Genomic DNA, 138,488 nt, shown 5'->3' with positions numbered 1-138,488 from the left:
ATCTTTTCTTTACGATTTATTTCTTTGCTATCAGTTAGACACGTGCGAATGCATATGCTTACATACAATGCTTACATTTCATACATAAGTGTGAAAACCTTTTGAGAACTCCCAGAATGCTTTGCATGAGGCTGTTATTTTATAGTTTTATTCTGTAAAGATGTTGGGGCGGTTTCCCAGACAGTGATTAGATTAGACTAGTCCTAGACTAAAATAAATGTAAGAGCTGTCCAAACTGAAAACAACTTGCACTGATATATCTTTAAATACATCCGTGTGCTTTGTTTTGCCTTAAAAATGCACACAAGCAATGCTTTTAGTAGCTAAGGCATGTTTGTTAAAACTAGTTATATTGCATAATTAAACTAAGGCCTAGTCCTGGCTTAAGCTAATCCTTGTCCGGGAAACCACCCCAAAGTCTTGTTAATGTTTTATATTCATTTAACGTTGAACAAACTGTTGCCAGTAGATAACATAAATAAAAATCTACAGTAAGTTACTGGCAAACAGCTGCATAACTACGGCAAAAATTACAGTGCGGATATTTACCCAAAATTGTGACAGCCAGCCCCAGCTTTTGCATTTTCAAAATAATGAAGAGAAAGTCCCACTAAAACATTCTCAACAAACAAACATTTCTCTTTCGAACATTTGTGATTATTTTATTCAGGCTTCAAAATAAACAGCTATATATCTGCGCAAGTTAATGAGGGAATGATTAGGCAACAGATATGGAAATGGTTCAAGTGCTCTCCAAAGTCTTTATACCAGAGATAAAAATCACAAAATTACACTGAAAAATCAGAAGCGTGAAAGCGATTGCATTTGTTTACTGTTGAAGGAGGGGTCCATAAATTATATAAGAGAGAGACCAGAGCCTGTCAAGCATGCCAAGATCAATGACTGATGACTGATTTGTTAAGCATTAACCCAACACATACCCCTAAGAGGAAATATAAATATACAAATTATTTCACCAAGGGCCACCGTCTGACGGCAAGAGCAAAGTGTTGTGAAAGGAAACTGTGATATTCATATTGATGTGGCAGAACCAAGATAACTTGTGCATTTAACAAACAAGATAGCATCATGAAACGTTACACTTCAGAGCACACACTTGATAAAGACATTAAAGGGGACATTTCACAATACTTTTTTAAGATGTCAAATAAATCTTTGGTGTCCCCAGAGTACATATGTGAAGTTTTAGCTCAAAATAACCACATAAATAATTTAGATGTGAGCAAAAATTAGCTGTTTTGGGTGTGTCCTTTAACATGCAAATGAGCTGATCTCTGCATTAAATTGCAGTGGTGTGGTTGGATAGTGCAGATTAAGGGTGGTAATATCCCCTTCTGACATCACAAGGGAAGCCAAATTTCAATTAACTATTTTTCACATGCTTGCAGAGCAGGGCCGGAGTTGGACTCATTTTCTGTCCTGGAGTTTTATGCCTTAGACCGGCCCAATTTAGTTCATGACTGACTATAAATAATATCATTTTCAGTAGTGTATAATTATGCAATGGTGTGCTGTTCTCTGCAGCGTTGCAATTCATTGTATTTTTCAAATATATAACTTCCAATGCGATGCAAATACAGTAGCCTAAACAATTATAATTTTTGCCATAGTCGTGCAGCCCTACCATAAGACATTTTAATGTTATTCAAAAACTACTGATAGAGAACAAATGTGTTTGTCTTTTCCCCTATATTTCTATTTTTTTTTTAACAGGAGGTCTTGAGATTACCTGTTGGGTTAAAAAAGTTTGGAAACCCCTGATATGCAATACACAAGCAAGATTGATTAAGTAGGCTATGCAGGGCAAACAGATCTTACTTTTTTAGGATACTTAGATCATGTATATTGATAAATAATGTAAAGTAGGCATACTTTGTGTCAAAAAAACTTTCAAAGTTTTGTTTTACTTAAGAAAACTATTATTCATCTGAGACTTACTTTTTCCATTAATACTGGTGAGTTTTGCATCAAATAGACAATAATGTTATGTTATAGATATAATGTCTATGACTTAGATTTAAAAATACAATTTGTAAATTATTTTCCTTTTAAAGGCCATTTGTACACTGAAAAAAAATGATTCATTCAATTTACTAAATTTTTTTAAGGTAAGTGGTTGCAATCAATTTATTTAAGCTACATTTAAACAAAAAAGATTAGTAAAGTAAAATGAAATAAAAAACTTTTGTTTAAATGTAGCATAAATTAATTAATTGCAACCACTTACCTTAAAAAAATTTAGTAAATTGAATTAATCATTTTTTTCAGTGTATCAAGTTTATTTTAATTCTAGACGCACTGCAAGCGCACTCACAACCCGCGTCTGAAACAAAACTCGTGTTCATACTTCACAGGCGATCGCTAAGAACGTGGCGTGTCCTGCGTTTTAGATGTTTATGAAGCCAAATGCAAGAATTATTCAAATAAGTGGTTGGGACTCGGGACACAATCATCTTGGGCATAAAGCGGACGGGGACATCTCTCACCCCAAATTACGCGAGTGGGGCTGGCAGCCTCCTTAAACCCGGTGGCATGACAACACCGGCCATTGTGGCAAAAAAAAACAGACCTGACCACCGGGAATTCTGCCGGTCCTCCCTGCAGAGAATGGTTTACTAAAACTAAGTTACTGGGTTGATGGGTTTTTCACATTTTTTAGGTTTATAAAAGCACTGGTGACCCAATTATTGCATTTAAACATGGAGAAAGTCAGATGTTCATGATACGTCCCCTTTAAACTTAAGATGTGTAGGTGTATTGAGATTTGTTTTTGACAATAAAATGTTGGTTTCAAATTCTACAGTCTGCTTTCGCTTTATTTTATTCAGTCATATCCTTCAGATACAATGGCAAAACAGGTGAAGCAGACAAGAAACCAATCTTGAGAAACTAAAAGATCTATGAGAAAAATATCAAGAAGAGTTAATGTGCATGTTATGAGTTATTATTAACCGTATCAGTCTTTATTTATGATTATGAATTATGTTAATTAGTGGCATAACATTCTATAAATAGCAGATAAGTGGGCGTTACCTCTGTTCTGTATGATTGGCTGTTTCGTATGATTGACTGCTGATGCAAATGTTGGCCTTTTACTGTACTGATGGACACAAATATCTCTTCTCGCTCTATCCAAGCAATCCGAAGCTCTAAATATATCATAAATATTGTCTAAAAGTAGATGAACATGTTCAGGGTGGTGACCTGTCCTGTTATAAGAGGATTGTGTGAGACCACACATGACAAACATCTATTGACTGTAATGTTGTGGTTTGTTATGTTGCAACATCCATTATCAGTCCATGTGTTCAAGACTTGTGTTTGTGTATTAGTGTGTTAGTTTCAGCCTCGTAATCTTACATTTATTTTCATCACCTCAGCAACTATCTGCACATTGAGACCCCTACGTGACCCTCAAATCAAAACAGCCCCTAATTGACCTTCCCTGTCCTCCAGATGCCTTCTTCATTACATTAACCCTATGTATCAGTAAAATCCTACAAGTAACAAATCACGGTTCACAGCTGTGATGTAAACTAATCCCTATTGGCTATTTTTAAAGAAAGGACAAACCTTTTGATATATGCTTTCTCATCTTCTTGTTTCAACAGGAAGTAGGTGATCATAATAAAGATTTGATGAAAAAAGAGCTTGAGGTCTTTAAAAACTTGCTTTTACCTTTTATGCATCTTTCAATTTGAGGTATTGTTTCTGTCCATAGCACAAATGATGCAGGACAAGTTAAATGTCCTAATTTTAATAGTTTAATACTTAGAGATACAGTTTTTTTTAAATCCTCACCCATAAGTATGAACAATAACAGTACTAATGCTTGCCATAGCAAAACCACTTTCAAGCAGAAGGAATAAGACTCAAGGACTTATGGGACTTAAGGGACTTAAAGGGGTGAAGAGAAATAAGGAAAGACAAACGGCAAGCTAAGAAAGATCATAAAACATTGCAGGAAAAAAAGGAAAGGAATGAAAGACTGGGACTGGATTGCTTGAGGTCAGATGGAGTCAATATTTGCCTCATTCCAGTGATATTACAGCCGTTTAGATCAAAGAGGACACTGTGTACTCGTGGGTCTGTGTTAAAAGATTGAGACCGAAGTACGGAAACTGCCCGTCTACCAGTTTACATCTATGCGGCAAGCGGCACACGGGGCCCAGTGAGGGGACACCCGCGGGTTTCAGGGGTCACTGGGGACAGGAGGAAAGGGCAACTTAGAATAGATGCTAATTGGCTCACAAAGCCATCCGATGATGTTATTCCAATTATGTACACAAAGAGAGGTTCGACCTCTGCTATTCGACTTCACGTGGATACATAACAAACAGACCGGATTGACACAATCTGACCACATACACTGCAAAAAAATATTTTCAGGAACAAAATTCTTAGTATTTTGTCTTGTTTTCAGTAAAAATATCTACAAATTCTTAAATTAAGATGCTTTTTCTTGATGAGCAGTCGACCCAATTTGTGAATTTAGTATTTAAGAAAAATGTTCAATATTTTTTGCTTACCCCATTGGCAGATTTTTTTGCTTGTTTAATGCTTAATAAATTTGATATTTTTGGTCTAAAGACTAGACTTATTTCGTGGGTCGTTTTGCTTATCAAGAAAAAGCATCTTAATTTAAGAATTTGTAGATATTTTTACTGAAAACAAGACAAAAATACTAAATCTTTTTTCTTGAAAATAATTTTTTGCAGTGTAGTAGATATGCAAGTCAAAGCAGTGGATACTTGATGCTGACTTACACTGTAAAAAATGATTCATTCAATTTACTCAAATTTTTAAGGTAAGTGGTTGCAATTAGTTTATTTAAGCTAGATTTAAAATTTTGAAAAACAAAACAAAACAAAAAACTTTAGTAAATTGAAGGAGTCATTTTTTTCAGTGTAGGTGTTTTCAATTGAAGTAATTTTTTGAAAGTTCATGTTTTTCAATGTAATGTATAGACAGTTTCATCGGACGCACGTGCGCTGACGCGATACACATCTGGATCCGAACTTTACTTCCGGTTTCATTTTTTTAATGGTCTGGCTAGTTGCTAAACTGATCTCTTGAACAAATGCCTCGTTGAAAATAACACATGTTTTGGTTTCCTAGGTAATCTATGTGTTGTTGTTTTGTTCTTTATATAAATAAACGAAGAACTTTGTTTTTATTTATTCTTAGCGGAGTTTACCGGAAGTTACGTGATAACCACGAAAGCCGCTTGTTTATGTTGTTACTGCTGAAACTGTCTATATTCATTTAAAAAATGCTGGGTTGTTTCAACACATGGTTGGGTCCAAAATGGACAAACCCAGTTGTTGGGTCATAATTTAACTCATGTTTTTAAACTATATTTTTGAGATTAGTTTGTCAACCCATTCTCATGAAATGCGTATAAATAGCACGCAATGTGAAAAGTTGTGCAATAAATACACCAAATTCCAATTTTGCATGCATGTGATACGTCACTCGTTCCCATTCACTTAACACGTTGCATCTTTTTGTGTCAATTTATGTATTGTTGTCTACATTTTCTCATTTTTTTCACTTGGGTTTGGAGTTAGATGTGGGATTTGCTTTAGGTTGCCATTTAATATGTAGGTTTCGCCATGTTTTTGTCTATTTTAAAACCATGCTTGCTTGGAGTTGGGGTTAGAATTGGGGTTTGGGTTAGGATGTAATTTTATGTAAAAAAAAATTGTTCTAACCCCAAACCCATCAACAATGGTGCAGTATTAAGTGAATTTGAAGGATTGGCGTATCATATGCAAGTAAAATTTTAATTTGCCGTACAGTATGTATTGCTCAACTTTTCACACTGCATGCTATTTTTATGCAAATCATGAGAATGCTGAGTTTGCAGTTGATGCAATCGCAATCCTGTCTGAGACAAATAACAAGTCTTATCCAGATGTCAATCAATCTTAAACTCACTTATATCAGCAGGACCAGCAGTTAAGTGTGACAGCACTCAACAGTGTTGAACTGAAGCCCAAACGCGACATTCGTCACGGTGGTTCACGTTAGCTAATAACAGATGGCTTTGCACTTTCAGGTCAAATGCCTCATGCCAATGTAAACAGTTTAACAGGATGCTCAAGATCCTCAATCTTCTTAATGTGTGTGTGCGTGTTTGCAACAGGAAATGTTTAACAAACATCCATACACCAAAATAATGCTGGGATAGTGATAAAACAGAAGCTGACAGTAATTGAAATAGCAATAAAAACTTTATAGTGAATTTTTGTTTATGCTTATAACTCAGCTAGAGAGCACTCTGTCATTGATGAAAGTTTAATGAGATTTAGTTGTTTGTCTTTAAGCATTTATTTTTTAATGGGAAGCAGTTTACATTTCTCACGCAGAGACAGTCACTTTGGAAGTGGGGTTATGTTTTGTGTTGTGGTCTGGTCGCTGGCGGGTAAAACACAAGCAACCACAATTGAACTATGATGCTCAAAAGTTTAAATTGTGAATTCCTGTTTCACCACTGCATCTCTCCTTTATAGTTCAAATTAAAGGGCCCAAAAAATTACGAACACTCAGGATTTGTTTACTTCAGACTATCAGTGCGCGCACCAACACAATCTCATGGCAATTCGTACATATTTTAAGAGGTGGCTAATTTGTATGAATTCGTATGACCAATTTTGTACGTTTCTGTACAATTTGCTTTCATTGTTGTGATGTTGAGTTTAATCATACATTTTAAAACGATTAAAAAAAGTCAATTTTAAAAAGTTATTAAAATAGCACACAGAATGCAATAATAAACATTTAAAATGGATGCATGCACTGCTTGAAACGCACAATGGTCTTAGAAAATAAGTCTATTTTTAGACAAAAAATATCAAATAAAGTGTTTAAGAAAAATGTTCAAGATTTTTGCTTACCCAATTGGCAGATTTTCTTTCTTGTTTTAAGCACAAATTTGATATTTTTCTCAAAAAACAAGACTTATTTCCTTGGGTAATTTTGCCCATCAAGAAAATACATTTTGATTTAACAATTTTTAGATATGTGTACTTAAAACATTACAAAAATACTAAGTAAGAAAGTCATTTTTTGCAGTGTGCTACAGTAGGCCTAATACAACCTCATTGCAATGCATGCTTAATCCAGAAAGAGACATCTACAGTAGTTATCACATCTAAAATTATTACAGTTTATACCACGGGGCTGTTGAATGCTAAATTCGTATTGGTTGAGAAATGTTCCACAGATATACAGTGAGTAAATCATGGAGGGGTCTGAAATTGTCATCGTAGGTGCATGTCCACTGTCAGAGACATAATCTAAAAAAAAAATCCAGAAATCACAATATATGATTTTTTAACTATTTATTTGTATGATACAGCTGCATATAAGTATTTGAACACCTGTCTATCAGGTAGAATTCTGACCCTCAATGACCTGTTAGTCTGCCTTTAAAATGTCCACCTCCACTCAATTTATTATCCTAAATTAGAACACCTGTTAGTTTAATAAAGACACCTGTCCACCCCATACAATCAGTAAGAATCCAACTACTAACATGGCCAAGACCAAAGAGCTGTCCAAAGACACTAGAGACAAAATTGTACACCTCCACAAGGCTGGAAAGGGCTACGGGGAAAATTGCCAAGCAGCTTGGTGATAAAAGGTCCACGCAATCATTAGAAAATGGAAGAAGCTAAATATGATTGTCAATCTCCCTCAGACTGGGGCTCAATGCAAGATCTCACCTCGTGATCCTAAGAAAGGTAAGAAATCAGCCCAGAACTACACGGGAGAAGCTGGTCAATGAACTGAAAAGAGCTGGGACCACCGTTTCCAAGGTTACTGTTGGTAATACACTAAGACGTCATGGTTTGAAATCATTCATGGCACGGAAGGTTCCCCTGCTTAAACCAGCACATGTCCAGGCCCGTCTTAAGTTTGTCAATGACCATTTGGATGATCCAGAGGAGTCATGGGAGAAAGTCATGTGGTCAGATGAGACCAAAACAAAACTTTTTGGTCATAATTCCACTAAACATGTTTGGAGGAAGAAGAATGATGAGTACTATCCCAAGAACACCATCCCTACTGTGACGGATGGGGGTGGTAGCATCATGCTTTGGGGGTGTTTTTCTGCACATGGGACCGGGCGACTACACTGTATAAAGGAGAGGATGACCGGAGCCATGTATTGCGAGATTTTGGGGAACAACCTCCTTCCCTCAGTTAGAGAATTGAAGATGGGTCGAGGCCAACATGACAATGACCCGAAGCACACAGCCAGGATAACCAAGGAGTAGCTCTGTAAGAAGCATATCAAGGTTCTGACGTTGCCTAGCCAGTCTCCAGACCTAAACCCAATAGAGAATCTTTGGAGGGAGCTCAAACTTCTAGAACCTGACTGATCTAGAGAAGATCTGTGTGGAGGAGTGGGCCAAAATCCCTCCTGCATGTGTGCAAACCTGGTGAAAAACTACAGGAAACGTTTGAGCTCTGTAATTTCAAACAAAGGCTACTGTACCAAATATTAACATTGATTTTCTCAGGTGTTCAAATACTTATTTGCAGCTGTGTCTTACAAATAAATAGTTGAAAAATCATACATTGTGATTTCTGGATTTTTTTAGATTATGTCTCTCACAGTGTACATGCACCTACGATGACACTTTCAGACCCCTCCATGATTTCTAAGTGGGAGAACTTGCAAAATAGCAGGGTGTTCAAATACTTATTTTTCTCACTGTACATTATTTTTAGCATTACCACCTTGGGTGTGCATTATTTTCGAATAATTACACGTCAATTATTCCCATCGTCAATTATTCCTTACATATTGCATTTTTAAACAAATTACTAATGCTTAAGCATTTGAACAAATAACAATCAAGGAAAGTAACAGTGAATTACACTGCATTGTGGGAAACATTTGATGTAGTAGGTCATCCAGGTATTCCATACAAACAAGAAATGTGCTATTTGGCATACTGTAAAAAATGAAATAAAGGATAAGGTATTATAACATTTTGAACACGTGTCACTTCTTTGAGAAATGTACAGGATAGTAAATATGTCTACATCTGTTAAATGATGAATATTTCTGTAATTTTACAGACTCAGACAGCATCGCGTATCAAATATTTCTGGGCCTCAAAATGAGCCAACAGTTAATCCAAGTCCCATAATCCTCCAGCTGCTCCACATCACCTCACAATGCTCTCTGGTGAATTTTATATACAGTCTAAACCTCTGCACATATGAGGGGAAGAGTTGCGTCTGATCTGAGTCTTTGCAACAGTCTGTATGACAATATCAGAAAATGTAGTCGCAATCAATGTGATAGCTGTAGCATCACGCTTTTTACTGAAGCTTTTAGCGTAACTGCATCGAATCGTGATCTTAAAGTTTATAATACAACTGATTCAAGTTTTGCTTGCATGAAAAACTTTCTCACGGGGTAAGAATACATAAATGCTACACTTGAAAAGGATAAAAGAAATTGCCAAAGCAAGAGGGATTTATTTTAACAAAGGTTTCTTTTTTTAATACCATACAAAAATGAGTTTTAGGTTGGGTATAGACAACGGTTTTGGACACTGTCTGGTTATCAGATCTATGTTGTCCATTTAAAGGGATAGTTCACTCAAAAATATCTCAAAAATAAAAATTCTGTCATCATTTACTCACTCTCATGTTGTTACAAACCTGTATGAATTTTTTTGTTCTGGTGAACACAAGAGAAGATATTTTGAGGAATGTTTGTACACAAACCGATCATGAGCCTTATTCACTTCTATAGTATTTTTTATCTTGTGGAAGTCAATGATCGGTTTGGTTACAAACATTCTTCAAAATATATTCCTTCATGTTAATCAGAACAACGAAATGTGACTTTCTTACTTAGACAAAAATACAAAAAAAAACTCTTAAATCAAGATGCATTTTCCTGATGAGCAAAATAACCTAAGAAAATAAGTCTAGTTGTTAGACAAAAAAATGTAAAATGTAAGTGAATTTACAGGCAAAAAAATCTGCCAATGAGGTAAGACATTTTTTGCTGAATTTTTCTTAAAGGAACACGCCCACATTTTGGGAATTTAGCTTATTCACCATATCCCCTAGACTTAGATAATTCCATACATACCTTTCTCATCTCCGTGCGTGCTGTAACTCTGTCTGACGCAGCCCCCGCTAGCTTAGCTTAGCACAAAGACTGGAAGTGAATGGCTCCAGCTAGCAAACTGCTCCCAATAAGTGACAAAATAATGCAAACATTTTCCTATTTATGTGTTGTGATTTGTATAGTCACAGTGTATACAAATAACAAGGTCATATGAGACACAGCCAACAGTAGACAAACTGGGAACTATATTCTCAGAAGACGTAGCACTGCTACTTGGACGGAGTGATATGCACAACTCTGACCGAACTCTCTGCTCCTCACCAGGGGGCTTCTCGGTTGCTGCGAGCAAATCACTCCGCCCAAGAAGCAGTGCTTTGCCTTCTGAGAATATAGTTCCCAGTATGTATACTGTTAAAAGATAGCTGTGTCTCATATCACCTTGTTATTTGTACACGGTGTGACTATACAAATCACAATATATAAATAGGAAAATTTTGCGTTATTTTGTCACTTATTGGGAGCAGTATGCTAGTTAGAGCCATTCACTTCCAGTCTTTGTGCTAAGCTAAGCTAGTGGGGGCTGCGCCAGACAGAGTTACAGCACGCACGGAGATGAGAAAGGTATGTATGGACTTATCTAAGGCTAAGTTCACACTGCAGGGCTTAATGCTCAATTCATATTTTTTGAAAAAATGTGATCTTCCAATTTCCAATTAAATGCGACCTTTTGTGATCTCCTGAAATGACCCAGAAGTGACCCGCATGCGCAGAAGAGTCCTCAACGGTCAACAACGTCACTCGTTGTTTGCGAAAACGCCCGGTTCCAATAAGAGCCCTCGAGTTTGGCCTGAATAGAGCTGTCACCCCAAATATTAATTAAATCTGTGACCTCGCTTCCCTTCCCCCATGGTTGTTGTTCCCGCCTACTTCAACACAGAATTTTGTAGCGTATCAATGATGTACGGTTCGCAAACATGTGGCCTGGCCGTTCAGACGGAGGTTGCATTTCAAAAGATCAGATACGTATCAGATTCAGGACCACATACCCAAGTGGCCTGAGTCACATTTGAAAAGATCGGATCTGTGTCGTTCAGACTGTCATGAAAAGATCAGATACAGGTTGCATAGGGCAAAAAAAATCGGAATTGGGTCGTTTCAGCCTGCAATGTGAACGTAGCCTTACTCTGGGGGATACGGTGAATAAGCTAAATTCCCAAAATGTGGGCATGTTCCTTTAAGTCAATTCAAGAAAAAAATTCTTATTCCATTGGCAGATTTTTTTGCCTTGTTTTAAGCACAAATTCACTGAAATGTGATATGTTTTGTCTAAAAACTAGACTTATTTTTTAAGGTAATTTGCTCATCAAGAAAATACATCTTGATTTAAGAATTTTTTGATATTTCTACTGAAAACAAGACAAAAATACTAAGTTAGAAAGTCATTTTTTGCAGTGCTGAAGTAACAATCTGAATAAAATTCTCCCACATGTCAACATCCATGTGATTTTCATTTACTTTAGTTAACATTTTTTCCATACGATACATTCTCTATCATAGATTAAATCCACATTTTAAGTAAAGGACATTGAGTATCCTTCCAAAATCTATGTATCAGTCGTAATGCCGTGATTACACATACAGTAACAAGGGAAAACTCATTATTTTTAATCTGAGAAATCTCACATTTATCCCCTAAAAGACAAATCCTTGATGAAAGTGAAAAGTCAAATCCTAAACATCTACCAAAATATTTCAACACAATTTCCCAAAAAGGTTGAATCTTTGAACATTGCCAGATAGCATGAATGTATGTGCCAGTTTCTTGTTTACATTTCCAGCATTTATTATCAATTAGACAACCCATTCTAAAAAGTCGCACTGGTGTATAATAATACCTATGTAATATCTTATACTGGATAAATTTGCCTCTTGCTTTCTTTATAGGCTATACCTTTCACAATTCCAATAAATTCGAAGTAACTTAATTTTCCTGATTGTTCTGTAATTGGAAGATGATACCATGATGACTATTCTTCAAACACACTAAGATAAAGTAGCTAATCCAGGTCTCTGCATAGTCAGTGATGCAGAATAGAAGTGTGTTATATTGTGTGTTTATAAACATGGACCACAAAGAAAGGTTACTTCTCAGACCAACTGGCAGAGGTTTGTGAAAATATTTAAACAGTGAGTAGTCACTTCTGAGATGATCGTACATATCAAACCACATGAGTGCAGTTTCTGAGCAGCTAAACCCAGTTTAGACACTTCCAGATTTTTGGGCGTAGAAATGTGAAGGTTTCTGTCTTGATTTATTCACTTACACAAACACAATCAGTCATTTCTTCCACTGTCATATACACAAACACATTTAAACTCAGGTCTCGTTGAAATATTTGTCTCTGCTTTAATGAGGAACATGCTGGCAGCTTTTGCATCCATGCCAATACCTAACAGAAATGAAACACAGAATAAACATTTCTGAGCTTCACAACCTCAAGACTGTTGTGGTGACACAATAAATCTCTGTTTGGCGTTCAAGGCATTTATACATACTGTGGATAAACTCACATCAACAATGTTTATGAGCACATTACAGCAAAATTTTTCAAAACCTCTACTGAACGTCAGTACACAACTTGTCCTGTACTGGACACAAATGTTTCGCCAAAACATGCTGGCTGTTGAGGAGAGTGTGTGCTATTATATTTAGATTTACACATTTGCCTTTTGAATGATATCATTCGTTAAAAACATTCACCTAAACGTCATAAAATGTTGGTCTATTTTCCAAGTAGCAAACTCCCTGAAAACCCTATCAACCACAAATCAATGAGAGTTTACCACAGACAAGCACCTCTTACATTATCTTCATAAAATGTAAACAAAATCTTGTTCAGTATAACCAACTACACATTTTTCAAAGTTATGCTCTGCATCGGAGTTCACGCTGGATTAACCAAGCATTTGTGACCAGCATATTCATAAGGGAGCTACAGGGCAATGGCATTGCTAATTCCCTTGTTGTTCCTATGGCTCATTGGGTAAAGCACTGGGTCAGTACAGTAACAGTCATGAGTTTGATCCCAGAAATGAAATGTACAGATTGAATGCACTGTAAGCTGCTTTAGATAAAAGCACCTAAAAATGCATAAATGTGAAAAAATACTCACTAGGTCATTGGACAAGTATACAAAATTTTTGACACTTGAAAAATGTGTACTATATTCTTTTATGGCCTATACAGTCGGTCACATAGGATTTGTTCTTACCGTATATTTAAACCCTTCATATATTTTAATGTATATTTAAAACAGCAGCGGGCTTAAAGAGAACGTGGGGGTCTCCAAACACATTTTTAGAAGTTGAACTATTTAAACTTCTGGAAAAACGAAGCGCTTGAGTGTCTTTTGATTGACAAGATATAAAAGCTGTTTTCAGAGAGTCTAGCCGTCTGTGTTTGTACCCGTTCATGCAGAGTTAATATTTGTCTAGAAGTCTCTCTGTGACGAAACACAAGTGCACCGGTGCCAGCATCTACTGCGTATAAATGAAAAGGGTTTGAATTGAGGTCACCGGATGGGAGCAGAACCCAGTGAATGGTTTACAGTGGACAGTCGCCAGGACCTGAACTGAGTCGCACTGTTAGGGGCTGTGGTAGAGCATCACCATTGAGACAAAGCTGAACTCCATAATCTAACAAACATGGCTATGGTCAGTTCTGAGTGAAAGTAAGAAGGGGGATTCAGATGAATCGTTGGAAAGCTCTAGGTAAGCAAGATGTTGAGTTAACTGGCATCACAGCCCAAGCAATTAAGTTGTTTCCTGCATGGTCTCCTCATTGCTTGATCAACATGAATGTATTTTATAAAGCCCAAGGCTAAGAAAACAGTCTGAGTGGCTAAGCTGAGGAATGGTTTCCAAACATGTGTCAAATTATATCCCAAAATATGTACCATTTGGCAATCTTTACCATGTTCAATAAAAGTAAGTATAAAATTGTGCCTTAAAATAGTGAAGCCAACTTTTGACTGCTGTCAACTTCTCAGCCTGTTCCAGCAAAGTGCCACTCACCTAGACAGGATAGGAAGTGTCTGTCTGAGTAACAGATAAAATGACCAAATTTATTTTGTATGAGATATTCATAGATTGGAGACTCTTCCTCAGATAAGGTACCCATGGTCCAGCCACTGAATGTCTAATGTATTTTGCGCACAAAACGCCAGACACCAACAAAAAGGGGAGTTTTCATTCTGATCGGCTTTATACAACTTAACCCCTACAGACCTGATTTTTCAGGTTTTTAATCAGTGTTCCTTATTTCGATTGGTTGATCTGATTTTTTATTGGTTTGAACCACAAAACATGATGTCCATTTCAGTGGACGCTGGGTCTGAAGGGGTTAAAAGTATTAGTTCTGTTAGTTTTCTCAAGGTATTATAATTTCAGATAAACCTAAAAGCTGCACTGTAAAAAGTTGGTTCAACTTCATCTGGTTCTGAGTTAATTCAACTTAAAAATATTACTTAATTTGTTGAAGCCGATAGTGTAGTGGGCAGTGCTCTGACATGTGATGCTTTTGCACTTTCGGCGACCCGAGTTCGAGTACCGGCTCGTGGTCATTTGCCGACCCCATACCTCTCTCCCTCCTCCCTGTACTTTCCTGTCCTCTCCTCAACACACTGTTAATTAAAGGCAAAATGGCCAAAAAATATATAACTTAAAAAAATATTACTTTTAATATTACTCAAAATTGTTTAAAAATTAAATAATATTTTTAAGTTGAATTAACTTAAAATTTGAAGGCAACCAGGTAACTTGCTTTTTTAAGTTGAACCAAGAAATCTTTTTTTAGGGCTGTCCAAAGATTAATCACGATTAATCGCATACAAAATGTGTGTGCACTGTGTGTAATTATTTTGCAATTCAAACACATGCATATGTACTTAAGAAACATTTACAATATACATATTTTTATATATTTTATATTATATAAAAATTAAAAAAGTATACATAAAACAACATTTTCCTACAACATGTATGTGTGTATTTACATATACATAATAATTACACACATTAAACACAGAAATATATTATGCAAATACAAACTTTTATTTTGTGTGCGATTAATCACGATTAATTGCGATTAATCTTTGGACAGCCCTACTTTTTTACAGTGTATGGTTGGTTGCTTGGTCTACGTGTTCCTCACATGTTTTCTTACTACATAAGCAGAGGCGGACACTAAGTATTTTTAGTTTTTACATAAAAGTACATTTTCAAGTATTCATATTTTATCAGTGTTTTTCTTTGGAAAGCATATTCCAAAGCATATTATCATAATTTCCACTATATTTCATAATTTCAAGTTTTGGATCTATATTTAAGTACATTAAACATCTAGTATTTTTTTTTTTACTTTTATTTAAGTAAAAAGTACTTTTACTCAAGAAAGTAAAAGTACACAACTTTTATGTAATCAGGTATAAAATCAATTTTGATATGCAATATAAAAGGAATACACAGTATGATTATATGCTTTAGAATGTAGTGAACATCTATTTTGGCAAAAAGTCATGTAACCAAATTCAAGTTTATTTGTCTAGAAGTGGGTTATAGGACTATAATCAGATCAAAAGTTAACCTTAATAGTGAAATTACATCTACTGCTTGCTGGGTCTTGAATAGCGCTCACCAGACTTGGTGCACGTCAATGTTCACAATAAACAAATATCTCATTTAATTGCCAATGCTGCATTTGAAACAATTCTAAATTTGGATTTTTCCCTCTTTTAACTCAGAAAAACATGTGGAACGGCTCTCAGATTTGGACATTTGACCTCTAAACTCATGGTAGATTGATCAACCACGACCTCAGGAAGACGAATCATTTGACGTCACGCCCAGGATACATCCAGTGAGATTAGTGTGGATCTAGTTTATGTGCGCTCTAAAAATGGCTGGGGGGGGTTTAACCCATACTGGGTAAATATTGGACAGAACCCATGCTGGGTTAAAAACAGTGGCTGACTGAGACAATAAATCAGGCCGGAAATTTGATCCGTTCCAGGCCACCTTCGCTGTTACCACCACCCTGTTCACGTAATCCACCCTGTTGCTAATCTTGTAGGCTTATATTATTAATTGATATAACAGGTAGACTACAAGACAAATTATTAATTCAAAAACAGTGTTCATCTAGGAGTAATTTTTTGCATATTATAAAATTATTACTTTCTAAATTTAAAAAGACACTTTTTTAAGTTGTATTACTTAATTCAAATAAAAAAATGAAGTGTGCTCTTTAAATGTAAATCTTTTGACAGAAATGCAATATAATATACATAACTATATTATCAGTGGTGTATTAAGACCTTACACAACGAACTGTATTGTTTTTATTACCTTACAATGAGCCGTTTTTATCTACATATAATAAGGGGTTGTGCACACCAAAACTTTTAAAACGCGGCTAAAAACACCTGGACAACGCCGAATGCCAGCTGTTTTTTAGCTGAGTGCCAGCTTTCTTCAGCTGAGCGCTTTGGTAGCTGTGATACTTGATACTTGAATCTCTTTCAACTCTCAACGCTCAGCGCCGAGCGCGGAAAAAAAACGCTAGCATATTTGAAACGCCGAGCTTCCATTGGAAACAATTGAAAAGATGCGCCGGCCACAGGCGTAAAAGCTTTGGTATGCACGCCCCCTGAGGGTCCCCTCATATGAAAGCCACCATTTTGCAACGTCATGTTTCTATGGTAGCCCTAAATGGACAAACTACACTTTGTCACTACGTTGTCTTAGACAATGACATGTTTGACCTGTGGCGGCTACCATAGCTTCACTACGTGTTTCGAAAGGGAGGGGTGAGCAGTGGACTGAGCAATTGGTTGCAATTCACAATCTCACCACTAGATTCCGCCTAAAATTTACACACTGGTCCTTTAACGTACCGCGATATGTGATTGGCTGGAAGGCATTGAGGACAGAGGTAGGACATTTAAACTGGGATATTGCGACATCCGTAGTGCGAAGTGATAAGAATGTTGTTCTGGTAACTAATGATGTTAATCCCAGAATATCACTTACATTGCAGGTTAAGGTTAAACACAGTCACATTTTGAACCTTCATAGTTTCCCTGGGCTGATAAATGAAAGGATGCTGGTTCAAGGTGCGATCTAGGAACTTCTGTAACACCATATATCCTTAAACAAAACACTTATCATCCGGATACTCAAAGACGAAAACTGCTGTGTACTGCGAGTCGAATCGTCAAAGACAAATTAGGGAAATACTCTCCTGTTTTTGTTTTGGTGGTTTCGGTCAGTGGCCATGAACTGTTCAGATTTATTTTTATCAGAGGGAGGGAGATCAGGAGGAGGTTATGGTCAGTTATTTTCGTCTCTTTGTCCCGTAATCATTCCTGTTAGACGTTTTCTCACTGATAGCTGAAGCACTGAGCCTTCCTTGATCTATAAATGCAGACCTCCTATGGCACTCCGGTCATCGTGACTTTAAGGGAGTGTTTTATGAAACTATATGCCTTTCTGGCACGCTTACATTTTATAAAAAGCTGTGTGTACTACCATGCTTTGCCTCACTGCGTGTTTACATCATGCATACTGAGCTATAAACAGTGTGTGCAGTGCATATCTGTCCTATCTTTTTACTCTGTGTGCTGCAGGCTTAAAATAATTTCTTGATGAACTCCATGCGACTAAAGAAGCTGTGGAATGAAGAAGCACTTTGTTTGAGACAGTAATCATGTAAGTCGAAAGCTGGAGGAAAGGAAGAATCCGAGGGAGATAAGAGGCATCTCTCCAGCAATGACGCTGGTTACTTGATGACTCAGTCGTTGCTCTTACACGCATAAATGCTTAGAAACTGAGGCTACGTTCACATGACATTTAAAAAAATTAGAAACTTTGTATGCATGCTGTCAAAGTACAAGTCTTTGAAAACATGCAAACTACAATAATGCTAAACTGTGAAAACAGTAATGTCATGCACATGCGTATTACATGTTCAGTCTACAGGCATGCGCTAGTACTTGACAACAGTAACAACAGTGGCAGCCGACAGGACTGTGTTTGTATGCTGCTCAAGATATTGAGTTTATTAACAATTCAAATTTTTTACATTTTGCTGCTTTATACTCCTGTGGGTCATAAATAAACCCACATCATTGTTCGTCCAATCAAAACAGCTTGATACTTGAACCATCATGATTGTTTGTATTTATTGATCTTGACTGGTTAATTGTTAACCGAAAGTAAGAATTTATGACCGATTAATATATAAAACATATTTGTTAATGCTTGGTGCGTGTCGACATGAGCCTACAGACATTTCCCCACTTTTCTGTCCTTGAAGAACACCTATTGTCCGATTCACGTTTTTAAAATTTCCTTTGGTGTGTAAGTGTGTATTTGTACATGTTAACGATATGCAGAAGGTACAAACCCCAAAGTAAACGATGACGCAAGTTATCGTCTCCAACGTAAATCTCTTTTCTTGGACTACAGCAAACACATGGATTGTAGGCAACAGTTTACTTCCTAGGATTGGTGATGTAGACAAGATCAACATTATCATAATTCATCCCGCTTCGGACTCACAGCCTGTAAGTTAACTCCTGTTAGCATTGCATTGCGAATCTTTCAAACATGGTAAGGAGCGTCACATTTCCGGATTAGCTGGCCAATCAGGGACAAATAGTTTTTCAAATCCGTTCGTTTCAGGAAGAGAGGGAAATCTGGAGCTACAAAAATGTATGGTGGTTTTAGCAATAAAATAGGTGTTCTTTAATTTGTGAATAGCCTGTAAAAGACTAGAATTATTGCTACCTTGACGGTCTGGTAAAGAAATCATTTATATGAAAAATCATTTGTATTGCTTGTGTCCATACTTGAGTATGGAAGCTGCACGGAGACGTGTGTATATGCGCAAGATGACGCGGTCCATATCCATCTCGTGCGGGTCCGGACAGACCTTCGCTGATCGTCTCTGTCGTAGACCCTGACCATAAACATCTCAACATTCCTAGATGCGAAAGCAAAAATTTTGAAATGTTTCTTGCTTTAAAAATGGCCACTGTGGTAGATGAAAAAGAGACAGAATCTGCCCTCATTATATTAATCCTCTGGACCGCGTGGTCTCTAATAATTTTATGTGAAAGTTTGATAATGTATGAATCCTGGTTCAGTTGTTGATCTGTTGCTGCTGTTTGCATGTTCAAATTAAATAAAATGTATTGTATTGTTTTTACCGGGTCACAAACAACCCTCAACTGTATTTTTACTCAATGACAATTTAAAGGGACACTCCACTTTTTTGAAAATATACTCATTTTCCAGGTCCCCTAGAGTTAAACATTTGATTTTTACCTTTTTGGAATCCGTTCAGCTGATCTCCGGGTCTGGCGCTACCACTTTTAGCATAGTTTAGCACAATCCATTTAATCTGATTAGACCATTAGCATCGAGCTAAAAAATAATCAAAGAGGACTTTGCTGCCGTAACATGGCTGCAGGAGGCGCAATGTTATTACGCAGTGCCTGAAAATAGTCCTTTGCTATTGAAAGTTACTAAGGGACTATTTTCAGGCACTGCGTAATATCATTGCGCCTCCTACAGCCATGTTACGGCAGCAAAGTCCTTGATTATTACGCCAGAATGAGAGTATAGTTCCTAACATATCGGCCTAGAAAATCACAACTTTTAATTTTCCGTCCGTCTTAGTACACGATGTAACTACACAACTTTCAAAATTTTTCCTATGTAAAAATAAGGAACTCTTTGGTTATTTTTGAGCACTCTAGGGAAAATCAGTATATTTTCAAATTTGAATGTTCGGTTAACAAGCTGCAATTGTCGGCCCGGAAAATAAACTATGGTAAATATCCCTACTCTGAAGAATGCGTATGTGTGCAGGTGCACAAAATACCAACTGGTCTAGCATGCATAATACAGCGTTAAGTTGTTTTTGCAGATTTGTGTAAATGGGGGACTTTTTGAAAGCATTGTTTTTAAAATTTTTCAAAAATGCAAAAGATTTTTTTTCAGTTTTTTTACAAAACAATTGTGTAAGAAGTTTTCAGACTAGTGGATGACAATATTTAAGAAAAAAGGCATAGACTAATGGCGCATTCATCTCAAGAACTTTAACAAAACTATAACTAGAGTACAAACAAATAAACAATAGTTTTATGTTTATTCTAAGCTCATGAACTATATTCAGTTTTAATGCCTTATGGATTAACCGGAAGTCATTAATTTAATAGTTCATAAATTAATTTATTATTAATAATTTCAGAATACATTTTTTTGTTTTTATAATATTATGTGGTTGTACTGTGTATATTATTATGTATATTTAAATACACACCTGTATAATTTTAAGAAAAAATATATTTATATAATAATAAATGTTTTGCGTGTGTTACAATATTAAAATAACGTATAAATATAAAATTAATAATGTATTACTTATCATTATTACACGGCTCTCTGGAATGCTTGATTCTGATTGGTCAGTTGAGACATTTGCAGGTTCGTTCTTTTCAAATAATAACCGCTCCAAAGTAATAACGCATAGCCGGTACTACTTGTATGTTTTAAATCCCTGCGCGCCAACAAAGATTACTGTTTGGCGCCATCTTGTGACAAACACTGGACAACCACAATTAAGAATGGAACATTTTGACATTCATTTTAACATGTACGGAAAAAACAAAACATTTAAACAGTGGATAGAAGAACGAACACAACAAGACACAGAGAGCTTACTGAGACTGAACTTGACAAAATAGAGCATGACAGCTACGAAGCCAACACTCAAAAAAATACAGAATGGGCATTAAAACTTCTCAAAGACTGGCTAAAACAGAAAAAAATGGAGACAGACAAGTATGAAGCAGAGGATCTTAATAAGGTATTACGATCATTTTAAGCATCTGTGCAAAGTTTCGCGGAAGGATAAAAATGTAAATTTAAAACAAATATGCCAATAAAATGTTTCAAATTCATATTCATGTCCAGTTTTTTTTCTTATGTCGGGTCCTGATCACACTGTCGGGGCTTATTTCCCGATAACTACCGGCTGCCTCTACATTATCCCTTACTTATACCACAGGTCTGTTGAATGCTGTATTCTGATTGGTTGAGAATTGTTCCATGGGTATGCATTATTTTTCAATAACCGCACACATAACTTTTCAAATGTCTTAAAAATTGGCAAAATAGGTTTGTGGTAACCGTGGTATAAGCAGAATAATTGACTCTGGTCCTTTGATTTATTTGAAATAATGGTTGTGCATTATTTTCTTATAATTCAATGGCCCGTCGTCAATTATTCCTTACATATATTATGCAAACAAAAATTTTATTCCGAAAACGATTATTCGTGACTAATCCCTGTTATAAACCCAATGTACATCAATATCATGTGGCTTTCAGTCAGCATGCCACACCTTAGCAACTATATGGCTGGACCACCTTAACAACCACACAGAAAGGTTGCACACAACACTTTAGCAATATGGACCTTTGCACAGGAAGCCAGCAATCACATTTTCTAAAAATAAATAAATTCTATTTTAAAAGATGTTTCTAGAGAGGTTTAGATGTTGAACCAGGAATATATATATATATATACTGTATGAGCACCACCTGTCTCACTGAATTCTTCTTTTGTGTCCTGTTCCTCAAGCAGAACCTTAAACCTGTCTAACCCTCCTACTGTACCTCTCCCATCTCAATTTGTCTTTCTTTCTCTGCTCTGGTTTCAGACTGTTGGGAGTCAGACTCCCATAACCCCTCTGCACACATACCATCCTACCCATTTTTATAAAGTACATCAGATAAATCTTCTGGAAAGGTCTGCCCTATTTTGATCTGGTGTATTCTTTTGGGGTGTGTGTGTGTGCGCTAGCCGTGACCTCCACCCAACTAGTGACTCACGTCCTTTCCATTCTGATGTCTTTCTTCTAATAAGGCAAAAATATAAATGGTTCACTGACCTGTGCTGCTTTATCTTGTTTCATCAACAATTCAGCCTTTCCCTCTTGTTTCTTGGAATGACTCACTCCTATTTTAGGCAAACACTTCTACTGTGAGCCTCTATATTCAAGCGCATGAGACATTTTCATGTGTAATGCAACGATGCACATTATGTAATTAATGAAAAGTTTATAAAATAATGCAAGGTGTAATGCACAAGGTGTTAGTAATAATTTCTAATAACATTAACAAACATTATTAAGCCAGCATTATTATTATTAGAGCTTATGAGATCAGAGGTTTTAAACTTCAGCATGCAACTTAATGCAGGAGTGTTTGTGTTATAGAGATGAATGATAGCTTACTAGCCAGCACTCCCTAACACATGAACTCTACTCACGGTTCTGGTCACGGAGAAAACATAAAAATCGGAATACACTTAATAAAGGTTAGATTTACCATAAACAGAAGTACAGCCCATTATAAAATTTTCATCAAATACTCATATACACAACAGCAAGAGACCACACTAAAATTCTGGATTCAACATTTCATTTAAAGGTGCCAAAGAATGCATTGAAATAATAATTGTTCTCTGATATCTATAAAGAAGTGTGTGGCTTTATTAACTCCATTTATTAACAATCCATTGAATCTGATTAGACCATTAGCATCACGCTCAAATATCACCAAAGAATTCTATATTTTTCCTATTTAAAACTTGACTCTTCTGTAGTTACATTGTGTAATAAGACCGACAGAAAATTTTAAGTTGTGATTTTCTAGGCAGATATGGCTAGGAACTATACTCTTATTCTGGTGTAATAATCTAGGACTTTGCTGCCGTAACATGGCTGCAGGAAGCGTAGTGATATTACGCAGTGCCCGAAAATAGTTAAAAGTAACCAAGGGGACTTTTTTCGGGCAGTCAAGTTTTAAACAGGAAAAATATTGAAACTCTTTGGTTATTTTTTAGCGCAATGCTAATGGTCTAATTAGATTCAATGGATTATGCTAAGCTATGCTAAAAGTGGTACAGACATGAAGATCAGCTGAATGGATTCCAAAACTGTAAATATCAAATGTTTGAGGACTCTAGAGGAGCTGGAAAATCAGCATATTTTCAAAAAAGTGGAGTGTCCCTTTAACTAGCATATAATATATTCACTTTATATTCATCATTGATCTGTTTCATATGTTTGTTGCTTTTACTATAAAGTGACACCAGAAAATTAAAAGTGTATGTGATCTTAACCTCCAAAAATTATGACAGAGAAGCAGAAAGATTCATAAAGAAATTTTATTATAAATAAAAAAATGCAACTAAAAAGAACCTGCAGCACTTCAGGTACAGTTTGAGTCCACAGCTTTTCCGATATGCAAGCATTTGCTTTGTAAGAAAAAAGTGTAACCAGGAATCTTGTTTACTTGCGGTACGTCACATCCACGAGATGCGTCTCAAGTGTCTAAAACTCTTCTTGATTGGTGCGTGTATCTCTAAGTTCAGTAAGTGACCTCATCACATCCTCCAGCGGTTTCTGTCCGAGCTGTTTTCCTCCTCGCGTCCTCACGCTCACGGTCCCGTTGTCTTGCTCTTTCTCTCCCACCACTGTGTGAAATAAACAGGGAGTGTTTCATTTATCTAACCTTGACCTTAACAAGTCACAGAACAATTATCATGTAGTGCATCATCTGGATGTGATAAGGCAACAAATAAACTATCAAAACATTTAAAGGTGTAGAAACTGTGGGATGGAAAAGTATTCAACACTCAAGAAAGTAAAAAAGTATTTTTAGAAATTAAGAGAGCGAATCCTCACCGAAAATAAAATTGTACTGGGCGAGCTGTGCAGAGCGAATCTTCTTATTTAAGGTGGCACCGCGATCGTCATCAATATCAGCCATGAAGCCGGCTTCCCTCAGCCTCTGAACCACCTTAAACCGATAGCAAAATACATGATACTCATGAACTTTCACATAAAGGTTTATAAATATATAAATATAAAGTGTTGGAATTCCTCTGAACCACCTCTTGCCCATATGTCTCACAACTGCCCCCTACAGGCAGAACCATCACCTGTGCTGGGGACAACCAGAACGGCCTAAAAAGATCAAGAAAATGAGTGCTGCACCAATTCCAGAAACACTGAATTTGCAAACATACAAAAAACCACGCACCATTTCCCAGCAAAGTTTTCAGCCAAGATAGCGATCATCCTCTCCAAAGACCCCAGCACCGCCCGGTGTATCATGATGGGTCTGTACATCTCTCCATCAGTTCTGAGAGAGAGAGACAAACAAAAGTGGCATTTATGAAACCTGAGAAAAACACATGTGATACAATTTATTGTGAAGTGTTTTATTGTGGACGCAATCATGCGTAACATTCAACTATTAAACCTTTTTTTTCTACTAAGGAAGGACTGCAAGTAAATAACTGGAATTGGGCATCTGAATAAAAAAATAAACTGTAATACTTATATTACATACTAAAGTGAAATAGGACAGGTTGTACTTGTATGCATTCATTTTGCATTTGATTTTGAGGTCCTCGCCAGCGCAATACCTGTATTTTACACACTAGTCTTACCCGACATACTGCAGGTTAAATCTGATGGGCAGCTGGAAGTCCAGTTGGATCGTGGCACACTGGTGCTGTCGGCCAAGAGCATCACGGATCTGGATGTCAATCTAAACAGAAAAACCAAAATGAAAGGTCATGCATTCATCATTACAGTAAACATGTTCAGAGCCAACTGTAACAGAGACTTGTGATCTGTACCTCCTGACAAACTCCACGGCAAATAAACATAACCGCTGTGAACTAAAGCAGTGTGTAAGCCTTACTGTAAGCCATTGTGCGTCTGGATGATTTCAAACAGACAGTCTGTTCTTCAGTGATGCTGTTGCTAACCGATGCCTCTAAAGGAAAGAGTGATGGCGGAGAGCCACATCAAATCGAAACACGGGGGCCAAACGCAAACCTTCACATCTCGCTGAAAGTCTGTTTTGGCTCTTGTCTATATGAGGGAGTAAAATGGAGATTTTTGGGTGGAACACTTTTCTCTCTCACCTTGGGTCCATAAAACGCCCCGTCTCCGGCGTTCAACTCCCAATGCTCGGCAAACTGCTTCAGGCTTCTCTCCAACTGCTGCTCCGAGAAGAAATAAATAAAAAAGATTTCAGAATTGACTGTAATGTTGAGTGTTTGGCCTTTGCACTGCTATTAAAACCGCTGTGAACTTCTAATGCAACAATCCCACATTTTAATGTAAACAGATGTAATTTATGTGAGAGACTCAACTTTCCCTTTTAACCATGGCCTGTGGTAAATAAAAAAGATAACTCTATCCGGAAATGTTCTTTATGTTATGGTGCACCCTACACTAATTGTGTATGTTATGACCAGTCACTATATACTGCAGTATTATATAGATACACGCACACACAAGTTCTTTCTGGTTCTGGAATATAATTGGCTAAGAGCTCTTCCCAGCTATGCAATATTCTACTGATAACATAACAGTAACCGCTTTAACTTTTGTATCATTACGCCACCTCCTGGTCTAGGGATGAACCAATACCGATACTGGTATCGGGTATCGGCCTCGATACCACATTTTCTAAAGTACTCGTTAAAAGTCCCCCGATACCGGGGATAGATACCACGGTCTGAGAAATGTCTTATGTTTGAGCGGCGTGTAAGGGGTTAATGCCTCGTGTTGTCCAAAGAGGCAGAGTTTACAACAAACTGAAAAAAAATACTTGTTGCACTGTCACTGTTTACATTTTTTTTAGAATTATTTATTCTGTAATATGTTGCATACAACATGCTTTTCATTTTAAATATATGTTCTTAATTCCAAACTTGTCCCTTGTTTTTTTCTTAAATGATATGACTAAAGCTGTTACCTGTAAATTTAAATCATGTTTTTTTATTAAGTACTCTGTATCGGCAAGTACTGAAATGCAAATACTCGTACTACAAAAAAGTGGTATCAGTGCATCCCTATCCTGGTCATTTTACAACCAGTGAAGGAGGCTTCTTTCTTGAGCCATACGCTCACATATCTGTGACTGGAAAGAGCTGCCACCAGAGCGGATGGTCACACACATCCACGGGCACACACGCTGTTTTTAAAGTGCCGGTCAGGTCCATATTCTAAGCTTCCAAATATTGTTAAGGGTCCCCAACAACAGGTTTAAATGCATGCAGGTCGAAAAACCGTGTCATTTTCTCAAAATATAAATTTAATATTACCCCATTTCTCAGAGATCCCCAAACAATTCGTGTGAAGCCGTTCAAAGATTCAGTCTGTAGCCTACTCTGCTCTGATTGGTCAACTGACACAGTCTCCACCACACAGTCCAACAATATTGCAACATGCATTGACCTAGTGCTAACACGAATTACTGAGAAGATATAGGGGCGGTTTCCCGGACAGGGATTAGACTAGTCCTAGACTAAAATAAATATAAAAGCTGTCCAAACCGAAAACAACTTGCACTGACATATCTTAAAATACATCAGTGCCCTTTGTTTTGCCTAAAGCATGCCAGTTATGTTTTTATTAAGGCATGTTTGTTAAAACTAGTTATATTTCCTAATTAAACTGAGGCCTAGTCCTGGCTTAATCTAATCCTTGTCGGGAAACCGCCCCATTAAGAGTTTAAAAGCCAACATCACTACACATTCATCATTATTCCAACTTATAAAAATGACAGACACTAATGCTGCGTTCAGACCTACCGCGATAGAGCGCAGGTGATTTCAATGTTAAGTCAATGTAAAGATGTGTTGACGCGTGTCTGGAGGTCGCAAATGAGGCGGAATCGTGTCTACCGTGCCACCTCATTCGCACGTCTAGAAATGCGCTGTGTTAACCAATCAGAAGCCTGCTCTAGTAGTAACATGATTACAGGAAGCAAGCGGAGTCGCAGAAGCCTATGGAAGGCCCTCCCATGAAGCGAATCTGCGTGAATGTCTAGATGACTAGAATTTCACGCGCGAATGAAGCAAGTAAACTCAAAATGTTCAAGCGGAAAACTAGACACGGTACACACGAATTTGATGGCACAGCAAACAGTAGTTTAACTGCAACCGGCATTGCTATTGCGACTTACTGATAAGACATTACAGTAAAACTTGACATTCAGAAAACTCTGGGGGAAATAAACAAAGTAATAATAATTCTAGGTTGTGGTAAGTAGATGCATATTGTTCCAAATCATAGATATGTACATTAGATGTCGCCTTGGGGTTCCAAGCATGCGTCAAAACCGCCGCCATCTTGGAACAGGGGTCTTGTCATAGGAAGTATCTAGGTAAAACTGCTATCTCCCCCCGTACTTCGAATTCATGGACAATGCCGGACTTTTGTGCTGCGTATGGATGTTAGGCCTACTAGCACTATGCATTATAGTTAGAAAAAGTAGATTTTGGTAATATCAAAACTTTATTTTTTTTCTGGACTCAATTCTAAATACATGTCTGACTGTTGGAACGAACAAAAAAAACCCTAGAAAATCGCATTCATGACAATTTATGGTGATTTTATTTCTGATACACCATTGCCTACACCATTGATACACCATTGCCTACAATGACGCTGATGCGGGTCTGCCCTGTTTCAAGATGGCGGCTCTATTTGACGCATTCAGTTCAATGAACTGCCGTAGCCAAGGCGACATCTAATGTACATATCTATGGTTCCAAATAAAGTGGGTACTGAACCATCTTTCATGGCCATACATTTAGCAAATCCCACCATGAAAAAGTAGTTTAACCACTGATTTTTCACATTTTTATCCTTTGGTAGTGAAAGGCAGTACAAACTTGCCTTTACGGCTGAAAACACAGTGTCTTCTTGATATGATGTTTACAAACCAACTAGCAAAAGTCTCTGTGGGCAGGTCAGGGTTTTCTACTTTGCACATTGTTTACATTGATGGACAGCTACATGACACACTGCAATACATGTAATTTTCGATATTGGATCTGTCTGGCACTTTAAACACTTTCTGTGTGTCTAAATAAGCACCCTAGCTCGTAAATCAGTCTGTGAACCCCCATCACTGAATCCCGCTAAGTGGCGTGACTTTCCTAAATGGACTTTGCTCGACGATGTAAAAATCTAAATAAGTTTAAGCATTTGCAAATTATCTTTTTTTATTTGCCCTTATAATTTTTAGTAAATATATTACTTTTAGAGAGATAGGAACAAGACTCAGAAAAGAATTTGGGTCACCTTAACATGCTAACATGTCGATGCACAGGCCACTTGGCTACTGGCGCCTACTGTGTATCACCTTAAATTCAATGACTAGATGAATTATGAAATCGACAGTTTCCGAAAATTACGTTCCCACGCAAACCCCCATATAGCAATTCAACAGATGACTCTTGACACAATCTAGTTCAAGATCTTGAAAAGTTGTCTGGTCCCGTGCACATTTTACACAAAACATCCTGTCTGTACTTTACCACAGCCGTTGACTCACAGCCATTCACATTTCAAACTGCGCTGCTGATTGGATAATTGATCTCTTCACACTATTGACTCAAATGTCATCTCGTCTGTAACTCAATCCACTCAACACATACCACACTCTGACCTACACTAAATTAAACCTTGACACGAAATCTCTCTGTTTAGACATGCCTTACATTTACACCACTCATTTCCTGTAGTGTCTCACCACATGTGTATGTACGTGTATAGACAGGATTTTATAATCCCGACCCTCATCAGGCCACACAAATAACCTCCTCCATCACAGTGGGGCGTGGCTTTGTGTGATTGACAGGAGTGTGGTAATGATGTATATTTACCTGCTCGGCACAATCCCATAGGGCGGGCTCTCCCAGAAAGGGTGTCGGTCTCGTAGAAAGCAGACAGTGAAAGGAGAAACCGAAGACACGATACACGCTCCTCACGAAGTCCAAACATGCCGTGATTTCTCCCTCCAACTGAAGTGGAGAAAAGAAGAAACTAAGTAAACATGTGATGGGTGTGTAAGAAAAGAGAATAAACACTGATGTTATAGAGATGAATCAGACGTGAGAGCCAGCAGAACGACCCGCACAAATGATCCAGACTCATTCCTTTACAAGGAAGGTGAAAGCAAGACATCAATTCAAGAGCCTTACAAAAGAAAATAGCCACAAAAACACTGCATGTGAGGATGGATGGATATGAAAGAGCTTTTGTGAGACTGTTGAGAATAAACATGTTTTCTTTAAAAAAAGGACAGATAAGGAGATGAAGGTAAAGAAAAGAACCCTATACATTGGGTACAAAATTATCCTTTTGCCTCTCCCATCAGGCGAATGGAGTGTTATATACAGTATGTGACCCTGTCTGTAAAATCTAGGTTCAAGTATCATAATCCGATGAGATTAAAAGTATCAAAGTTTGTAAATATATATATAATATGTATAAATATAATGTAAAGAACATTCAGTTTCAAAATAACTTGATATTACTGAGTAAGGTCAATAGCCTCTTTCACACAGTAATTCTGGTAAATTCATGGTAATGGTAATACAAGTACCAGTAAATACAAAAATGTGCTGTTCATACATGCAGTGACGTTCCGTCTTTTTACCAGTAAGACATCATTCACACATCAGTATCAAAATACCGGTAAACTCGGAGAGAAAGCGGAAGTTACCTGTGGCGCGCGGCCGGCGAGCTCCGTCCGTGTCGTATTTGTAAACGGCGGGTTATGACTTAATATCCACGGTCCGTATTTTTTTGTTTTCACATCTGTGGCAAACGGTCGCGAAGTTGCTCGTGACCAAACAACATTGCGTTAGGCGGCGTCAAACGGAACCTGCGCGTTTGCATATTAGGCTACACAGATGGTGTGCTAAGGATGTCGGCGATTTGGCAATTAGATGGTAAGCTGTTTTAAACAACTTTGGTGAAGAAATGTGGATGTTAACTTCAGGTGTGCTCGACTTTTAAGCAACATCTGTGTGGAAACGTCCGTAAACAGTCTATAATGCTATATTTTTCATTCACACACAGCGCTTACCGGCAAATTACCGTTAATCTTACAACCTGTCTTACTGGTAAATTGGGAGCACTGATTTACCGGAAAGGTTCTGTTCACACATGACATGTTAACTGCAATTTACCAGTAAATTACCAGTAAAGACTGTATGTGTGAAAGGGACTAATGTCAAAGATTGAAATCAATGTAATATCAAACTTTGATACTTCTAATCTCATTAAATTATGAGACTTGAACCTAGATTTCACAGACAGGGTCACATATATAACACTCCATTCGCCTGATGGGCGAAATAAACAAAAAAATAAACAAACATTTGAACTTGACAGGCGGACATTTGCTGGGATATAGAAAGGACGTTTTTTTGTAAAGTCAGCAGATATGCTTATAGTTATTTGTCACAATGAGACGCTCACAAATATCAAAAGGCTAAACATTACTACGCCAGACAGTTTATGATGGGAAATGAAAATGATCTAGTAGCATTAGTTTTAAAAACATTTGTCACATTTTTATCAAAAGAGAAAAGACTGATGAATCAGTAAAGTCAAGATATTTAATTAACAATAGGGGTGTAACGATTAACCGTGCAAATGCGCATTTTCTCAATGAATGAATTTGAATGAATTACGGTGAAATCCAGGCACATCCGAACGCCAGGGGGCGCTCCCGTGCAGAAACTCACTACTTCTTCTGTGGCACAAAGGATTACGAATGCTATTCCAGGAAATGTCTACAGGAACTGTTCTTTAAATTGTTTCAGGTATTTTCATGATAATAAAGAATATTTTAAATGATTTTGTTTAACGAGTGTTGCTTTTTTAAATGCACGTTATAAACGACTCCGACTCGTTAAGATTTTAGATTGATAAGGACTTCCTACTGACCAAATTCCGTAGTACACGCACAAGCTGAGCATGAAATAAAGAATCGCAGCCTTGCGATTCAGAATCGATTTCAGACAGGCATTTTTAATGGGACACTCGGTTGAATCGTTACATCCCTAATTAACAATGAAATCATTTCGGCATAAAAGCCGTTTTGGATAGAAAATTATAATTATTAGGTAATACACAACAAACCCAGTCTGTAGCATTTTCTTTCCTTAGCTTATTGACTGTACTTATTAGTGTTTAAAATGTTTATTTGCAAAGAAAAGTTAATGCTTTTATTTATTACTGTGTTCATGTTCATTTTAAGAGGACTTATGCTACGTACACACCAAACGCGGGCATCACGTTATTCGCTCTAGATTAGTCGCGGGATTTAACTTCTTGTCATGTGAATTTTTAGCTCGAGTTGAATATTTTCGACTTTGGCGAAGAATCGTTTGAGGAAAATAGCGCGTTTTCGCGGCAAACGTGCCGCTCATATCGCGTCATTTGTATCGCCCCACACGAGTATGCGTCTGATTGCGTCTTTGCATTGACTTTGTATATAATCTACTCGCGCAAATCGTTGAACTCACGTCTGGTGTGAACCCACAGTTATTTAAGTAAGTAAATTCAGTTCTTTACTCATGAGCAGTTTGTGGCCTAGTTGTATTTTATAGGGATGCTCCGATCGATCGGCCGATAATGCTTGCTATGCTTCTCAATGAATTGCGGCGAAATGCCGCTACATCCAAAAGCCAGGGGGCGCTCTCGTGCAGAAACTCAAAATGCGCTGTAGACGAAGAACAATACACACGCAGCTATGATGACATGCAGCTCCAGGAAATGTCTTAAGGATATATTTATATTGCTGTTCTTCAAACCTTTTCAGGTATTTTCATGATAATAAAGAATATGTTTAATAATTATGTTTGAAGAGTGTTGCTTTTTCAAATGCATGTTATAAACGACTCAAACTAACAGTGATTTTAGATCGATAAGGACTTACTGATCAAAAGCCGTAGTACATGAAATAGCTGTGAATAAGATCGGCTGTCCGATTCAGAATAGTGATTGACCACATATTTTTTTGTGGAGATCGGCATTGATCGGAGCATTTTTTTCCAATCCAGCCCTCAGCCTAAATGGTTTTGACACCTCTGCCCTATGGGATTTGAGATTGGTTGGTCCCGGAAGTGATGCATAGATCAGACTTAACAAGCCCATAACGCAATACTCTACCAACTTATAGGAACATTAATAGACACCTACAGTTTTTATTTTAGTTTGTTTCTAGCTTCAGAAGGAGGCAGAAATAGACATTTCTAGAAGTAGGACAAACACTTTTTCTCACAATTAATAATAACACAGTTTTATATTTGAGAGAGAGAGAGAGAGAAAACATAAGACACAAAAGCACGTATTACCTGTTCAGGTGTGCAGAAGATGTGTGCATCGTCTTGACAGAAGCGTCGGACTCTGGTTAAACCCCCCAGTGCCCCCGAGTGCTCATTACGGTGCAATGCTCCAAAATCTGCCCAGCGAATCGGCAGCTCGCGCCAAGAGCGAGCCCTCTGTTCATACATCACACTGCACAACAGACAGACACACTTCACAAAAACATTTCAAATAACTAACAAACTCTATCAATCTGCCTAAATAATTTAGGAAATGACTAAACATTTATTTAAGTAATTACTACATTTTTATGAGCTCTGACAACCTTGAACTTTCAATAAAAGCACGGTTACACATAATTTACACTTAAACTTTTTAGAGATGGCGATTTCTGGCGACAAGAGCAACAGTGACCGTTGGATGGGGGATGTCAGATCAGGTCAGGTCGGGTCAGCTCACCTCACTTTGGCGTGGTTAGCTTTTCCATCGAGTTTAGTAACACTTCGCAGTGGGAAGGATTATAGGCGTGTCGTTATATTTGCGCTGCCTACTGCTGTGACATCATACAAGTGCAAGCGTCGTTGTACATTCCCATACATTTATTTATTTCTCAGCCACAAAATTGAAATTGACCACCTCAATTAGATGTTTACACATCGTGTTTATCACTACCTCTGTCTCACATGACAGTTTCTGTACAAACACCCGTGGCATCAGTTAACGCGCTCTGCTCAGCTTCATTTAAGTTGCATTTAAGCATATATGCGGACATGCGCATCGCGAATGTGCCGCCACAAACTGCAAGTCTGGGAAAAAACTGTTATGTGTTCCTGATTCTTAACCTGTGGATGTTTTTCATCCCTAAAAGGAAGTTTGGAAGCTTACAGCAAAGCACAGATGACAACAAACTCAAGACAGCACAAGCTAGCATGAAGGTAAAGCTAATCTTTTACATTAGCCACCTGTTTCCTGACGTAAATGTGGGCACCGCCATCTTTGAGCTTTATGGTTTATGACTTCCGGTGAGCCACTAAAGCTAATGGTAGTCTACTGCGAAGGACACAAATGTGCCGTTTTGACTGGCTGTTTAATGTTTATTATGAAATCCAGGAAGACCGACATAATTTGTGCAGTTAGGGGTTGCCATAATAGCTAATACAAACCATAATCCATGCACAAGAACTTTGCCGGAAGTCTCGGACGCCATAAGTCAGTGATGGAGTACTCGAGTCCTGGACTCGGACTCGAGTCCGACTCGAGTCACTATTCTTTGGACTCGAGTCCGACTCGAGAATCCATTCTCTGGACTTGTGACTCGACTTGGACTCGCGGATTGATGACTCGTACTTGGACTCGGACTCGAGGATATATACAATCGGACTTGAGCATTCATCACTTTGTTTTTGACTAAATATGTTATAAAAAATTATATAAGGTGTTACACTTTTCCTGTTTCGTGCCCAAGACCGGTCGCGATCTCCCTTCACAGACACTGCTACCTCTCGCTCTCTTTGCTTGACAACACACTCACTGACGTCACTCACTTTTACGCTCGTGCAGTGCATGATGCATGATTCGCGGGTTAAATGTTCACATTTGTAAAATGCAGAAAGACGTGCCCCGGATCGTGAAGTTCGCCTACGCGAATTTTGCTTCTAATGCTGGAAAGAGCAGCGCTAAATGTTGTGTGTGTAGGTAAAAGACTGGGACAACCTCAAACTTTAACAGACACCGGTCACGGATGCACCCAGAAAAGTAAGTAAAATGCTTTCCATTGCCTAACGTTAGCTTTTTTTTTTTAAATATTACTGACTAATGCATATATAACAAACAGAAGAAGCTAGGGTTAATGTATGTCTGGTTCAGATTACAGCATTTTTTGTCTGTTGATAACTTAAAAAGAGTAACTAAACCCTAATCCAAGTTTATTTAGTTACTGATCTGTAAGAATGATGGTTTATTAGTGCTGTTCATTGATTTTGATGTACGTTTGGATATAAAGTGTTTCAGTACTACAATATATGGTGTAAAAACGTCTGAGTGCTGCCCTCTTCAGGTTGAACGGTGGCTACTGCAGTTGAATTTTCCTATTTGATGTTGGGTCCAAAAAATGACTCCTACTATGGAAAATAAATTGTTTTTTTAAGAAAATCATTTCAGGATGTTTTCTTAATAGACTTCAATGCCAACTAAGTTGTTTGTTCTTATTTCCTCAAAAAACAAAATGCAGCATGATTACAACTTAAATTTGTAAATTTTCTACGCTAGTTCTCAATCACAAGTTTACAACAATGGAAGTACACACATGCTTTTGATGGCTTCGTAAAGTTACAAAGTGTGTTCCAAAGTGTATGTCAAATCAGTAAATAAACTCCCTTTGGAATCGTGACAGTGGTGTCATTTTTGTTTAATGTAGAACCTTTTTAATACATTTTATCAGTTTTTTGAAGGTCCCAAAGTGGAGACATGTAGGCACTCTCAGACTCGAATACAGGACTTGAGGTTCGACTCGGACTCGAACACTGGGGACTTGAGACTCGACTCGGACTCGAACTCTGGTAATGGTGACTCGACTTGGACTCGACTCGGACTCTTCTTTGGTGACTCGGACTTGGACTCGGACTCGAACACTGGGACTCGAGACTCGACTCGGACTCGACAGTTGGTGACTCGACTACAACACTGCCATAAGTATACTAGGACAACATCGTCATCAATTACCTCCTAACACCCTTATTAAAAGAGATGGGCGACACGTAGTGTGCATTACAGTTCACAGGTCATAACAGTTAACTCACCAGTGTGCGGGACAGTTCATGGGTTTGAGAGCGAAGGTATGCGGCTCACAGGTTACTGTGAACATATTCTCACTGTAATGTTCCCAATGACCGGACCGCTCCCATAGTGAGGTACTGTATAGAGTCGGGGTCACCACCTCACTGAAGCCCCGCCTCCTGTATTCACTCTGACAGAAAGACAAACTGATTATCATCATCATTAATGAAACGCTATTATAGGTCCACCACTACTTAAATGGCACTGTGTGTGCCAAACAAACAGATTTAACAGTTAATGATCCACAGCCTTTATAATACTTAATACCCAGCCCTACAAATGAAATTCATCCTATTTACGGAGTTATTTTATTAGCAAAGCAGTAGTATGTTGACAAAAAAAAACTTAAGTGAGAATCTAGCTGACGTAGAATGAGGTTTGTACCTTTATGAAGTCAGTGAGCGTGTTGTATATGTGAGCTCCTTTAGGCATAAAGAAACAGCTGCCGGGACTGACGTCATGAAAGAAGAACAACTCCTGCGTCTGTGAAACATCAAACATAAGTAAAACAACAGCTTCATATGCCACTTCTACAGTCAGGTGATGCATAATAATGCATTGTGCTATTGAATGTACATCTTTCTGTGATGCATATCCCTGTATAAAAACAGCCACCTAACTAGTGATGTGTGCGTTGTCTCGTTACCCGCAGGTAAGAAAAAAAAGTCACTTTTTTGCAGGGCGGGTCATTAAAAAAATGTAAGTTGCGTGCAATTCCCTATAGCTTATATTTAATATTTTGAAATATATATATTTTCATATTTTATTAGGTTCTTTGATAAGGTTAAAATACGTAGACCTACGTAGCAACGTAACTTGCGTGATGTACTTAAACCTTTGGCCTCATGTCACAAAAGCGCCAAGCAGCTCCCGCCGCCAACAAATGGAAAAATAAAAGTGAAGATTGAAGACGAGGTGCGGAGAAATTAGGGTCTTTTACATCATTAAAAATAAAAAGAATGTCAAGCTTCTATACAGATGAATACAAACGCTGCTTTGTAAATGTTAAAAATGTTCATCATTATCCTATCTTGTTATGAATATGAGCATGCTGGTTTCTATGGTTGATAAGCGTATTGTTGCCAGTGCGATGTAATTTAATGGCTGTTTCCAAGCACTTTTAGGCTGAAATAAAGCCTGTTTTCACTTACATTACAATGCTTAGTATGTCTATTTAATGGTCTTGGTGCGGGGTGGGTTGTAAAAATAGATACAGTAGGGCAGGGAGGGCCAAATAATTTTTTTAAAGGGAGCATCACTACATGGTACCACCACAATACAGTTTTGCACATATATCAATAATTGAAACTACACTGTGGTATTGATGTGGTTTTAAAATAGTAAAGCACGATTATGACAAAAAAAGATTATTCACCTTGGTAACTGCAATTATTACTACAGATTTTACATTGAAGTTTTTTACTTTCTGTGAAGCAGCTGCTTAGTAAATTCTAAACATCCAAAACTAAATAATATAATGTAAATAACAAATAGTTATGTTGTTAGTAAAAAAACAAAAATGAATGGCTAAAGGACACATCAACTTGATCAATTTTAAAATGATTTACCACTGTAATTAGTGTCCAAACATACTGCCACAAATGGACAGCTGTAACTGAGGCTATTGGCAATTATGGAATTGTTTCATTCGTAATTGTAATCCTGATTACTTGTGCAGCCCTACTTTGAAAGTCAGTATGTGTGCAGGTATCAGCTCTGAATCTACACAAATAAATCAGAAAGTGAAGTGAAAGATAGCAGACGTGTATTGGATCAGTCTTCCACTTCCTCTGAACTAAATCTGACCTTGCCGATTCGTCTGTGGTCTCTCTTTTTGGCCTCCTCTTGCTCTCTCTCCCACTCGTCTCGTTCTCGCTCTCCTGGAAATGCCACGCCAATCATCCTCATGATGCCCGATGCCTCTGTCGAACCAGACAGGGTTACAGGAGACATCTGCAGAGAGCAGAAATAAAGGCTTTGAGACAGGTTTGTACGATCTGAGTTTCCTAAAAAACAACCTATGTATTTGTGTGTTATCTTAAAGGGGCAGTGAATAAAAAAAATAATTTTAACTGGATATTCTGTTATATAAGAGGTCATCATACTTAAATGAACATCCTGCAAGCTTGAGAACTAAAAACATCCTCTTTACTGATATATAACCGTTTTTGGCACCAAGCCATTAAAACTAGGGATGCTCCGATCAATGCCGATCTCCACTAATAATACGTTGCAGATCACTATTCTGAATCGGACAGCCGATCTTATTACAGCAATTTCATGTACTACGGCTTTTGATCAGTAAGTCCTTATCGATCTAAAATCACTGTTAGTTTGAGTCTTTTATAACATGCATTTGAAAAAGCAACACTCGTCAAACATAATTATTAAACATATTCTTTATTCTTTATTATCATGAAATAATTCTTTATTATCATGAAAATACCTGAAGAACAGAAATATAAATATATGCTTCAGCCATTTCATGGAGCTGCGTGTCATCACAGCTGCGTGTGTATTGTTCTTCGTCTACAGCGCATTTTGAGTTTCTGCACGAGAGCGCCCCCTGGCTTTTGGATGTAGCGGCATTTCACCGTAATTCATTGAGAAACATAGCAAGCATTATCGGCCGATCGATCGGAGCATCCCTAATTAAAACAGTCGATTCAGGAATGTGCTGAAATATGATTAGAATTTAAACACCTCCTCAAACCCAAAATATAACAACTACTGTTGTAGCCCTGCCCACAGCTTTGCACGACACACATGTGGGCCAGGGGCAAAGCAAACCATGCAGTGTCTCAACAATCAGTAAACATGTCTTTAAAGATTGCCAAATGTAACCAAAATGACTGTTAAATAAATTTTTCCTGAAAGACTTTTGTTTTGACGCGGTGATCTGTTACGAGTACCCATTGAAACAGAGTGTTCGGTTGTGGAAGAACTGTCTGGGATGAACACAGACGCTGTATAACCTTAACTCTGAGTCTCAGAACATAACATTAGAAATGCGTGGTTAAAGTTTGTTTTTAAAGAAGTTCCAGCTTGCGTGGGGAGTGTTTGTTTACTCGCGGATTCATTTGTAAAGAAGACAAAAGTCGATGCTGGATTTGCAGAGAAACTGTGATTAAAAGCACCACTAATATTGGATCTGACAAAGATGACACAGCAGTATACACAGTAAGTAAAACATTTAACTTTATTTAGGTTTAATGTTACTGCGTTTCACTATTGCTTAAGAGATCGCTTAATATGTCTTGTTGTATCATCAGTGTCTAAACACGTGTTTGATTGTTTTAATTTACTAAAAAACATTAAACGATTAATAAGGGTGCAACACTTAACAATACGACTGTAATTTAACGATAAAAATATACAAAGTTATTGATAAGGACTTATCAGCTGCGGTTTAGATTATGATGCGCGCTTACTGTGTTGTATACGGTAATTTAGTCACGTTAAGCTGAAAGTTTTGTTTCTACTTTACGTATTGTTATTTATGTGTATCATCTTTAGCACCCAGAATCTTTTGTGGCTCAAACATATATGTGTTCGGCTGCTATTTTTACACATTAATGTTTTTAAAACATTTCCTAACATGTAATGATTTGGAATGAAGCTGTCCAATCATAGCAGTGGGCGTTTACGTCCAGGTCTTCAATGCGGCCCGCCCCTTCAAACGAACCATTTCTCCAGATCCAAAAACAGCATTAAGGCGACACTTGATTGGTACCAAAGTGGTTCAGCAATCAGTGCAAACAGATTTCAACCAATCAGTGAGTCATTCATTTCTAACCCTCTTCTGGTCTCGAACAGTGACAGACCCCTGCCCTGACAGGGGAGTGTAATATTTTAGGCATTTAGTGGGTTTTGAATTTTTTTTTTGCTGCAGTGGATGTCAACTTAAGGTTAAATATAAACAAATATGATAAATTAAAGCATTAATGTCCAAACTGGACTGAAATCATGTAACAAGACCACCCAGTGTTAAATAAAGTCTAATAAAGTCTTAGTGGAACCAAAAACATGATATATAAATAAAACTATGAAATCAAAAACCCAGCAAATCAGTGTCCTGACTCATAACCATAAAGAGAGAACGACAGCCTGTGAAAAGGGAACAGGGCGTGTTAAAGAGGAAGAGATGGATAGACATTTAACGCTGTGTGTGGGAAACTGTGGTAGAATCCAGAGGAAATCATGCAACAAGAATATAACACTGCTTCCATGATGAAACGGATCAGCAGGATGCGACTGTTCTCTTGTCACGCTATCCAAACCACAACAACAAACACCAGACTAAACATGATGACCTTCAAAGACCAGGGATGGGATTAAAACCCACCAAACACTGAGTGTTACCTGCAGCATCTTAAAGGCCTTCAGGAAACCTGTGTGTGGAAGAAGAACACCTGAACACACACCGATACTCTCCCCACATCTGAGAGAAAAAGAGAGAAATAGAGATTAATCAGTAGGGCCAATCAAAATGTAATAATCACTGTTCTATAGAAGTAAGCTCGTGTGGGTTTGGAACGACAAAAGGGCGAATAATCATCTTTGAACTACTTTAGAGGAATTGTGGAGCAAAGGCATTTACTATGGGTGGAGTTTCCCAATGAGATAAATAAAATCCAGGCAGCAAGTTAAAACATTTATGTTCCAATTTATTTCATACATTTGGTAGACTGATCCACCCAAAGCGGCTTACAATAAAACTGGGTTTACTTTATCCAGCCCATATGTTGCCTGGGAATTGAACCGTGACCTTGGATTTGTTAGCGCTATGCTGTAACAGCAAACAAACAGACCTGTAGACAGTGACTGTGTTTCCCATCATCTGTTCTTCAGCCAGCTGCAGTCTGACAGCACTGTCCTACAACACATACAAAAGAGACACTTTACTGCATCAGGTCAATTCAAATTTATTTATACAAAGCTGTTTTACAATGTTCCATAAGACAAAGAAAAGAACACAGAAAACAGGACAATTGTTAAATACAGTATGAAGAATAGATAGTAATATTGCAAATTTTATAATCTAATAAAATGGTATATATGCATTATAAAACTATCTGACATAGTGTGAAGTAATAAAGTAAATAAAGGGTGCCATATAGATATACTTTTCCAACTTACATAAAGACATTTTTCATGAAGAACATATGAAGACTTTGGCTATGATCCATTTGGACTAATTTGGGTAAAAATGTGTTTTCTTTACCAAAAAAGTGACAAGTTGAAAACCACTATTTTTTGTTACAAACTTTCACATAGCATCTCTAGGTTATAATAACTTTGAAAATCAAAATATGGATTTGAATTTTTTAAGATTTATTGTAAAAACTGATTTTTTTTTTGAAGTTTTTTTTCTTCAAAATGCTATAAATCTATTTAATCAATATATAAATGTGCATTCATCTTTGTCATGTTATATTCATTTAGTTGACTAGTGCAGTGATTTCCAACCGGGGGTACGTGAAGAGTTTCCAGGGGGTACGCGAAAAGATTTCGATTTTGCTTTGATCTCAATTACTTTTAATAAAAATGTCTTTCGTTTGTCCAATTGATTTTTGTGAGGAAAGCATTGTAAAAAGTAAGGACTACTTTGTAATTTTAATCTTATCATTAAATTATTAGCCGTTGTGAGTAAATGCGCTGCATGCTCCAAAACGCAATAGCGATGTCATATTAAGAACACTGTCATTGCTGCTGTTATACTTGGGACGTCGTCGCTGAACTTGTTTGACAGCGATCAGCTGTAAAATGTTTTGGTCCTGCTCGATTTTCATTGGCTTTGAGTAAAATAATGGAATGTTTTTCATAAGTTCACCTGGAGTAAATGTGTTAGCATGACAGAAGCTTGATGCCGTCGGGTGAGAACAAACAACAGCCGGCATTTTTAAGATTTTGATGGCTTACGTTTCTTCCCCGCCACAGAAAACCACCACAGGTTTAGCAATGCCATCAAGGTATTATTTTGTTTTGTTTGTTTGTTGATCACGAAGTACAAAGTAGATGAGGAAAACTGTGTGTATTCAAAGCACCGCCATTATTGTTTACAATGTGTGGAATGGTGCGCTGTGATTGGTTAAGCGGATTTATTGGATTTTGCAGAGAAGATGGACTTTCTTTTTGCAGAGAAGAAGGTCGTTTGTTGCGGTTTGGAAAAATAGGGAGAAAAAAATGACAGAATAACACGCCGGATATCAGATTTAGTGTAAAATAAAAAATTGACTTTTTAATACTGACCTGATAAAATACTGATTTTGGCAGTAACAAATTTTTTTAAATGGCGTTTATCGCATTTTGGAACCAAACTGTTTGTTTTTTTACATCAGATAAGGAATTTGCAATAATACCATAAACAGCAGGGTTAAACGCATAGAGCATTTTACACACATCATTACTATAATTTTAGTAACAAACAGCTTTAATAGTTTATAGCAAGCTGACCTGGAAGATCTCCCTCAATTCCTCTACAGTGACCTCAAGCTTTGTTATGGGCATCTTCACTGCTGCCATCTCCTTACACTTCTGCTCGACCTCCATCAGAGAAAGAGAACTAACAGAGACAGTCTGGCCTTAGTTATATTTCACTACTAACCCTATTAAAACATACAGTGAAGACTAAACAACATAATAGTCTTGGTTAGACGATGAGAGGCGGTGCTTACTTGTTCTGGAGCAGGTAATCACAATAAAGTCCAGTATCTGATGCTCCCTCTCGACACACTTCAGCATTCAAGCCATTCTCCAGTACGCTGGCTAAAACACAAGCTCCTGTCCGCCACACCGCCTACAGAAGAGCACACAAACACTAGAACAGTAAACTTATGTTTTATTGTACACTGAATTCTTCCTTTAAATTTAATTCCTCACAATACAAACAAAATGGACAAGCTCATACCTGTCTGCCTTCTACCGAGTCAAAACCCAGCAATTGCAGTTCACAGTCTGCCACAAGAGGGCGACCCAGCTCCCACAACTCTCCATTCACTCGACCCACAACTGCACCTTTAACGCTGTAAACAGTAAACTGTCACTGATTATGGAGCTTTGGTATAATGAACAATTGTGAAAAGCACTATATAAATAAATAGACTGACTGATTATCTGCATCATGCAGCTTGAGCCTAACCGTTCATTCTTGGCGACCTGTAATGGTGTTGTCACCCCTGCAGACCCTTTAACTGTTTTTCCGTCAGCCAATCGGATCATCAGATCTTGTCCGGGTGTGGTGGGATCTTTGGCAGCAGATACCTCCACATGTCGCTGATGTAAAGTCTTGAAAAGCCGTAACCGTTCTGCAAGGCTGGAAGACGGCTGCAGCTGGAACACAGCGATTATTTATGAGAAACTACTAATAATTCAGTTTTTTTTTTAATTATAACAAATAAAATGTCAATGTATAACATTATAAGGCAGGATGGAATATCAGCTTTTGTCTTTTATTTGAGGGAGAAATTTTAAGATAAAGTGGATAATAGAGTGTCACTTGAATATTTTAGGCTTAAGAACTTGACAAATTAAAATAAAATACACATTATTAATATTATATCACATAATATTCATAATAAATGCATAATAAAAAATAAAATTACTTTGTTTTACTGATATTACTTAATGTATATGACTCAATACTTTACTTATAGCAAACTTAATGTATAGAGCAATTTACATATACACAAACAGTCAAAGGTCTGTAAAACATAGTAATTGAAATGATGAAAAAGCACATAAAAATATGTATTAAGCACACCCAGTGGTTCTCAAACTTTTTGGTGTGCCCCTTGCATTCCTTCACGCCCCCTAAAGAAAATTCATAAAATAAAACAATCTCAAACTTAAAATTTGAATTAGAGATGCACAGATATTAAATTTTTCCACCAGTAGCCAATTCTTTTGACTGATATCTACTGATACTTTGGTTGTTATATTAACTTGCATTAAATAAATTCTGAAGATGTTATTCATTTAAATGATGACGATTAATATTGAACATTAAACTTAGAGATGTTTTTTTTTTTACATTTTTTATACAAAGAGATCAAATGCATTGCATTTTCCTGTCTTTTTTGATTGACAGGATATATCGGCCATGACTATCGGCTGTTTTATAACGGTGCATCTTTAGTTTGAATTAAATGAAACATGTTAAATTATAAAATGTAGTGCTGTTGGTTAGTAGTCTTGTTTTTCTGAGGTTTACCTACACAGAATTTTTGATAATAAATGTATTTTATAAAATCCATCTCGTGCCCCCCAGTTTGGGAACCACTGCATGAGGTGCATCTTGGGATGTTTTATAAATAGTATAGAATTGAATAAGGAATTAATGAATACATATGTAAAGCACATTTTATCCGTCAACAAAAATACAATGCTTTGTATTATTTTAAGATAATGTGTGCTAATGTTTGACTAGAAGTGTTATTAGTAGCTCCTAGTGCATTACAAAGAAACACATTACAGTAACAGTTACCAGGAAATAAAAACGAAAACAGCACATAAAAATTATTCATAGAAAAGTTACAAATCAGGAATATGTATCTATTCAAAGCTTTTATGGCCTCTCTCTCTATATGCGGTTATAATAAAATCCAGTGCTATATAATAAAACGTTCTTATAATAATACCCAGTGACATATAAAGTCAAGCTGATGCCAAAAATGTCTTCTGTGATGAACATCATGACACGTGACATATCTGTGCTGTCAGTGTCACAGCAGTGTGTCAGTTCTTACATCATCTGACATTCACATTACACTGACTCCTGCATGTAAGTTACTGTATGTACTCTGTGCTGTATGTGTATAATAAGCGCAGCTGACTGCTGTACCGTCTGCTGCTCCACACCGCTGCTCTCACTGTCGCCTGACACACGGGCCATCTCAACAACACAGACGCCACCATTTTACGGTCAATATCAAAGTATTCGGCCCATAATTTCTCCTCAAAACATCCAATGTTACCCTCGCTCACAGCGCAGCCATTTTACCGGAACTATTACATCACCAAACAACGAGCTACAGGATTCGCTGAGAGACACATGACGAGGACGGACTCTGTGTGAGAAACAGCCAATGACAGACGACGCCCGTGGCGCGTCAAATACGTAAGTAAATACAGTAGCTGACACACAAAAGCACAGGGGTTCTCCGCATCCACCACGGTACATTTTTAACACGCGACTTTTACAGAGAATTGAGTGGACAACAGTGACGGTTTGTGAGCGATGCGCTAACGTTACATTTACCTTCAAAGCGTGTGAATGAATGCATTTAGAAAAACAAGTCCATTGCTAATCATCTAATTTACACACACCAACCTGTATTAGCCTGCTGCGTATTTCTTATATATTCTGCGTATATATACATACATATACCATACACACGTGTATGTGATCTAAAGCACCTTAAAAGTTAAGTCTGTAAAGCAACTCCTCACGAGCAAAAATACGACAAAGTTCGTTTTCAGTCAAGGAAATATGAGCAAATATGTACACTTAATAACAAACTTAACTAGGTGGAGATATAATCGAAAATTTCTTCAAGGGATAACAACTGATTGTTGACCATTTTAACATGCCCAAGTAAACTGAATTAGCCATATCAGTTTTCTTTTTAAATAACATCATGGTGACAAGATCTAACTTTGATGCATTTAGGAAATCCACAGTTTTAAGGTAAGTGTTAATGAATTGAATGTAAAAGTTAACGACTTAAAGGGATAGTTCATCCAAAAATGAAAATTTTGTCATAATTTTCTCACTTTCATGTTGTTAGAAACGTAAACATTTCTTTGTTTTGATGAACACAAAAGAAGATATTTTGAGGAATGTTTGTAACCAAACCAATCATGAGCCCCAAGTACTTCCAGAGTAGGAATAACAGAACAATATGGAAGTGAATGGGGCTCATGAATGGTTTGTTTACAAACATTCCTCAAAACACAGGTTTGCAAGTATTTTCATTTTCTGGTGAACTATCCCTTTAAGTGTAAGATGAGGGAATATATATTCAGTCTTGACTAGATCTAAAAAAAACACAAAATTTTTCACACACATTCAGTATCAAAGCAATCCATTTGTCCTTGACTACAAATCAAACACACAATGCACCTAGTTGCAAATTAAATTAGTTTGACCTTGACAGTAACACTTGACCTTAGTGTTATCACATAATGTGAGAGTGTATCTTCTGATAGGTTGATTAAGATACATGCAAGCTTTGTGAAGTACAGCTGGACACATATGTGCAGATTAATTATTCAGGAATAAGAATCCACTAAAACAACTGAAAATGTATCTCAAGTAATGGTGGAGACTGTTGTTTTCCATTATGTTTTATATCTGGAGGGTAGTAAGTGGCAATTATATAAATGCAAAGAAAAGTAGCATGTGCAGTTGTTAAAAATATAATATTACGTACTGTAGTTACCTTCAAAAACACTACTGTAGGATACACTATAGAGATATAAAGTGTGCAAGAACCTTTTTCATTTTGTAATTAAAGTAAAAATCATGAGTCGTTACAATTTCTTGAAAACCAGCCATGATGGCGTCTCAGGTGTGAGAAACATTTAAAGGTTGTTGCAGAACCAGGAATGATGGGTTATTAGAGTGTTGCTATTGTTTTCTAATACTAGTTTAACAAGTACACCCATACAATCATCTGTTCATTTAGTATGACAGAATTAATCCATATTTGTTTAATGGACTGAACCTTAATGTGTAGTGAGATTGTAGTGGGTACTATGTTTTCACACTTCAAGATACACCATTACAGTATATTGTCCAGATTCTTGCTGATTGTTTGTACATAACATGCAGCAAAACTGCATTTACAATAAGTGTGTAAGTCACCTAAATGTTTCCTGTAAAGAAACAATGTAAATGTTGTACAAAAGACGACACCATACCACGCTCCTCAAACAGTTCAGGATTTTAGGCAAAGAACTATTTTTTACACAATGCATAAGTACTACAACATTGTACAGATGATATTCTCATTTTGACTGGGACAATTCACTCTTGGCTTGAAAGTAGTGTATCTACATTGCAGGATGTGCTATATGCTTTAGCTTTACAAACATTGCAAAAGTGACATCACAATATAAAGATGCAATGCATGGCTAGAATACTCAAAGACACAAACTTCAATTTCACTCATTTGTACAAGATAACATTTTAGCTGTCTTGCCAATTCAATTGAAGAGAGTGGAGTGACTCCATTAAAGATGAACAAAGTAGAAACAGGGGAGAAAATGAAATAAATAAAACCAAATTGAAATTTTCTGTCGCTTGCTAGGTCTGCAAGATTATGGAACACATCTCTACAACTCAAGACTTAACAGGAAAACAAAAAAGATACATCTGATATTGAATAAAGTATGACACCTCCTGGTAAGACAGGGTAAGTCTTCTTCCTTTTTTATGCTTCTCATCACAATGAATGCTTTTATTAGTAAGGATACATGTAGGAACTCTACTGAAACTCAGAAAATTGGAAGAGAACTCTTGAAAAGCACACTGAAAAAAACTGAGTAGCTATACCATTCATTTGTAGCTTTAACGGTACGAAAACTGTGTCAAAATCTTGGTGAAGACTGACAAAGTGGCTGCATGTTTGCTTTATGAAGGATAAAGATCACTACAAGCCATCATGGTTGCCCTACATTTAGTCTAAGACAATAATTTAATCACTCAGGAAAAAGAAGAATGGGAATTCACTGGCTCTTGCTCACAGTGAGAGATTAACAGAGGTCAAACAGAAGAAAAAACGTTTTCTGTGTTTTACATTGGAAACAACAGAAAGGCAAGTGTTATAGGGTCATAAAGAGAAGGAAACACAGTTAATAGAAAGAAAGAATAGTTAACATTATTTACTTGTTGTCAGAGAAAGGTTTTCTGACCATACACACCCATAAACACCACAATCATTCTCTGAAATTACACCACGTGGAATTGAATAAGATAACCACCTTTTGATTTCCTTCATATTCCACAGATGTTTCTGGATCTTCATATTCTCCTCCTCCTAGTTCTCTCTAGGCTATTAGGAAACCTTTCTTCCACTACACAAGGGAAATGCTGTAACATGTGGATGCTCTTGGGTGGGGTGTGTTGGTGCATGTTTATTTACATGCAGTTTAAGTCTCACACTGCAATCCGCAGGAGATGCTAGCTTTTACTACACTACCTATGTAAGGTTGTGTAGATTGTGTTTAGCACTCATTCTAAGCCACTAATAACGATGGGGCAAGTACGGTCTTTTAGATGGGTTAAAAGGGCCACTATTGAAATTGGCTGCAGGACGCTTTCCCCCTGGCAGGAGGGAATCACGGTTAAGAGAGGACTGTGGAAGGGGCAACGACCCTCGGGGAAAGTGAGGGGAACGGAATGTGCGATGCTGGTTTGGTAAGTGGAGGAGGGACTGAGGAGAGGGTGGGCGGCGGGGTCTCTGATTTGGGGTGTTGGTGGGTAAGCGGTTGGGGATAGACAGGAGAGGACGAGGTTCTCCAACTGGAGAGGGAGGACTTGGTGTGGTTGGGGTAGAGGGTGATGGTGGGGTGGGGCTCTCTCGAACTCTGCCTAGGAGTGGTGGGGGAACTCCCAGGGTTCCAGGGCGATGAAGAGGTGGGGCGTGGCGCAGGGTAAACTGCTCTTTTACTGTACCTGGGCGAGGTGGTTCTCCTAACAAGGAAGGGAGTTGGGGTTTGTTACCCCTTGGAGGGACACTACCACTGCTGGCAACCCCCTGGCCAACTCCATCTGGACGGAGGTTGGCAGGAGGAAAGGGTAGGACACGATCTATGGGTACAAGGATGCCACCGACCATGACGGTGGAGGTTGGGGAGAGGGGGAAGTCTCTGGGAGGGGGTGGGACTTGTGGGATTGGTGGAAGTGGTGGCGGTGGAATAGGAGGAATGGAAGGAGAGGAAAAGAATGGAGAGGGAGGATGGTGCTGAGGAATGGCATGAGTATGAGAAGGACGGATGGGGTCCTTATTAGCATAAGGTGGAGGTGGGTACTGCAATGAGGGTGGAAGATGAGATGGAGGAGGAGGAGGATGAGAAGGAAGAGGAGGGGCCAATCCTAACTCATCAGAACTCTCAGAGCCATGGGTGTCAGAGTGATGTGGAGGTGTTGCTTCCAAAAACTCCTCCTCTTCATACCAGGTTCCACCCACTCTAGCACCAGAACTGCTCCCTCTCCTCAAGCCTCTTCCAATCACGCGGATGCTTTCCACCGTCTGGATGCGGTTGCCATAATCAAGGGTCTCGACTGGTGCCCCCTCACTGGAGGCTGGAGAAACAAGAGTCTCAATGCGATGGTAGTGCTCTTTTTTATCATCGCAGCCTTTCTTCTCCATCTCATCCTCACCATTACTTGGTTTGCGGGAAGCTGTTCCATCCATCTTTTCCTTTATTTTCTGATCTTGCAACATAGAAGCTGATGGAAGGTTTAGTCCCACTACATTTCTCTTCAGCCCTTCGTTCTCTTTGGTTTTGTTTGTGGACTTTACTTGATTAGCAGCATTTGGGCTGAAGACAGCAAGTCTGGAGGATGGTGGTGTGCGGTAATCCCTGTCTTTCCGCTCATTTTCTCGTGGAGTGATAACAGCATCCCAGGGATCGCTGTGATAGGCTGTAGGTGAAAGATCATGACCTCCAGGTAAACTTGCGCTCTGAGGATCACTGAGGACATGGGGCGTGTCCATCATTTCATCTTGGGTGGGGGTGCTACCGCTTTCATCTCGGACAGGGGTGCCGTCCAGGTTATCCCCACCGACGAGAAGTGGGCTATTGCTGCCCACATCATCCAAGCCAAGTCCAAGAGCGCTAAAACCAGGATTTCCTTGAAGAAAACTGTTGATCTTAGACTCCAAGCTGGGCACTGCTGGAGCAGAGACTGCTGTCTCTCTTGCACTTGGTTTCTCTTTTTCTTTTCTTTCTTGTTCTCTCTCTTTTTCTCTTTTCTTTTCTTTCACCTTTTCCCACTCTTTTCCTTTCTCTGGCTCAGATTCAAGCTTGAAGTTGTTGCCTGTGGGCTTCAGGGTCTTCGGTGTTGTTGGGGTAGTTGTGGTGGAGGTCACTGTCGCAGCAGCAGATGAAGAGGGTGATGAGGTGGATGAAGAGGGGAGAGGGTCTAGGGTGTTTAGAGAGACTGAACGAGCCGAGGAAAAGAGGGAAGATAAACCTGCAAGTAAGATAAAAAAAAATCAAAATGTCAGTTAAAAAGAACAAAAGCAAAAATTAATACACTTCACATACAAATAGGGTTTAAATCGATGTACCATTAGTCCAATATTTGCCACCTCTAGCAATTAATTCAGATATGTCTTGTAGGTAAAATTTCACTTGATTTAAATACAAGACAGCAATATCTGTAAGGGTTTTTAACTGTACGTTTACACCGCTGCCGACTTGAGCTTCCAAAGTTACCGGAAGTCATTCATTTACAATGGAAGCTGGCTTCTCTCAGCTGCAAGGAGCTTCAAATCCATCGGCGTCACATTTTGAGCGACCATAGCATCAATCAGAAAGTTGAAAGAAGCTTAATTTATGGTAATGAGCTATGATGCGGTTCAGCGGCAAGCAGCGGCAAAACGCCAACAACCAATCGGAATATAGCCTAGACGTTCTTCGCTGGCTGATTCCAGAGAAACATACGATGTAAACTTTCGTTCCTACCAAAACATAAGTTCAGAGAGAACAGACTTCAGAGCGGCCAAAGCGTCAACAAGCTTCCCTGTACTTTTTGACAAGCGTCCTTGACCGGGCAGCCTGAGCTTCTTTGGAAGCTCAAGTTGGCGGCTGTGTGAACGTACAATAATACAATTGTTGATGCATATAGATTGTGTAATGAAATCATAAACGCCACAATCATGAACACATTAAGTTAATAATTATTATTTGGTAAAGCTGAAGTGACTGCATTAACTACACGTAGCATATTATTTATAGGCCAAGCTCTCACTGCAATATAATTTGTTAATATGTCAGCTGACTACTGCCAAAGTTCATTAAAGTCAATCAGTTAGTTTACTCTCCTACATTCTTGGTAATGGTTCTGACAGGTTAGCCTAACAAGTACGGGTCTTCTCTCCTTGTGACCCAAATTTGAATGCGGTATGTGTGAATTAAAATCAAATGTGAACAAGTGAAGTGTCCTACCCTGCCGGTTGGAGCTGTGAGTCTGTGTTTTAGTGAGAGCATTCAAGATGCTCCCTGGAGAAATATCCACTTTAGAGAGGATGCTTGCTAGAGGATTGGATGAGGGAATGCCACCTGGGGTTGAAGGAAGGGCTTTTGAAGAGGACGCATGGCCGGATGGTGTGGTGGGTGTGCCAGGGGAGGGACGAGACACTGGACTGACACCTGAGTCAGAGAAAGATTAAGAAAAACGCAAGACAGAGGTCATAATAAGAAAAATAGACAGCAACAGTGACCTCCCTTTTTGTTTAAATCTCTTTGTTACCAAAGTATTGTTTTTTCTCATACATTTTCTACATGGGGTTTGCCAAGCCTTGAACCAAGCATGTCAGCCACAAGATTTCTAATTGACTGGAAATATTCATTAATATACAAACAAACTAGGGATGCACCGATATGAAAATTTTGGCCAATACCGAAACTCTTTATATTTGGGGGCCGATAACCGATATATATAGGCCGATAAATATTCATATTAATTTCACAATGAAAAACTCCCAGACCACGGACATCTTGTCTTTGCGCTAGACTAGCATACTCTTCTTAAGCCCGCAACATGTGTCATCTTCGTGCTATGTCACAGAAAGCACCAATCAAAACTCCACATGGCCAGCACTGAGCAAGTGAAGTGGTTCAACAAACCAAAATAATCCATAATTTATCGGCTTTCATTTATCGGCCTAATTTTGCTATCAGACCGATAACCGATAATATTACAAATAAGCAGTTATCGGCTGATAACGATATGTCGGCCGATATATCGTGCATCCCTAAAACAAACATACACCCATATACCCGAATATACAAGTAATTTATAAAGAGACTGATTTTATTGTCATTTGCAAGGCTTCAAGTGCTTTTTTGTTATGTCAAGGAAAACTCACCAGTTGTTTTCATTGCATTGGAGAGTGAGCTCAGAATGGAGCTGATCTTGCCCAGATCCACATTGGCCAGGTTTACCTGCAGAGGGGAGGGGCTAACCACTGGGGCAGGCCCAGGTGTGCTGGGTGTGGAATTTGCAGGTGGTGTCTGATTGGTTACCGACCCAGATACTGTCTTTGTGGGAGTTGCTAAAGTCTGAGGTTGTTTGGAAGGGGTAGTCGGAAGACTTTTTGTGGCTTCAGCATTTGTTGTCTTTGAAGTAGATATTTTCACAGATAGTTTCTCCTTCTTCTCATCAACTAGACAACAAAAAACAACAAATGTAATCGTTACATTTCAGTTTAAAATGTAAAAAATCTGGGTGGACAAGGCTAAAATAGATAAATTATGGCAAATAAAACCCTGAAGAAAAATGAACGAGGTCATGACACGAGGAAGGAATTTTTGACATATGAGATATTACTGTACTACAAAAAGAGAATTTGCTAAATTGCCTTTACCTAGGAGACAGAAAGTGAAAAAATACACATAAAACAAACAAATAACTTTCAGATTTTTTTTACAAATTTATTTTGTGCTGTCTCTCACCAATGATTCCAGTGTTTGCTGTAGTTTCCTCTTCCTCAGACATGTCCATGTCCTCAATGTCTATGTTGTCCTTCTGCTGCTCCAACCCTCTTACTCTGCTGTCTCCAACTACCGTACCAGGGCCGCTCCTGGAGCTCATGCCGTGGAAAGGCGACTCTGAGCCGGTGGGAGACGGGGCGTCCTCAGAGGGGGACGGCATGGGAGAGTCATCCAGACTGGGCAGTGTGGTTTTTAAAGCATCCAATTTACGCTTCAGACTAGAGACACGATTGGCGAAAGCCTTATAAGCCTATAAGAAGCAGAGAGGTGTTACCAAGGATATGAATGTATTATTTTTAATACATTCTTCATGCCATATCAGCGACAGAGCTATAATCAAAGATGTAATGAAGAATCATACAAGACATTTATGTTCCATACACAATTTAGTAAAAATCTAGTAATTGTTGTGGAATTTAAAGATTCATAATGTCAAGAGCTGACTCACGTTGGCCACAATTTTGACTTCTTTATATTGCATTTCATAAAAGATGTCTGCGTTCCCCAGCGCATCCAGCAGCGGTGGCCCCGCCTTCATCTGGCCCTCAAGAAACGTCACAAATTCCTGCAGTTTTGTGCTGCCTTCCTCAAAGTCTTTTGAGAATTTATTCCCTCCTGCTTTATCTGTGATAATAACAGTTTGAGAGACATAACTTGTTTTTCTACTCTGCGGACAGCTGGAAAATGTTGTTGAAACAAATGGTTACCTTTCAGTCTCTTGAGGGCCTCAGTGCTGCAGACGTCCACTCTTAGAGAAGCCAACTGCTTCTCTCTCAAATCACTCTCCTCCAGGGAACGCTTGTGTGATGCCAACCTCTCTATAAAATCAGGCGGCTGATAGACAGGAAAAATCAAAGATAAGTTTTATTAGATTAATGAACAAATAAAAAATATAGAGGTTTCACAAGTACAACAATACAAAAGGTAATGACTTACAACAAACTCTGCAACGATTTTTGACTTCAAGGCAGTTTTGGGGTTAACTGGGGCTGCAAAAAGAAGTATCAGAATTAAAATTCATAGTTCGGCCATCCTTTACACATCCTCATATTCAAATATAGGCATATTTCTTTAAAGTCATATTCAAGGTCTGTGCTATAAAATAATGTGTGTATGTTACACATTATTTCATAGCACAGAGCTTGCATATGACTTTAGGTTTGAAAAATTATGATTAAGTGATAACAGAATTTATATTTCAAGCTGTACTATTCATTTAAACTATTCAAATGAAATCTAAAGGAATAATATTTTAAAGGATAACAAAAAGCCCTATACAAGCTCAGCTAAAAATAAAATAAGAAGGGATGCATGCAGGTCAGGAACAGACCAGGAGCAGGTGCAGGTTGCTCTTTCTCTTTTTCCTTCTTCTGCAGGTTGGCCTTCAGCTCAGAGATCAACTCCTCAGGATAAACGTTCCTCTCCTGCCAAATACTGAAGATCCTGTCCACTGACTTAGACACTTTAGCATCCCTAAAAAACAAATACAAACGTAAGCAAAAATTCAACATTATTCACACTTATAGACAGTTGTAATTCACTCACTTGACCAGCAGGGCGGCATCAGGCAGAACGTCAGCAAAGGTGGTTCGGTAAACAACAGCATTTTTTCTCTTGCAGTTCTGAATGACATCATTTGCGAGGTAGAAGAGATTCAGTCTGTGATTGACATCCGCTGCACAGAGAAAAGTGAATGAGTTGTGATAACACATTTGTTTATTCATTGAATGGCAGACAAATTTCTCCTCACTGTCCCAAAGAGAAAACAAATCTGCAATGGGACACCATTTTTAAAGGGTGTTTATTTTAATTTTTTTAATTGATCAGTACGACCCAAGTCTTTTTACAGTATGAGTATTGTTGACTCAGTTTAGTATTCAAATGCCAATTAGCCAATTATATAGTTTCGATTCAATGCAATAATTTAAGTTGTGCAGACATGGAAATTATTTGGCACTATTTTATTTGTTCAATATACTATTACACATGCGCCATCAGCTGCTTCCAGATGGAGCGGCATTTATTACACCGAGCCGTAGTTCACGTACAAGCGGGGAAATATCGCATTCATAATCGCTGATGAATTGCCTGCGATTATGAATGCAAGATTGCCTAGCTTTTCAGTGAACTACGGCTATGTGTAATGAATGCTGCTCCATCTGGAAGCAGCTGATGGCGATTTATTACTAATCAAGGAACTGGCTTTAGTGATGACTGACGAGATGTGCATGACAATCGCATGCAATTTATCGTGCAGCCCTAATCCAAAATGTATTTGAAATTAAAGGAACCCTCCACTTTTTTTGAAAATGGGGGAGCTGGAAAATGAGCCTAGAGTTAGATATTGATTTTTACCATTTTGGAATCCGTTTATCCAGGTCTGGCGGTACCACGTTTAGCATAGCTTAGCATAATACATTGAAGCTGATTAAACCATTAGCATCGCGCTAAAAAATAACCAAAGAGTTTGGATATTGTTCCTATTTAAAATGTGACTCTTCTGAAATTACATGTACTAAGACCGACAGAAAATTAAAAGTTGCGATTTTCAAGGCCGATATGGCTAGGAACTATACTCTCATTCTGGCTAAATATTGAAGGACTTTGCAGCTGTAACATGGCTGCAGCAGGCATAGTGATATTACGCAGCATCCGAAAATAGTCCCCTTGGTAACTTTCAATAGCAGGGAACTATTTTCGGGCACTGCCAGAAGAACCAATGCTTATCTTTCTTACCGAAAATAAGCCGTCCTCTCTTGTTTATGTACTATGTTGTTGCCTATTTAGGACACACTGCATTAAGTGTAAAGTCATGCTTGCAATCCCACAACGAATTTCAGAGCTTAAGTTCATGGTTCTAAATACGTTCTGTGTGTGTTTACGTGAGAGTACTTGTACAATCAGACTTTTTCACTTTTAAAAATCCTGTCAATTATCCATCATTTCATGTTTTAATGATAATAATTGTTTTCGTTCACCTGTTCATTTCTAATCATGAACTTACAAGACGAGCATACAAGCAAATATGTTTGTTTGTCTGTGTACCTGTTCCCTTTACAAATTAATAGAGGCCATGCATCATTTTACATGTTTAACATCACATGACACAGATTAATAAATGATCTCGCAGTGACAGGTGGCTGAGGCAAAACACGCAAACGTGTGCTGAACAGGCAAATATGATCAAATCACAAAATACGATTAAAATAGCAACAAACCTGTAAAAATCTGAATTGAATTAAACTCATGAAACTGTATCTGAAACCATCACACACATTTAACTACTTTATTTAAGTCCACAATTCATTATACATTAGGGCTGTGCAATTAATCGTTTTTTGATTTCAATTTCGATTTTTGCACATTTCGATTGCAAAAACAAGATAATCGAGGGAGATCGATTAGTGTGCCGCATTTCTGTTATTTCGTTTTGAGTCATTAATCCGACGCGTCATAAGCAGCTGCGCCTCGCACACGAAGTAGAAATCCTCATGTATTTGTTCAGTTTTATGCTTTTCAAGCGAGCGGAGGCAAACTATCCCTCACGTTTAAAATATCAGCTGGATCGTGGCGCCGCTCTCCGTGCAGAGAGCTGCGCGCTCAGTCATCTGTTTAAAGTCAGGTCACTAGGTAATAATCCTGTTTATGTTTGTAAAGTTATATGCATTTCAAGCGATCGTGTTTAAAATGTGAATCGCGTTCTGCTGGCACTTAAACACTACTGCTTTGACACGTGTAGCCTTCTGCAGCAACACTAAACAATGCATTGAATGTATGCAGGGCTTGACATTAACACCCGCCAAATGCGGGTATATTTCGGCTGCGACCGTTTGTGGAGACGCGCGCGCGTTCAGCGGAGCGTTGCGGACCAAAGCACCACCTCCCAGAGAGCGCGCGAGAGGTGATGGATTTGCGAATGCACAAGAGGATGCAGTCTGAGCGCATACACACTTCGGGAAAGATACAACAATTGCATGGAAGTGATTGGAGAGATATATATTGCGTGCACATTCTCAGGGCAAGAGCGGAGAGAAATTCAGCGCATTCCTGAATGAACACGAAATCAAATGAAACCCGCCAGCTGAGAGGTTCGCGCATCATTTTAATGTAAGCTACTTTGGGCAACAATAATGCCCTCTCGACAGTTGTCATTAAAAGTCTTAAATCACTTTTAACAGAAAACATGATCAAGCATATAAAATACAATCTGCATAAACAAGTTGAAAGTAAAATTCATGTACATTTCTTGACTGCTGTTGTTAATAAATATTTAAAGTGGTTGTCGAGGGGTTTTGTGTATATCTTTTCAGTTAATCTTCTACACCCCTGCTCCACTTTTAATATATTCATTCAATGTAAATCTATTTATGCCTTACTAGACTGTTTTTATGCACCTAAATATATGATATGATCTATACTGATATACCTGGTATATACCAGCTAATGTTGTCCTAATTTGGGTGGTCAGACTGCATTTGAAATTCAATCTGCATCTAATTTAGCTAAACCAAGTAAATTTGCTCAAATTAAAGTCATTTTAGGATGCCAAAGTCAAGTTTAATCATATAAAATTAATTTTACCAGCAACAAAATGGTGGCCTGTGAAAATGTTGAGTAGCTAGTAACTTTGGAAAACAACTAGCCACTTTGGCTGGTGAGCAAAAAAGTTAATGTCAAGCCCATGTATAAATGCATGTTTTTACAGTCATTTAAGTAATCGTGTTAAATAATCGAGATTAAGATTTTTATCAAAACAATCGGGATTATGATTTTTCCCATAATCGAGCAGCCCTATTATACATATACATTACGACTTAAAAGTTACAGATACAAAACATTGCTAATGCCAGATCCACCAATGTGAATCTAATGACAACTTAAACAGCAGATTTATGGATACACACAACACCTTCTTCTCCATATATGGCGACTTCCAATTATGGAGGATATTGAACGATATTCGGCCATTTCCTTTGCCCTTGCTTTTGTAAAGCCAACTATCCTGAACCCCCTAATGACGAGCCTATGCACATGCCCCAGGCTGCCAAAAATGAATACCAGGTATTGACATTTATACTGCCCTACAAAGGCTAAGTGCAGCAACTACACAAACACTGAAACCGAGAAAAAGGCCCTTAAAGTTTTTTACACCAGCAGGTCAAACATGTTACTGCAATTTTGGCACACACGTTTCTCTGAAATGGGACAAAATTGAAGCAGGAGACTTTGTCACAAGACACATCAGATCTCACAAAGTCCATTTCAACCCTTAACTCAATTTTGACCAAATGCGTAGTTACTGCGCTTTGGCTTTGTTGGGCAGTATAGCCAAGGCCAGTTATTCGCTGTACAAGAGGTTGATATTTTACTAGCTTTGTTAAATAATCCTCCTCTAGACATGAATCAAAACAGCAGCCTACTTCCAGGATGAACACATCCTCTTTGTGCTCATCTATGATTATAATATCAGGCCTGGTGGCGTTTAAATCGAAGAACACAGACACTGTAAGACACTTAGAAAACATTTGTGGATTAACAACACGATTAACATGTATTGACACATTTGGAGAAAATAATAATTCTCAGATAAAATGTCCACTATCCTATCATGCCTGGAAACATAAAGACTTTTGTAATAATGACAGCCATTTAATATGTGTGACATAGATTCTATGACTTGTTCTTGTCCATGATGTATACACCATGATGGATGGGAACGAGGATACCAAATTGCCAGATTTAACCTTGTTGGATATACCTGAAGCCTCGCCTTAACTGTAAAAATCAATATATGAAGAGTTTCGTTGCAAAACGAGATAAATCCATTTTTTAACATTTTTGTCAAAACATGTTTATTATTATGTTATCATGATATTATTTTGTTTTATGGTGCTACTTAGCTGTATTTTAGTTATGAAGGTTTAAATCAAAACAAACCAACTGCAGTTGAATTGATATTAATTGGAATGCACAACCAAAAAATGAGATTTCTGAACAATTAAAAAAATAGATTTATCTAGTTTTGCAACGAAATCTTCATATCTTCATCAATAGATGAGTTATGGAAGATTGTGTGTGAAATGGAGTGATCTGCAGAAGGGATACATGCGAGCTTTCCTTGGAGTTCAAGTCCTCTCCAATGTCTCTGACGTTGCTGATGTTTAATTAACAACAGAGATGCGCGACTGTTTCCAAGAGGAACTGAATGGTGCATACCATCTTGCAGTATTGTTGCAGTCACAATGATGTTTTTATCCTTAATCATTACTTCATGAGGTATAGCATGTCTAGTATCAACTCCAGACCACTGCAGGTCAACACCAGTCCAGTTGCAAAGATCGTTGAGATCCGGCCAGTCCGATCTAACCCTAAAACCGGCGGTACGAGTGTCAAGTTTACCGTTCGCTTTCTTACGAAATCCTAGAAAGCTAGAATCCCATTTGCGGGCGAGGGGGACTTTGCACTTCCCAAGGTCGAGAAAAAGGGAAGCACGGGCCATTTCTCTTACAGTCCTATCGTCATTATTTAGCATGCTTAGTAAATGCGATAGCCTAGTGGCGATGTTAGTCCACTCAAAGTCTGGAACTCCTAAGCCCCCCTCACTTCTGCTGTGATAAATAACATCGCGGGTTGTGTGACTGTTCAGACTAGGGGTGGGCGATAAACCGGTAGACAAAATTTACCGGTAGAAATTTGTCAACCGGTAGAGATTTTGGACTATCGTTTCTATCGAGGTTACGTGCCCACGTCACGCTCCTGTGCGTGTGGTCGCGAAAACGTAACGTTTGTACACGTATTTAAGCACTGCAGTTTTAAAACAAGTTATTTTAAGCCATTGAAACACAGACAACAGATCTGTATGCGTGCGTTCTTTCTGTGTGTCAGGAGCGGACAAGTCGCGCAACCGCTGCTCTTTCTGTCTGTGAGGAGCGCGCAAGTCGCGCGACCTCTGCTTATTAAGCTCGTGAGCATTTTTCCCGCTTTATTGGCCTTAAATACACATATGCGTCAAAATTCCCGTCTTTGCAAGCATCATCATAAACACGACCAGTAAGGTCTTAAGAGAAAGTAAACAGCTAAAAGAGAAAGCGCATGTGTAACAGTGTATTGGATCCGGACTTTGGTCTTAAAGGGGAAGTTACCTAATTTTGCTCCTGTCTGTCACTCGTGTTAATCAAACAGCATTGAGAAAAAAATCTCTCACTGCTCCTGATTAAATCACTTTTCTACCTTAAATAAATATATATATAGGCCTATACATACATGCATAATTATTTATTATCATTCTTATTGACTGTGTATCTTCAGAGAGCTTGAGTTTTGTTTGTTTTTATCTTCTTTCTATGCTTGTATATGTTTTTTGTGAGAATTATGAACATTTCTATGGTATTAAAGATTTAAACCTTATTAAAACATAAAAAACTCTACCGTGATACATATCGTTATCATGATATAAAATTAATCCGATCGTGATAGAAGATTTTGGTCATATCGCCCACCCCTAGTTCAGACCAAGGCCATCCTCTCACTGTCTTAACAGTTTTATTGTTTAAGTCCTGCAAAACTTTTCTTAGTATATGCACATTGGCGAAATAATGTTGCACTTTTGATAAAGCCATCTGTCGTATTGCATCTATTTTCATAAGCAATGGCAAAGGGGATGCGTCAATTTTTTCAACCTTATGCTGAAATTATTTCCTCTATTTGTTGATCCCAGTCACCAGCAACGTTAAATCTGTGTCCAAGATAAGTTTACGAGTCATGTCGGGAATATACTCTTATTATTTTTCCATTTATTATGAATTGTGGGTCACGATCAGATTTTGACCGGTACCACCTGTTTCCACCGCGGAAGTCCAAAAAAACTGAATAGAATTTTGTACTCTCGTGTTTGAAATCATCTATAGCCGTTTTTAAACAAAAAACATGTTCATTCATGCCTTGCCTCTCAATATAGGCTTTTTGCTTAGTAGACAAGATATTTGCATCCACCAGCCAAGGAAAAATGCGACTAAGAACACATTTCATGAACACTTTGTTAATTGTTGGTAACAGGAAAATATCCCTCCAAGTGCTGGGGTCATTCGGCACATTATCTTTCTTCGGGATTCTATAAATTAATGCTCCTTTCCATGATTCAGGAAAACGTCTATTAATCAGACAGGTGTTAAAAATCGGCAATAGCATTTGTCTCAAAGATGTAGATTTCAATGTCTCATACGTGACCCCATCACTACCACTAGACTTATTGAGAGGCAAACTGCCCAAAACATTTCTCAACTCATCCTCTGTGAAGGGAAAGATCGTCGGTAGAAACTCTGGTTCTGGTGACTGTAATAAATCATCCCATGGGGGTGGAAAAGGAGTGTCATCAATTGAAGTGATGCCTGGGCATTTATCAAAGTAATGAAGACTGAACTACATTCACATTGTTGGGACATGGAGGTATTTCTGGATACTCGCGGTTATTCAGGATGATTTGTATAGCTGTCTTTCTACGATGTTGCCATAGATAAGCCAATTTATTACGCTGTACCTTTTTTGCGCAAGAGGTCTGAGGTTTTAACTGCAGTTGAATTACGTCTCTAATGAAGCGCAATTGTGCCTCTATCCAAGCAGTTAAGGCCGCGGCAGTGGTATCAGAAGGGCAAGGTCTAACTCGCGGGAGCTTTTTTAATATCCTGCACGTATATTTCAAAAGTGGAAGTCCGATAGGTCTCCAACCATCTCTTTCAACTGAAAGACCCACACACACACAGCAAAGTTGCCTAATCACAGACCAGTACTTAGCAATAGGGCTGTAAAGATTAATTGTGCAAATGCGCGTTTTCTCAGTGAATGAATTTTAACTATATTACGGTGAAATCCCGGCACATCCCCAAAGCCAGGGGGCGCTCTCATGCAGAAACTCCCTTTGTGCCACAGAAGAAGTAGCATTTAAAAATGCTATTCCAGGAAATGTCTATAAGGATATTTATATCACTGTTCTTCAGATTGTTTCAGGTATTTTCATGATAATAAAGAATATTTTGAATGTTTTTATTTAACGAGTGTTGCTTTTTTAATTGCACGTTATAAACGACTCAGACTCAATGATTTTAGACTGATGAGGGCTTCGTACTGACCAAATCACCGTAGTGCACACACAAGCTGTGCATGAAATGCAGAATCGATTTAAAATTAATTCTGAATCGATTTTTGGGACACGCGATTTATCGTTACAGCCCTACTTAGCAACAAAGTTGACCAAGCCACGGAAAATACCGGATTATCTGAGCACCATGTCCACGCAAAGGCAGCTCAAATGCGCTCTATCACGCAGACTTTGAAACGGCAAACAGGGAAATAATAAATATCATGATGACTTACATACTGTAGCATCCTGCTAACATTAGCCAATTCCCTTTGTCATAAGTCCTGGAAAAGCACAGTGTAAACTCGACCATGATCATTTCCTGCTGCTCAATCTGGTCCAAGCTGCTTAAAGGGATAGTTCACTTTAAAATGAAAATTCTGTAGTGACCAGAAGCAGTAAGTGACCATTGACTTCCATAGTAGGAAAAAATATTTTGGTAGTATGATAAATGACTAAGAAAATATTTTGATAAATGATGGTAAGCACACAGTTGATAGTACGAATTAAATTACATTATATTTTTTTATTTCTACTATGGAAGTCTATGGTCGCTATGTGCTGTGTGTTTACCATCATTTCTCAAAATATCTTGTTTTGTGTTCATCAGAAAAAAGAAATTCATTCAGGTTTAGAACAACATGAGGATGAGAAAATGATAACCGAATTTTCATTTCAAAGTGAACTATCCCTTTAATCCTTTATTTATTCTTCACCTGAACGCCTTATAAAGGGTGATTTTGTAAGCATAATATCATATTTCCTTTATCTCAAGATATTTCACGTGCTTTCAATGATCAGTACTGTAGCTAGCAGATATATGGCAATCTGCAACGCAGTAATGAGACTTTGAGAATTATCCAATCACATGAGGTCAAAGACATAAAAACAATACTGATTCGCCTACAACATAAGTGGGAGGGTTGGCAGGACTCTGCGCAGGACTGTGCGCCCCAAGGCGGATCCAAAACCAGCCCATTAGAGCTCAGCCTCAGGTCACATGTTTTTACCCTTTTTACTGACCTACATACTCATTAGGGGTGCGCCCCAGACACACAAACATGACACACACACAAATCGAACTCAGTTTAGATTTTTTTTTTTTAAATAAATGATAACATGACTAACATTGAAATAGTACAACTAAACGATTTTATTTTGTATTAAATATATAGTGCAATTAACTTTTGGTAACATGTTAAAGTAGCTTTCTTCTCTGGCCAACTTTGGGGGGTGGTGCCCCAGCACCCCCTATTGACCAGCCGCCACTGCCCATAGCACAAGGCCTCAGGGAAGCGCTTGAATTTTGGGGACTGAAAGAAATGAACATGACTACAGATGGTGGGACTAACATGGTGAGGGCCTTGAAGCTCAACAGTTAGAGTGCTTTGGGCACAGACTTTAACTTGGTGGGTGAAAAAAATACAAATATTGTCACTATCATTTAGGAGTTTGTTCGTAATAAGAAATAATTACGAATTGCATTAGATGGGGTTTCAGACTCAACATGATTGAGAGAGTTCTTGACCAGGAAAAGACCATTTCTCAGGCCCTAAAGCCAGACAGGAAGAAGAGACATTTGGTGCCATCATGGCAAAACATTGACTTGATGAAGTCTGTGAAAAAGGCACTGAGAGACATTACTGATGCATTGTCAGGTGAGGACTATGTGAGTGTATCCTATGTAAAACCAGTGCTTTACCTATTGAAAGTCAACATCTTGAGCCTGAATGATGATGACACTGAACTAACAAAAACAATGAAGACAACCATTCTCAATTACCTCACTGATAAATATCATCTATAGCTTTGCTTGTCGATCCCAGGTTTAGAATCCGAGTACAGAGACAAGATGAAGTGAGTACAAGCCAGAGCGGTGTCTGAGCTGGAGTCTTTGCTGACCATACAGAATCCAGCTGCTGCAGCATCGGATCAGCAGCCTACATCTACCTCCACATCACAGAGCCCTGATGCAGAACAAACACAACCCAAGAAAGCAAAGAAATCACTTGCTAGCTTTTTGAAAACCTCAGGTGCTGTAAGTGCATCTGCAGCCGCAGGACCAGCTTCCTTCTCTCTAAAAGAGACAATACAAGGGGAATTGAAGAGCTACTTGTCCACACCAAATGCAGAAAGTGAGGCAGATCCTCTGGAATGGTGGAGAGTTCATGAGACAAACTTTTCAAGAGTTAAGGGCGATTTATAGTCGTGCGTAGGTTCTACGCCGTAGCTATCCGTAGCCTGTGCGTAGCTCTGCGTAGCCTGACGTGCACCTCACCAAAAATTGAACAGCGCGTCAGATCTACGCGGACCGCAAGCGCTGTGATTGGTCCACCAGAACCCCTCCCGTCAGGTAAAAAAGACTGCGTCATAGGTATTTTCGTTTGTGACGGTGAAAACAAAGATGAGCCAAGTTGAGGAGTGATTTAACTCAAACTGCATCAAAAGTCGCTGTTTATTTACTTCCATTATTGCTGGTCTTCTCAAATTATACACAAGTAGTTGCTGTTTCTTCTTCGTTTGTGGGTTAACTTGCTAAGCTTCTTCTTCTTTCACGTGTGTTTGCACGTCGACGCGGACGACGACGCAAAAGTATAAGGCTATGTCCACAAGAAGCCGGTGCATTCCCTATCCGATCATTTTTTTTTCCATGCTCTAAAAAAATAATCCGGAAACACGAAACCACTGAAACCGACTGAAAGCGGTGTAGTATATATGCCGGACCAGTATGGGGCGCTGTAATTCTGCCACAGATATACACTATACACGGGGAAGAAGACTTTGAGCATGCGCATAACCAACGTATGGTGTTGTCAATTATCGCTTGTTGGTCACCACAATTGCATAGAAGTAATAGATTTTGCTGTAATAAAGCTAGTAGGCTTTAGTAGCTTCTGTAGCACGAACACAATCACGTAGTCCGCCGTTATTGTTGTTGCTGTTACGTGTGACGCTTCCGACACGTGACGTGATGACGTTTTCGCTTCACAAAATATACGGATTGGCTGTACAGACAAACCGCAAGGGTGTCGGTTTCAGATTTATCCACTTTAGGACCCGGTTTCAAAAAATAGCGGATTCAGTCTCTCAAAACGCCGGATCCGTGTGGATGAAACGCCAATACGATAACAAATTTATACGTATGCACTGATACCCGTCTCCGTGTGGACAGCCCCTAAATGAAAACCGACGCGGAACCTACACCGTCGCTGCTACGCCGTAGGTAGGAGCTACGCACGACTATAACGAGCCCTTTAACCAACTTGCTAGAAAGTACATGTGCATTCCAGCAACAAGTGCTCCCTCAGAAAGAGTCTTCAGCACAGGCTGCAATATTGTTACCAACTCTCAAGCCAGATAAAGTCAATCAGCTTGTTTTCTTCTCTAAAATTTTGTGATTGTGATCAGTCATACTTTGCATTCTTTTAGAAGGAGATTTAAGTTGTAAGCTGCTTGTGCTAAGTTTACAAGAGTCAGGATTCAGGAATATTTTTGCACCTTTGGATGATGTTTTGGTTCTCACATTACACTAAAATTTTATCAAAGATTATAAAAGGTAGTTAATTTTGGGTCAGTGATGTGACGTTAATTATTTTGTGTCCATATGGTTTAATTAAATGTAAAAGGGTCAAAATTTCAAAATAAATTTGCATATTTACTTGCATACATTGTCTTTTCTGAGGACCAGGTCTAAAATTTCTGGAATATTTGGGGGATAATTGCAAAAATGTCAATGTATTGTAACCGGTCTGTGTCAATTGGTGTAACTAGTATTGTATTGTTTTAAATGAAAATATAAAAATATTCATGAAAAATGTGGAATAAAATATAATCTCTACTTCCTGCTTTAATGACGTCCGTAGAACAGTTTTTTGACTAAACTTCGCCCACAGAAATACGTCAGTCGCCAGCTAAGCTAACGGCAAGCTAAGCTGCTATCGAATCACAACACACTAAACAAACTACACAATCAGAACTCAATACATAATTCTGAAGGAGGGACTTCATAGAACAAGGAAGACATCAGCTGTTTTCAGGACAGTGAAAACAGCGGTATAAAGTCAATTGTGTGAAAAATACCATGTTTTTTTATACGTGAAACATGAACACATGTTATATTGCGCACTGTAAACACAATCAAAGCTTCAAAAACACAGAAAGAACGGGACCTTTAACATAAATACACTATGTGCATTGAAATAAACCTGATAAAACAAGTTTTTTTTAAGATTATTGAATTTCTCATCTTGCCAAATGGTTTTTGTCACTGACCCATTTACTTTTTGAAGCCAATGTTTATTTTGGGAGTTATGCTTAAGTCTCTGACTGCACTTAAATTTATTTAACTAGACCAAATTAATATTTTATTGAAACATTTGTTTTTTTACTTTTTAAAATGAGATAATTTTATTTAAGCTAGCTTCAACCTGATATGCATTTATTTGTTTACTGTATACCTTATGTTAGATGCTACTACCTCAAAAAGAGGATGTGTGTCTAATAAGCTGTTGTCAATGTTAGATTTTTTTTTAAACCAATATTCATTTTGTGATGAGAAGTCTTTGGTTGTAATTTAATGAACGTCTTGTTGAATGTTCTGAAATTGCAGATTTGCAGAATCTACACTTGATTAAAATATGCTTGAGAATGTACTTTGTCTTTTTTCCCCTTTTATATTTGTGACCTTGTAGGACTATATTTTTAAATGGGGGCATTAGTAAGGCTGTATTAAGGCTCAGTAATGGCAAAATAGTCTTTAAAAAACCAACATGAAAAAGAACTGTGATAAAATCACATTACCACCTTGGTGTGCATTATTTTCTTATAATTCAATGGCCCGTCGTCAATTATTCCTTACATAGAAAATCTAGCACACACGTAAAACACAGATTAATTGTGACATTACAAAAGTGACCCTAATATAGAAGGCTAATATATATTGGTATTGATAACTGCATTACCAGGATGCTTTTACTACTAAATAGGCAATGTTAAAAAAAAAAAACATACCATCAGCATTGTCGTATTCCACAGCAACATGGACCACAAGGATGTTTGTCGAATGTCCATTCACCAGCGCATGCGCACATACACCATCAAACACACTTTGACAGACAGGAGGTCGGTGTCTCCATCAATAATAAACACATTTGTCATGACACGTCTTGTGTTTTTGGCACTTTCGCCATGTTAAAGCAAGGTACGTCTGGCGCTTAAAATGTTTTGATTCCGCCATTAACGCCTTTTTACAGGATTTACAGTAAACACAGTAAGTTACATTTTCATAGCGGAGACACTCGAAATCTTTAAGCCACTCTCTCTGAAAGGTTTAACGTCAACTCGTATTTTCCGGTGGTGGAGTTACATTTGAATCCGGATCGTCGTCAAAAAATACAGTAATAACCTTGGCTGTAATCTGCTCGCTCTCGTCATGCTCGCGACGCGTTCGTCTTTTCACATTTCCGCGCTGCACGGCAACAAGGAATGACTGACGCTCATATTAGCCAATCTGCGGTCTTCATTAAACGCAAGAACTTAATGGTGAAATTTGATTGGTTATGTATCGTTGGAGAGAACACTGAACCTGGGACAGCGCCAGCACGCAGGATCACAATCAACTCGCGTCACAACAAAATGGGCAGTCGCACAAATGCTCCCAAATATATTTTAAGGTCGCACAGATTAAATTTCGGTCGCATATGCGACCAAAATGGTCGCAATTTCGAGCCCTGTAATTACACAAGCACAGCACAATCGCTAAATTATACTGCACTCATATGGTGTAAATAATTTCCTCACTTACAAAATTCATGTGAATGTGAAAGTCAGAAAGCTTTGATAATACATTTAGTATTTATTTATTTAATATGGACATAACAACAGCATTGGACGCACCAGATACTTTGTTTTTAGTGTTATAGCAAAACTGCTAATTTACAACACCTGTCCATGGAAGCCTACATATTTCATAAAACACAACAATGCAATATACAAAACATAGTGCAAAACAGTATAAAATTTAAAAATGTAAACAATACGCATCATCAATATTCATTTCATATTATGCTTTCATGTGTGCAGATTTGACTTGCCTTCAGCCATTGTTTCAGACCTCTGTTAAAAGTAATCATGTTTGTCTGGAGTTTTAAGTCAGTGGGCAGAGAGTTCCAGAGTCTCGATCCATTAAAAGACAGACTGGACTGACCAAAAGATTTAGTAAATCTTGGAAGAACACAGTCCCCACTGACTGAGGCTCGGGTGGAGGGTCTAATTGAGCCTTGACGTCTAATAATGAGAGCTGAAAACAGGGGCGACACATGATTATTCAAACATTTAAAAACCAATTTCAGAGTACTAAAATGTATAAAATTTTCAAAAGTAAAAAAATTATGTCTACTAATGATGTTACAGTGATGCGATCTCATAGGTTTTCCGGCATATACCTTGACTGCCTGATTGTACACTGAAACAGCCGGCTTGAGTATGGACACAGAAGTTTGTGACCAAGATGTGACACAGTAAGACAAATGTGATAGAATCATTGAGTGCAAGTACAACATGGCGGCCTGATAAGACAGATCCCTCCTAATAAAGCGAAAACAGTTCAAATTGGATTTGACCTTTTTACAAACATATTTGACTTGACTTCGAAATTTAAGGTTATTGTCTAGAATAATTCCAAGATATTTGGTCTCTTTTACTTCTTGAATAATTTCATTATTTATACTTACTTCAAAGGTTCTGTCAGAAGGTCTTGTTTTAATTGAAAAACAGACAGCAATGGTTTTCTTCACATTTAAGGTTAAGTGAGATAACTCTAACCATTTAGAGATGTTTACTAAGGCAAGTGTCAACTGCTGTGCTGCCAGTGCTGGTGTTTTGGCAGATAGATGGATGACTGTATCATCTGCATACAGCTGGCAGTTGACTCCCTTACAACTATCAGGAAGGTCATTGATGTACATCGTGAACAACAGTGGCCCCAGTACAGATCCCTGAGGAACCCCCATATTAATAGGGCAAAGATCTGACATCACCCCATTAACCTTAACGCACTGTTGCCTGCCCTCCAGGTATGATTGTAACCAGGCCAAAGAGTCCGATGACATTTTAAATGACTGGAGTTTGTTAGTTAGCACCTTGTGATCCACAGTATCAAAGGCCTTTTTTAGGTCTAAAAATACAGCACCAACTACCTGCCCTTTGTCTAAAGGTCCCTTGATTTTCTCTAGCAAGTAACAATTAGCCGTTTCGGTGCTGTGTTTGCGCCTGAAACCAAACTGTTGAGGATGCAGCAACTGGTTTGACTCAAGATGTTCAATGAGTTGTTCTGCAATTACCTTCTCCAAGATTTTAGACACAACAGGTAGAATTGAAATAGGCCTGTAATTGTTTGGTGTGTCCTTTTCATCTGACTTGTGAATTGGTGTTATAACAGCAGGCTTCCAACACTGTGGAAATGTATTGGTTCGAATTGAAAGATTAACTAAGTATGTAATTGGTTGTAGCAAACTGTCCTGATGTTTTTTAATCAAGGTCATATTTAAATTATGTATATCTTTTGCCGCAGAGTTGTTCATATTTGTAATTATCTTTTTAACTTGATCAGAAGAGACCTCTTGGATTTTAAACATACCTACGTTAACTAAGTTATCATCTTCAACACATATCACCTTACTTTTAAAATTATTTGCTAATTCCTGCACAGAGTTTATAAAAAAATTATTAAAAACATTTGCCATTGACTCATTGTTATTAACAAGAGTACCATCCTCTTTGATGGACTCTATTATGTTGCGCTTTTTCTTTGCAGGGTTGGTTAAATGGTTTATGTGTTGCCATAATTTTAGACTACTACCATTGGCTTCTTCTATCTTTTTGGTAAAAAAGTTTGTTTTGGCTTTACGCAGTTTGCTTATGACTTGATTTCTAAGTGCAGTATAGATTAGATGATCTGTTCCGTTTCTAGATTTCAGAGACTTTTTGCGTGCGGCGTCACGTTTTTTCATAATGTGCCAAATATCGGTATTAAACCAGGGAAGGGAATGTTTTTTTGGTTTACTTGTCCATGTTTTAGTGAACTTTTTTATCGTATTACTCAGTGTAGTGACAAAGATTTCAGCACTTTTGTTCACATTAGACTCTTTTATAACATTATCCCAGTTTATTTGGTTCAGTTCTTCTTCAAAGTTATTTTGCTTTGCTTTAGGAATTCCTATTTTCTGTAGTTTTGTTTCTTGGTTATAATAAGTCAGTCGTTTTTTACCCAATTTCCTAACAATTAAGGTCATGTTATGATCCGAGAGCCCAGTAATGAGGTTATAGGTTTTTGTTATTCTTTCAGGCCTATTTGTAAAAATCAGATCAATCAACGTTTTACTACTTGTAGTGATTCTGGTAGGTTTATCTATGAGCTGTTTATAGGGATGTAACGATTCAATCACGATTCAATCGCGGTCCTCATTAAAAATGCCTGTCTGAAATCGATTCTGAATCGCAAGGCTGCGATTCTTCGTTTTATACACAGCTTGTGCCTGTATTACGGCATTTGGTCAGTAGGAAGTCCTTATCAATCTAAAATCATTATGAGTCGGAGTCGTTTATAACGTGCATTTGAAAAAGCAACACTCGTTAAACAAAATCATTCAAAATATTATTTATCATCATGAAAATACCTGAAACAATTTGAAGAACAGCATATAAATATTCCTGTGTAGACATTTCCTGGAATAGCGTTTGTAATGCTGCTTCTTGTGTGGCACAAAGGGAGTTTCTGCACGGGAGCGCCCCCTGGCGTTCGGATGTGCCGGAATTTCACCGTAATTCATTCAAATTCATTTATTGAGAAAACGCGCATTTGCACGATTAATCGTTACACCCCTAGCTGTTTATATTTTAATTTATCCACTAGAGCTTTTAATTTAATTTTACTACTTTTTTCCATCCAGTTTATATTGAAATCGCCCAATATTATGCTTTCAGAGCAATCCATATTTGAAAGAAATTTCTTAAATTCATTATAGAAGTGCACATTGTATGAAGGTGGATTGTAAAGAACACATAGATTAAATGACATAGTTGTAGACAAAGTAATTCGTAATGCAAGGCCCTCCAGTTTCACATTAGTGTTAACCTCTTTACATTGAAATTGATCTCTGATGTATATTAACACCCCCCCCGCCCCTTCCTTGTTCCCGATCTCTTCTAAAGCACTTGTAGCCGAGTATATTAATTAAATTTGTTGAGGTACATTGATTTAACCAGCTTTCAGAAATACATAAGAAATCCAAATTAGAGTCAGTTAATAAGTTATGTATTTGGTCTATTTTTGGTAGAATGCTTCTGACGTTGAGGTGTCCACCTAATATTCCGTTGGGTTTTGTTTGCGGGTTCCATATAACTTGCGCATGATTTACAGTCTGAAAAAACTTGAGCTGCCTCTGCTTGACTGTTGCGCAATTTAAAGTTTTGACTCCTGCGGGACACCGTCTTTGTGTACTTTCTGCATCTGTCGTAGCAGCATAGCAGGATGCTTGAGTCTCAAGAATATGATCATTGGATGGATTTAAACTCACCGGCATAGCGAGACAAACAGTGTCCGATGTGTCCCTCAGCTCCGTTGTATCAGGAGACATTAGGTGGTATGGGCCGACACACGCTTCTTCGTTCGCGATTTGGACAGCTAACTGCCGCCTAACCACGGAGGCAGAAGCCCAAGCTGTTTCAGCGAACCCACAGATAGACTTGGCAGGTTTCACCCGACTGGATCTTGTAACAACGACAGGCGAAGCCCATTCATTCGCTGTAGCGGCCTCTGATATACACGGTGATCTCCAGTGAGACAGCGATCCACGGCAATCCTGGGATGCTACATCCTCGTCCAAATAACTAATTGACGAGGGCATCCCGCGCGGTGGAGAGGGCAGTGCAGCCGAGCCGGTAAACTCGCCGCTACTCCTTGATGGGCCCGTCCAACTGTTCACTGGTGCCGCCGCGCTCTCCGAAGAAACAGAAGAGTCGAGGTGGGTGTTTAGCTCAAATGTATGACGTAAAGTAAAAGTGCGTACCTGTAAGTTTCCTGCTGTACTCTTGCTGTGATATGATGCGATGATATCGGGGCAATCTGACGTTGGACACGTTGTCGGGCCGGGGCATTGGTGGATGTCCCCGGACAGTAAAAGACCGATGGTAATTATTAGAGCAAGGCTCTGCTGCGATTTTAGTACCGTTTTGGAGTACTTTCTTGCTTTAGTGTGCAAGTGTGGATAAATGAAAGGATTCAAGTTTGATTTCTTCGCTTAACTTAGGTAAGTTTGTTTATATTTTACATTGTTGTAGTTTTAGATTGATAAAAAACGGAAACCAATCATTTGTTTTGAAAAATCTAAGGATCTTTAGATTTATTTATGTTATAGGGCAAGTAAAATGTCTTCCGTCTATTCGTTTTTGTTAAATGTTCTTTTTAATAGGCCTATAAGCGAGTCATTTTACTCATTTATTGTTGTTCTATTTTAATAAAAAATAATAATAAACAAATAAGCTTTTCTAGTAATGAAAAATTATGTCTTTCATTTATTTGTGTTTTAACGCACATACCATCCGTCAATTTCGTTTTATTAATAAACAAGCTGGCTTTAATATAAGCAAGTTTGTCATTGGAGCTACTATTTAATTGGGGTTGAGTTTTTCGTTAAGAGTAATAATGAACAAACATTTTAAAAATCATTTTATTAATAAATGGAAATATTAAATCATCTAACGTTAAAGATGAAATGTAGCAAACTTTCGAACTTCTTTGCCAAATATATTTTCGTTTAAAATATGCGCTGTGTTTAATAAGTTTAAAATGTGAAAAAAATCATCATCTGCACATCCCTAATAATACAAATCGAACACATTTTTGTAAGAACATATGTCCAGGTTATTTTTATATTCTGACTTAAAAGAACAATTTGGACAATGGGATGCTCAGAGGAGCGCATGAATGCCGCAATTCAGAGTCCTGCACGGGTCCATTTTTGGAGACCCGTGTCCGTCCGTACCCGCAAAGTTCAGCACCAGATCCGACCCGTCACCCGTGATAATATCAAAATTAAATCCGCACCCGCCCGGACCCGTTAATATTTGGCCCGTTACCCGACCCGTACCCGCAAAAATCACACACGCTAAAATCATTCCAATTAAAGTGCTTTATTTTTTATCTCGTACCTCTCTCAACATCACAACAGCGTCATGAATATGCTAATGAAACAGGCTAAAGTGCGCTCTGTTTTGTGCCATTTAAGTAGCCTATCGGCATAAATGGAACCTGATAACTATACAGAAATAGACATATTAATATAAAAACAAGAAAAAGAACAACCTACCTACACAACCCCTGCTGTGCTCCTAAGTCTCGTCTCGAAATGCTTTCTAAGAGAAGACGTTCAGCTTCCGGCTATCAACAGCAAAACTTTATGCCAGAGTCCTGCAACGCTCGCTCCAACTAGGCTACGAGAAGAATCAACAAACTGGTCGCGCACTGTTGTAGTGGTGGTGACGTGATGGGTCAAATGTCATATGTTCCGCGTGTAATGGTAATTAAGCCGGCGGTCAGCGTTTTTTTCCGCGCTCGGCGCTGAGTGTCGAGAGTTGAAAGAGATTAAAGTTTGGGTGAAATGCTCCGCTCGTCAATGTCAGTTGTCAGTAGTCACACGGCCGTCCAATCACAGTGGAGGAAGGGCGGGACAAGTATCACAACAACCAACCGGCTCACAGCTTAAGTATCACAGCTAAAAAGCGCTTGGCTGAAAAAACAGCCGTGTTTCAAAGTTTGGTGTGCACATCCTTAGACATACAAATTTTGCACATATTTTCATTTGCACTACTACCCGCCCGCGCGGAGTTAATTATCCGCCCGCGGCCCCGCCCGTGAATTTTAGGAATGTCACAATCCACCCGTTGGAGACACTTTTATGCGGGTACCCACCGACCCGTTGCAGGACTCTGCATTGCTCTGACGGTAGCTTTTTTTGCTAATATGGTAACATTTCTTCAGAGGAATTGCTAAAACGTATTACCTCATTAATGTTTTTATAAGTACTACGGCTGTTATTGGCCTCTGAGATAGGCCACGGCAGTCATGACTGTCAAGTTCATCGGAGACATGTAGAAAGCGTCAAAACGTGAATGGTTTTACAAGCCGGTAACAAAATATTTGGGGTGAATTCCAAATGACGCTTTGCGTCCTTGAAGAGCACATCACAAAGAGAATGTCGCATGAACAGACGATCCAAATAAAGAGAAAAAGACGCTGTATTTTATTGCTCTATTTGCCAAGTGTGTGTAATTAGCCACAATATGAGACACAATTGTGTAACTTTCTCTAGAGTTTGTACATCAAGAGATCTGATCTTCGAAGGGAATAGGGCATAGGGAGGATCACTTTCGATTAGAACTCACCATTTATCTTTTTGTGAGCGGCAGCTGCGTAAGCTTTAACCAATCACTGAACAGATTATTAACAACCAATCATAGAACATTTTACTGAACTTAAAGGAGTGTTGAAAAGATTTTATTTAATTCACACATCAAAAATCTCATAAAGAAGAAATCATGAATGCAGGTCTTAAAAGATGATGGTGCTTTAGGCAAATCATTAATAAACAAATTATGACAAACAGAGAAGAATTTTCATTGTGTTTTATGCTGTACTTTCATTCACCTTCTTTTTGTGACTCTTTTTTCAAAGTATCGATTTGGCACCGGTATCGAAAAAACCCAAACAATACCCATCCCTAGTCCCGTACAGATGAACTGAGTGCACATGAAACAATTGATGTGTTGAGTAAATGTTAGGTAAAACCCAGTCACAACTGTATTTAGTTTATTTTTTCCACCCTAATATGTGAAGTTAAAGTGGACTAAAAGGAATATCCAGACGCACAGTGTTCACAATGTTGTCAAAATAAATTCAAAGGCATCTTTGTAAAGGCATTACTTATATTATGTATGTGTTTACGTTTAGGGATGATGATGCTCAGATCGAATAGCCGCAAATCGGTATCGGACAATAATAGCATTAAATAACTCGCTAAATTTGCAGATCTCATGAACCGATCTTTCTGTGTACCTTTGTCACCATATAGGGCTCCTGAATGCAGCTGCAATAAGAGACCATTTTTACCCAGTGCAAGCATTTTAATAACCCGTTGCTCATGTGCGACATGCAGATTTGGAATTCTCTCTTTGCCTTTATACAGATATGTGTATTTTCTATGAGGATGCGCTGCGGTCCTAACAACGTGACGCGTCTTAACATCCCCATCAAACAGGGTTTACAACACATATCTATCATGGACAATTGCATCCTCATGGCAAAAGTTTATTATTTGCATGCGTTTTGAAGTTTTGAGCATTTAAACTTTCAATTTCCTCACAGCTGCTCTTGTCCGCATTGGGGCTGGGTATTGTTAGGAATTTCACAATTCGATTCGATTTCGATTCTTGAGGCTTCGATTCAATTCGATTCGATTCAATTCAATATTGATTTACTTCCTTCGATATCGATTCAATAATAAGTAAATACACAAGCAATTAAGTACCCGAGTATGTTTTTAAATAATGTGTGTAGTATTACTAATGTTCAGAGGTGGAAAAAGTACTAAAATATTTTGCTTAAGTAAAAGTAAAGTTACTGGTCTAAAAATCTACTCAAGTAAAAGTAAAAAGTAAATCATTAAAAAGTTACTTTTTTTACAGCGGGGAGAGGTGGAGGATTTTAGTATAGTTCAAAAACGACAAGGGAATATAAATCTCAAACTAGTTATTTTTAATTGTAGGAACATCTTTACAATTAAAGTGCAAAAACAAAAAGTTAATAAAATAAAATGCTTTTTTAACCTAAGAAACATTTATGGAATTATTTAATGATTTTACATGTGAGTTATGCACTTTTGAAGGTGGTCAGCAGCTTGTAAATACAATCACTATAGTAAGGTTGTAATTGATGTATTGCTGGTAACATACATTATTTTATTAAACTATATATCTAGTTTAAATGAGCATATAATTAGATGAGTGCCATGTCATACTTTTGACACGTTTATTGTCTTCTAGAGTCCCTGTCCTGGGTACCTGATGTCAGACCTCTCTCTCTCTCTCTCTCTCTCTCTCTCTCTCTCTCTCTCTCTCTCTCTCTCTCTCTCTCTCTCTCTCTCTCTCTCTCTCTCTCTCTCTCTCTCTCTCTCTCTCTCTCTCTCTCCAATGTCTAATGTCCTGTGCATTTTCGAGGACGTTCTGAAGTTGTGTTTGACTTGACGTGAAGCTGCTAGACTGCGATGGATAATGCGCATTGTATTAAAAACGCGTCGTGCAAATGAGGGTTAATACCCGGTCTGCAAATTCGTACTCGAGAGCATGAATCTTACCTTTCATAGGAATGAAACACTCGCTTCGCGTCAGTGGAAAGTGGTCGCTTAAATATGACCAGGGGTTTCTTTCATAAGATTTGAACTGAGGCAGGTCTGCATTAGCGCGCGCCTGTCTCGTCCGTCTCCATGGTTCTTTTTGCGCGTTCCCCCGCCCATCAATCATCCGTTGAGCGTCTTTATCACCTTGCTTTTTTTTAAAAAAATACTCTGTAACGGATATGATTTAAAATGTAGCGAAGTAACGTTACAATACTTCAAACAAAACATACTTAAGTAAAAGTAAAAGTACAGATTTTAAAACTACTCAAAAAAGTAAAAGTACACAAAAAACTACTCATTTACAGTAACGTGAGTAAATGTAATTTGCTTCTTTCCACATCTGCTAATGTTTGATCACGTTGATGGTAAAGGCTTGAAAGAAGTGCTGCTGTTTGCCATCTTTGATCTTTCTGTTTTGATATAGCGCGTCTTGTACAACGCTGAACGCTCTCACTAGAGTGTTGCCCACAGCGCCGCCACTGGCCGGGGGGGCTGAATCGATTCATAGGATTTCATGAATCGATATTGAATTGAGAAACAAATAATTGTAATGCATTGATGAATCGATATTTTTACCCAGCCCTAGTCCGCATACACCTGATGCACGCACACAGCAGCCGGTCATCAGTGCACATGTACAGAGCGATCTCTCCCACGTCTTAAAACTACAGTAACATAATTCATCTCTCAATAAAATCACTCTCTGCTCTTGACAAAAGAACTGTTATACTTCATACGAATGCGTGTATATTTCATTCATACCGTAAAGACTGTGAAGTGTTTTATTACTTTTAAGAGACATAAACCTTTTTAAAGAGATATTAAATTTCTCTTTGCAGAAGAAATATTTGAAGAGTTTTGTTGCAAAACGAGATAAATCCATTTTTTTACATTTTTGTCAAAACATGTTTATTATTATCTTATCATGTTATTATTTTGTTTTATGGTGCTACTTAGCTGTATTCTTTAAGTTATGAAGGTTTAAATCAAAACAAACCAATTGCAGTTGAATTGATATTAATTGAAATGCACAACCAAAAAACAAGATTTCTGAACAATTAAAAAAACAGTGGTTATCTCATTTTGCAACGAAACTCTTCTTTTGTTGTGCTTATTTATTTGATTATCTATTAAAACAATAATATACCTTAGGGATGCAAAGATTAATCGTGCAAAAGCGGGATTTCTCAATGAATGAATTTTAGGGTGTTTTCACACCTAGTTCGTTTGAGCCCTCCAAACGCTCTCAGAGCAGTTCAGGGTGTATATGTGAACAAACCATGTGATCTCAGACCCCCCTAAAAGGACCCAAAAGCGAACCGAACTCAGACCACTTCTGGAGGTGGTCTGAGTACGGTTCGCTTTTGGGTTCTTTTGTGGTTCGATTTCTTTTTGATATGTGAAATCAATGAGGTCCCGGTCCTTTTCGTGTGTGGTTTTGACATTCAATCAAAATAAACTGCTGCACAGAAAGCTGGGGTCTGAGTTCTTAAGAAGTTGTGATGTGAACAAGAAAGGGTCTGAGATCACTTCAGTTCTGAAGAGGACCAAAAAAAGAGCTGGGTCCTCTTTTGAGTCCACTATATTGTGAACACCAAAGGGACTGAGGTCACATTCGGCTAGTCCCTTTTCTGGTTCACTTTAAGTGAACTGGGTTTGGTTCTTTTAAAATGAACTATATGTGAAAACACCCTTAATGAATTACGGTGAAATCCCAGCACATCCCAAAGCCAGGGGGCGCTCTCGTGCAGAAACTCCATTTGTGTCACCGAAGTAGTAGTATTACAAATGCTATTCCAGGAAATGTCTATAGGAATATTTACATCGCTGTTCTTCAAATTCTTATAGGTATTTTCATGATAATAAAGAATATTTTGAATGAGTTTGTTTAACGAGTGTTGCTTTTTTAAATGCACGTTATAAACGACTCAGACTCATAATGATTTTAGATTAATAAGGACTTCCTATTGACCAAATACCGTAGTACACGCACAAGCTGCGCATGAAACACAGAATCGATCCAAAATTGTTGCATAAAAGTAACAGATTAATAAAACCAATACAGATTTGCATCTCATTGGCTGAGGATTTTGCAGCGTAATATGGGTAATTGTTTTTCTGGCAGAATTGTTGTTGCCAGTAATTTAACTTTTCTATAATGTGATTTCAAAGTGTTTTTCTCATATGGCAATATACTGTAATACCGATATACCTAGGCATGTCACAATAATGACTATCGACTTATCGCACAATAAGTGAACATACCCTCTGTCGTTTTTAGAGAGGTGATATATTGACAGTGTTTACATGTGTGTTTGTTTGCATAAAATGAATGTCTATAGCATTTTAGCCAATCGTGATTCCCTCTATCATTTCTGTCTTAGTAAGAATGGCACGTGCAGCTCAGGGTCCACATTTGCGTGCGTCACACACACACACACACACACACACACACACACACACACACACACACACACACACACACACACACACACACACAAAGGCTGTGCAAAAAAACAAAAAAAAACATTGCCTGCGATTCTCATGCATGTTTTATCAGTAAAGCCGGTTCTTTAATTAGTAGTAAATCGCCATCATCTGCTTCAGATTAAACACGAGGTGTTACTGGGTCGCATTTAGTCACTACTTTAAAGTATACTCGTTTTATGTCCGACAAAGATAATATGTAAAAATAGTATTCAGTTGTGGTAAAATGCAATATAATGTGAAAGATCAAAAAGTAGAAGTGAAACACATTTCATGTGCCAACATTCGGTGAAACCCAAACGCGTGATGACGTCACATGTATGCTAAATAGTCATCACCGCTACAGTCTCTCAAAATCCTGTGGGAAACACTGATAAATATGGATGGACATTAAAACTCTGTTAAAACAACAAAGCTGGGGATGGTGGCCTAAGACTTTTGCACAGTACTGTAAACATATACAAACATATAAACATTTTGTTTGGTCATAAGCAACATGAATGCAAGGGAAAACAAATAAAAAAAAATATGCTTTGAATGATTTAATTTTAAGTAGATGTAGAACTTTAAAGTGGACATAATGTTTCCCATACATTGATTTATTTGTGGTGGCCCACCACAGAATCAACACTGGCCCCCACAAATAGAATTTTCATGATTCCCATTTACATTTTTATTTCACTATTTAAAACAGCTTAATTCGGCTTAAAATATAATTTGATATAATACAGATCAAATACAGATACAGAATCAGATCAAAGAGTAGAAGTGAAACATATTTCAGGTGCCAACACTAGATCAAACGCAAACACGACATGATGACGTCACATATATGCTAATTAGCGGGTGACGTCATCACCACCACAGTCTCATCAAAATCCTGTGGGAAACACTGACATTTCACAAGACTTTTTTAAGATGTCAAATAAATCTTTGGTGTCCCCAGAGTACATATATGAAGTTCTAGCTCAAAATATTATATAGATAATTTATTATAACATGTTAAAATGGCCAGATGTGAGCAAATATGTGAAGTTTTGGGCGTTTCCTTTTAAATGCAAATCAGTTGATCTCTGCACTAAATGGTAGTGTCATGGTTGGATAGTGCAGATTAAGGGGCGGTATTATCCCCTTCTGACATCACAGGGGAGCCAAATTTCAATAAACTATGCTTGCAGAGAATGGTTTACCAAAACTAAAGTACTGGGTTGATCTTTTTTTACATTTTCTTGGTTGATAGAAGCACTGGTGACTCAATTAGAGCACTTAACCATGTAAAAAGTCAGATTTTCTATGATTTTTCACTGAGTAATACAAAAACTAAAATAAACATTATTATAGTTATTATAATAGTGCTAGCTTACACTTAGATATCAGATTTTCTTGCTAGTTGAGGAGGTGGTTCATTTTAGACTTCTTTTTAATTTTCTCATCTAAATGTTTTCTCAGCCAGTGTATTTGTCTTTATAATGGTATAATGTTGTTACACACTAGCTTACACAAAGCACAAGAAACCCTATTCAGGGTGTCATGATTATACATAATAAATGAACCTTGTAATGCTGTATGTTTTTGTGTCTTGTATTTTTAGTGCAGTCATCAAATTTCTTATTGTTCGATAAAGTTTATTGGGTCTTTTCATTTGTTCAGCCAAACACGGAAAAATATTTTTTGCAATTTTTGGCAGAATAGTTTCAGTTGCCGAACATTTGATGCATCAATATTCAACATACTACGATTTTGAATATACAAATTCTTATCTGAAATTAGGGATGGGTATTGTTTGGGGGTTTTTCGATACCGGTGCCAAATCGATACTTTTAAAACGGTTCCGGTGCCTAAACCAACACTTTGCAAAAAGAGTCACAAAAAGACGGTGGATGGAAGTACAGCATAATGAAAATTCTTCTCCGTTTGTCATAATTTGTTTATTAATGATTTGCCTAAACCACCATCATCTTCTAAGACCCCCATTCTTGATTTCTTCTTTAAGACATTTTTGATGTATGAATTAAATAAAATCTTTTCAACACTCCACTTTGAGCTCTGTAAAATGTTCTATGATTGGTTGTTAATAATCTGTTCAGTGATTGATTAAAGCCTACGCAGCTGCCGCTCACAAAAAGATAAAGTTCTAATCAAAAGTGATCCTCCCTATGCCCTAATATCTTCAAAGATCAGATCCCTTGATGTATAAACTCTAAAGAAAGTTGCGCAATTGTGTCTCATAGTGTGGCTAATTAAACACACTTGGCAAATAGAGCAATAAAATACAGCGTCTTTCTCTTTATTTGGATCGACTGTTCATGCGACATCCTCTTCGTGAAGTGCCCCTTAAGGGCGCAAAACGGCATTTGGAATTCACCCCAAATATTTTGTTATCGGCTTGTAAAACCATTCACGTTTTGACACTTGTATTATATTAAACAGCTTGTTTATTAATAAAACGAATTTGACGGATAATATCTGCGTTAAAACTCAAATAAATGAAAGACATAATTATTTTTCATTACTACGAATGCTTATTTGTTCATTATTATTTTTTATTAAACAGAACAACAATGACTGAGTAAAATGACTCGCTTATATTAAACAGAACGTTTAACAAAAACGAGGAGACGGAAAACACATTCACGTGAATTTGTAAGTCAGGAAATTATTTACACCATATGAGTGCAGTATAATTTAACTAGCGATCATGTGCTGTGCTGGTGGCATTATGCTTTTTGCACAACAGAGAGCAAAATATTTCAGTTGACCGTTCATGCATTTAAGAGGCACCGAAAACTGTGTTCTGATTCGGTCCGGTAGGTACCGGCCATATAGGCATCGGGTTTCGGTACCCAACCCAATCTGAAATACTATTTAGTAGGGATGCTCTGATCAATCAGCCGCAGATTGTTATCAGTCGATCATCAAATTAAATGACTTGATCAGTACTCAGGGCTACAACCCTTTTTTACTAGGAGCACTATAGTCCCTTAACAAAAAATTTGGGAGCACAAGCAGAAAATGTAGGGGCACACAATTCAGCCTGGAATGCATTTTTTTTACATATTTCCCCAAAATGACTGTATTACTGACAAAAACTCTATATGCATTTGTTGCACATTTCATTATGCACAATTGATCAAACTTTCAGAATAGGAAGTATGAACGAAAGAATCATAACAACAACCCTTGACTAATTATTAAAAATCGACCGATATTTCAGCTTTCCGATATTTTCGCCAATGTTTAAGCATTCTAAGCGGGACATAGGTGAAGCTGAGGTGACTGGTTGCTGAAACCACGCCCGCCTAGCTCGACTCTAGTGACGGCAGTGGCAGTTCACTCACTCAAGTGCCCACGCCCTTAATTATGCAGAACTTTAAGGCTTAAAGGTAGGGTATAGGGATGTCAAATTATGCATTTTCCCATATTCGATGATCATTTAAATTAACGATCAATCAATCGAATAATCGTTAGCAGTGGCATATAGCCAATGACATAAAAGTGTCCATAAAACGCCAGCTTCCTCACGCGAATTAAAAGATTTTATTTTGTCTAAATAATATGCTAGTGGGATTGTAAAATGAGTCAATGTAGTTGGTGTTTTGATAAAAATCATCAATTTAATCTCGTAACGAAATATAATGACTAATAGACACTCGGGGTGTAACGGTACGTGTATTCGAACCGGACCGTTTCGGTTCAGGGCTTTCGGCACGGTGCACACGTGCACCGAAAGGCCGAATGCATTTTGTGTGCGCCTGTGCGGAACATAATACGTGCGTTTCCGCACGAACATATTAAGTGGCGGAAGTCTCCGCGTTCAGCGCAAGTCTTCTGTCAAACATATAACATAATTCGGCCCGCAGATAGATTTTTATTTATTTAGTTGTATATCCGTTTGATTATTGATGTAAACGTTTACGTGTCGTATCTAAAAGCGCATGTTAAACGCGTGTCAACGCGCTGCTTTGTTCTTTCAAAAGTGCGTGAGAGGATGCACGTCTTTCGTTGCTACGCAATCATGAGACGCGCTTTCTGTGACAGCGAGAATAAGGAATGCGTGATCAGATTTTTCATCTGCACCTCACGTCAATCATATCATTGTCACAATGCGATGCACTAATCTCAATCTTATGCAACTCACTAATCTCAAAATGAGTGTATAATAAGTATATCATCATGTTGCTTGCTATGCAGTTACACATAGAGCAGTAATATTATTTTTATAGAGAGATGGTACATAGCAAATTCAATACTGTGAGTTAAACAATCCAAAATAAATCAAAACAGAAAATTTTTGGTGGCAAAAATGTAGGCTAATAGTTCATAAATGTATTCAGGAATTGAATTTGTTAGTTCAAGGTTTTAGTAGAAAAAGTTTAAGAGAAGGTTAAGAAAAGAGTTGCCTTCTGTTATAAAATAATGTAAAAAAGAACTTTGCAGTAGTATTTTATTTATTATTTTTTCATTTTATATATATTTAATATGTTATACTTTAATATTAACATCACATCACCTGGTAAAATAAAGGGTAAATAAAAAATTAAAAAAAATAATAAAAACTGTTTAAAAAAGTGTAAACAAGTTGTAAAAAAAAGTTTATAGTAATAAGCAACCTGCAGTTTAATGTTTGCATTTCTCCCTTACTGTACCGAAAATGAACCGAACCGTGGCTCCAAAACCGGGGTTCGCACCGAACCGTGATTTTTGCGTACCGTTACACCCCTAATAGACACAGTAAACTCCACCTCATCCATGACAAAATAAAAGTTTCATTATCATCAAGTGCTATTTTTCTAGTTGTTCACCTCGCTTTCTGAGTCGTCGATACACCGCTTGTTGTAATTATATCCAAGAAGCACACGAAAGGGCACTTTTCCCGTCGTTACCTCAGCTTTAGACCTGCGGCGTACTTTCAGCAAAGATGCTTATGTTATGAAGACTTCAACCTTCCATTAGAAAACCCGCAACAGTGTTTAGCGTGTAGCGCCTCAGCCAGTCATGATGATGATCAATGATATATGTTGCGTGAGTTCAGAGTGTAACGACAGTCAGTTACAGTTAACATTTAACCGTTTCTTGCCAGAATTTAAGTTTTTCATTTTAATCTGTTTATTAAAAACGGCTTCTGGACGCCTTCCCTGTGTAAAGCAGCGTTAGCAGCGCTGCTATGCTAATCTTGCAGGCTTCCCCGGAGAGGGTCTTTGCTTTCAGTATCCTAACTGTGTTTACATTTTCGGCATCGGACCCTCTCAGTTCCTCTGCGGATGCAATTTTGTTACGTTAGCAGCCAGCCTCGTCTCGAATGAGGACAAAAAGCCCAAGTGTGTGTTTAGCATCGAGCATCATTGTGATCATGGCTAGTTTAACTTCTTTGTGCTTGGTTAGTTTTTTCACCAGCTGTGTATGTGCTTTGCGCAGGGGCCAAACACACGTGCTTGCTTTTTCGACAATCGTTAAGTTTTATCGATTTAATTCTTATCGACAATTAATCAAAGATCGATTAATTGTTAACATCCCTAGTAGGGTATCAATCACATTTTGAAAAATGCTAACGGTAGACGACTAGCAATGAAATCATGATCCCACCCTCCTTTTCAAATCGCCATCCAAAGTCACGCCTTTTTCAAAACACATAAACACGCACGATCAGGTCACATCTCATGTTTTATTCACCAGTGAGAAAACTTTGCAGTACAAAGTGAATAACATTACCAAAATAACCAACATAAACAACTGGTTTACATCAGAATTAGTTCAAGCACTTTCGGTTGTGCAGATGTAGTAACTATATTGTTACGCTAATCCATAAACGAACACAAATTTCATAAGCAACACAACGTTTCATCAAAGTTTTAAAAGGGAAAAAGTGATTTTGATGACATCTTGTTAGTGTTCCATGTACTTAGATTAAATTATTTGAACTGAAAACTAAAAACATCAATTACACAATATCTCTGACTGGACAGAGAGTCTACAGCTTGCGTTTAATGAAAACGCAATCCCAGCAAACATGCCTCTTAAACAGAACTTAAACATTTTGGCATGTGTCTTAAATACATGGGACATTATAAATAACAACGAATCAATAAATAGCATGCTATATCATTGCTTCATTTTCCAGCAGGCCCGTTGACAAAGCTGTACTAGGGCACATGCCTCCCACTACTTTTTCTTTAACATAACATGAACAGTATTAATATGTTTTATGCCAACTTTATGTAGTGTCCTAAAGTAGATCTAGTGAACTAGACAGTAATTTCATAGCTGACAATACAGAACAGTACACAAACATGTGTTGATTTTCTCAGCAATAATGCAATTCTCTAGGCTTGAGTAGGGCTGGTATATCGGATTTAGGGGATATATCGATATGGGTTACTGACGCGATGCGGAATTAGCGAATACCGTTCATATCGATATGGTTAATGTGACTCACGCGTGCATACACGCACTCTGCACGAGCCAGCCCGTCACAGCAAGTACGCAACATGGAGAAGCACGCAGAAGACGCTTGGATGCGCCTCATGAATGTGAACATTCAAAAACTGCAGCTGCGTGCACTCGGAGGATTGTAATAATTGAGTTCAAGACTAAAATAAAATGTCTCCTCAATCTGCTTTTACAGAGAGATCATTGGAATTAAGTTGTACCGCTGTATGTGTGCTTTCATCCCAACAACATGTCTGACGCTCCATCACAACACCTATTAATCTAATACTAATGGGTATGTTGCTAAAATTTTCAAAATGGTTAAATGCTAAAACTAGTCGTTCAGATTGAAAGAGCTTGAAAAAATCTTTTAAATGAGACCAATATCATATTATGGGTTCAAGAATAACAAAATACTGGTAATTTGAAACTAGAAAATCATCACTTTATTTTGTACCATGTTTTCCATTAAAATTATATAAAATTTGTGACTGAATAATGATATTTATATTTTTTTTGCTATATCTTTTTACATTTTTGAGATATTGACCTGAATCTTTCAGGATAAGCTGTTTGATATATCCTCTACATATTCTACTTGTAAAAAGTCAGATATATAATAAAACAAACCACTAATTACACCAAATAACACCCTTTATTCAGTCTATATATACAGACATCTACTGCATGGCTATAAGGCTGCTTCACATTCTTTGTCCATTCAAGCAGATTTTGGTAGAGGTAAAACCACCTGTGGTAGTCCTTCAAATTTATTCAAATTTCGTTCACTTGTAGTTTAGCAAGTAAACTAAATGTCTTTACAATTTAAAGAATGCCTTCACTCAACTTCAGCAAAAACAAAGACGATTTTACAAACAACAGACTTTGGCGAGCTTGCACAGCCAGTACTTAAACATGAAAGGTGGCGACTGAAAACGAAAGGGTACCTATGCTGCTTCCGGTCATGTTAACAATAAAAACTCAGAAATTTCGCCATCAACAAACCAACAGAAGCTTTATTTTCCACATCATCATCAACACATCATTGTTGAACGGAACCAAAAAGTCAGCCGCGACAGCGGAGTTAGCCGCATACCTACTACTAATACGCTATTGCAGTTATTCCTCATCACTATTATAGTAATATCAGGTGAGTGATATTGCGTTTATACATCAGTTCGACGGGACAAGTGCGTAGATAAAACAGAAACTCCGAAGGAGTTTTATTTTGTGGTGAACTTTATCCTCAGATTCAAAGCCTAATATAACAGCCACAAACAAGTTTCCGTTGTTTAATTTTAAAACGTCACTTTAGAATTAGTAACGAATGACTGTGCTGCTTCAGTGAAGCCATTTTGAATGAATGAGATTATTATTGAGAAATAATAAGGGAGGATGTGTGTGAATGAAACAGAGATTGTTTAAATGTGCTGAATGTGTGCGCGTTATAGTTTCAGTTTGCACGTAGCCAATCAGATTCCAGAACCACATCTGTTGTATAAAGGGTCATAGGGCGTGGCAATCAAAGGGGTGGGGCGTATGCATCATGATGAAAATAAAAATATTTTAATAAAATAAATAAATAAAATATATTTTTTTAAACAAGAGACTCTGACAAAAAATGAACACATACTAGATTATTAATGAATTAAATGTTTTACCTCTAATGGGAATAGTTGCATGATGAAGTGAAACTGAAGGTTTAATAAACACAAACTAAAGCAGATGTTGTAGAACGTCTGACGAACGAAGATAGATAGCGCAAAAAAAAACTGATTATTTCCCATTATTAATTACATTATCTTAAAGGAGTGTAACTGTAGCATGTAAATAATGCACATAAATAAAGTGAGCAAGAGAGCTCAACAATTATATCTAATCAACAGGCACGCGAAACCTTAGCAGGTTGCTTAAACAACAAACTCACCAGTTCACTTCCTTTAAAATGAGAAGAACTGTAGACTTATGTTTTGGGGTTATTTAAGCCTGTTATTGTATAAGTCTACTTACAGTTCTCACGGACACGCGTTTTATCAACTGGCTATCCTCCAGACATGACGGACCACGTCTTATCTCATTTCGGCCGTGTGGTGCGCGTGCACGCTCGCGGTGTGAAGCGCGTCTGCGCTGTTCTCCGAGATGTTTTATCAACTGGCTAGTTATCCTCCAGACAGTGAGTGTCCGGACCACGTCTTTCATTTCGGCCGTGTGGCATGCGTCCCCGCATGACGGCGTTTTGTGCAGGGATTTTTTTTTGAAGACCCAGTTAAGGCGGTAGGGTTTCCATGCTTAGGCGGGTCGCCTTAACTGAGATATACTGCGGGAAACCCTGCTTATAATTATATTAAAGATTAAAGATCATACATGATAATGCCCATGTGCATAAAGCAAAGTCAAAAAAAAAGAAATGATTAAGAACTTAACTGGTTTATATATATAGTCAACTAAACCCAGCTAAACAACTTTTTATGGCTCAACAACCTGGGTCACCAGTACCAAAACAGTAGAGCGCACTCTGCTGGACAAACAAGTACTTACATCATTCAAAAGCATTGTTCTGTGAAAAACGTTCATATTGGCTGCATATCTGCGGCTTATACGCCAATACAGATATATCTGCAGCATCCTCATATCGGCCGATAAAATCGGCAAACTGATAAATTGGTCAAGCTCTAATTCAGTTATGTTTACTTTACTGACAGAGCCCAGTATGCCCAGGATGGTAAAAAATTACTGCAATGTATTCCTAATGACCAACACAAGTCTTCTGCATACTGACATGGTTTGAAATCTATAGTTATTTGATAAAGAATTTGATCAACCTTTGATAAGGTTTTCTGATGTGTTAAAATTCATATATGTGCATGCCCTAGAAAAATACTTACAGGTATATGGACCTCTGTATTTATAAAATGCTGCGAACGGCTCTGATCATGCTAGGTGTTTCCCAAAGGATTTTGAGAGACTGTGGGGGTGATGATGTCACACACTTATTAGCATATATGTGACGTCATCGCGTCGTGTTTGCGTTTGATCCACTGTTGGCACCTGAAATCTGCAATTTAAAATTATATTGCATTTTAACACAACTGAATTTTTACATATTATCAGACATAAAACTAGTAGGTGATAGTTTTATTGTATATCACGTATAGCGCAGATAATTCAGATCCCCTAAGTGTGTCAGATAAAAAGAGACAAAATGTGCAAAGCAGTGACAAAGAAGTTCATGATTGAGATCAAAGCATTGCTCTCTTTGATCAAACAATTAATATGTTAAGACATCACATCAGCATTAATTAAATTAATGAACATATAAACAGTTGCATAACATAGCAGTTAACATAGCTCAACTGGCAACACCAATGTAATGAATCTGATTCCCACACAACTAATACACTGATACAAGTTAATATATTCAGATGAGCTGTTTTGGAAAAAAAAGTGTCTGGCAAACGCATAAATATAATTAGTGATGCACCGATGTATCGGCCACCGATATTTATCGGCCGATTTTTGGTGGATTTGAAACCATCGGCATATCGGCAAAAGCACGAGACAGGCCGATACCGATTGTTTATTAATTAACTCCATAAAGAAATCCATTATATGTAAAAAATGAGTTAATGTTGTTAATAAAATAAATGCTGAATAGCAAAAACCACCTTTGAAGGTTGTCATGCTGTCTTATTATATTTGTTTTAATTTGTGCCTCTCTTATTATGTTGGTCAGTTGGATGTTAATTAGATCCAATCCATGTTCAGTAAAAATAATTTGATGCAGAAATAAACTAGCTAATAGACCAACTGTATAGTATTGTAAACAAGTGTTTGATATCGGTATCGGCATCGGTATTGGCCAGAAGTTGTCTGTTTAAATCGGAATCGGCCCCCAAAAATCCTATCTGTGCATACCTAAATATAATGTAACATATCCATGCCACCAAAAGTGATTGATCATTTAAAAATGAAAACTATTACAATTTAATCAAGTGATTTACAATAAACAAGCAGTCTTCTGCTGGACATGTTATTAAAGCACAGGTGAATTATGTCCAATTGTCCATGAATTTAAATTGAAGGAGGGATGAGTGTTGTATCTACGAACCAAAATAACAGACTTCAGCCATTAAGGAACCACACAGAACACAACACCCTAGCAACAAACCAGATCCAGGACCTCATAAAGCACAGAGTTTTAGGTCACAGAAGGCACATTTTACAAGATAGGCAACCTTTAAAGCAATATAGAAAAAATATTTAAAAATATACCCCTGTTTTTCTGTATGGAAATGTTTATAGCTTCATCTGAATAAAGTTCAAGCTGTCAGACAGTGACAAAGATCTTGCATGCTGTCAGCATCAACCCAAACACACGAGAGCAGAAATGCACAAAACAAAACAATCATCACAGTGCAGACTCGGAGGTCACTATCTATATCTAGCCCAAATCTACACTGACCATCACCTGTTTATCTGCGTGCTCATGCATTACTAACTTCACCAAATGGATCATATTTGTTTGTATGCAATGATTTTAAACTTTCTGATCGACTGTCTTAAACTTTGTTTTAAATGCCCAGGCCTGCATGATCCTGCACTAAGCTTTACTGTAAAATCAACACACACTTCAGTGTGCACGCCACCAACACAAACCCGTTAAACTCGACCCTCTCAAACATTTAGAAAATTATTTGAAACATAAATTGCATTGTCATCCAGTCATGGTGTGTATTCAGATATGCGATACTCTGTGTGTGCGTGCTGTTTAGCTACATTAGCAACTCACATTTCTTCAGCCACCTCATCCAGTAGCGCACTATGAGACTGTGATGTTTCTTATTCTCGATGCACCACGAGGATAATCCCTGTATGGACTCCATCGTGTTGGTTACTCCTTGAAATCGGCGGTCAAGCGATGACTCCAAAGCGGCCGAAGAGCCGCGGCCACCGCTGTGACCACTGCTGGCCGCTCCGGGTCCGGCCGCCATCTTTCCTTCACCTTCACAGAAGCTCCGCACTGAACGATTTAATCACACAGGCAGCACCAGCAGAGGGCGCCCAACGTTGAAACATCACATACAATTATTTTGGATTGATTTCTGTAAATATATTAACAATTACTGTTGAATTTTTCATTGTTGTTTAAGGAGGTATTGTTGGGCTTCTATATCCCAAACAAAACAAGAGAAAATGAGTATTATATAATAAATATTTTACTGATAGCTAAGTTTGATATTCATCGCAATAAATTCTCTCATCAAAAACCCTTATTTATTATATTTTTAAAGGAAATCCAACTATACATCGAAGCTCTTTCATCTTCCAAAAAGTCCTTACCCTTCACGTTGTCTTTTTTATTTTTCTCAATATTTTAATATAAAAATTCTGTATAGCTACTTTACTTTTTGTCTTGCAGTTTAACTTTCTAAAACTGAACCAAAAAACTCATTATGGGGTAAAACAAAGAAGGAATCATATGCAGGAGTCACCAGATATTCAAAAGATGAAAAGAAGCAAAACACAAGGATGACTCTGGGGACAGATTTTTGTATATAAAATGTGACATATATTCTGTTTATATATTTTTTAGTATAATAAATAATAATAAGGTATTCACAAAATAAATAAGCTGCCACATGGACAAAACTGATGTTACTGAGTTAAAAGAGCTTACTGAACTCTCAGAATTACAAATACTCCTAGTACAACCATAGGTGGAGTTTCACGGTTGTGCTTGGGGGACATCTACCGGCAGACAAGTGTACTGCAATACTTTGAGATTAGCGAGAGAGAGAGCGGGGTTTTGTAGTTTAAAATATATTAAAACTATTTTAGCCTTAAGTTACTCAATCTACCTATTAAATATCAAGATTATACCAACAAAATGTGTATTCTTATTCCTATTTCATTAATAGCCAGACAAAATCACAAGTGGCTCTGGTCTGGGGGGCACCAGGACACACAAAGCACACACATCACATGCATGATTTACTAAACATAGTTCATTTATATCTTAATGTTAATTATTGATCATATTATTTTGACAAATGTTTATTGTGATGCTTTGGCAACTTTTCTGGAAAGTTTCATGGCAGTAAAAATATTTAGAGCCATTGCAGACTAAGAGCACAGAAAGCAAATGCACCAATAAGCATAAAGGAGGAATGTGAAACGTGAACCTGGGGAAAAAACTATGGTATGCACGTGACGTCACCTTCGGCGAAAGCGACTGCGTTTACGCCCACTGAGTGGCAAACGACAGAGCAGCAGGGTTTGTATAGTGTGAAATCAGTGAAAACACAAGGAAAATGCATCTAAATGGGAAAAAGCTGTTGTGCGATAGACTGTAACAGATTAACAGGAATGCGAAGCTATCGAATCGTTTTACAGACTAAAAACACCGAAAGGAGAAGTAAATTGATCGTTCACGCCAACATCCACAGACCACAGGTCGGTTGATAAGTTGCTACGGTCACTATCAAGCAGAGTTTTCACTTTCTACTTAAAAGTATTTTTTTCAATTATTCGTATTTTATCCGTGTTTTTCTTTGGAAAACATACATTGCAAAGCATATTATTATCATTTTTACTCTATACAGTTCATAAATTTTACATTTAATATTTAAGTACATTACAGCACTTTTACTCAAGTAAAAGTACACAATTTTAATGTAATTAGGTATTAAATAAATTTTAATATGCAATATTAAAGAATACACAGTATAGAGAAATAATGTTTTTCCCAATACAAACATCCTAATAAAGCACAGATGCTTATTAAACGTAACTAATGTAACTAAGTATTGTCCACGTCTGCTATCAAGTCCAACTAAATGCAATTTAAGCTGATAATAGTCAGTTTTACTGGCATTTTCGCAGCAGCCGCTATGAAAACCAGCCATTTTGTTGAACGTTTGCCACTCAACAGGACGAGTTCCAGCGTCGTCACGTAAAAAAGTGATGTCAATGCATACCCTCTATTTCCAGGCGGTCTCCCATCCAAGCACTAACCAGGCCCGAACCTATTTTTTTTCCGAGATCGGGCATGCTCAGGGTGCTATGGCCGTAAGCGAAAGCTGCTGCCAAAATTGTGCTCTTTAAAGAATGCTAAGCCCTGGCCGACTCTCCCTATATAGGCTATGGGACGAGTCAAGCGTACTGTACTCATTACATTTCTTTACCACGAACAGTCATGCCTAACGGCAGTAGGACAAACTTCGGCACTTTCCCCTCTACTACTTTCAGATTGTTCAGCCCATCTATGCAAAAGATAACTTAGTGGATAAAGCTTTGTTTATACTCGTGCTTTGGTCCACTGGATTTGTTACTGGTTTTGGATTATTTACAATATTGATGTTTGCCTGGTTGTTGACCTTGTGCCTGTTATTAGGAATATGCTCAAACCTTGCCTTAGCCCATATTGATGACACAATGCAACTCTGAATAGAATAGGGAGACATGAAACAGGAAAAAGTGAGCATTGTAATCAGGTGGAAAATTTGGAACACATTATAATAAAAATGTGGGTGTCTAGCCGTATTGGATTTTGGCCATTTTTGGACCTGTAAAGACCAATAGGTCCTGACCCACACTTCTAATGAGTAGGTGGCAGAAACAAACAAAAAAGTTGTTTGCCAACTGACAGAAAACCTCAACAAAAAGATGGACGGACAGAACAGCCGCAACTCACACAAAAATCCGAAAGACTGGCTGTCACTCAAACGTTTTTAAATATGAAAAATTTAAAGGCGCAGTGCACAATGTTTGAAAGTCAATGTTGATATTTGAAATCACCTAAACATACTTGCCCCTACCCCAATAGAACCTGGACCTTCTTTTGATAGACCCGCCCCACACATACGCAACCCCTGAATGTTGTTTAGTAGACACGCCCCTTACTGCTGACTGGCTACAAGTGTGTTTTGGTAGTCGGCCAAAGCATCCAAAGCGTTTTTCACACATTGTGCACTCCGCCTTTAAGAATTAAAATGTAAAAGATTATTATTGAGTCTCTTGGACATAAATAAAGACAGATTACATAATTTATTAATATTTTTTTGCATATTTGTAAATTATTCTTATTAAAAACTTTTGAGATTACTGTTGTCATGTATCCAAACCTTTTCAGCGATTAAAACCCTGGTGATTTTACTTATTACTCCATTAATGAAAAAAAAGACTTTTAAAGGGAACCAAAGCTTTTATTACAAAAATTTCCACTTACAAATTCCATCATGTAAATAGGGTATCCACCATGGCTTGAGCGCAACTGGCTTTAAAAGGGTACAGGAGATGAGACTCTCATTGGTTTATTGTATGTTATGGCCAAAATACACACATAACTCTTTTCGAGAATAGGAACAACTCTTTAAGACCGTGCTCCAGTCACACAGACCATATTTCCCACAATTAAACTAGCAAAAGTGGATTTGGACACGGCCTAAGTGCACTTGCGCACTGCGCTTTAGACCATGCATTCAAATTGGGCCCTAAATTAGCGGCTCCTGACTATAAATTTAGGTATGGCAGATTCTGGGTTGTATCGTATTATTATTATGATTTAACCTTTATTTAACCAGGTAAGTCAATTGAGAACCAGTTCTCATTTACAATGACGACCTGGCCAAGAGGGCTAGGCTAGGACGTAGGCTATATGACTAACCTATGATTAACTGCTAGTGGTATAAGTTTTACATTTAATGACGCATGCAGCAGAGGTCTAGTGTCCCATGACCATTTAGATGCCCTTACCATTGATCGTTTGGCTGTTGCACATTCTTAATATCTGGCTAGTCTGGGCAAAGTTGTTTGAAAGATTGTCAGTTAACAAGAAAATAGACATCAAACAAATTCTGTAATAAAAAAGCTACACTATTACAATTGGGTTGATTTGTACCACTCGCGACGCTCACAACCTGAAGAATCAGCCGTACTAACGTTGCAACGCAGACAGATGTGCACTTGGCTTACGTGGAATGATATAGCTTTTCCACATGACGTTGTCACAACGTTACTGTTACTAACTGGCAACATCCGAAAGTTATGTAAGAATTTTTTTTTCCGGTTGCCACGACGTAATGACGTTACGTGATCACGATGAGAGTTTGGTCATCAAATTATGTTGTAGTTATGTCAATCAAGTATTTTAATTAGCTGGGATGTTGTTCTTGATCATAGGCTCAAGGTCAAAGAAAATGATGATTTAGGAAATTCCAGAAAAAGAGAATTCAGGCAATGATAAGCACTTAATGTCAGAAAGAACAAACTGAAATTGTTAATATATTGATACAGTATATAGAGAAGTCCTTATGTAAACAATGAAATATTTTTTTGTTGAAATATTCTTTTTTTTAACCAACAGCATTCATACACATACATACACAAGAATCCAAATAATTTTTGGAGATCCTGTTTGTTTCTTTTGACACTAAAATTCATACCTTGATACTCAAAAATTGATACTCCATTTAAAATATAACCAAACACACATTAAAGCTTAACATTATAAAACAAGCATAAACTGTAAAGATGCATTCGTTGACTTTGAGTTTAGATTTGGTTACTATTCCTGATCTCTAAGGATCTGAGCATAGGAAAATCCTCCCAAATTACTTCGTTCTCAGTGGGCTCCAGAGGAAACGTAGTAAAGTAGTTTACTTTAGAAACACTCTCTGACAAATTCTCATATGGTGGAGGACTACCAGATTCTTCCATCCCTAAGAGAGGCTGTGTGGACTCAGAGCGTAGGTAGGTTGGTGGAGAGCCCGTCTGGTTTTGATAAGGACCACTGAAGACAACAGTGGCGTAAGGGACAGAGTCTGTGTCCTGCTGTGAGTCATAACTGCTGGGGGTCTGGAATAAGTTGTGACCTTCATCACGGCTGCCGCTGTCATGTGACCACAGGTTGCCCTTAACGTAGTCACTGTTGCATATCTCTTTATCAGAAAGATCCAGAAGACTAAAATGAGATAGATACACCAACACAGGGTCCTTGTCTTCTTTGAATGGGGGCATGCCCTTTAAAAAACAATGATAAAATACATATTTATAAAGAAGCTTGAGGTTTGTCATAAAGAGTATGTGATATTTAAAAAAAGAAAAACGTGTGTGCGACAGAGGCTTCAAAATTGGTAGCATCTGCCTACCTATGCCTCTATGTTAAGACTGCCTCTGGACGTGTGTAAAAGTATGATGAACGTGATTTCACCCCAAGTTGGATGTGATCCTTGATCAACACCATTAGGGTGTATGTTAGATTCGGGTTTTGGATTGAATTAGGGGCTTTTACATTTTTTTTCTGAAGCTATTTTTACACAATTTGTGAGGTAAAAATGATTAGAGTTAGAGTTAAAGGTAAGAAATAATCATCCAAATTAGTATATTTAAGGAAAAAGCATGATATAAGAAGGTAATTAATATTTGGCCCCACCTCTTCTTTGAATAAAAAATCATCATGAAAGATAAAATAAGTGGTTTTATGATATAAAAAATGTATATGACTTATTTGGTATCTACGGAGCCCCTATGGGAACATGGAGCAAAATTATCGCATGCGCACGTGAAACTATCGCGTTTAGTTTTGTGTGCGCACGTGAAACTATTGCATGCTCACGTGAAACTCAATAGTTTCATGTGCGCACTTGATATTTTAACGTGCGCACCCGAAACTAAACTTTATTTAATTTTTGCTCCATAGGGGCTCCGTAGATACCAAATAAGTTTTCTGCTTGTATTTATCTGATTGTTTGAGATTTATGGAAGACTTTATATTTTGTTTACTAATGAACCATTGGAGTATTGTATGTAATTACCTTCACTTGTATATAATTAGCACTTCTATTTATATTGTTCTCTACTTGGTGAAAGTAATATCTTGACAAAGGCAATTTACATCATCTAAACGTTGGTGGTAATTAATAAATTATGCTTCAGTGCATGTTGGGCGCAACCTGGCGAGCATTGCTGAACAGTGCTCAACGTAGCCTGCAGGTACAAGTGACGTTTGAACCATTTATCTCAGAGATATGTGTTGCAAAAGAAAGAACACGCAAAACTTCAGAATAACATAGCTAGGGCGGAATAGTAAAAATAGAAATGCCACTAGCATTAAAATGAAAACAAATGCAATTTAAATACTAACCAGTCTTAGCAGATCATTATACAGTTTAAATGCTGAACAAAAGTACCTGCAATGATTCTGTTGTGGTCCATCTCCTAATACTACTGTTGGCAGGATCAGGAATTATAGGCCACAAACACATCTTCAAGCGTTCATGTTTGCCGAGACAGGCAAACACAGCAATGAGGATGAGTAGTGCAAACCCAACACACACAGGTATCACGAAGAGCAGAATTTCAATATGGCCTAAAAAGATAGTTTTTAAAAACATTATTGAATCAATAATAAAATATGTGTCCAGTACGTCCAACATGCAGGTTTGTTACTATTGGTTTGGTGCATTTCTTTACAGTGCTGCTTAAAGGGATAGTTCACCCAAAAAATAATAATCATAAGTCATAAGAATCATAAGTCATAATTTACTCATCTCATGTTGTTTTAAACCTGTATGAGTTTCCTTAATCTGTTGAACACAAAATAAGATATTTATTTTGACAAATCATGGTAAGTACACAGTTAACAGAACCCATTGACTTCCATAGTAGAATAAACAAATACTATGGAATTTAATGGGTACCGTCCACTGTGTGCTTATCATCATTTATCCAAAATATCTTCCTCATCATTTATCACAATTCCATAATATTTGTTTTCCTACTACTGAAGTCAATGGTTACAATCAGCTGTGTGCTTACCATCATTTTTTGCAACTGCATGAGGATGAGAAAATTATGACAGAATTTTCATTATTGGGTGAACTATCCATTTTAAATTTGTGAACCCCTTGATCAGTTGTTTTACCATGATTTTATTTTATCATCATCAGTATTAAATGTCAGATATATGTTTGTCAATTGCCTGTATTTGTTGAGAGGGAATTTTGTGAGTAGCAAAAAAATACATGAATGACGAAATTAGTGTGTGTGTGCAAAAGTAAGTGAACCCCTGCTGCATTAGTAGCCTGAATTCAACTGGGTAACAGATTTAGGTGATACAAATATGGGTTCTTAATTAATTAGTTAAGCAGACCAACAGACAAAAAAACATTTGGCAACACTGATTAAAAGAGGGAAGAAACCAACCAAACCAAATCACAGTAGTGCCTAGGTGTACCCACAAAGACCAACAATGCCAAAAGGAAAAGAGATAGCCGAGGAGTTCAGGAATAAGGTACTGATACCCAATCAATCTCTGGAAGGATATATGGTTTCAGCTGCACACATGTTGCCATCGTTACATGCCATCGTTACATGCTAGCATCCGTTATGTGCTTGGTTATCATTCTAACCATTGACTAAACGGACCAAATACCTTGGAGAAAATTAAAATGTTTCGGTTTCCAAAAGATGATGGGAGACAGTGAGCATGGATCACCACTGTGATGGCAGGCAAGAATTGTAGCTAACACTGTATATATTAATTTTACACAGTAGCTCACTGTAATGGTTGATACGCTTTAGCTATGATTTAAACTAAGGGTGTTTTCACATCTGTAGTTCGGTTCATTTGGTCCGGACCAAAAGCAAAAAATTATACATTGTAACTTTTTTAGCAGTTTTGGTTCCGTTTCACACCACACTGATTGCTCTGATCCGCACCAATTGAAATGAACCAAAATTCTGTCATGTGATAAGATCAACATCACTCATTGGCCACAGTATTTGAACGTATTTCCTAACTACTTCTCGACTGGTCAGAATCAACATGCGCAAAATTCCAACGGAACCGCGGAAGTAAACATAAAGAAGGATAATACAGAAGACACTGTGGACATACGACTGCCTGCTGTAATTATGTCTCTGTGGTTGTTATACATAGTTTGTATACAGCACTCTAGACAAACCGTTCATTTTCAGAATGAATCGCGGATGCGGCTTGAAACAAGGTTTTAATGCACTACAAACGGCAAAGACACCAAATTTCTGAGGCTCTGCCCGCACCTCCTCGCAACTCCAGGTATGTCCGCGATCTGTCATTGTGCTAATATTGCTAATAGAAACTGCCAACAAACACTTCCTCCTCCGATAATGCACTGCGCAGCTGACTACAGCTGGTTTAGTCCAAAATGCGCAGTACTTTTGCAGTTAGGTCGGTTTGATCTCGGATCATGTTCTCACCACAAACAAACTGCTCTAGAGTTCTTCAAGGTGGTCTCGGTCCGCTTGTTTGGTCCGCTTTTGGTGCGCACCAGAGTTCGATTGCTGCATTCTCACCTGCCCAAACGAACCGCACCAACTGACCGATCGAACTCTGGTACGATTCAACCGAACTAAACAAGGCATGTGTGAAAACACCCTAAGGTAATTTATTGGGTTTTTTGTGTGCTTGTTTATCAAAAATAATCTACCCTAGAAAACAACACTAGTACCCATATTGAACAAATGCTTTGAGAGACTGATGAAGGACCTCATCTGCTCCATGCTACCTTACACCCTTGACCCCCCAGAGTTGGCCTACCATCAGAATGGGTACATTAACGATGCAATAGCCCTGACACTGCAAACTGCCCTCTCCCATCTGGAAAAGAGAGACACCTATGTGAGAGGACAATTTAGTGATAACAGCAAGCTTCGCAACCTGGGTCTGGATAACTTTATCTGTAACTGCATCCTGAGCTTTTTGTCAGACCGGCACCAGATGGTTAGATGGGACAGCAACATTTCATTTCACTCACACTCAATACTGGTGCTCCTCAAGGATGTGTATTGAGTCCTCTTCTTTACTCCCTCTCCACACATGACTGCTCGGCCACTAACAGCTCCAACATTATTGTGAAATTTGCATTTGACCCAACAGTGGTTGGTCTTATCACCCATGGCAATGAGTCTGCATACCGAGAGGAGGTCAGAGCCCTGAAAAAGTGGTGCCAGGACAACTGCCTTACCCTCAATGTTGCCAAGACTAAGGAGCTAATAGTGGACTTCAGAAAACATAAAGGAGTCTGTGACCCATTACCATTAATGGTGACATTGTGGAGAGGGTCAGCTCTTTCAAGTTTTTGGGCACATCGCTGAGGACCTAAAGTGGACAGAGTACACACAGAAAACCGTGAAGAAGGCTTAGCGACGCCTTTATTTTCTCAGACGGTCTAAAAGGTTTGGCTTGAGCTTATGTATACTCAGGACCTTCTACACATGTGCAGTAGAAAGCATCCAAACTCGTGGCAGCACAGTCTGGTTTGGGAACTGTACTGTCCTCAATCGTAAAGCACTACAGAGGGTAGTGCGATCTGCTCAACACATAATTGGAACCAAACTCCCTTCACTCTATTGGCGCTTTTCCATTGCATAGTACCCCACGGTTTGGTTTAGTTTGGGTCGAGTCAGCTTATTTTTGGAGCTTTTCCTCTGGGATGCAGTACATAGTTCCCAATACTTATTTTAGTACTGCCTCTATCGAGGTTCCAAGCGACCCGAGCTGATACCAAAACGTGACACGAAAACACTGATTGGTCTGAGAAAATCGTCACTACCAGCGTCATCCTATAATGTAAAAGATAAGCTTTACCCTCATGCTAGCTTGCGCTGTCTTGAGTAAACATGTTGTCATCTGTGCTCTGCTATAAGTTCCCAAATTCTCTTTTAGCAATGAAAACATCCACAGGTTGAGAATCAGGAACACCGTAACAGTTTTTTTCCAGATTTACGAATATATGCTTAAAGCAACTTAAATGAGGCTCAGCGGAGTGTGTAAATGGATGCCACAGGTGTTTGTACAGAGGTACAATGTGAGACAGAGGTAGTGATTAACACGATGTGCAAACATTTATTTGTGGTGGTCAATTTTCATTTTGTGGCGGACGGAGAAATAAATTAATGTATGGGAATGTACAACAACACTCCCACTCGTATGATGTCACAGCAAATGGCAGGGCAAATATAACGTCACGCCTATAATCCCTCCCACTCCGAAGTGTTACTAAACTCAACGGAAAAGCTAACCAAGCCAAAGTGAGGTGAGCTGACACAACCTGACCTGACTATGCAATGAAAAAGCATCATATGAAACCTATTAAGATCACTGTCTGAGGAAAATTATCAAAGACCATTTTAACTTTGCCAGAGATCATATGGATAAGCCAGAGGCCTTTTGGGAGTCCATTCTCTGGACAGACGAGTTCAAAATAGATTTATTTCTTCAAATAGATTTTGAGTTCCCAGGCCTATCAGGAAGTTCTTGATAAAAACCCCCTGCCATCAGTAAGGGATCTGACGTTGGGCTGAAAATGGGTGATACAACAAGACAACCCAACGCATTCAATCAAAACCACCAAGAAATGTCTCAAAAGAAAGACGATTCACACACTGGATTGGCTTTGTCAAATTGTGGATCTCGTTCCATTTGAAATGTTGTGGCTCGACCTAAAGCAGGCAAAAACCTACTAGATGTCCCTCCAGCCTCTATTAGCTGGCTGCAAGGATGAGTGGGCTAAAATCCCCAAAGACAGATGTATGAGACTGGTTAGTGCTTACAGAAGATGTTTGAAGCAATGGCTGCAAAATGGGGTGCTATAAACTACTAAATAAAGGGGTTCACATACTTCTACACAAAGTTTCAGTTTTTGTGAGATAAACAACTTTTGTTAAATGAATAATGACAAAATATATTTTTGTTTGTGTGCATCATTTGAATAGTCTGCTTTACAAATTGCGGTTTGGATATAAATGTTTTAATTCTTTTACACAAAAACAATGACCATATCTGGAGGGTTCACAAACTAACTATTTCACTGCCAGCATTTTTTGGAAAGTTGCCAGCCAGCATTTTTTTTTTACAAAAGTTTCACAAAATGCCTTAGTAAATTTTTTTGTCTAAAAATATTAAAAAGATTAACATAAAACCTCATCAGGAACACGTTTTTTATGCAAACGTTTTTTCCTAATTGACGAGATAACTTGTCAATGGCAGGGAAAGAGTTAAGCAGCACACACACACAAACACACACACAGACACATAATTTTCTTGACATTCATAATTAAATGTTTCTGAATTATTGCACAATTTTAATCATAGGCACTTACCAATTTTAGTTTTGAGGGTCACAACTGTTCCGTTTAAACTCCCACCCAGGGTATGGACTGATATAAGGAAATGATATGTGGAGAAAGGCTGAACATCTTTCATCAAAACATTTGTCATCTTGGTCTTTATAACTTAAAACAGAAAACTGTGGTTAATAAAACATCTTACATTACAAACCTAACAACTACAACCAACTTTTAATCCATAAATACTTTCAATATGGTTCTTTTCATCCCAAATGAAAATGGTATATCCCTGAATGATCCCATTTCTCTGCTTAAGTGGAATTTCATCCCACACAAGTTGGACATTTGAAGAATGAATTTCTTTAATTGTCAGCTTTGGGGCGACAGATGGTGCTGCAAAGAGGCATGAACATGTTATTCATGTGGAAAAAAACTATAAAGTCTTATGTCTGTGTCCACTAGAGGGAAGTATTGTATTATTATTAGGCTACTTTTAATAAACTTATTTTATGCAGGATACTACACACCTGTCTCACTTGTGTATGCTATTACAGTAAGAGAACGTCCAATACCGTCCACATACTTGGGATAAATAGAGATTTCATAAGGCTTGTAAGGCTCCAACCCTGAAATTTGAAATAAAACAGCCACAATTACATTTCTAGGTTTTTCAAGTCACAAATATTTTGTTCAAAACTAAAACTGGGAACACATACTAAAACTGATCTGTAAAATATTTTTATGAAATAGATAAATGGTTATTTTATGCTCTTCTTTTAACCATTACTAAAAAACTGTTTTGAATTCTAAACATTTTTTAGAAGTGAAAATCTATTTTTGATTAATACATGCATGTATGTATGTATGTGTGTGTGAAAAAACAATGGGGCCCAAAAGCATGAGGCTGCGACCTGGAAATAAAATTATAGTGTTTTATAAAAAACCTCCTCTAAATCAAGTAATGAAGATATTTACATTTCTGCCCTTACTCTTGATAAATATCCTTACAAAAAGAATTTTATTCAGGGTTTATTAAGTGTGCTATAAGTATACCCCTTTAAGTATAAATCAACCATTTTTGTGTGGTAAAATTTTGTGTGTTGTTTTTTGGTGTATTGATTACTATTAGCAAAACCATGGTTTTTACTACACTAACCATGTTTTTTTACTGTAGTAAAACCATGTTTAATTTTCGTAAGGGACTTCTTTTAACGACATAATTAAAACCATACTTTCAGTTCACTTTTTATGTTTTTCTCAAAAAATGTACTTTCAGTAATTTACTGTAAGTTTACCCCTTAAATGAGCTTTATTTACACGGAGTACAAGTATAGGACCAATATATAGACTTTTCTGTCAATCGATTTTAGAAGAGTACATTTAAGTATTTCTAATTCTTTTAGTTATGTTTGGTCCTTTTGATCATTTTCTCTTTTTGATCTCTTAAATTTCACATACTGTAGTTTTATACGTCTATATGTTCAAGTTTATATAGTTACACCTCAGCTTTTTAGGTGAAATCACTAATGTAACTGCTAAACTTACTAAAATAAAGTTAAGTGAATTTAACTGTTAAGTTTGTTGAATTTTAAGAATATATACACGTCACAGCATGTGCCAGAGCTCGCCAAAAAGTGCAACCTATATTTACATGTGACTGTTACTCTGAACGCTTCCATGATCACATTTATGTTTGTGGAAACTCGTTTGGTGTGTTTGTATTTGCAATCAGTATCAGCTGCTCCATTGTGTCGAAGAGCAGAGACGAGTACTCGGAGGTCAGCAATTTAACGCGTGTTCGACTTTATGCGGTGCTGCAAGAACTGACAGGCTGATGATGTCAACGTACCGCGAGAGCGAGTTGAGAAATCACACGTAGAGGTCTAATTTCGAATCGCTCTAGCAGGACTTTGACGTCATCGAACACCTACTGCAACAACTCCTCTTCCCAACACGAGGAACCAGTTCGCATCACCACCAGCAGCACCTGTGATTGGCTTACGTGGGCTTGAGCTTCTCTTGACGGCATATATACACGGGTACGTGTAAATTAACACTTTTCGGAAAACTGACGTGTGCACAATGTTATTTTTGAAACCGGAGAGGTTTAAAAATATTTGTTTATGAAAATAGCCGCCCACGTGTAAACGTAGCCATAGTCTGTTATGTGTGTACATTTGCCCATTAGCCTGTTTGTTGTTTGTGTTATTAAACTTTATGAGTTTATTATAAAGTTTAAGAATTTCCTTGTCCTCCTTGTCTTCCTCTACACAAAACCTAGTGGTTAGAGATTGCTTTGCAAATTGATTCAGTTTTTTTAATTGTTCGAAACACCACACATGCTGGCGACACCTGTTGGTTAAAATGGTGTAAAAGCAACAAGATCTGTCCAAACACTATACACTTTTTACAAAATAATACCACATTTTTTCTAAAAATTTATTTTTAAGACAAATTCAACCATAATTAAAAGTGTATTCTGTGTTTTATTTAGGGCAAACAAATCAGTAAAACTAACTACCCTTTTAATTCTGCACATGTTTGTCATTAAATCTGTCTATAAAGAAAAAGTAGACAAAATGGTTGTGTTATTAGTCAGAAGGATGAATGTTTTATGAACTTGCATAATAAAACTGACCCGAGTTCACCTAACCATATTAGACACTGGTCATGTGTGATGCAACTCCCCCTAGTGGTGAATCATCTGAGTTTCAAAACGTTTCCAAACAGTTATGGCGTAATTAAGCCTTGTTTGCTAAAATTACGTGACAGTTTGAAGCATGCCCTGAACCACTGATTCAAAACAAACATTTTTTTAAGATTTCGAAGCCTCAAGCGGCAGAGTTTGGAAAGCTACAATCACTACACGCATCGGGACAACTGTGATCAATGTAATACTGATTGTGGAGTTACACTGCTAAACAGATTTCTGTGTTCAGGATTATTTGGGCAACACAATTGGGTAACACAAGATTTTACAGTTTTTTTAATAATACCTGTTACTACAGTACTTGAGTCATTTTTTGTCAGCAGTGTAAAGAAGAGTTTTGGTGACTCGGTGAGAGATCTCCACTCCAGCACGTATCCCATGACACGAGAGGACACCAAGCTTTCCCATACTAACAACACTGATGTGTTAGACTGGGAATGCACAATTAGATTCGACACAGGGTCCAGTGCTAGAAAAGACATAGCTCAAGAATTATGTGGGAATTAAAGACATTGTTATTATTTATACACACTTATCTTAATTCTAAATATAAAACATATATATATGAATATAAAGAACTCTGTATACCTTTCATACGATACACTGGCACTTCAGTAGGAGTAGACTTTCCGCATCTATTACGTGCTGTCAGGTAGACCTTTTGAACCCACTTACTGATATTGAAAAAGCAGTGGTCTTCAGTTGTAACACACAAAGTCTGCTTAGGCTTCTTTGATTCGATAATATATGAGAGATTCTCGCTATTTGCACGAAATTGTTGTGATGGCTGAAATGAGATGTGAACATAATATGTAACGTAGATCACTGCTATGATTATCTGCAAATCTCAATTACAAGTGTTTAAAATGTAAATTTCATGATACCTGGGACCTCATTTATAAAGCGTGTGTATGCCAGTTCCTACGCAAAGGTTGTGATCTATAAAAAACAAACTTTTGTGACGGGAGATTGTGCGTACCTTTAAGCAAACTCTGAGCCGTGCGTACGCACATTCTGGAGACAAGGGGAATTGGCGACACAGATGGTAAGGTTGTGAATTTAAGTGAGATTGAAGAAAGTAAATGTCAGACGAATGATTATAATTATAGATGACGCACACATATAATTTCACTCCATATCATACGTTAGATCCACGTTATCGTGAAGATTATATCCAGCTTTGTTATTTGCCCTTGTACTGAGTGATAATTGGTTCATTTTGGCCTACATCTTTTTGTAAAATCTTAAATCAAAAATAAGTTTTAATATTTAATCAGCGCATAATAAAACCGGCATGAAAAAAACATGCGTTTGCCTAAAACACAAAAAAATATATTTACTCACACATGTGCAAGTTATTAGAAAAAAACGGAGATCGCTAAATTAATATGTCTATTAGTAAAAGGAAATTACTATTTATGTTTTTATATTAAAATTATTTCTGCTCTTTGTAAATCAGAGGAAAACGCTTGTGCTGCTGGAGAAGAACGCGCATATATCAGAGACATATATTAGACCATTGGTTTTCAAACTGGGGGCCGGGGCCCCCAGGGGGGCCACGAGATGGTGCCAAGGGTGCCCCAGTTTTATGACATTTTATGAAATACATTAATTTATCAAGAAATCTGTGTAATTAAACCTAAAAAAATAAGGCTACTAACCAAAAACATTACTTTTTTGTATAATTTAATGTTTTTTTTTTTATTATTAAAATGTTGAGTTTTAGAACAGTTTTTGTCACAAATTTTCTTTGGGGACCCGCAAAGGAATGCACCGTACACAAGGGGGGCCGCACGGTGAAAAAGTTTGGGAACCACTGTATTAGACCACTAATTTATGTTGTGCAATGTGTTAACCAGTGTCGGGAAAGTTTACTTTCACAAATTTTAAAATTAACTAGTTCAGTTCATAGTTCATATTTCAAAATTTTGAACTAGTTCACAGTTCCAAAAATGTTGTGCAATATGTTGTGCAATGTGTTAACGATGAGTCAAACTGCTGTAAACATATAAATACTGTTTTTTTTTTTTTTGGTGTACACCATTTTTGGCTTTTGGGCACACATAAACTTTCAGTAGGGATACTACGCACATTTTTATAAATGAGACCCCTGGGCTGTATTTGATTGAATTCAATACAAATACCAAATATTAATTGATATACAAATAATAAATAAGAATAGGAAATAAATAAATAATTTAAATGTACAGAGCAGTCAAAAAGAATTCAGACAGCCTTCACTTTTTAAAATGTATGTCACTTGCAGCCTAAAACTACAATTAAATTACTTAAACTTGAACTTAAATTCAGTACCCCAAAGTGAAAACATAATTTTAGAAATGTCTGTGAGTTTATGAAAAAAAGAATATTGAAATATCAAATTTAATTATAATACTGGCCACATTTTTAGAAAACAATAGCATCTATGAAAAAATTCAGGTAGGATTTATGCCCCACCACAGCACAGAAACAGCAATTTATTAAAAGTAACAAATGACCTCCTCTTAGCATCCAATCATATCTCTCATATTACTGGACAGTAGTGCAACTTTTGACACCATTGAACCCTTTATTCTATAGAGTAGAAAATTATGTTGGCAATAGTGGTCAGGCATTAGCCTGGTTTGAGTCTTACTTGTCAAATCGTTATCACTTTATTTATGTAAATGAGGAAAAGTCATATAACTTTAAGGTTAAATAGGGGTACCACATGGATAATTTTTCTTGGTCCCATCTTCTCACTATATATGTTTCCCCTTGGAGACATTTTTAGGTATAAGCCTAATTTTATCATCACTGCACTGGCTGCCTATTAAGTATCATATAAATTCTAAACCTTGCTAATATGATTAAATGGTCTAGCGCCTCTGTATCTTCGCAAGCTACTGTCAAAGTACAGTCCACCGCATTCACTGCGGATTCATAATTCTGGTTTCTTAATAGTATAGAATAAATATAAATCATCTAAAGGTTGATATTTCTCCTACTTAGCTTGTACTTAGTTTTTATCTGCACAAGTGGAGTTTTGGTTCTTTGCCACTGTTATATATCAACATATAGCGACTATGTCTGTTCCCCAAACAAACAAACAAACATAAAGCACCATCAAAGCACCTTTTAAATCATCACATACAAATATGAGGTCCTATCCTGTTCTCGTAATATATGTTACCTCTGGGAGATATTATCAGAAATCATAACATACAGTTTCACTGCTATGCAGATGACACACAGCTTTACATCTCCTCGCATCCTAGCGAAACACAAAATTTTTCTAAACTATCAGACTGCATCAGCGATATAAGTGACTAGATGTCACATAATTTTCTTATGCTAAACTCCAATAAGACAGAGAGAGATACTTGTTATCGAACCGAATCGCTACAAATATAATATGACAGATTACAAGTTGCCCATAAATGGCTGCACTGTAGTGCCAACCTCCACGGTTAAGAATTTAGGTGTGATGTTCGACAGCAGTTTATCCTTCGACAGCCATATCTCCAATGTCTGCCGCACAGCATTCTTCCACCTTAGAAATATCTCAAAAATACGCCATATGTTGTCTGCATCAGATGCAGAGAAGCTTATCCACGCTTTTATGACCTCTAGAATAGACTATTGTAACTCGTTACTCGGAGGATGCCATGCAAAACAGGTCAACAAGCTTCAGCTAGTTCAAAACGCTTCTGCAAGAGTTCTTACTCGAACTAAGAAGTATGACCGCATAAGCCCAATTCTGGCATCTTTACACTGGCTACCAGTTAAATATCGTATACAATTTAAAATATTACTAATCACCTACAAAGCCTTAAATGGCCTAGCACCCTCATATCTTAGAGAATTACTATCAGAATACAATCCATCACGTGCATTGCGGTCACAAAATTCTGGCCTCTTAATTATCCCTAAAATATCAAAAGTGTCTAAAGGTGGCAGATCCTTTTCCTACTTAGCCCCTAAGCTATGGAATGATTTACCAACCGACGTCCGAAAATCAGAGACAGTAGATAACTTTAAATCTAGACTTAAAACTTTTCTCTTTAACAAGGCTTTCAAATAGTTGTTTTAACAATGGTACTTATCTCCTAATAGCTAGCTTGTACAACCTAATAAATAAATAAATTAATGAATAAATTAAAACCTTTTCTTTTTTCGTCAACACTTCAAAGCATGGTAAATCTCATTAATACTCTTTAGTAATATGCTGAAACTTTGAATTGGTTTTCGACTGAGTCTTAACTGCCAAATATGGCCGGCTTGCAATTTTGGCCTTTTCCCATGACCTTAAAATAGTATGTCATACAGAACCGTTTGCCACTGTACGTTAGCATTAACGACGGCAGTGGGGCCTCTGGCCTTAGTCAAACGAGTTCTGTTTCCGTTTCTAAAATCATTAACTATATGTAATACACTTAACCAGCAATAGTTAGCCTGTCCGGAACCGAGCTGACTAAAACCACATTACTGTGTGACACTTGTTTTCTATGTGAACGGCCCCTACGCTAATAAGATTTTGTGTCTCTCTCCCTGTCTCGTCCTTGATCCCGAGGACGAGACAAACAGATCCAGTTCCGGTACATGTGAAAGTCGGCACACAACTGATCTACTAGCTGTTCTTCAACGTGATGTCCAGCTGATGCCTGACCAAAGACCACCGGCAGATCCCGCTTAATCTCCGCTTAATCTCCGCTCAATCTCCTTCCGTTTCAATGTGTATATATATATATATATATATATATATATATATACCTCCCAAGGGTTTTTTCCTCCTATGACTTTTTTTACTTCCCCGGCTAAAATTCCGGGTTTTTTTTCTCCTAGGGGGTTTTTCAACCCGGGGAGGCAGCCTTTTTGGGCTTAACTTCTATACGTTACATTAGTAATACGTTTGTTTATAATGTTGATTTATAGCCGTAGCAAATTTAACTGCTTGTGCTATCGTTTATTATGTTGTGCTATCTGTCGATTTTCTGTGCTTTTCACTGCATCTATTATGTAAAGCTGCTTTGATACAATTACCAAATTGTGAAAAGCGCTATATAAATAAAATTGAATTGAATTGAAATTGAATTGAATGATTGATATAAAATAGGAACAATATACCAACTGATTTTACTCAAATAGTAAAATTTGGCCTGCTTAACATTAGATCGCTTTCCAATAAAGAACCTATTGCACTGTGCTTAACCGAAACCTGGGGTAAAATAAATAAAAGCGCTATATAAATAAATTTAAATTGAATAACAAAATTTGAAAAGTGAAGGGGGAGTAAATACTTTATGAATGCACTGTACAATCACTGTTAATAGGATACTGGCAACACTCAAACAGATTTGAACTGTGAACACTAATAATTGTAGTTTTGAAAGGGAAATGTGTTTTTTTTTATTTTTGCTTGATACATTAGAACTGTTTTCCTTTATAATCCAGGATCTCTGCTGTCATAGATATTTGTAATGGTTAACAACGTGATGTAATATAAAGTTAGAGAAGCATTATTTTCCAGGGTATGTCCATGTTCTTACCTTCCAGTACAGCTGTGCAGTAACACCACCATCAGCTGGTACTTTAAGCCATGTGTCCAGACGACCACTTGGAGCTGGAAAAGGAGAAATCAGCAATAGCGCTGGTGATTAACTGAAGCCTTTAGACCTGGAGTGTCTAGTAGTGTTCCTCCACAGTTCCAAACACTAATCGAAAACACAACTGAATCACCTCTTGAAAGTGTACCTCAACTGTGAAGACCTGTATGTTGTAATACTTTATATTTGCTATCTAAGCCACTACGCTGAAACGCGTTGATTTGTACAAAGCTCATCCTTCTGAAAAGCGCAGTGTCCTCCGATTGGCCAGCTACAGTACGTTGTGAATACCTCTGTTGTCACCCGGAAATGTGACGCTCCTTAGATTAACTCCCAATGCAATACTTACAGGAGTTAATTTCGTCTTTACTACCTTACATTTACTAAAATAGATCCAAAGATGTGTTTGTCTGAAAGATGGACAAATGTTTCTTTGATTGCTTGAGTGGGATTAAATCATGGGTTAATTCTGATATGGGAGGCCGAATTTTAACGTTTAATTATCTTTAGGGGCCAGTTGTTCAAAAAGTTTAATCTGGATCAAAATTATACAGATTTGGAAATCCCATGTTTTGCTATTCAGGATTAGGTAAACCATCTCACTTTTGTCCTGGTTTTTCAAAGCAAAATAGGATTGGATCAACCTGATCCAGATTCACACTTTTTCAGATTAGCAAATCTGGATTACAATTGTTTTATATGGGATCACATGTCAATGTTGACTATAAACTATACAACAGGTCACTAAGGGGCGGTTTCCCGGACAGGGATTAGCTTAATCCAGGACTAGGCCTTAGTTTAATTAGGAAATATAACTAGTTTTAACAAATATGCCTTACTAAAAATATTACCTGTGTGCATTTTGAGGCAAAACAAAGGGCCCTGGTGTATTTTAAGATATGTCAGTGCAAGTTGTTTTCAGTTTGGACAGCTCTTAAAAATGTTTTAGTCTAGGACTACACTGTAAAAAAATTCTGTAGAAATTGCAGCTGGGTTGCCGGTAATTTACCGTAGATTTAAGTTTATGTTTTTTACTGGCAACATTTTGTTCAAAGTTAAATTAACTTTAAACATTTACAAGTCTTTGTCTTTACAGAGTAAAACTAAAAAACAGCATCAAGCAAAACATTCTGGAGAACAAAATCTGAAGCAAAAAACAGAAAAAGGTTGATGATGATTTCTGGTTCCCAGAATGCTTTACATGAGGCTGTAATTGTATATTTTTATTTTGTAAAGATAAAGACTTGTTAATATTTAAAATTTATTTAACTTTGAACAAACTCTTGCCAGTGAATAACATAAATGTTGATCTACGGTAAATTACCGGCAACCCAGCTGCAATACCATTGTAATTTCTACGGATTTTTTTACAGTGTAGTCTAATCCCTGTCCGGGAAACCGCCCCAATGTGTTTTACTTGAAGAGACAATAAAACACAACTTTCCCTTAATTTTTCTCTTAATTTATTTTAATTGAACATTGTCTGTTCTTCTGGCCCACAAAAAACAAACAAATATAGTTTATACCCAAACACATGAATTTTAAGTCATAAAGAGGCTAAATGTCTGGTAGTTTACATTTGTAGAGATGCTGGTTGTTAAAACTACTTTTGACTGGTCTCTAATGATTGTGATTGTAATACTTTACAGTGCCCAATGACAGCTAAAGATTACTTTTCTTAAAATTAAATCATTTGCTATTGACTGCTCTATGAGGGATTTATATGGACTTTTTTCTTTCTTAATTGACTGGAACGTTTAAATGGTATTGTCATGGTCCTGTCTTCAAGTCACAGTTTTAAGTCATAGTGACAGGATCATGGCAGCCCAATGTTTTGTGTGAGAGCACTGGCTTTGTTTTTTCATTGCCATGTGCTTTCTGTCTCGTCTCCTGACCCCGCCCCCTTGTTTCCTCGTTAATTATCCCATCATTGTTTTATTCATGTCACCTGTTCCCCTCTTGATTTTGCTCCCCTATTTAATCCTCTTGTATTCATTGTCCTGTGCTTGTGCTTTGTCTAAACTACCTGTGAGTACGTTGTCGTGTATTTCAAACCTAGTCAAGTTATTTGTAGTCTAGTTGATGCCCTGTTTTCATTTGTTGTGAGTCTAGTCCAGTCAGTGAATAGTGTATCTTGGTTGTTACATTTTGCCCCCTTGTGGGTATTGTTTTTCTCTTTATTTAATAAAGTTCTGTGTTTTGTTTAACGATTGTCTGCAATTGGGTTTGTGTTCTGCAAAACCTGACAGAAGCACAAGCCAACAAGGAACCCAGCAGACATGAACCGCCGTCTGGCGAGGAGAGGTCGGGGTTTCGTCCTGGAGTGTGAACCGGGTCCTATTTGGTATGATCCTCTCGTTTATGGACCCGAGATTAACTCCAGGCGGAACCCGACCAGAGCTGTCGAGCCTGTGCCCCTCTCATCTATCCCGGAGGGACGTATTATGGGAGTGTTGGCGCCCGGCGGTCCAGAAATTTCCCCTCCAGCTCTAGAGAGCTCCTCCCCATCTATGTCCCTTCGAGGGAAGCGAGAGAGGAGGATCTCCTGGGAGTCTTCGTCTGGGGGGTCCTCCTCCGAGTTGGTCACGCCACCTCCTCCACTCTCTGCAGCTCGTCCACACAAGAAGAAGAGGAGGAGGAGAGGGCTGCCGTCTGCGCAGCCTCCGCTGCAGCCCCTGGAGAGAGGAGGATCTCCTGGGAGTCTTCGTCTGGGGGGTCCTCCTCCGAGTTGGTCACGCCACCTCCTCCACTCTCTGCAGCTCGCCCACACAAGAAGAAGAGGAGGAGGAGAGGGCTGCCGTCTGCGCAGCCTCAGCTGCGGCCCCCGCCGTCTGCGCAGCCTCAGCTGCGGCCCCCGCCGTCTGCGCAGCCTCAGCTGCGGCCCCCGCCGTCTGCGCAGCCTCAGCTGCGGCCCCCGCCGTCTGCGCAGCCTCAGCTGCGGCCCCCGCCGTCTGCGCAGCCTCAGCTGCGGCCCCCGCCGTCTGCGCAGCCTCAGCTGCGGCCCCCGCCGTCTGCGCAGCCTCAGCTGCGGCCCCCGCCGTCTGCGCAGCCTCAGCTGCGGCCCCCGCCGTCTGCGCAGCCAACCGCAGCGGCCCCTGTCACTGTTCCTGTGTCGTCTCCGCAGCCAACCGCAGCGGCCCCTGTCATGCCCCTGTCTCGTCTCCGCAGCCGTCCGCAGCGGCCCCTGTCATGCCCCTGTCTCGTCTCCGCAGCCGTCCGCTGCGCCCCCTGTCATGCCCCTGTCTCGTCTTCGCTGCCTGCCGCAGCGCCCCCTGTCATGCCCCTGTCTCGTCTTCGCTGCCTGCCGCAGCGCCCCCTGTCATGGTCCCTGTCTCGTCACCGCTGCCAGCCGCAGCGCCCCCTGTCTCACCGGCTCCTGTGTCTGCCCCTTTATTGCCCAGAGACCCTGCCTTGTTTCCCATTGTGTCTCCAGTCCTCCCCACCTCAGCTTTTCCTCAGTCTGCCCCCTCTGGACCTACCCCACCTAACAGGACCCCCAAGCCTGTCCGGACTCCTCGTCCCAAACCCTCTACCTCCGCCCCTGGACCCAGGATCCCTTGCCCTCCCAGCTCCACCCCACCTGGACTTCCTAATGTGAACTCTTTTGTTACCCCACCCCCTCCCTTTAATTATGTTTTTGTTGTGTCACCCCAGCCCTGTTATTGTAAATTGTTGTTTGCCCTTGTGTTTGTGTATTATGTTTTATTGGCTTTTCTCTGTTTCCCAGTATGTCTTGTCTCGTGTCTAGTGTGTTCCCTTGGGGGACGCAAGGTGGCGTCCCTTAAGGGGAGGGTCCTGTCATGGTCCTGTCTTCAAGTCACAGTTTTAAGTCATAGTGACAGGATCATGGCAGCCCAATGTTTTGTGTGAGAGCACTGGCTTTGTTTTTTCATTGCCATGTGCTTTCTGTCTCGTCTCCTGACCCCGCCCCCTTGTTTCCTCGTTAATTATCCCATCATTGTTTTATTCATGTCACCTGTTCCCCTCTTGATTTTGCTCCCCTATTTAATCCTCTTGTATTCATTGTCCTGTGCTTGTGCTTTGTCTAAACTACCTGTGAGTACGTTGTCGTGTATTTCAAACCTAGTCAAGTTATTTGTAGTCTAGTTGATGCCCTGTTTTCATTTGTTGTGAGTCTAGTCCAGTCAGTGAATAGTGTATCTTGGTTGTTACATTTTGCCCCCTTGTGGGTATTGTTTTTCTCTTTATTTAATAAAGTTCTGTGTTTTGTTTAACAACAATTGTCTGCAATTGGGTTTGTGTTCTGCAAAACCTGACAGGTATAGCTCAATGTTATACTTTATCATTATAAGGATTTATCAAGAGCAACATTTCAACAAAAAATTATACATTTATAAATATTACATGATAGAAATGTTGTATTGTAGACTCACTGTAGGTTTGTATGTTTTAGTAAAATCTTTTTAGAAGTTTAATTACACATTTGTTCCTGAAATCCACCCTTCTGATGGGATCAGTATAATCCTACTTTTTGGGATCAAACAAATCCCAATCTTGCTAAAAAGTTTTGAACGACACAAAGTGATGATTTGATCCAGATCAAAACCTAGATTGGATTTTGTGATCCAATCCAAATTCAGAATTCATTTTCTTGTTTTGAACAACCCATTCTGAAATTTTGATCTAATCCAATAGCCGAAATCCAAATGGATTATTTTTGAACAACTGGCCCTAGATGATATTTTGTTGTCTACTGATCGGATTTGTGTGTGATTCTACTGAACAAACAGCATGTAAGTAATGACTTCATGAATTTCGTTACAAAATTAAGCTATTCAGAGTAAATATTTAAGCTTTGCAGTCACCAACCATCTTATCGAATAGTACACTGAACAAAAGAATGCCACATGAACAACTTCCGTCATTTACCTGGAGGAGCTCACAAAACTAATAGAATACTCCAAAACATTGTTGTGCAAAACATTGTTTTGTATATTAGGGCCTGTTCCTACAAAACTACTGAAAGAGGTTTTCCCAGCAGTGCCGGAATCAGTACTAGATTTCATTTTTCAAAACACATCTTGAACAGGGAGAACTAATTTTAGACCAGTTTCAAATCTCCCTTTTCTCTTTAAAATACCAGAAAAAGCAGTGGTTAGACAATTTTGAACATTCTTAGAGAATAATAGTATGTATGAAACATTTAATAAGGATTTAGGCCCACCATAGCACAGAAACAGCAATGCTTAAAAGTAAAAAAATGACCTTCGATTAGCATCCGATCATGGTGCAACTTCACTTCTCATACTACTAGACCTTAGCGCAGCTGTTGACAAAATAGATCATACAACCCTACTTGATACTGTAGGTAACCGACTGCTATCACTTTGTTTACGGAAATTAGAAAAAATCACGTTACTCTCAGGTTAAATATGGCGTACCGCAGGGATTAGTTTTAGGCCCTATCCTCTTCTCGTTATAAATGCTACCTCTAGGAGACATTATCAGGAAACATAACATCAGTTTTTTTAGGTTATGCTGACGACACCCAGCTGTACATTTCATCGGAATCTAGCAAAACTTATTGGTAATTCCCTTATGCTTATCTCCAATAAAACAGAGGTACGTATTATTGAACCAAATAGATCCAAACAAAACATCTCTGATTACAACTTGTCCATAGGTGGTTGCACTGCTGTCTTCCCCTGTCAAGAACCTAGGTGTGTTGTTCGATAGCAAACTATGACTGCTGTTATTATTAGTATTGTAAATCATTACTGGGTGTTGTCACACGAACCAAGTAAACAATCTTCAGCTGGTTCAAAACGCAGCTGCAGGAGTGCTTACTGGATCTCTGATGTATGATCAAATTAGCCCAATTTTAACATCTCTACGTTGGTTGCCGGTTTAGTATTGCATACAATTTAAAATACTGCTTATCACCTATAAAGCCTTAAATGGTCTAGTAGCACCTCCCTATGGTTAATTAATATCAAAATACAATCCATCATGTACATTGCAGTCGCAACATTCTGGTTTAAAATGACACACCAGGTCATTTCAAGCAATCCTGAAAACACTAAAGGTTACATCGACTTTAAACATGTATGGTTTGATAGATTAACACTTGCATTGGCTACAGTACAAACATCATAGTTTAAGTAGAGACATGTAACTCTTCAATTAAGAGAAAACGTTTCCCTGCCAATGATGCTTTCCTGACGAGTTTTTATGGTAATCTTTAATTCCGCTATTAAAAACTACACAATTTATAAAAAACTGAAGCAAAAACTATTTTTCAGCATTTAAAACTCTGTATGTTTTGATAACAGTTCTGTTTTCTCCCAGAGAGTTTTATTAAAGGGACACTACATTTTTTTGGAAAATAGGCTAATTTTCCAGCTCCCCTAGAGTTAAACATTGGATTTTTACTGTTTTGGAATCCATTCAGCTAATCTCCGGGTCTGGCGCTACCACTTTTAGCATAGCTTAGCATAATCCATAGAATCTGATTAGACCATTAATAATGCACATATAAAAATAACCAAAGAGTTTCGATATTTACCTTATTTAAAACTTGACACTTTTGTAGTTACTTCGTTTACTAAGACTGACAGAAAATTAAAAGTTACGATTTTCTAGGCCGATAAGGCTAGAAACTATACTCTCATTCTGGTATAATTATCAAGGACTTTGCTGCCGTAACATGGCAATGATATTACGCAGCAGCCGAAAATAGTCCCCTTAGTATCTTTCAATAGCAGGGAATACATTCTGAGAGTAAAAATAAGTCTTGATGCAGCACTGTGCAGATTGGTTGGTGCACTGAATGACACAGCTCTGTGATGTAAACTGTTGGCTTTGTGAAACGTACCTCGCCTGTGGATGGAGAGGGGTTGGAGTAAAGGGCTAGGTTCAAGAGTTACATGTCTCTACTAATGTAAACAAAATGGTGTCCTCCAAATGAAAATACTTTTTCTAAGTTCATTAAAACTGTGATATTTGAACTGTTTGTAATGTAGCCAATGCAAGTGTCAAACCATACATGTGTTTATAGTTGAGGTACCCTTTTTCCACCTGTTATCTTAAACTTTGCATACCTATTTAATTTTGTTTAATTATATTTTAAATCCTTAATAAATGCCATTAAAATGTTAAACAAATTAACTAGTCAGTAACATACCCCTTGCAAGTGTGGTGGCTACTTTTGGGTCACTCCATTCACTCCATAGATTGGAATACCTCACTCTTATTTTGGTGCTGTAATTTGTCCAGTGGGAAAGACCACACACTTTTATTGTGCTGTCTTGTGATGCTTTCTTGGAGATAACCTACAATGAAATAAACATTTTAAGACAATTCTTGGATTAATCACTAATGCTGGCCAAAATTTGGGCAGAATTGTAGTGCATTAGCTTTAACTCACCAACTCTTTTGCTTGCTGGTTGTTAACTTCTTTCAGACTTAACTCCACATCAAAGGTCAACTTCACCCAGTTCTGAGACTCTGTAAGACTCCATGTGTACTCCAAACATCCAAGCTCATAGTCTTCAATCCCCTGAATCTCAGGAGGGCCATACTTTGCTGAAAAACAATAAGGTAAAACTCAGTACAAATGTTAAACCTGTCACGGATTTGCCAGGTACTTCCACTCACACCCCTCAGTATCACTGATCACAATCACCTGAATTCTGATTTGCTGCACCTGTCACCCCTCATCAGGACTGCACTACTTATACCAGCCATTACACCCAGACCTTGTCCGGTCTCGTCGAACGCTAACCCACAGTTACATTGCTGAGATAGAAAGACTCAGTGTGTCTGTGGCTTACCCTTGGATGCCCTCACGATTACCATCACTGTTTACCATTTATCCCATTGTAAATAAACTCTGTTCATTTACGTTCACATCTGTCTCTGTTGTGTTCTGTCCACTGACAAAACAGTCCTAATACCCTTATTCCAACCAAACCGTTCATGAGTTAGTGGGTTTTTTTCATTGTAGGGTTGACGCGTTCACTCACTGTCAATAACCAATTATGTCCAGGCACCTTGTTAAAGTGGATTTTGAATATTATGGTCCCTTTAAAACAATCAGCACCACAGAATTTTTACCATGTTTTTAGGGTAAATTTATAATGTAAATATAGACATCACTGATTAACCAACTACTCCATTAATATTATAATTCGGGGTAATGATCATTTATTTTCTGAATTTACAGTAGAGTTGAGTATAGGCAGAGGCTAATTTGCATATTTATAGATCCACATAAACTAAATAAGGGAATTACATTGAAGCAAATTAAATGTAGAAATGACTGTCACAAGAAAAGCATATTTTTACATATTTTTTACTTTCATATGATATTTTAATGCTTAAAAATCAATTTTAAGCAATAGCATTATTGACTACAGTGACATCTAGCAGTCCGATGTGGGAAATGTCTAGGCACATGCAATTTTATTTAATTGCTTCCGGGTTTCTATTGCTATTGTTTGAAACCCTGATACAGGCTTGCTAGGGCTGATTAGCACTGGTGTTTTTAATTTGTAGCCCTGCAAATGAAGGCTTTTAAAATGTGAAATGTATGTGTCTGAATGTGGAATCCTTAATTCATTAGGAAGAACCACATTTTCTGAATTGCAATTGCAATATTTCTGAATTGCAATATTTCAATCTGTTCTGCATTCTTCACAGCTCTGCATGCTTAGTTCAAATTGAGGAATTAAATGGTAAAGTAAATGATATTCTCAATTCTGAATGAAACATTATCCCGGTAAGAAGCCAGCAATTCAGCTTCGTGCCTATAAGTGCCTCGTTTTTGTTTTCATAGAGGAATAATGCAGTTTGCTACATTCTAATTTATACCTGTTTTCATTGGAATCACCAGAAGACGCGCAGAGCTGGTATTCCAGAAGGTGTTTTCTACCTCTACATAAATCTCCATTTCAGAAAATAACTGAATATCTTGTCGAGGAATCCAGTAGGAATGCACCCCAGCAGGTAGCATATAGGAACACCTTTTTGAAGTTGCACTGGAGGAAACAATAAAGTTCAGAAAAATGTCTTACACCCTCAAATTATTAGATACAATAATAATTTGTATAAATATATGTATATATGGTAACACTTTATTTGAAGGGGTGTTCATAATCCTGACATGACACATGCATAAAATCTCCATGTTCATGACAGATTATGACAACTGTCATTAAAGGTGCTCTAAGCGAATTCACGCGTTTTAGATTAAAAGCTTAAAGGACAAGTTCGATATTTTACACTTAAAGCCCTGTTTTCAGATTGTTTATGATGAAATAATACGGTTTTGACTGAAATTTCCACAGATGCGGCTGCCCCGAGAATTTTCGGGTGTTTCTTGTATCACCTCCCACCTCTATAACAGGTTTATAGGTGCACTGGAACAATCCTTCCTAAAATGCATTAAACTTTTGTTTACAAAAACGTGAAACTCAGCGAGTGGTCAGGGGTGTTCACTGATATGCTCACACAAAAATCACTGCAAAAGATGCTTTTCAACTGGTGTTTTACCATTCGTTGTAAACTTGTAGACCTATTTTTCCAAACGCCTCACACCCGTACATTCTTCCGTTGAGAGCTTGAATAATAGACACTCCAGCCCAGTTGGTGGCGATAATCCACCTTAGCCAATTGCAAGAATACAAATGGGTTCCCGGCGCGGAGTAATACCGTACCTCACAGCACATCTAATACAAGTCAATGGAGTTGGACAAAAACTACGATAAAACCTGTTGGAATGCATCTTTTGCAGCGATTTTTGTGTGAGCATATTAGTGAACACCCCTGACCACTCGGTGAGTTTCACATCTTTGTAAAGATAGTTTAATGCATTTAAGGAAGGATTGTTCCTGTGTACCTATAAACCCATTATAGAGGTGGGAGGTGATACAAATATCGAAATATCGAAATTTCAGTCAAAACCGTTCTATTTCATCATAAACAATCTGAAAACAGGGCTTTAAGTGTAAAATACCAAACTTGTCCTTTAAAAAAAAAATTCATACAATAAACATCTCCTCACTATCTGCTAGCTGCATGTCCCCTGAACACGCTGTAAAAAACGCGGTCTCTGTAGAAAGCCTAGGCTCCACAAAATGCAACAAAAACAAAGTGGTCAAACCTACCACCCCTAAACTTAACAAAGTGTTCCAGCCAATAAACGACAAGAAGATTTTGGGAGTGGGGGTTGGGCGCATTCATGACTCGTTCAGAAAGCACAGAAGGGAGGGGAAGAGGAAGAAGTTAGCTAGGCTCTGTTTTGTTTGACAACACTTCCAACGTCAACAAGAAGTGAGGTCACACAGATTCACTTAGAGCGCCATAAGTGTTATTCGCTCAATCATGTCATTTTTAATGAAAAATGACATTGTTTGAGATGTCTTTGTTATGACAACTTTACATAAACCAATACATCATAATTTGTCTTAACAACTTGACATTACCAAGACAACATAACTTCTCATACATTTTTAGGCATCATTGAAATGCCACTGAAAACACCTAGAAATGCCACTGTTCTTACACCTAGACCATGGAACATCATGAACCATCTGATTGGATGACCTCAATGATCTAGCTTGAGTATGAACATGTAGCATGTAGTCATTAAGTGTTAATATTAATTGTTGATAATATATATAATATTTAATATTATAAAATATATATTTAGCTCAAACACATGACAGTTTATTGTAATGTTAACCCATGAAGCTAGTTAGTTTCTTAATTTTGATAATTTATCTGCTATGTCATGTTTATGACAAATTTTTACAAGTTATGTTGTCTTGGTTTTCATATTTGCATTAAAAATGACATAATTGAACGAATGACACTTAATGACAGTTGTCTTAAAATTGCATGAAATCTCCTTCATGTTCATGACACGTGTCATATTATATATATATATTAATATTACTATATATATATATATATATATATATATATATATATATATATATATATATATATATATATATATATATATATATATATATATATATAATCAATATAATACAAGTTAATATTGTTTTACAGAAGTGAAGGTCTGAAATATCTTTAAAAAATATTTAAGTAAAATTGGTAAGAAACAGGAAATTATGTAAAATGGTCTTGTGGTTTAGCTGTGACATTAAGATACAGTGAAACGTCCCAGTAATGTAGACAGAAGCAGGCACCTTATTTTGGTGTGAAGCGTGTAGTTTAAATCAATGTTTTCCATTTTCAGACCAGGATTCCATTGACACAGCATTCTGACCGGATCGTTTACATTTAGGACACAGCTCAGGTTCGTTGGGATGGGAGGCGGATCTTAAAAGATAAAATGATTATTCCTGATTGTCTTGTGTCAGTACAAAGAAAGAATGTTTATTACATTTACATTTAATTCTATAGTGCATTTCACAATTTTGCATTGTTGTAAAGCAGCTTTTCAGAAAATACACTTTAGAATAAACCACAGACACCAAAAAATGATAGACAACAGGAAATTTATAAAATATCTAATATTACTGTACACTCTAAGAAAGGATGTGTTCATTTTTTACACATTTTTTGTGTTATGCTTTTAACACATTATGTGTCATTTTGTGTTGAGTTTGTGTTAAAATAAAACACAAGTTGTGTTAAAAGTAACACAAAATGGGTTGTTTCCATAATAACAGAGATTTGTGGGTTATTTTTTATCCATAATGGGTAAATAATGGACAGAACACACTGGTGGGTTAAAATTTACCCAAAGCTGGGTTTTTTTAACCCAACTGTTGGGATATTATACCCCATGGTTGCATAACAACAACCCAACATTGGGTCATTTTTAACCCAGCATGTGTTCTTCTGTCCAATATTTACCAACCATGGGTCAAAAATAACCCAGCCATTCTAGAGTATAAACTAACACTGATGTGTTGTTTTCAACACATCCGTTCTAGGCTGTAATGGGGTGTAAATGGTAACCAATAGTGTCAGACAAACAAATGGTTGGTGAAATAGACAGCTGTGAAGCAACTGCCTCATTTCAGTGCAAGATTTGTACCGAGTACATCACCAGCTTGACACTCTACCAGCTATCATGCAATTTTATCATGTCCAAAATGCATACAGTCTGTAAAGTATATATTAAAATCTATTACACTCCATGTCAATGCAATATGGTACCTGTAAAAGTACTTAAATGTCATACAGTACATTTTTATTAACAAATTATAGCACGGGCTGTTAAATGCTTTATTCTGATTGGTTGAGAAATGTTCCACAGGTGTTGATTATTTTTCTGTAAAACGCACACCTGACCTGTCAGATGTCTTAAAAACAACACCAGAGCAATGTCTGTGGTAACCGTAGTATAAGAGGAATAATTGACTTGGGTCGGTTAAATTTTTTATAATAATGGACACCTGTGAAACGGCAGCACTCCACGAAACTTGGTTGTGCATTTTTCTGAATAATTAAATGGCCCGTCGTCAATTATACCTTACTAGGTGCAGTATTTCCCTCATAGCCTGACAAATTAAATAAACACTGTATAACTGTATTTAATAACAATGTCATTATTAATAATCAGAATGTAAAAGATTCTTACATGCCACTTTGACTAGGCTTCCATCCACTACTTGGCAGTTGTCTTCTACACAAACGCTGCACGTAATGACAGCCCTCGCAACCGGAATGTGGGGAATAACTACGATATATGTCCCGTTACTCTCCAGGTAAGAAAGATTGCTGGGGACCAAATCGTTGTTAATCTTCCACTCCACACGAAACTTTTTGCCTTTAGTCAATGGGCAGTCGCTGTTAATGAGGCAGGATGCTGATATGGACGAGCCGACAGGCACCACAGAAGAAGATGTTTTCACCTCACCACATGCTTTAGCCCCTGTGGATAATAAATGTAAAAATGCATGAATAGGTTATAATTTTACTCATGTTTGTGTACCCTTTAGGGTGAACACCGGTCCCACACCTCGCATATTAGGGAAATGTCTTCCCTTTTCATTAGTGTTGGTTTTTAATTGTCATTTTAAGAAAATATGCATGCAGTCTCTAAGACATCTTAAAAATGTTGCATAGTTTCTTCATAATTTAACAGAACTACGTCAAAAGCAGCAACCTCGCTCACACATGCACACCTTTCCAAATCTACACTCAGCTACCTTGAAAAATTGTATGACTTTTCAGACAACAACTGTATAACAAAAATGCTGCAGTCTTGGTCCTCAAAATCTATAGCCTGTTTTTCTTCTGGAAGTATAATGTAAGTATTGTTATGAGCTAAAATGCAGAATACAAATGTTTTTATTCAATTAAATTATTATAAATTACATCACAGTTCAGTTTTAATGTAACGTCCCACATTCCAACATTTGGCTTGTTGGATGGTGATCACCCTAGTACCCTTGTGAAAAAAATTAATGAAATATACACTTAATATCTTAATATCTTAAAAGCACACATTTAAAAAAAGTGTACTTTTGTTTAAAATTTTTTTTTAAAATAGGGCTGGTAATTTAATTAATTAAATTAAATTGTTAAACGCATTTAACGCACCCGATCGAATCATCACAAGTTTATCATTTCACATGCGCTCAATCCTTACCAATTTAAAATATTAAGCACACAAATATGTGAAGAGTAGACCGGGGTACCCGATAGGTGAAAGGTTAATATTTGATGTAAAGGTGGAGTGATATTAATGTGATATTTGCAGTGCAGATGCAAGTTGGGAATCAATAGGCCTTGAGTTGATTCTGGCCGAGTAGGGACATTTTTGATCTCTTTGATCAATCCATGCAAAAATTCTTTATCTGACATTCTTAAAGTAAAGTATGGAAAGTTTGCTAGTTAAAACAAGAATTATTTTACACAGGATTCAGAATTATTGTCTTAAATTTGTGTTCTATGTGCCACTGAATAAGGAATAAAATAAAAACTTTAAGATTTTTGTATTGTTTGTTTAGTAAAAACGTTAATACAATGATAATGTTTAATGAAGACATCTATAATAGAGACATATTTAAGAGATTGTTGTTTGATTCATGTTCTCATATTTATACATTTGCTCTGATGTTTTAAGTACCAGGGTTGACGTCCTCTATCCTCTACTTTGTGTTGGTTCTCTTGAGTACAGAAGGCTTGTGAATGCGCCTTGGCCAGATTACTTTTGTGAAGGATGGATGCACTTTTTGGGCTTCAACATCAGTAGCACCATTTACTACCATAATAAAGCTTGGAAGAGCCAAAACATTTTCTAATATGACACTGATTGACTGAAAGATGATAGTCATATACATCTCTGTCACGGTGATCCGTGTCATGTTTTGTGTCTGTTCCGATTGTCGTCACCTGGACTCTTGTTAATTAATTACCTGCCTCATCACACCTGTGTATCATTAGTCTGTTTGTATATATACCCCTGCCTGTTGTATGTGCACTTGCCGGATGATTGTCGCTACTTTCATGTCTGTTCCTGTTTCTTGTATTGGATGTTCCTGTTACCTGCCCGTTGTTATATTCCAGTGTTTTGTTTCTTGTTCTGTTAATAAATGTTATTTATTTCATTGTGAACTCTGCACTTGCGTCCTAACTTCCTCACTCCTGCATCCCAGTCGTGACAGAATCATCCGGCCATTATTGGACGCAGCGAGTTCACGGAGGGCGGCTCCCCAGGAGTTTCGTCGAGGGGGAGTAGTGACATCGGGGTTCATTCCCCATCAGCTCCGATGTCTCTTGGGGACCACCGTGAGCGATCGCTCGCTCCTGCGGGAGGAGGATCGGCCCAGGCGGTCCCCCAACGGTTGAGTCGTCGTCGACGGTCCCTCGGAGGACCACCATCCTGCTCACAGGGGGATCCGGAACGGACCACGCCCGATCATTTCCCCGGGGTGGCTACCGAGCGAGGGTCTCCGTTTCCGCGAGGGGATGGGAGAAGATTTCCGGGGGCATCTGATCGTCGACGATTCCCAGGAGGGGGGTAATTCGTCTGCCTCGGTTCTCGGAGCGATCGCTCCGGTTCTCCTGGCGCAGTCCGGCCAACCGTTCTGTTGGTCTCATCCCGGCGGCTGCCGGCTTCGCCAGGGTCCCCAAGCCCTCCACCCCTCCCTTGGACTCTCGCTACCAGACTTTGTTTTTGTTTTGTGTTTATGTGAGTGTCTGGTAGCCACTCGTAGAGGGAGGGGTTATGTCACGGTGATCCGTGTCATGTTTTGTGTCTGTTCCGATTGTCGTCACCTGGACTCTTGTTAATTAATTACCTGCCTCATCACACCTGTGTATCATTAGTCTGTTTGTATATATACCCCTGCCTGTTGTATGTGCACTTGCCGGATGATTGTCGCTACTTTCATGTCTGTTCCTGTTTCTTGTATTGGATGTTCCTGTTACCTGCCCGTTGTTATATTCCAGTGTTTTGTTTCTTGTTCTGTTAATAAATGTTATTTATTTCATTGTGAACTCTGCACTTGCGTCCTAACTTCCTCACTCCTGCATCCCAGTCGTGACAATCTCGGACGGCTTGAGGATATCCTTTTAAGTGCCACATAAGTGGTTTGAAAATCACCTAAAAGTTTCACAACCTGATCTTACCAATTTCCGTGGTATAGTCACAGAATATTTTGCAAATTTTTCCATGGCATTGTCACGGATCTCCGGATTTTTCCTTGGCTGTACCACAGACTTTCTTTTCTGTGTCATTGTCACATATTAGTTACTCAACTCTATTCAAACTCAACTCAAAAGATGAACATGGGCTCATTTAAACTCAAGTTCAAGCTTAGCAGCAGTTCAGTATAGAGCTGTAATCGGGCCTTAAAAGTTAGGCCCGAAATGACCGGAGCCCGACAGAATGCAGCCCGAACGTACATTTAGATTGACAGCTTTTTAAAAGCCCGAACCCGTTTACAGCCCGACTTTGTTTAAATGTGCGCACACACACAGCTTTTGTCAAGAATGAGTAATTTACACAGGTTTTAACATTATTTATTCATTAATCTACATGCAAACTTGGAAGTTGAAACAAAGAAATAAAATAAGTCATCTGTAACATTGTAACATCTCATTCTTAATAGGCCTATGCAATACACTATAAATAGGCCAATAAAAAATATTATTTCTTAACGAATTAAATTAAGATAATACATTCTGAATTAAGATGGGTATTTGGCAATAACGAAATTAAGAGAAAGGCTCCGTGGAATTTGCGTCGGCAATTCTCTCCATTACTGCCAATATTAGTCTATATCCTTTGTCTAAATTATGTATTTAAGACTCAATTAATATTTAGTTATACATTGAAAAACCTTTACTCACCAAGATTAGGCTACATGTTTTTGATGAGGAAAATTATTAAATAAATGGCTTCAGCGCGGTCCTGCGCTACTGAACTTGACTGCTCATTTACCTCACAAAGCCGGAGCGGAAGCCCGAGCCCGCCCCGAGCCCGTGTAAAATGTTAGAAATGAAGCCCGTCGGGTCCCGTCGGGTTCGGGCAAAGATCTTCAGCTCTAGTTCAGTACAACCCAGTGAATCTAATCATTATACAGTAAAAATATAATCTTCAAGATTTAAAGGATGGCATTGAATTTTGTTAATAAACATCAGTAGCGGAGTGGCCATCGGGAGAGTCGGGACATTTCCCGGTGGGCCGGTAGTGTTTTGAGGTTCCGAGGGCCGGTCTGATAATAGTTATACATTGCAAGTTAACCCCGTCTGGTGGCCTGATGTGCGGCTGCTTCCCGCTGGTCAAACTGTGCAGCCTCTTTGCTCAACACAGTAGGCTATATAAAAGTGCTCAACCTGTTCGGCAGGTCCAACTATGTTTAGGATTTTAAAAAAATATAGGGGGATTATTGAACGGCCCCTCTCCAAATTGCATAGCCCGTCGGCCTTTGATGTGAAAAGTTGCGTCGCCGAATGCTTGTTTATTTCATAGTGATGTTACGTTTGTGAACGAATCGTTCTTTTTGAACGAATCTTTTAGGTGAATTAATCGTTCACGCCATCCATTGACTCATATTTCTCGTTCAGTGAAATTTCCCTCCCTTCTTGAGGAGCACGGACAAATGAAGCGCGGCTTTCTTTCCGCCTTCAAAGAGTGACAAAACTACGAGCCAATGGCAATCGAGTATAAGCTGTGGCCGAGCATATGATTGGCTCAACGTACTGAATGAATACGCCCTTCACTGACTGAGCCGCTGTTTTGAGTCTGAACGAACGAGAGAGAGAGAGAGAGAGAGAGAGAACGCGTTCTTAAACAAACTGAATGACTTGTACAAGTTACAATCTAATGAATGAGAGAGATCGTATAGAAAGCGAGTGCAACGTAAACAATCTTGTGAAAGAATCATGTGGTTTTATTTTAGTAAAGTTATAGTAACCATGTTTAGGCTAAGGTGACCAGACGTCCCGGTTTTCCAGGGACAGTCCCGTTTTTTGGTGTTCTGTCCCCAACTGAAGCTGTCCCCGGAAATGTCCCCGTTTTACAGCATGTCCAAAACAACCAGCAAATACACAGAAAAACCCGATCAACATTGCTTTTGTAGTACCAGACCAGAGCAATCATGTAATGATTATTTTCACCAGCAGAGGGGGCCGCGAGCTACTTATCACTTGCGCTAAGAATATAAGTCTAATTTTTAGACCAAAATATCAAATTTGTGCTTAAAACAAGCAAAAAAATCTCCCACTACTTAATTCAACAAAATATTTTTTTGCATGATTTAAGCACAAATTCACTTATTTTTTTTTGTCTTAAAGCTATATTTTTCTTAGGGGATTTTGCTTATAAAGAAAATGCATCTTGTTTTAGATATTTGTACTGAAAATAAGACAAAAATTCTATTAAGTAAGAAGAAGGTCATTTGTTTTTTTGCAGTGAACCGACAACAATAAAAAAAGAAAACTTTTTAATTCATAGATAACTACAAATGAGATTTTAATGATATTTTCACCATTTAACTAGGAAATGTCCCCGGTTTTCATTTTAAAAATCTGGTCACCTTAGTTTAGGCGGACTATTTACCTTAATACAAATGATAAGCAAGGTAATTACTGCTGAAAAATTTGGTATTTCGGTTTAATATAGTTTTATATATATCTATATAGTTTAATCCACCCTTTCACTGAACTTAAATCAGTCATCTGCGTCTGAACGAAGTCTTGAACGACATGACCTAAATTATATGATTCGTGAACGAGGATCTGATGACTGACTGAACCAGAGTAGGCATGCACGGGAGTCTTTATTTACAACAAATCCAGATTAGATGTACTATAAATGTACGTGTGTCTTAATATATTCTGTAGCTTGATAAAATTATGCTTTGTATTTCACAATTTGAGCTTTATTTAAAACTAATGAGTTTTTGCAAAAAGTCTTTCATTGTCTTATAACACATAATGACACACATCTTCGCCACCTATTGGTGTATTTATGTAAAATTAAGAAATGGTCACTGAACGAATCAGTGAACGAGTCTGAACGAATCATTTTGGTGAACGAACTGAAAATGAACGAGTCACCTAAATGAACGAAAATTTCCATCACTATTATTTCAGTACGCGGTCGGATTGATCCATTAAGCGGAGACTATTTGATAGAAAGTGTGGATTAAGGATGTTTAAAATCTCTAGCCTGGTGGTCAGTACTTGAATGGATAAAATCAGCACATTTGCAAAGGTTTTACGGTTGGTTGGGTTGCGTTGCTTTATCTCCATATGGCTATATATCATAAATAAAATTTAGAAGGGTAACTTTGCAGTATCACATTTTATATTTCCTACTATTAGATGTCTATTAGATTTCCATATTAATAGACGAGAGTATTCAACTTGAATATATAAATATCCTCACAACATTATTATTTCTCAAAACTTTGACAAAAATTATTTTCAAATGAACTGTATTCTTACAGTTATTCAAAGATGCACACATTATTCCAGATATGATTTTAATATTAGACGAGATTATATAACGGCAATGAACGTCTCATATCCACATATAAATTAACATTACAGCATAATGAAATTAATAAAAAGACAAGGAAGCAGAATTGGCATGTAAATTGTATTATTATTAGCGGTAAAAAAGCAATATTACTGAAATAAACTCTGAGGTAATGCGCCAAACACGTTAAAATAAATAAGCAATAACCGTGGAAAAAACATTATTAGGCTATCTCTCAAAACTTTATATGACAAAATTATATTTAAAGAAAATATTTCTTACAGTTATTCAAAGATGCACAAATTATTCCATATTACTCACGTTGATGAGCACATTCATCTCTGGTCTCGCTATGTTATGTAATAGCTGATTGAGGTGCGCATCTCCGTCTTTCAACCAGGTATCATTTTGTATAGTTACTCATTTAGGAAAATTAGCCATGATTTAATAATTTTATTATTATTATGAAAAAAAAATTTTTTTGGCAAATTGAGTACGATTTTTATTAGCCTACCCTAGTTTTACTACAAATAGGCTACGAAACATTTTTTTTACCACGGAGGGCCGGTGGTATACGAAATTTCCCGGTAGATTTTTTGGTCCCACTCCGCCCCTGATAAACATGTAGAATAACAGGAAGTGAATTATTGGAGGGAGTGAAAGCAGTGCATTAAATTTGGACACCCATGTGGCTCAGCTGCAGTAATGTTTCTTGTCTTGTCCAATGGACAATCAATGCGATTTCATATTTCTTGTCATTAAACTGCTGTATAATAGTCAGTGTTTGATTGCTTACATCTTTCTTGGACTTCAACTAACTGCGCATCTGACCTCTGTGTTGCACCTCTGTCTTCCTGGTTTGATTTTTTTAATATTCTTTTTATCTTTTTTTTCAGCTCCCCCATGTGGTTGAAAAGCGCAACAGTGCCTGGTATCAGACACTCTTCTGCAGGGAGGGGGAGGGGCGGGGCTGTGTGCTCTACCCTCCACCGCCACTTTCAGAGTGTGCTTGTAGCAGCTAGTAGGCTGCTCAGGTTGCAGCAACATTACAGTTTGTCCAGTTAAAAGTTGTTCTATCACTGAAATAATTTTAGAGACATTATTTAAAAACTACATAGTGTTGCTTTAAAAAAAAACTTGTGCCGTCAAACTGTTGTATAAAAGCAATATTGCTCGAGTCATGTGATATAGCTCTATATAGACTCCAGCGATATTGCTGCATGCAATATATAAAAAAGAACAGACCCTTTGCTTTCAAACTTAAAAAATGTTTTATCCAATCTTAGGTGTGATGTTCAACAGCAATTTATCCTTCGATAGTCATATCTCCAATATCTGCCGCACAGCATTCTTCCATCTTAAAAATATCTCAAAAATACGTTGTATGCTGTCTGCATCAGATGCAGAGAAGCTTATCCACGCTTTTATGACCTCTAGAATAGACTATTGTAACTCGTTACTCACGGGATGTCACGCAAATCAGGTAAACAAGCTTTAGCTAGTTCAAAATGCCGCTGGAAGAATGCTTACTCGTTCTAAGAAGTATGACCACATAAGCCCAATTCTGGCATCTTTAAACTGGCTACCAGTTAAATATCGCATACAATTTAAAATATTACTAATCACCTACAAAGCCTTAAATGGCTTAGCACCCTCATATCTTAGAGAATTAATATCAGAATACAATCCATGACATACATTGGGGTCGCAAAATTCTGGTATCTTACCTATCCCTAGAATATCAAAAGTGTCTAAAGGTGGCAGATCCTTTTCCTACTTAGCCCTTAAGCTCTGGAATGATTTGCAAACTGATGTCTGAAAATCAGACACAGCCGATCACTTTAAATCTAAACGTAAGACTTTTCTCTTTAACAAAACATTCACATAATTTGTCTAGTAAATTTACTTATCTCGCAATAGTTAGCCTGTATGGAACAAAGCATTCACATAACTCGTCTGGGTAATTTACTAATGCCGCAATAGTTGTCTGGAACCGAGCATATATTAAAACACAACACTGTATGACACTTGCATATATATATTATACAGTTGATAGGTTTATATATCTCCCAAGGTTTTTTCCCTCCTATGACTTTTTTTCCCTCCCAGGCTTAAAAAGTCGGAAGGTTTTTCTCCTAGGGGGGTTTTCAACCGATTTTTCTGTGTTTCCCCTGCTTCTATCAATGTAAAGCTGCTTTGAAACAATTACCAATTGTGAAAAGCGCTATATATATAAAATTTTATTAAATTGAATCTTCATTTGTTCTCTTTTTATCACCTCTCTCATTAGGGTGGTCCTTATAATGGGTCAGTTGTTTTAATGTTTATCTCTCACCTCCTAAATGTGTTAGGATATCAATAAAAACACACTGTGCAAAATTTTGAATTGTTCCTACAATATCTAGAGGTTGCTCAAAGCCTTTAAATATTTCTGAAATCACATATTTTTGCAAAAACTGTACCATTTAAAAACGCACAACACACATAAAACTTGCTTCTTGGAGGATAACTTATTTCAGTCTCTTCTGATCCGAGTAACCATATAGCGGACTTGCTTCGTGTTGCTTCAGCCATTGTCTTAGTGTATATTGTCTATTGTGTTTCATTCACATTGAAGCTTTGAAAGCCATATCACAACTAAAAGAGTTTTAATTGCATGGAGCATGATCAAATAAGTCCATTGCTGCCATAAGTATATATTATTAAATAATTATACATGCTAGCACAAAGTATCACATAATAAGCGAATGTGTTAAACTTTAAAGGTCTTGAGCAACCTCTAAATATTATTTAATATTGAAAACATTTTGCCCAATTTTTTTAATGTATTTATTCAAACACGTTGGTGGGGTGAGAGCATGAACTTTTAAAAATAAGGTCCACCCTAATGGGTAGGTTTCTTCAAAATACTAAATTTGAGCAAAAAGCTGATAATTGCATTTTTGTAAAGGACTTTTCTTAGAGATCAGAATCAGAGCGATGATCAAAACATACACAGAGTTTTTACTGTTTTTGGATCAGTGGATGCTACAGTGTTTTATAAGTTGTTTAAATTGCAAATAATATACATTAAATTTAATTCACTTAAACATATTTTCAACTGAGATTTTAAAGACACTAGACGCAATTATGAAAGTACATATAAATATGCATTATAGTCTCACTGGGAAAAAAAACACTTAAAAGTTCAACTAATTTCAGTTAATATGAACTTAATCTGTAAAAATTTTAAATCAATTACATATGGGGGGGGGGTTTCTGGACAGGGCTTATCCTAGTCCCAGACTAAAATACATGTTTGAGCTGCCTTAATTTAGAAACAGCGGTGCCATTGTTTTGTCTCAAGATGCACATCGGTATTGTTATTTGTAAGATTTGTTTGAAAAAACTATTTAAATGTCCAAACATAACTAAGGCCTAATCCTTGATTAATCTAACCCTGTCTGGGAAACTGGCTGCCCCATAATATGCAACCCAGTATCACGAAATTGCGTGACTATTTCACGCATGGACCAGCGTGGCAATGTCGCGCTTTGCCGCGTTTGGGCGTGTGCATGTCGCGCTTTCTGTTTGTGTCGCTGTCACGTGTTGGTTGCTCAGCTTTTTTTGTCCTAGTTTCTTGCCATTGTCGCTTCGGTTTAGGGTTAGATTTACATAAAATGACACCCTTACCTAAACAAACTCTAACCCCAACGTCAGGTGACAATTGGTTAAAGTTTAGAAAATATAAAAGAATAAGTATTGTATCTTTTTATTTTATAAACCAATACTTAAAGTGACAAATACTTAAAGTGACATATAACACAAGCACCAAATCTAACCCTAAACCGAAGCGACAATGGTTTGAAAATAGGACAAAAAAGTTGAGTAACCAATACGTGACAGCGACACAAACAGAAAGCGTGACATGCACACGCTCAAACGCGGCAAAGCGTGACATTGTCACGCTGGTCCATGCGTGAAATAGTCACGCAATGTCGTGATATAGGGTTGCAATATGCATTTAGCTAGTCAACAAATATAATAAATTAATTGACACTTAAGTGTTTTCTTTAAAAGTATATTATTTGCGTAATAAGTACACTTTATAAAAGTATACTAAAGTGCACATTATTTGCACAAGGGTCATCAGTGAGAGAAAATTACCCTTGATGACAGATTAACTAACTACACACGTCCACCCTCCAAGTGTTATGAAATAGCATTGCGTTACACATTCCCGACAACATCCTCCAACAAACCTATTTCGAAAATATGTGGGGGGCTGTTGCACGACACCATAGAAAAACAACCAACTGGCATTTCAACACACAACTCTTATGTTAATTATCTAAAAAAACATGCTTAAAGTAAATGAACATAAAGAGAAAAAAGTCATTTAAAAACAAAAACAAATATAAAAAAGATTTACCTTTTAGCAAGCCGTTCATATGTATCCACAGGACAACAAGTACTGATAGCCAGACTGATGTCATGTTTACTAAGACTGAAAGAAAGAGTAACCTGTAAGCTTACTTATTTATTTCGTCATTTTTAAATAAGTTAAATACAATCGGGAATAACTTGTTAATAACCAAGAGACTAAAATAAATAGATAAAAGAAAGAAAATGAGTATTGAATAGTCTTACAAAAATATTTTATTTTCAATAAAAATGAAATCCAACTAAAGCAAACTCACATTATTAAAATGACACAAAATGTAATCCATATATAATTGTTAAAATATAACTATTGTACATTAAGATTTGCTTATTTCCCTATACATTCACATTTTACTATTACATATATAATAACATATAGAGTAAATCATTTAATAATTAAAGTTTTTTAAATGAAAATAAGCAATTATTCTAATTTAAAATGTAATATGAAACATGAATTCAATACATACTCTAGACTGCGTAAAAGGAAGGTTCACATTGAAACTTCTTTATAGTTCCCATCCAAGGTCTGGTGTGAAGTTTAAAGACCTTACGTCTGTTCTCTGCTAAGATTTCTGCCAGTCTGTGCTTTCTGTCCTTCTTGCTCTTTCCCGATTGAACCACAAGCAAACTGAAGCAGGAAGTGTTGCTCTTGTGAAACCCTTTAACACATGTGCCACATTTTCTCTTCTTTACATTTGAATTATTTACATTTAATCATGCAGCAGAGGCTTTTGTCCAAAGTGACATACAAGAAGGAGAATCAATAAAAAAACTTAATAAGCACTGTGACCTATAGTATAGTGTACACAAATAACATGATTATAATACATAAATTGTATAGAAATAGCTCTTAAATATAACTTATAGATATATGGGATGTAAACGGATCACAGCACAGTTGCACAGCTACTTCTGTGATGCTCACACGTGCATTGTAAATGCTTCAACCTGTTAACATCAGCACAAAAATATTAGTGCTGCAAATGCGCAGTCCACATTTTTCTTTACATGTTTATCTGTGGTCCCATGTGGTGTGAAAGAAAGCAGGCAGGGACTAATTTGCATATTTATAAATAATTCATACTACATAAGGAAAGGGTATATAGAGTTACACAGAGCATATAGAAATTACTGTGACAGGAAACACTTTTATATACTATTATGATGCTCAAAGATGAGTTTTAAAGGGCACATATTTCATTGCTAATAACAAAGTTATTTTGTGTATTTGGTGAAATACAATGTGTTTGCATGGTTTATTGTAAAAAAAAAAAAAAAATCCAAATACCATACATTTTGTAGCTTCAGATTAGAGGGTGACACGGGAGTGGATTTTCAAACCTCTCCCGTCCCACTCCCACAAAAAATCCTGTTCCGTCCCAATCCCACGAAAAAACATCCAATCCCATCCCGATCCCAGAAGAATGACTCCTATTCCCTCCCATTCCCACCCACTCCAGTGTTGTTGTTTTTTTACCGGAATCTGTCAGTTACAGTAAAAAAATACAGTACAGATAATAGCATGCATAGCACAGTTTATGTTACTTTACTGACTGAAAGCCAGTTTAAACAATGCTCATTAAACACATTAAATTTCCTGTAAATCATCCATGCTATTGATGAGACTTTTTTGTATTTTAATATATTGCTGGGCCATCTAACAGCTTCATTTACATTATGAATGATAACTGACAGTATAACATAAAAGACGATAATCTTTGCTGCTAATTTAAAGACAAATAGAGAAAACATACTATTCGGCACTGACGCACACAATAAAGCACAGAAACTATCCAAACAGCAGGAAATCTCTTCACAACACAACTTATCTCTCCGTTTAATCAGAGACGCACATAACTGAGTTCCACATAACAGAGACGCTGTTCCCTTTTCTCATAAGCGCTAACTGCATTGGAGCACGTCACCATGCGCCAGGGATGCGCATCCGTGGACATTCATGCAACCTTTCTTACACATGCAAACACACACACAGGCACGCACGCACACAATATATAACCAAAGTTAATTTATAGAAACTGCATATTTGTGTATAAAGTTGGGTATCATAGTTTTATTACGATCCCGGTCCCGCCCACTTCCGCTGACATTTTTTCCTGTCCCGTCCCAATCCTGTGATTAATAGTGATTTTGCTCCCGATCCCTCGGGAATCCCGAAAAAATGTCAGCCTCTACTTCAGATGTCCTTGACTTTCTCAAACGCTTTGATTTTGTACAAAACTTATCCATCTGAAAAACTCTGTGTCCCTGATTGGCCCTCTAACAGTGTTGTTTTCCTCAATGATGACGATAGCGAAATGATTTTGTTGATGCATATTTTTTTTATGACGATAACGCGAAGATGACTAGCTAAAAAATGGCTCTAAGGTGACTAAAACATGACGAGACGTTTTCAAGTTTTCGTTGACAAGACAGAACGAAAATGATTATAAGTCTGATGTTCACAATGCATGCCATTTCTGCCTATTTTGCGTGAAATCTGTCTGTTTTTAGCTAAATCCTATCCTATTGTTTTGTGTACGCCCACCATCCAGCTGCCGCCATGCCGCGCACCAGATTTCACACAACAACAACACACCTGCGGCTGTGGCGAGTTCGAAGGACCGTGGCGGTGACGCCAATAAAGGGAAACAACAAGATGATTTTTAGACATACTTTCAGTATAATCCATCAAAAAGAAAAACGGAATGCATATTGGGAGACGACGGTAAATGTGGCCACAAACTAGGTGGGAAGAATACCACCAACCTCAAGGGGCACCTGAAGGCTCATCGCGCTGATATTTTTTTTAAAGGTTCGCGTCTCCTGTCATCGACTTAGGTTCCGGGGCGTTCGCTTCTTCAGCCGTTGGTCAACCAACCCAGGTCAAACCAAGGTAGGCCGCCGTTCGCCCGGCGCGCCCCGTCTCGGGCCGACAAAAGCTTGTATCGAGGGCTGACTTTTAATGGATCGCCTGAAGACTAAAACTAAAAGGGCTGCCAAAAACAACACTGCCCTCTAACCTGTACGTTGTGATTGGCCTGAATACCTCTGACGTCAGCATGTTTGAAAGATTAGCTCACAGTGTAATGCTGACATGAGGTAATGCTCCACTTTTTTAAAAAATATGCTCATTTTCCAGCTCCCCTAAAGTTAAACATTTGATTTTTATCATTTTGGAATCCGTTTAGCTGATCTCCGGGTCTGGCAGTACCACTTCTACAGGTAGCATAGCTTAGCATAATCCATTGAATCTGATTAGACCATTAGCATCACGCTCAAAAATAACCAAAGAGTGTCGATATTTTTCCTATTTAAAACTTGACTCTTCTGCAGTTACATTGTGTACTAAGACTGACGGAAAATTAAGGGTTGAGATTTTCTAGGCAAACCCACAGTGTTCTGCGCAGACTTTGGACTTTTATACTGCTGCTCTCCACCTTTTTCATTTTTGCCTTTTATTTTGCAAGGGTGTTAAAGTTGCGCAAAGCTTATTTCATCAATTGCTCTGAAATATCTGGGAAAGCTCTTACATTTGCATGTACAAAAGTCTGAGCATGTTTAGTAACAACAGAGGCAGCTGTACTCTCACATACTATAATTGTAAGCAGCTAAGTCTACACATAAAGCAGCTGAGGGTTGCTGGACGGTGTAAGTTGGTACGCGCACACTTGGCTTACATCAACTTTCATTAAATCAATGTCCACTCACCATTTGAATGTGGTGATTCATTTTATTTATTTTATTTAATGTGTTGGTTTGCATTGTTGGTAACAGCATTGCCTTGTGATGCGGTTAAAAACTGTGTGTGCACCTTCCTCCAGCAAAAACTGTCACCTAAAGGAAGGTTCCTTCCTATATTCACTCAATATAGTGACAAAAACCGGAAGAGCACAAGACTGCAGACAGCTGGAAAATGAGTGCATATCGTCACCTTCCTAAAATAATTGCCTAAGTAATTTTTTTCAGGTTTCTCAGAAAACACAAAAAACTGAAACAATAATTGAATACATGATATTTATTTATAATGTCACTCAAAAAGGTTATGACAGAAGATGACTAATGACATACTTATAACAATGTATGTCAATTATGTAACATAACAGAAATAAATGACTTAAGCAAATTTTTGAACATACCTTTGTCACTTATTAAGCAATTTTAACTCTGTCAACAATAAAACACTTACAGACAAACTACACATCATTCTAAGGAGGCATGTCCATCTCCTCACTTCTCAATCCAGTTCTTCTGTGCTGGGTTCTTGCCTGATGTTTATTAATGTGGCAAATTATCAAAGTAGTGATGACACTCAACAGGCATGATGTCTTTCATTAACTGGAGGTCCTGAAACTTTCTCGCCTTGATTGGCAGAGCACATTGAAACATTCTTATCCATAGCATCTTCTCATTTGGCACCTGTACCCTCTGTGACAGTTCTTCTCACACAGAGTCCCCCGAAAAGGACAGCTTGAAATTGACCTTCCCTTCAATGCTAAACTGAATAGCCCACAAATGATGCACAGTCGGATCTCCAGCTTTTTTGCCTGGTCTGATGCTAGTGAAGTAAGATCCATTCATTTTCAGGAACTCATCATGCTTAAGCACCTTTATATGGTAAGTTGACGGCTTGATTCTTGCAGTCTTGGTGTGAAGACATCCATAACTATTTTGCGTTAAATAGTACTGTGCATGCTGTCACACTCCATTTGTGTGTGCCCTGCAACAAGGCATTTCTGTGTGATTAGCACCCCATATTTCCTCACAAGCCCAGAAAAGGCATTCGCCACACATACATTGCAGTTCTGGTAACCGCAATCGTCGCTCCACACTACGATCTCCTTGAGGGCTGGATGGTCTTTGATCACACCTTCTAAATGCCGATATTGAAGATGTGCAAATACCTCACTACTCAGGTCACCCTCCGATTCGTCCCAAATGTAGCAGTACCCTTCCTTTGATTTCAAGTCGAAGAGGGTAAAGTTATGGACCTGCAGTTTTGTTTTGTAATACAGGCTGCTGGCTTGGGATTCTGGACACACCAGCACAGCTTGCAAGTCCATTGTCCAAACGGACTTCTCATTATTCGCAGAATCCTTGTCACAGGATTTCTCCTGCCTTGCTTCATCTTTCTGGATGACATGTGCATCATATTCAGCCTTACTGATATTCCCATGCTTGAATGAAACACAAACATCACACTGATCTTTTCGCGGAATGAATACAGAATAGTTCTCTTCATAGAAAACATCTGTGAAATATCGTATTCCAACAGTCCTCACTCCAGCAATTGCCTGTTCATATTCCAGATGTAGTTGGGAGATGCTTGTGCCTGGGTGAAGGAACTTCTTGTGCTTGTAAGTCTCTGTGCTTTGGGCAGGTCCCTCAACCAGTCCTTAAGGAAATCCTTGACATCAGCTTCAAGCTTTGAATGCTTGCCACTCATAGGTCCGGATTGAGATGGAGGTCCTGCTGCTTGTTTGTTATGGTCGATGGTATCTTTGTTCAGCCAGTCTGTAATGGTTCTTTCAGGAAGATCAAGTGTAGATGAGAAAAGTGCCTTGCACACTTTGAGAATCGTTCCATCTTGAAGCGTCAGTTGGTAGGAAAATGATGAAATGCGTTGGGTAGGCTTGCCGCGATAGTCAATGAAACAGTGATTACGGGTGCTTCAGCCTCTCACCTGTTAGATCACTTGCCCACCGCGACACCGTCTTTTACCGTCCTTTTGATATTTTCGTGTAATTTAATCATTAGTTTCGTTAGAGAGAGCAAACTGAATGTGTCTGGTGCCTGAATTCAGCCGAGCTGAACGCACGTCACAGAGCAGCAGGTGTCAGATTTCATTTATTCCTGTCAGAGTTTGCGAGGCGAGCTGACTGACCAGACGAAGGCAGAAGCCACGTGCTTACTCGTTTTTGTTATAATACACATATATGATGTTTAATATAAGCGAGATCGTTTTGTTGTTGTGTTTATCATCAAGAAAAATAATAAACCCATCATTCAAGCAGCCCTTTATGGAGAAGCAGCCGGTTGCTCTGCTTGGGACTGGCTGGTTCTTTAACCTCTTAAGCGTCGTCCTATCCTTTAGAGTGGGGGGGGTGAAAAGTTGAAGTGCATCTTCAAATGAATATAACTCTGGCACGTTTTGGTCTAGAAGCCTAATCTTGGTCTTGTTTTAAAGAAGACAATTCAAGGTTTTTGACTGAAGTGTAAGCAGGTGAAAATATTTAACAGAAAAATTGTT

General features: G+C 37.9%; 3 protein-coding genes across 4 annotated transcripts; all 3 read right to left on the bottom strand.

Moving 5' to 3' along the window:
- Positions 1–23,412: 23,412 nt before the first annotated feature.
- tars2 (threonyl-tRNA synthetase 2, mitochondrial) lies at positions 23,413–47,376 on the bottom strand. Of its 2 annotated transcripts, none has more exons than XM_055209466.2 (18): positions 47,236–47,376; positions 42,392–42,582; positions 42,161–42,275; positions 41,928–42,049; positions 41,707–41,815; positions 40,062–40,126; positions 39,613–39,691; positions 37,057–37,203; positions 35,635–35,733; positions 35,214–35,380; positions 32,445–32,607; positions 28,959–29,096; positions 25,200–25,277; positions 24,717–24,817; positions 24,305–24,406; positions 24,156–24,228; positions 23,947–24,061; positions 23,413–23,735 (listed from the first exon to the last, which is right to left on the bottom strand). In XM_055209466.2, exons 2-18 carry the CDS (start codon positions 42,469–42,471, stop codon positions 23,593–23,595), a joined length of 1,896 nt encoding a protein of 631 aa, XP_055065441.2. In that variant the 5' UTR covers positions 42,472–42,582; positions 47,236–47,376; the 3' UTR covers positions 23,413–23,592. The 2 variants fall into 2 exon arrangements, with proteins under 2 accessions (XP_055065441.2, XP_073727937.1); XM_073871836.1 differs by lacking the exon at positions 47,236–47,376 and adding an exon at positions 44,083–44,430 and having other exon boundaries at positions 42,392–42,585.
- Positions 46,185–89,511, bottom strand: rprd2b (regulation of nuclear pre-mRNA domain containing 2b). Its single transcript, XM_055209464.2, has 10 exons — positions 89,264–89,511; positions 53,524–53,653; positions 53,309–53,451; positions 52,915–52,967; positions 52,686–52,812; positions 52,427–52,602; positions 51,940–52,228; positions 51,354–51,650; positions 50,431–50,634; positions 46,185–49,453 (listed from the first exon to the last, which is right to left on the bottom strand). Exons 1-10 carry the CDS (start codon positions 89,463–89,465, stop codon positions 47,499–47,501), a joined length of 3,576 nt encoding a protein of 1,191 aa, XP_055065439.2. The 5' UTR covers positions 89,466–89,511; the 3' UTR covers positions 46,185–47,498.
- Positions 89,512–92,657: 3,146 nt separating this feature from the next.
- On the bottom strand, positions 92,658–132,868 carry csf3r (colony stimulating factor 3 receptor). Its single transcript, XM_073871835.1, has 15 exons — positions 132,709–132,868; positions 132,228–132,302; positions 121,460–121,753; positions 120,057–120,189; positions 117,712–117,878; positions 116,267–116,424; positions 116,024–116,171; positions 108,823–108,896; positions 103,883–104,081; positions 103,581–103,763; positions 101,112–101,210; positions 100,831–100,977; positions 100,618–100,749; positions 95,664–95,842; positions 92,658–94,494 (listed from the first exon to the last, which is right to left on the bottom strand). Exons 2-15 carry the CDS (start codon positions 132,289–132,291, stop codon positions 94,027–94,029), a joined length of 2,445 nt encoding a protein of 814 aa, XP_073727936.1. The 5' UTR covers positions 132,292–132,302; positions 132,709–132,868; the 3' UTR covers positions 92,658–94,026.
- Positions 132,869–138,488: the final 5,620 nt, after the last annotated feature.

Source organism: Misgurnus anguillicaudatus, chromosome 10, assembly GCF_027580225.2.
Source record: "Misgurnus anguillicaudatus chromosome 10, ASM2758022v2, whole genome shotgun sequence".
Lineage (NCBI taxonomy): Eukaryota > Metazoa > Chordata > Actinopteri > Cypriniformes > Cobitidae > Misgurnus > Misgurnus anguillicaudatus.
The sequence above is the reverse complement of the archived record's forward strand: the minus strand, read 5'-3'. Positions and strand labels throughout refer to the sequence as shown.

What these genes read in the sequence shown, in the direction of transcription:
- tars2 (XM_073871836.1), bottom strand. Translation starts at nt 44,166, where the DNA reads ATGGTGGCGTCTGTGTTGTTGAGATGGCCCGTGTGTCAGGCGACAGTG. An exon ending in AATTGAGGGAGATCTTCCAG is followed by an intron (nt 40,127 to 41,706) that starts GTCAGCTTGCTA and finishes TATGTGTTGTAG; the next exon opens with GACAGTGCTGTCAGACTGCA. An exon ending in TTTAACCTGCAGTATGTCGG is followed by an intron (nt 24,407 to 24,716) that starts GTAAGACTAGTG and finishes TCTCTCTCTCAG; the next exon opens with AACTGATGGAGAGATGTACA.
- rprd2b (XM_055209464.2), bottom strand. Translation starts at nt 89,465, where the DNA reads ATGGCGGCCGGACCCGGAGCGGCCAGCAGTGGTCACAGCGGTGGCCGC. An exon ending in GCAACCTGCACCTGCTCCTG is followed by an intron (nt 52,968 to 53,308) that starts GTCTGTTCCTGA and finishes TTCTTTTTGCAG; the next exon opens with CCCCAGTTAACCCCAAAACT. An exon ending in TCACAGCTCCAACCGGCAGG is followed by an intron (nt 49,454 to 50,430) that starts GTAGGACACTTC and finishes TCTTACTTGCAG; the next exon opens with GTTTATCTTCCCTCTTTTCC.
- csf3r (XM_073871835.1), bottom strand. Translation starts at nt 132,291, where the DNA reads ATGACATCAGTCTGGCTATCAGTACTTGTTGTCCTGTGGATACATATG. An exon ending in ACGCTTCACACCAAAATAAG is followed by an intron (nt 117,879 to 120,056) that starts GTGCCTGCTTCT and finishes TGTTTCCTCCAG; the next exon opens with TGCAACTTCAAAAAGGTGTT. An exon ending in GCCAGTGTATCGTATGAAAG is followed by an intron (nt 103,764 to 103,882) that starts GTATACAGAGTT and finishes TGTCTTTTCTAG; the next exon opens with CACTGGACCCTGTGTCGAAT.